Consider the following 121,896-nt stretch of genomic DNA (forward strand, 5'->3'; position numbering starts at 1 on the left):
AAGGATGGGAGGGAGAGAGGTGGGTAGGGGGAAATGACTGAGGAAAGTGGGAGGAGAAGAGGGGTGGCTGAGTGGGGAGGGACCCTTGCCCAGGGTTGAGATCAAAGTTTTCTATAAGCTGGCCCGTGAAGTGAAAGCTCAGGGAAAGGACCCTGTTGAATGTCAGCTTCTCCAACGCTGGTTTCCGCTCTGCCGCTGCGTCAACAGGAGGCCTGAATCAAACTGCCCGCCACACCCAAGTAGCTGAGGCTGGGCAGTGAAATGCCTCCAGCCAAGGCCCTGAAGAACCGGCACCAGGCACAGTGACCTGGAAGAAGATGGCAACTCTGGGTGAGTCAGCACTTGGGTGTGGAGCACTCAAGTGGAAAACCAGGAGCCCATGGTGCCCAGGCCCGCGTGCAGTGGCAAGAGCACCAGGAGCTGACGGGCGGTGCCCTCAGCCCAATGGGGATCCAGAAGAAATTTGCACCCGGCTCACAATGTCCTCACAGTTGTTGGACACGGAGTCTAGAAACCACAGAAATGAAAGGGCTATACCGGTCATGGTCAGGGCTCTGACCTCTCTGCTCGGAGTGAGGCAGCAGGTACGTCTCTAGGGGGGACACAGTGACAACAAAGTCATGAGACACCTGAGCCCACGGGACCATGTCTCCAAGGCTGGGGCTGAGACGCAGCAGACACAGCACGCGGATACTGTGTGCTGGGTGGTCCCCGCCCTGGCTATCCTGGTCGGTAACAAGGGAAAGCTTGCTGCCAGGTCACCCCTGGTTCTGACCTCAACTCCAGGCTGCCCTTCCAAAGGGCGTCTCCACACCACGTGTGACCGCCTCGACCTCTGGTCTGCAGAAATCCGATTATATGAGCTCATGTATAAAAAGATGTAGTCTCATGGGCTTCAGAGAAGTAGGAAGAGAACTCAGCTTTATTGACATCAAGCAGACTTTCTTCCACGCGTTCTACATCCAACAGTAATATAACGTAGTAAAGCACAAGGCGTATTAAAACATAGCCAGTTCTAAGCAGTCGGGATATTTCCTGTTATAGAAAAGAAGTAACCTGCCCACAGATTCACATTAACATACACGGTACATTAATATCAATCTCTGCTTCATACACCAGGCTAAGGGGCATGTGTGCATACAGGCTGCGGCCCTTCAGCAAACTGACTCTCACAACAGCATCGGCGGGAGGTGCGAGACACCCCTGACGATGAAGGAACAGTGCTTTTATAGCCGAGACCATGAGGCTGTCTCCTGCAGTCGTCTCGGGGGTCACACCCCGAAAGCTGAGGCCCCTGCACAGTGTAGCTGTTTGTAAAGCAAGTCAGGAGACCCCAACACAGCATCACTCGCCACAAACCACCGTCTCTCCAAAAATAAGAACTGGAGAGAAAAGGACATGAAAGCTGGGTCACTGAACTCAGTAACACTGTTCTGAGTCCAGAACTGAGGCTGTGTGCTGACTTTTGGACAGCTGACTTTAGAGTTCAAATATTTTATGCAACATGAAATGAACAAAGGCAGGTAGCATGGCTGGCATCCATGTGTGGCCACCCACAAGGACAAAGCGATGGACAAACAAACTTGGGTGTAGAAGGGCCAGTGAGACGACTGCTTTTGTTTTAAAAAACCAACTTATCAGTTTATGCTCGTTGCCCACAAACTAGATTAACCTACTTTTTATTTAAATTTTCATTATCTATTTGGCTGCACAATGTCTTAGTTGTACATGCACGATCTTCAATTGTAGCGCGTGGGATCCACTTCTGTGACCAGGGCTCAAACTCAGGCCCCTTGCATCGTGAGCATGGAGTCTTAGCCACTGGACCACCAGGGAAGTCCCCGAAGTGAGTGCTTTTAACAGATCTCAAGCGATAGCTGCCACTCTTCATCCATTAACGATATTCTATAAAACAATCCCACTCAAACTCTGTGGAGCAAGCTTCTTCACTGCTGCAAATGGAGACAAAAGATTCAGCTCCTCCCACACCTGCGTTCCTGTGGACTCCGGGCAGCTGCTCAGGCTGCCGGCTCTGTCACCGAGGGACCAACATCAGGAGTGAGGGACACAACCAAATGCCTCTGGACCACCATCCCTCCGACACGGGTGCCCACTAGCAGCGGCCAAGCACACTGATCAACCTCACTGGGAGGGCGGGTAACGCCTAAGCTTGGTCAGTGTCCCGCAGGCCACGGACGTGACGAGCAGAGCACGACGCTGGGACAGGAACCCTGCTGGGCCCCGTCTCCCGTGTCAGCAGGCTAGGTCTTGCTCCGCCGGAGGAGCGTGGCGGTGGGACTGGGGCCGCCCTGGAACTTGAGGCTCTGTAGGTTGACGTGGGCTCCGTGTCTGAGCAGAGTCTCCACTGTCTTGGTATGTCGGCCCTGGGCGGCCAGGTGCAGCGCGCTGAGGCCCTGCTCATCGGACAGGTCGAGCACGTCGGCGCTGACCAGCTCCTCCACCACCTCTGAGTGCCCACCGGCAGCAGCCAGGTGCAGTGCCGTCTGGCTGCGGGGCCCCCGGGCCAGCATGTTGGCCCGCTCCTCCACCAGCAGCTTGACGGTTGCCAGGTGCCCATTGCGGGCGGCCAGGTGCAGAGCAGTGCAGCCCTCTGCAGTCACTGCCTCTCTGTGGGCGCCCCGGTGCAGGAGCAGCCTGGCCGTGCTTGTGTGGCCCGTCTCTGCGGCCACATGAAGCGGCGTCTGCGCCAGCAGGTTGCACACATTGACATCGGAGTGTAGGTCAATGAGGACACGGGCCACACGGTAGTGCCCGCGCTGGGCAGCCAGGTGCAGGGGTGTCCTCCCGTCCAGCGTCTGGGCGTCCACGCTCACCCCTGGCTGCTTGGCCAGCAGCTTGACGATGGGCAGGTGGCCCTGCCAGGCGGCGTAGTGCAGTGGCACCCAGGCGTCCTTCCCCGGCAGGCCTGCATCCACGCCACGGCGCAGCAGGATCCGCACAACGCCCTCCTGGCCGTGCTGGCAGGCCACATGCATGGGCGTCCGGCCCTCGCAGTCTGCCTCATGCACGGAGGCATTCTTCTCCAGCAGCAGCCGCGTGCTGCCCTCATCCCCGTTCTGGGCCGCGAAGTGCAGGGCCGTCCACTGGTCCTCATCTGCGGCGTTGACACTGATCTTCCGGGCCAGCAGGAGCTCTACGATGCCCCGCACCCGTTTCTCCACGGCCACGTGCAGCGGGGTGGAGCCCCTCCTGTTGGTGAGGTTGGGGTTGGCATTGTTGAGCAGCAGCCACTTGACACAGTCCTCCTGCCCGGCCTCCACGGCCAGGTGCAGCAGACTGGCACCCCCATCCAGGACCAGGTCCACGTCCTGGGGCTGCAGGATCTTCATTAGCCTGCTGGTGTCCCCACTCATGATGGCGTCCACCAGCTTCTTCTTCTGGATGTCCGTGGTGCCAAGGTCTGCGGGGAGAGCAGATGCAGGGGTCAGACGGGGCGGCTCCTGAGGTCTGGCCGGTGTTTGAACGTAGCTACTGTTTACCTGAAATCGCTTAAGTGTTTGTCCATGCGGTTTAAGACCTAGTGGGGAGACCTCAGGAAGGTCAATGAATATCCCCAACATGCTCTTTTGTCAAATTGCAAAATGAAATCATTCCAGCTATCCGATAAAGTTGTGATTAAATAAAGGATATAAAATTCAGGCCCTTGCTGGTGCTCAGCAATGGCAGTGACTGCTAACGAGGGAGAGAGGGCAGTGAACACAGAGCAGGCAGGAGCCCCCGAGCCACTGGAGATCTGGCAGCTCCCACCCTGGGGCATCCCTCCAGGGCCAAGCAGCTGCCTGCAGCCCAACCTCCAAACAGTGCCTCCTGTCCCAGTACCACCACCTAGGATGCTTTCTAGAAAAATCCTCCAAGGACTGAGACTCCCACTTTAGAAGGACTGTTACTCATGATGTAAACATGTAAATGTTTGATTTATATGTTGTCTGGGCTTCTGATATGCATGAAACAAGACGCCTTCATGGGAAACATGCTCAAGGAGCCTTGCATAGGAGGAGGGGGTGCTGGGTGTGCTAAGAAAACAGAGTAAATGCAGCTGGGACTTGGTGTTTCAGCACAGGCTCCTGAGACGAACCAGTGACTGATCTAAGCATGAACACATCACCTGAAGGTACCAGACCCTGAGAAGAGCGCGTTCTAATGACTTTCTCCATGGGAAACAGGTGCTTCTTTCTTTCCAACCTCAGCGCTGACTGCTCACCTCCAATGCAGCCAGGCCTTCCCTACCTCTGCATCTTTGCAAGGTGTCTCCTTACTCAAAATGCTCTCTTTAATCCCAAACACACCACTCTAAAAATCCCAGGAGGGCCAAGGCATCTAGGCAAGGTCCTCATTCCAGGAAGAATTCCCGATTCCCCAGGAAGAGCAAGCTCCCCTTCCTCCTGAGGTCTGCACCCTCCCCACGACCCTCCGGCCACCCCTGTGCTACAGCCCTACACATGAACATCCATCTTTTCCTCATGGAAAGGAAATCTCACACATCGTCCTCACAGGAGATGCAGTGAGACCCTCACAGAAGGGCCCTCATGCCCAAGGGCCAGCAACTGGGACAGGGCTGGAGCAGGGAAAAGTGCCTTCCAGAGAGAAAACCCAAGGTGTATAGTCAGGACCAGACAGTTATGACCTCCAACGACACTGCAGGCCCAGGAAAGGGGAGCCCACAAATAAGAAAGAATGGGTGTGTACCCAGCGTTGCCTGAGAAGGTACAGGGCTGACATTACAAAAGAGAGAGAGCTCTCCAGGAAGAGGGGGTCCATCCATTCACTGGGCTACCTGGTACAATCCAGCCTCTTCAACCTACACACCTGAGGTCAGTCCCTGCACGCGGTGTCGGCACAGGTGAGACCCTCCACGCAGCCAGGGGCGTGACCCACTCCCCTTACACCTAAGTGCCACCTGCTCATCCCGCGTGCCCCTCCAGTGTGCACTGACACCCAAACCCAATGAGCAAAGGGCTACAGAAAACACAGAACTGCAGCCGGGCCAAGAAACAAGACGCCCGATCCTTTTCAGTTGCTCACACCGTGCCTGCCCCCTCAGAATTAAACCCATTATTTCTCTGGTGTGGAGCCCCTGCTCACCACTCGTTGAAGGCTCCCTCTCGAAAGACAAGGACAGTGACCCTCGGGAGGAGAAAGCAGAATCCACAGAGGACACCCCCGAGAGCCTCTTGCCGCTGCTCGCTGACGGAAGTTTGGACTCGGAGGAGCTGCGGCTGAGCTCTTCCGGGCCCTCAAGGGTCTGGGAGATGCCAGAGTCCAGCTGGGACAGCAGCTCGGAGAGGCTGTAATCGTTGTCGAAGGTGGGGGCAGAGGCACGCTTCAGTGGGGTGGGCACGGGAGGCTGCGGAGACAAGCAGACAGAAGAGATGAGGCTCCATCCATGACCAGATGGGGCAGGATCAGGGGAACACGTGGGTCGCCCATGAGCCACACAGAGAATTCAACTCCTGTTCCCACACGGTGCTGGTGCTAAAGAGAAACGGAGGAAGGAGATGGTTTTGGGTAGGGTCCTAACACCCTGAACCTTCCTTGGGGCCATGCAAGGCTGGCTTGGGAGCTGCGGGTGCACAGGTGAGGTGTGGGGCCCAGCCCTGGGGAGGGCATGGCATTCCAGCTCAACACGTGCTAACAGGCCCTTCACAGGCTCTGTCCTGACAGCGGGGAGAAAGGCAGGTCCTGGTGAGGGATCAGAGCCTGCGAGGGACTCATGGCCCTTCCCTGAATCCTCCGACCCAGCGGCCTGGTGCGCCGAGTCACACCCATGTGCTGGGCCGCTCTTTTCTTTAGCGGGGGCCAGGTCCCCTCCACCGTCGCTTTGCCCCTGACCTGACACACACAGCCCTCATGCTCAGAAAGCAGACACACCATAAATGGTTACTTACCTGCCAGCCTTACACCCCGGCCAGGGATGATAACACCAGATAACACCTTATAAAGTCAGTTTATCAGCCTCCACTTTACAAGTCCGACTGCCTTAAATGTATTTATTTAGTTAGCATAGTTAGAATTTCTTATCACATCTTACATAACCTGTGTGGCACTCGTAGAGGAAAAACATTTATGGGCAGTTAGAAAGGCACCAATCCCCAACCTCGAGGTGCAGAAAGACACCCAGACCCCTGGAGCCCAGACCCCTCTCCCCAGTGTGGCCCAGCGGGGGCTTCAAGCAGCTCCCCTGGTTCAAAGCGCATCCGGGCCGGACTTCCCTGGTGGTCCAATAGTTAAGCCTGGGCCCTTTCAATACAGAGGGTGCGGGTTCTGTGCCTGGTCAAGGAACTAAGATCCCACATGCTGTGCAGTGCAGTCAGAAAACACACACACACAGTATCCAGGCGGCGGCTACTTAATGTCAGCCATGGGCCCACACTGCCCTTCCCTAAGCACAGACAGCAGGTGGGGATGGGATACCATCAGGCAGGAAACCAATCTGGGGCCAGCACACCATGGACCTACCCCTGCCCTGAGACAGAATTCTGCAGCCGGCTCTAAGCCTCAGAACCGGGCAGGTGGTTCAGGCTGGCAGGGCGTCTGCAGGAAGCAGAGACTCAATCCCTGAAGCTGATGTGGTGGAAACCAGGCCCCGGGAGGGTCCCCATTACCTCAGCCTCAGCATCAGGCGGGTCTCTCACATCTGGGTCTTGAGTTGTCTCTTTTACCTCCTCATCAGGTTTTTCGCACAGGTCTTCAGTTTCAGAAGTGATTTCTTTGGAGGAAAACACAATCGGGTGTGAAACTCAGACAATGAATTAGCAAATGAGCTACTTAAACCTGTGACCTTGGAGGGGACCAGCGCCTGCGGTGTTCAGTCTGACCGGTCAGCGCTGCCCATGCTGCTGGCCCCTGGCTAAGCTCACAGCGGACCCCCGGCACCCCCATCAGCAACCACATGCAGGGTCTGGCCAGACTCTAAAAGGAGCCACCGTATCCCTGTTTCCCCAAGAAGCCTTCGTCCAGGGAGCCCCGCTAGCCAGCCCAGCCAGAGCTTGTACCCCGATGGCCTGGGCTGCCAGCACCAGGCTGCCAGCACCTCGTTCACACTCATTTTCCTCCTATGTTTGAAATGTCATGATCAATTCCAACGGCATCAGGATCACTTTCCTAACCAAAGGACACAGCTGTTCCCTGGGGACGAGGCCCCAAGAGAAATGCAAAGAAGGCCACAGGCCAGTGGTCACATGGTCCCCAAAAGATACACTACTGTATCTGAACCTGGAACACCAGGCTCCTCGGGACAGCAGGCCACAGCCGGAAGTGGACAGCACCCCTCCCTGGCCCTGGGAGCTGGAGGGCCATGGGCAGGGCCCTGGGTGGGCACAGCCTACAGGAGGCGGGCTCACTCTGGCACTTCTGTCTGTGAATAGCCTCCTCGTCCAGGCTGCTGCCTGTCCCCTTCCTGGCCATCAACTCCATCCCCTGGGACGACAGCATGCATGTCAGGCAGCAGGGCTCCCGGAGCCCAGGGCGGGCGCTCACCTTGGAAGCTGGGCCGCTCCCGGGGGTCCCCGTGCCAACAGCGTTGCATGAGGCGAAGGAGGCTCCCGCAGGCGCGCGGCCGGGATCTGCAGACAGGCGGCAGCTCCGGCCTGTGGCCCTTCACCACTCTCACCATGATGTGCAGGATGTTTTTCTCGTCTGCAAAGGGAAGGTGCACAAGTCAGGGCAGCTCCCAGGGGCTGAGGTCAGATTTCTTATCTTCAGGAGGAGCGACGACGACCGTGGGAAAGTTTGGGCGCCCTCCCGGGAGACACGGTATTATTTCCTCTTCAAAGCACAGAGGTTTCTGAAATCCTTAACCTTGCCGGACACACCTGTCCTCTATGTTCCAGATGTTGGAAACCACCTGTGATCTACCGAGGGGAATCACTCTCTTGTATCACAGAGATCTTTCTGTGCAGCAAACTCAAAGAAAAATCAAGTTCAAAGGAGCAAAATATCTAACGGGGCAGATTCCAAAGGGGCCCAAACAGAGGAAAACTGATGAACCGTGGAGTCACACTGTCAGGCCCCAAGTGGCCCATAGCTCCCTGCAACGACGAAAGTCTTTCTGAATTCCTACCCCAAAGCACAGGTGCCTGGCGATGAGCCAGCTCCGGTGATGGTACATGGCTCTCAGTCCCTTCACACATGGGCTGTGTAAACAGGGACCCTTCTCCTGCAATTTGTAACGTTGGGTCCCACCTGGCCTCCTTTCTAACCCCCTGCAGAAGCAGGCACGGACCCCTCACCATCGTCATCCTGGTCACAGAATGAGGGGCCCAAGGCGACCCTCAGGGCCCAGATTTCCTCAATCAGCCTAAAGCCACACCGGCGACCAAGCAGGAGTGCAAGCTTCTGGTTCCCACCACGCCCACATCAGGGGACTCCCGAGATGCCGAGCCACAGGGGTGGAAAACTGGCCCAAAGTCACCGATGGCTGCCAGGAGTCTGCTCTGATGTTTTGTTCCACTTTCCCATTAAATCTTATGCAATATCGAGCTCAGGTATCTACATGTTATCTCCACAATAACTCAGACTTCCAAAACCCAGCAGGTCCTCTGGATAAAACGTAAGTCACCTAAACACCTGGAAGAGTTTCTGCTGCCAAACACAGACGGAACAGGTTCATAAGCCGCCTCTGCACTCCCTGGATGGCCCATTGACCAATTGATAAAGCACGGGCGCCTCAGCTCCCATGTTCCTTCCCATCATGTGTCTGACCCCAGGGGCCGTGTCCAGCAGACGGTGGCAGTCAGACGGGCACACAGCCACACTGAAAAGAACCCAGACCCTGGACCTCCGCGGAGGAGGCAGCGCCATGGAGACAGGGTAATGACTACGGACAAAACCCTACAAGGATCCTACTCTGCTTCTCAACCAGCAGACCTAGGGCTGCACACTGACTCTGACCTGCATTTTTAGAACTTTTTGGTCAAACCAGAAAAGATGAAGTAGCCCAGATAGGCTTGGAGAGGAAGAGGAAAGCTTTCCAAAATAAAGAGAAAAAGTACTTGACTTTTCCAGTAAACCAAGTCAAGGTACTGAAATCTCAAGGCCAGAAATCCACGTGGTGGGTGCCTGGTGGGTGCGGGGGAAGAGGAAACTCCCAGCTCTCAGGCTGGGCGGGCTGACCCAGGGACTCTGACCTGGAGGCACCCCTCTGCGGCAGCATCTACATAGTGATTCTGGAGACTGGCTGCCCCATAAGAAGAACACCCTTCACACAACTGCACCATACACTTCAACACAGTTCTGGTAGTCATTTCTGTTAGACATGTGCTTTACAACCAAAAATTACAAAATTTAAAAAAAAAAAAAAAACTAGCTGGAAATAAGTACAACAGACAAACCCACAGAAACAGAAAACAGGTGAGTGGTGATGAGGGGCTGGGGGCAGGGGGTTGGGAATGACTTGCCTAAGCGCCAGGGGGTCCAGGTGGGGACGGTCGTACAACACTGTGAGCTTAACACCACAATGCATAGCTGAAGTGATTAAAAATGGGAATTTTAGCAACTAAATGCTAATAAGAATTTCTTTTAAAAAATTGTAATGGGAATTATATGCTGTGTATGTCACACAACACAAAAGAATGAGCTGGTACCTAACAAGATCCACTGACTGGACCCCATCGGATCTGTGCCTTTCCCTGTATGTGAACTGCATGAAGAGATCACCTTTTTGGCATATGTGAAAGCCCGCAATGAGGTGGGCCGTGGGTCTCCGTGCTGATGTGCTGGGCTGGACAGAGCAGCCTCACCACCCCACCTGCCTGGACAGCCCACCAGCTCCACGAACCAGGGCAGCCCCCTCTGCGATTGGCAGGCCCTTCTTACACAGAAAGGACCACAAAGCACCCCCTTCACGGGGCCAGGAGAGACGGCTGCACCACCCCCGACATGTCCACTCACCTGCAAACGGCTTCTTCTGCGTGAGCACACCCCAGATCACGATGGCAAAGCTGCAAGGAGACGGGCACATTAGTGCCTACGAGTCAGATTCTCAAACAAAGCCAGAGCCCCCCTCCCCTAACACTGCAACAAGCTCAGGAAAACCACCCCCTCAACCAGAGTCTTCAAGAGACAGGGGGAGAGAGAGAGAGAAAGAGGACATGGAGGTATTTTTCATGAATTTTTTAAATGGGCAAATACTCTTATTGTGGGACGAGGCATGCTGGAAGCTCAGACTGGACTGTCGGTCCAAACAGCGGGAAGGGGTCCCTGAGAGGGAGCCACCCTGTCCCTGGACCATCAGCTTGTGAGGAGAACGGCGTGACTGCTTCATTCGCACCACGTTCTTGCAGACACGTCCACAAGATGCTGACTACAGCTCTCGGTGACTTGAGTAACCTGCCCACTGATGTCATCCAAGTGCATGGAAAAGACGAGCGGGCAGCCAGCTGAGCTATCCACAGCCCTTGGTGGTGATTAGAAGCTATATATACTTGTGTGGTAATACATATACAAATTGGGATGGCCAAAAAGTCCATTTGGGTTTTTCTGTAACATCTTACGGAATACAGGAATGAACATTTTGTCCAACCATATAAATATACATACATAAATGTGTGTGTGTATGCACATATTTTTATATATGTACACATATTTATCTATATATATAATATATACATACACAACACATATATATACATGTGTATACACACACACATACACACACAATCTATCTATATAATTGCTCTGGATATACCCCCCAAAGAGCTCAATCTGGTAAATTAAAAAAAAAAAAAGTCCAAACGTGGGCTATCAGCCTGCATTGGGTTAACAGCACCTGTTTAGAGAGACCCAAAAGTCCTCAGTGAAAATTAACTGAAATCTGCCAGTTCAAAAACTGAAATTCAACTCTGAATAAAGAGAGAATGTTATTCTCCCTAAACCCTACGAGCCGGGCCCAGTGCCCCCGTACTGCTCGCCTGCAGACGGACAGGGAGAAGCCCAGCAGAGCACAGGCAGGGCGGCTGTGGTCAAACCGGCCGGCCGGGACCCCAGGCAGCGGCGATGACACAAGCGCAGGGCTCAGGGTGACAGTCATCCGCGTGGACAAGAACCACAATGACGGGGCTTAAGTGCCACTCGCACCCGCCCGCCTGCTTTTCTTCTTCAAAAGTCTGAGGGATTAAGACCATGACCATTTGGGAAACGATGCCACCACGTGATTCCCGATTGTTCTCTGGCTCAGAAATCCCCAATGCTGCCTTGTGAACAGCCTCCAGGTGTCCACGTTCCTGTCACAGGTCAGTGATGCTCGGAAGGGTAAGTTCTGAGCCAGAGGGACTGGATTTGGGAGCCTGAATTCACATGCAGACAGCCGCACAGACCACTGAAAGCAGGTGGTCTCAACAGACACGTGAGGAAGCCCACCTTTCCTACAAACACCGAAGCTCTCACCAGGCAGGGGCTGCCCATCCGTTACGTAACCGGCTCTGACTGACACCAGCCATTCACGACCTCCATCCTAAGCGGCATCACCCACAGCAGAGAAGTTCCTCTTGTAAGAAAGTTCTGGGGTTGGGACTTCCCTAACGGTCCCTGGTTAAGACTCTGAGCTCCCCATGCAGGGGTCACGGATTCGATCCCTGGTCAGGGAACTAAGACCCCCACATGCTGCACAGTGTAGCAAGGAAAGAGAAGAAAAGAGAAAGTTCTGGGGTGGCTTGTGATCACCGACTAAACGCCCTCTCATCTGGACTGAACCTCTTATCTGACGGTACCCGGGAGCCCTTGGGAAAGCCCCGTCCAAACCCGAGGAATGAAGGTGCAGAGCCGGCCAGGGCTGTACACCTGGGGCCCACCTGTACACGTCATGCTTGGTGTCAAAGAGCCGGCTCTTCTCCCGGATGCGCTCTGGAGGGAGGTAGGCGATGGTGCCGAATAGGCCGTCCATGCTGAGGTCATGCGAGTGGGACAGCCCGTTGCACTTGGCCAGCCCGAAGTCAGAAATCTGGAACAGAGCGGCGAGGAGGGGGCTGGTCAGGCTTGGCTGGCAGCGTGCCGAGCGAGGTGGCCCGGCTGCCGCTTCAGGACGTTTATCATCATGTCCCCTCAGCAGTGTTGGGGGGCGCGGTCCCCCAGCCTGGCTGTGCAGGTCCCTTCACAGGACCGCAGCTCTCACGTCAGCTGCACTCCCCGACCAGGCAGGAAGGCCCGGCCGGCCAGGGAAGAACCAAGCCTGAAGACATTAAGGGCTTGACGGGTCGGGAAAAGATGACACTATCAGGAAGGAATTCACTGGGAGAGGGAACTGAAGAATTACGGCTTGTCTGTGGGGCGTTGTGTCTGCCCCGTCACACAAAGGGAGGAAGCGGCCCTTCGTTTTCAGGTGTTGGGGCAAAGCAGTTATGCAATCTCGCAGCTGGGGAAGCGGGCAAGTGGTGGCACGTCCTTTAAAAGGAAATATGTCTTCAGAAGCCCTTTAAAGCGAGCAGAACACACACGACCAATCTGTCCTCCACGCAGAATGTTCTGGGGACAGACACTTGCTGTCTGCAAACACACAGCATCCCAGCGTCCTGCACCCAGCTCGTACACCGCCCAGCCCACCAGTCCAAGGGCACCTGTTCCCAGGGGCTTGGCCCTCACACCCCCCTGCCTCCTCGGCTCCTGGGACAAAGGTGCCCACCCTGAAGGTCTGGGGAAGCCACAAGGGGGAAGTCACTGCAGGGACCCACCGCCCTCCAGCCCCCGACCCCGGCTGTCAATCAGAGCTTGGTGGTGTTAAACGCCCCTTGCTGTTAAGCCACACTTGCCGGCAGGTGGAAAATGGCCCCTTTATAAATTCTCCTCTGAGCCTCATGGATTTTTCTAAGCCTTCTAATTAATTCTGGGCTCCTCCTCAAACACACCTCTGGAGTGATCGGAAATGCGGCTGAGTCAGGCCTTTAGTTCTGGGCTCACCTGCCCACAAGGCAAGCCAGGGGCCTGGTGTCATCACCGCTGAGCGAGGGAAGTTCATGACTGGGGGCCCGGGCCTCACATCTGCGGGGGGTGGGGAGGGTGATGGGAAGAAAGCCCGCAAGACTGGACCTGGCCCCCTATTTCTGCAGCCAGGCTGTGCCAGGGTGGGCGTGGGTCCATGCAAAGGAGGCCAGTCTGGCCACTTACGGGCTTCCGACAGCTCTCCGTTCTCTGGCCTCCAAGACACTTTCCACTCTGAAGAGCAAAGGGCCAGCTCCCCACAACAGACCCATCACCCAACCCCACGGCTCAGGAGGAGAAAGCAACACAAGGGAACAGCTGGACGAGTGGTAAGTGTCAGGACCAGACTCTCAGAAGCGTGCTGGCTGCCCTTTCTTTTTATTTCTGCTCTTTTCAGGTACAGCCAGCTGCTTCATGACATCCGTGGCGAAAAGAAAATATGCATAATTCTATGTGAAAGCCCTGGCGTCAAAATCAAACTCAGAAATGAGAATCCTCTGATGCCCGCTGACCCTCCGGCCCGCCAGACTTCTCCACCTGACCTTTCTCATCTCCCCGTCTGTCCCCAGGTTCCTGGAGAGAGGGACAGAGTGGCAATCCCGGTGAACAGCAAGTGTCTACAATTCACAAATGAATTCACACTTAGTGTCCACCTTGGTACTGCCCAGAGCCGGTGTTCACACAGGCCCCAAGACACAGCCCTTCCCCAGCCGGGCCCAGCTGGATGAGGCTAACAGAGAGTAACCGAATGCAGGGGCGGGCTGCGCCACCTCGGGGAGAAGGCCATTGTGGACCACAGAGGACAGGACCCTGGGTGTCCCTCTGAACACAGTCTGGGCTGAGCAACCTGGGCCTCAAGTGTAGCCTGAGGTTTTAAGTCGAGTTATTGCATTATGAAGTTGAAATGGGTTTACTGCTTAAAATTAATATTTTAGTAGTGACACTTTGTATACTTAATATCAAGTATTCATTTAATATTAAGCGTCTTGAATACTCATTCCAAAACATAGTGGTTGCTGTGAAATTTTCAGTTCCAATCCTCCTATCTATGGACATTAATGTAGTCTGGAGGGATCAAGGGAAGGGGGTGGAGTGACAACTTATCATCTTATTTCAAGATTGCAGATTCCAGTTATATCACTGCAAATAACCATCAACTAAGAACTGCCCAGAAATCCAGTGGATGACTTAGAACCTCAGACCAAGCTCCCACTGAGCCATTCCTGAGGATGAAAGAAACGCAGACTATAAACAGATTTTCTGCTGGTCTGGGGCTATGTGTGGTGACCGCCCCATAAATAGGGAGTCATGGAGGAGTCCGTTCCTGATCTCTCCAGGGAAGTGGGGTGGTACCCTGGCTGTGTCCTCAAAGTGGCAGCATCCCTCCCCACCTGTTCCCAGCCATCCCAGGTCCTCCATGACAAGCCGCATGGTCCTTTACGGAATGTTCACCCACTTCCTAAAACTGTCAAAAGTGCCAGGCCTGCCAAGCCAGGGGCTGCCAAGTGGAGGAAGAAGAAAGCGGAGGGAGAAAGTGCTCAAACCGAGGAGCCTCAGAGCCGACGCAGAAACACACAGACCACAGGGACACCAGCCCCGGGTGCCAGCGAGTGGCACTCTCCACCCTGCTGGGCGAGTGTTCAGTCCTACTGTGCGCCCAGCATCAGGACCATCCCTGGATGAAGGTCAACATCCGGTATGGACAGAACAGAGGGACTGTGTCCTGGCCATTCCAACTCCATGGGCCAGGCGCGGTGACCCAACAACAGGGCCATCACCCCACCTGCCAGGGGCAGAGCACGGGAAGGCTGTGCTGCTGAGGAGGGTGCTGGGAGGAAGGTCACCATGGTCCTACAGGGCGTGGCCTCCCGGCCCAAACTTGGCTATCAGCAGAGGAACCTGCACCGTGGGGAGGGAATGGGCTGAAATACAAGCCCCGCCGGGCCCACTGTGGTCCATGATGCTGAAAAGACGGCTCTGCAGGCCGGGCTGTGCCCACTGGGGACTCCCTAAGAAAGGCGCATTTTATTCCAGCGATATCTCAGCAACCCTCCCACACCCTGTACTCTAATCCAACTATGTCTGTTTCCCCTGCCCCTAAAACCCAGAACTTTCCATGACTTCCTCCACCAAAAGGCTGTTCCATGTGTGCCCCCCAATCCTGACTGGTCCTCTCTGGAGACCAGTCCCACCCAGTGACACCCCCACCCTGAGCTGTTCTGTGTGTGCCCCCCAATCCTGAACACCCCCACCCTGAGCTGGAGTTACAGTGTCTCCTCACACTGCACCCCGGGGGCTGCCTGGGCACCTACCACCACTACCCACTCCACCCCTGCGTGACAACGCCTGCCACCCATTATGTCTGTGAGCACCCCATGTGTGGCAGCGGGTTGGGTGACGGACAAGGGCTCCAGGGCCCCCGAATGTGGTTCTAACCTCTGCTCAACCATGTACAATGGGACAACACGGGCCTTTGACTCAACCCTCCGAGCCCCAGCTTGGCAGGAGCCACCGTTCACGTGGTGTTTTCCTTGGGAGATGTGGCAGCGCTCCTGCAGGTGGGGTCCTCTGCAAACAGCAGGGACCTGTCCTCACCTCCCCATTCTTGGGCATATTCAAGTTTGAGATCCAAGGTCTCACACTGACTGGGTGCCCATGGACCCCAGGCTCCCAGTCACAACCCTGTAATGTTCATGGGGGGGCAGAGGGTCCACACGTGAGGCCAGCACCCCAACCAGAAGGAAGCAGGACTGCAGGGGTGAGAGAGCTGGGCGGACCAGGAACCACCCACCTGATGTCTGTTTTCTCAATTCCCTGCTTCACTTTAGCAGGAGTGTACTTCGAATTTCTGCTAAAATCTGATCATTGAGTGACATCTCCTTAAGGACACATTGTAGCTAAACATCTGTTGTGAAAACTGATTTCCCCATGGGTCACAGGTGGACTTGGCCAGAGCTCTGTGCCTGTTGCAGAGTCAGGATGCAGGCGGTGGGTGCTGCGTGCAGGGGACCAGCCTTCCTTCCAAGGGTGAGTGAGGATGCCAAGGAGCCAGAGGGGACCCAGGCCGTGGCATGCGGGTCTTCCCACCAACTTGCCTTCCTGAGGCATGGGGAGGCCGTGGCGGCTGGGTGAGCCCTAGAACCCAGGTCACCTCGTGCCCTCCATGGACAGAGATCTTCAAAGAAATGCAAACCTGAACGCACTAACAATGGCCAATCCCAGCGGGCGATTTTTAGTTATATTATACCTCATGCTTTTCTGCTTTATAAACTTACCGAAAAAAAGATCAGAACTAACAGGCCTTGAGTGAAGACAACAGAAGTCTCGGGGTGTCATGGAGAGAAGCCCTGAGTCCTTCCAGGGCTTCTCTCCATGACACCCCGAGACTCCCATCACCCCAGGAACCACCAAGGGGAAACACAGCCCCACCGGGCCTCACACAGAGACGGCCAATCCGTGGTCCACTTTCTAACCTGATTTTGTCAGATGGCCAATCAGCCCAGACTCCTCGAGTCCTGATCCAGAATGTGGGGTAGGGTGACCTGTGTTCCTAAGAGCCCATTTTCCAGCTACACCATTGGGGCATTTGGACCAGCCACACACAACAACAGTGGGGGTCCTGATGCTGAGAGAGCCTCTGTTTCGAGTTCTTTCCTGCAGGAGAACCACCTCCTCTTCTGACTTCTCGCTGGCTCTGAGGTTCCACCACCTTCCCCACCCCAGCCCCAGAGCACCCAGCCCTCTCTGGGCACCCCCACCTTGACATGGTAGTGGGTGTCCAGCAGGATGGCGGGCTTGAGGTCCAGCCTCCCCCTGCACCCCCAGAGCATGAGCCCTGCCCGTGCACCCCCACCTTGACATGGTAGTGGGCGTCCAGCAGGATGTTGGCGGGCTTGAGGTCCAGGTGCAGGAGCGGCGGGGCCATGCAGTGCAGGAAGTTCATGCCCACGGCCGTCTCATGGATGATGCGGAAGCGCAGGTCCCAGGGCAGCGGCTCGGAGGCCAGCAGCTTCTCCAGGGAGCCGGTCTCCATGTACTCCATGACCAGGCCCACGGGCTCCCGGCAGATGCCATACACGGGCAGGATGTAACGGAACTTGGCCATCTCCATCTTCTTGGCTTCTTCCAGGAGTTCCATGCGCTCCCTGGAAAAGTTCAAAGACATGAGGAACATGGGGGGCAGCAGTCGCCTGGTCGCAAACACGGGCACCGCAGCCAGGAGACAATCAGCTCCATACGGCTGACAAAATTGCTAAAACGCATGTATGCCTATGTACAAATGCATGGGTGTGTGTGCACACATACACACAGGGCTCACTTTAGTGTCAAATACAGTGAGACCCCTACATACGATAGAGTTCCTTTTGAGAGCATGTTCGTAAGTCCAACAAAGTGAGCCTGGGTACCCAACTAACACAATCGGCTATATGGTACTATACTGTCTAGGTTTATAAATACTTTTCAGAAATAATATATTAAAAAACAAACACAAATTAAGAAAGAAAACATCTTTTAACCTTACAGTACAGGACCTTGAGAGCTACAGTGTACGGCACGACAGCTGACACACAGGGGCACATTCACATCTTTGAAAGTTGGCAACTTAAAGGTTCGTATGTAGGGGACTTTCTGGGCCCTCCAAGGCCTTCGGTTCCATGGTTATTCAAACACAGCTACATGTTTTGGGGTTATCAGAGGTGAAAACAGAGACTGATTATGATCTGAAAACTCTCAGGCAGCACTGAGTCAGTGCAGGCTCTGGGCTTCAGAGGCGGCGGCCAATGCTGACAAATCCTTCACTTGGGATGCCAGAAGGGACGTTCAGGTTAAAAGCTGTAATGAACTGTCCACCCAAAGAGCTCAGCCCCCTTCTTTTTGAAGCCCATCACTCCATCCGGCCTCGTCATTCCTGACCGCAACCCCACACTGAAATCCACAGAGCACTGGTCTCGAGCAGGGTCTGCAGAGACCACTGTCCAAAAGCCGCCTCCTCTTTAAAGCCACTGTAGTAAATTACACGTAACACGGTATTTATCACTGTGACCATTCACAAGTGGGCAATTCACAGGCATCAATATCCATTCACGAGCTTGTACAATCAACACTACTCTCTCCACCCAAACTCTGTCATCATCCCAACAAAAGTGTCTGTGCCCACCCCAACAGCAGCCCTCCTCGCAGCCCCCAACCTCTTTTCCACTTCCCAGAACCTCTATGGACTTCACATAAGTGGAATCATACAATACCTGTCCTTTAGTAACTTGCTTATTTCACTCATCATGCTTTCCCGGTCCACCCATGTTGGAGCACACACCAGAAGGTCACTCTTCTCAGAGCTGAGTAACATTCCACTGTAGGAACCGACATGCTGTGTTTATCTGCTTATCTGCCGATTGGCACTTGGCTGGTCTGCACCTTTCAGTTACTGGGACTAATGCTGTACATTTATACACACAGGTGGTTCAAGTCCCCGCTTCTATCTCTTGGATATACTCTGAGAAGGAGAGTTGCCCGGTCATGTGGTATTTCTATGTCTAACCTTTTGAGAAACTGCCGAACTGCTGTCCACGGCCAGCTCCTATTTTGTAAAGGAACTCTGGCTGGGAGTCTTGCCCATCCATTCACGTCCCCAGGGGCAGGGCAGCCTCTATACTCAAGGCAGAGATGCGTGGCCAGACTCTGTGGGCTGCAGAGCCTGAAACATTCGCTCTCTCCTGTCAGAAAATCCGCCAAACCCGCTCTATGTCACTTCCTGGTGCAGCCCATGGCCTTACAGCCTAGCACCCAGGGCCTTGGTCAGGGTTAGTGTGACGGGTCAAAGTCTCAGGGTGCATTCAGGAGACGAGGCTGAGGCCCAAAAGGACAGCGTCTGGCCACCACAGAAAGGACCTGGGAGCTGACTGAAATGCAGATTCCTCAGCCCTGCTCCTGGGGAATGGGCTCTAGGTGGGTGCCAGGAACCTGTTTTCTCCAAAGCTCCTAAGGGACAGTTCAGAAGCACACAGCCCATGGAGGGCTAGGAACTGAAGCAGAAAGCAGCACAAGAGGCCGCAGGGACCCCTCCCCACCAGAAGGCAGACTCCCACACCAGCCACCCCACCCAGACCCAGGATGGCTGGTTCCCACCACAGGGGCTCTTCTGGAGTCTGGGTGCACCTGCCCGCCCCACCTGCCCCTGGTCCCACTTCTCAGCCTGCTGGAGAATCAGAAACCACCAAGAAAAATGAGTCTGTTTCTCACCGACCAGCCTCCTCTCTGTGACCACAGCTCACTCCCAGGCTCCCCTCACAGGCACGAAAGCACTTCCCAGGGTGGGGCCACCAGCAAGGAAGAGCCGTGACATGCTGACACCGGTTCTGGCTCTGCCCTCAGTGGGCTCGGCTGGACAGCATCTTAGCACCTCTGCCTACCTGTCCAGCCCCTGCTTTTGGGAGGGGAGCCCCCCGCCCCGTGAACACTCACCAAGGTGGGCGTCTCAGGGAGAAGATCTCTGGATGTAGACCAGTGGTTCTCACCCAGGGACAACTTTGCCTCCGGGGACACTGGCACTGCCTGGAGACATGTGGGTTGTCAGAGCTGGGGGCTGCTGGCATCCAGTGGGGAGAAGCCAGGAGCACTGCCCACCCCCTACCCTGCATTGCACAGGACAGCCCCCAAGGCCAAGACTTATCCAGCCCCAAAAGCCAAGGGTTAAGCTTGACAACCCCGGCAACAGAGCTAACGCATTTTTAGCCAAATTTAAAATAAACCTCTACAGCCTGGAATCGCCCACTTCAGTACTCCCAGCATTTGCTTTAATTTTAATCTGTATCCAATTAAAATTCATTTATTGACATATATTTACTGTGTATCCTCTACATGTTAGAACTGATGACAAGAAGACCTTTCCCTGCCTTCAGAATATTTACCTTCTAGGGGAGAAGATGGAAAATTACCCCCAAAAGAGAGGTGTCATTGAAAAATCCAAGATCTTTGAAGGGAAAGAACAGGGACCTGGGGAGGTTTAATAAAGGGGGTCCCTAACTTGGGTGGGCAGAGGGCAGGCAAAAGTAAGGGCTTATGAGGAGGTCACAGCCCCACTTCTGCAGGGGGGCCCAGGCTAGGAACCACGGGAGCAGAGGGGCTATACACACTCAGGGTGGGTGACCCACTCAGGGAGGTCACCAGGGCCCTGGCTGCCAGAAGTAGAGGGGGCGCAGGCTGGTCAATGTGGGGCTCATTTCTGAATGAGAATCATTAAGGCTTGGTGATGGATTGGATGTGAAGAGGGAGGGAACAAGGATGGTCCTAGAACGCTACTGGGAATCACTAGGCGGCTCCCCATTCAGGGAAGCAGCAGGAGGTGAGAGGTAGGAAGGGTTGGCGTGGGTTAGTTCTAATCAGGTGCAAGGAGCAAGAGAACCCTACTTACTGGCCTCAAGCACAAGTGTGACAGGTATCAGGAGTAAATAAAGACACGACTACAAAACAAAACTGAGCTAACTCGCCTTAGTTTGATGCGCTTCCTAAGCACTCTGGTTAAAGAGCCAATGAATGGACAGACAGCAGGATGCCCACAAGAGCCCCTGTGGGGGCCCCAGACTGGGCTGAAGCCTGGGTTCAGATGCCTGGCCCCAGCCAGCCCCTCCCTGCAGCCGCGCTGCTTGCTGGGCTCCAGGATGACCTGCAGGCAGACCCCAGCCCTGTACCCACTCTCGAGGGACATCTATACCAGAAAAGGGCTGGATCAAGCATAATTTAAAATAAAGGTAGTGAAGGACAAGGAAGCCTGATGTGCTGCAGTCCATCGGGTCACAAAGAGCTGGACACGACTTAGCGACTGAACAACACAAGTCACTTAAGGATCGGAAATGGCACCCTTGGTCCATCCCCTTCTTCCTCCTCCGGAGAGACCTCACGTCACCTACACTAACCAGTTCAAGCACCCTCCTCTGACACTCACTACCCAGTGGTGGGGATCAGCACTGGGGCTGCTTCTGTTCCCTACTGAAGAATCAGTTTTGTGACTTGTCTGGTCCTCCTGCCTTCTTTCATATTCTTTTAAAGTGACTGGTGTGCCACTGCTCCCCACCAGCACGAGTCCAGCATGCAGCACTCACATGGCCCTGACATGTTTGGCCACGGGATGGACAGAGACACACTTTCCCCGGGAGTCCCCCCCCCAGGCCTGCAGGCTTCCAGGCACTGCTGGTTCCAGAGTTTACAGGCCAGTCGCTCAGAGGACATTCTGAGAGCCAGCCCCAGCCCCACCCCCCTGCCAGCCTGACAACAGCCAAGGAGGTTGTCAATTACACTGAGGCTGAAGGTCTTATGAAGAGCGGCTCTGTGCCTCTCAGCAAAAGTGTTTGGTTCCATTTGCCCAAAGGGCTGAATACATAAGACGCAGGTGACTTCTGATGGCAGAGTTTGAGTTCGTTAGGCTTAGAGGAGCCGCTAGGCAGCCCCACCAGCCGAGGTCAGCAGGTTCCCAGCTCATTCCCCTGCCCCGGGGCCCTTCCCGCCAAACTGAAACCCCCATTAACCTGACTTTGTTTAAGCGGGGTGGGGGGCGGCCCTGCAGCTATCTGCTCCATAGAGTTGACTGTGGCTGGAATGTTCTAAGACTGCCTGTACCCTTTCGGGAAGCAACATCAGGCAGGCTTTATGACTGACACAGGTCAGTGTGACCACTGACCACACATCCCAGGACAGCTAGAGGAGGAAGGTGAGATATCCTGGAAATGAAGTCTGCATTTCCAGCGACAAATCACCTTCTCCGTGACAGCTCAGTCAGAAATGCCTTAAAGCCGAGGACCCTACCCTGGCTGCACCCACCGGGGAGGGGAAGGGGGTTCCAGGACCATGCAGCAGGGGGATCAAAGGAACCCGGAAGGAGCCCCTCACATGGAACTGGGGGCGGGCTGGCCGAGCCCCCTAACCACCCTCATTGTTCAGGTTCAGGAAGGTCGACGCAAAAGGTGTTCGTCCCATTTATCCTCTAGGTCTTTCTTCCCCGGGCCTCTGGTACCGTGCCAGGAGCCCCCACCCGACCCCACCGCACACCTGGCAGTATCAGCAGTTCAATAAGTCAGGGCTGGGCTGGGCCCTTTCCGGGAGCTGCTGGAAAAGACAGGAAAGTGCTTCGTACACAGAATGAAACCACCACTGTGTTTTCATAAATTTAAATGCACTTTTCCTCAAAGCAGTGTTTCCAGTTTATGCTGATAACAACACACAGGACGGAGATTGGATACTGTGATGGCTGCTACTACTTAAGGACCAGGAGAGACTGTCAAACAGGTCCCAGAACCCAGGTGTAGGACCGGGCCAGGGGCCTACAGGTGCCCAGACTCCTCACCATCCAATCCCATTCCACCCAGCGAGGGATGAAGCTCCAGCCACCAGAGTCCACTGACATCAGTTCAGTTCAGTCTCTCAGTTGTGTCCGACTCTTTGCGACCCCACGAATCGCAGCACGCCAGGCCTCCCTGTCCATCACCAACTCCCAGAGTTCACTCAAACTCACGTCCATCGAGTCCGTGATGCCATCCAGCCATCTCATCCTCTGTTGTCCCCTTCTCCTCCTGCCCCCAATCCCTCCCAGCATCAGAGTCTTTTCCAGCGAGTCAACTCTTCGCATGAGGTGGCCAAAGTATTGGAGTTTCAGCTTTAGCATCATTCCTTCCAAAGAACACCGACATCAGTCTTCATTAAACCCCAAAATGGTGACGTGCTAAAAGCGTGTCTACAATTAGGCATAATTCAGTAGGGCTGGCGTCATGTTTCTCTTCTGTAATCATTTCAATCACATCTCCTTTCTCCCATTTGGGGAAGGGTTGCTGTTTCCCAGCAGGAATGGGGGAAAGCACCCCCGCCCCACCCCTCTTGCTCCAAGACGGAACACCAAGCTGGGGTCTAATTTGTTAAAGTCACTTACTCAGCACCATTTAGGTCAGTACAATCTTTCTTCTGGCTGAAACCCTTTTCCCCCACCCCAGAGAAGGCGGGGGGTGGGGAGAGATGAGAAATCTCACCAGACTGATCATTTTTTTCTTTCTTTTGATATTCATTTGACAGTGTCGGGTCTTAGTTGAGGCATGCGGGATCTTTTGTTGAAGCCTGAGCTGAGCTGCCTTTCGGCTAGTGGGATCTCAGTTCCCTGCATCCCTGAATCAGGAGTCTTGGCCACTGGACCACCAGGGAAGTCCCAAACTGATTATTTCCAAAGGACCTTTTTTGGAGAAGCCATGGGGTTCTCCTCCAGTCTCAGGCAGAAATTCTAAAGACATCCAGCCATATCTGGAGGCAAGTACCTTGTGGGGAGGAGGGGAGAAAAAGGGTCCTGGGACTCAGGCTTCTGAAAAAGGAGCCTCAGGAAACTGCGGGCAGAGGAGGAAGGGTGGAGGTGCAGGGAGGCACCTGGTAACAAAGAGCTCCTCAGAGGGAGAGCGCTGGGAAGCACCTATGGGAAGAGGCAGCAGGAGCACCATTTAATCATTCCTGAGCCTCCCGGCCCGGCCTCCTCTCTGTGCACCAACCCAGTTACGTTCCCAGGGAGCCTGCAAGGGGTTCCCACACTGCTATTTTTAAAACTGACAAGAACCAGGCTTGTCGGATTGTCGGCTCTGTATGTACAAACCTGGGGTTTGCTCAGGCTCGCCCCAACGAGCCTCGGCCAATCACCCAGCAGCGGCTGGTGCTCAGCTATCCCAGGCTTCCTCTTAGCCAGGGGTGGGGGCCAGAGGAACGGGCCTGCAGGGCTAGTTCTCACCTAAATGGGAATGCCCCCCCTCAACTAAGCCCTGCCCAAAACCTCAAGATCCCCTAATGAGGGTCAGCTGGGAGGACACACGTCTCCCCTGAACTACCAGACTACCAGATGTCCCCATGAGAGGGGGAGATGAAGATGAAGGGGGTATCAGTTCTCCCAGGTCCCCCTTGGAAGCTACCTTGCAGGTGTTCCTCTGCCTGCTGCAAACTTCAAGGGGTGGCTGGGACCAGGCGGCCCCTGACTTTCTTACAGAGAAGTACCTGCTCACATAGTCTGGGGCAGCCTGCTACTCTGAGGAGCCCTCAATGGGTGCTGGGGATCAGGCCCCGCTGTGGCCAAGGGATGGCATGAAGACTGGGGCCAGGAGACCCCAGCCTCCCTAGAGGGAGAAGCGGCTGATGAAAATGAGCCCACACCTGTACCTGCAGTGGGTCCCAATGTAACCAGTGGAAGAGGCCCTTGGAAGGAAAAGGTCAGGCCCTCATGGCAGGGGTGAGAAGTACCAGCCTAAAAACAGGTGAGACAAGACTTGGCCAGGAGGGGCACGGGGCTGGGAGCTGCACCCAGGAACCTCAGTTAAATCAACTCCCCGCTCCAGGAAACATCTTGCAAACAGAAGGGTCAGGATGGTGGGCAGCTCATCAAAAGAGCATGGAGCCAACCTGTGGAAATCTGGCCGGACACTCCACCATTCCAAGATACGGATGCAAGCCTGCTCCCCCTGCACCAATGAGGGAGGGGCATGAACTCCGAATGAGAATCTCAAACCAAAGCGTCAATAATTAACTCTGAAGAGTTTTCTTTACAAAGAGCAGGGGTTTGACCATCTTCTCAATCAGAGGAATCTGCTGCTAACGCAGAAGCCAGCCTGCTCAACTCAGCCTGGCAAAGCGCAAGAGGTGAATTCTTCCGCTGGGCAATGCTGACCTCGACCCAGCTGCCCAGCACATGCCTCCACCTGCCTATTTCAGGCAGGGCAGGAAAGCCTTCCAGTTACAGGACAAAACACTTTACAACCAGGCCATGCAAGATCCTAAGTGGCCTGCCTCACGTGGAGAAACCCGACCTCCAACTGGGCCACCCAAGAAACAAGAAACAGGGCCTGGATGCTGGAAATAACAGATCCTAGGGAGGGCTGATGAGTCAGCCTGGGGACCTGCTTGTTTACTCTGCTCTTCCAACACAATAAGGTGATGTTAAAAGCCCTCGCTGATGAAGAAAACTCGGCCAGAAGACTCCAGCAGACAAATAAATGCCCCCGAGAGCATAAAAATATCTACACAGTGGCAAGAGTCTTGCCTTTCAGTATCTAACTATGAGCTGGCATTCAAAGTGATTCAGATTTCATCAAAATAACCACAGCGCCCCTCCCAGACTGAGAAGCTCCCAGGATCCGAGGCAGAGCTTCTCAGGCTGCTCACCTTTGAGCCAGTGATATTTGCACGACACTTGGCACCACTCTACTGAAATTTGAGGCTTAGAGCAAAAACCCACCAATATTTCTGCTGTATAATCTCTTAGGCCAGGATGAAAACGCAGAAGATGCCCAGGGCTTCCTCCTATCGAGGACCACGGGCTGTGGCAGCTCGCACTGTGATTCTGCATACCACAGTCCAGGGCTCGCACTGTGATTCTGCATACCGCAGTCCAGGGGGCACACATGGCCACCCTGGAAATGAGCATTGCCACCACTGGGGAAGGGGTGATGGGGGGTGGAGGGGGAGGGGAGCTAGAGTTTGCAGGCCCCATCACTCAATAAGCCGAGGATTAGAAACCAGGTCTCTGAGATAGCAAAGGAGTCACCTTCCTAGTCTGTGTCTGTTCAGGGCTGACTATAGAGACAGCTCTCCAAGAACCCACCTGTCAATGCAGAAGACCCAAGAAACACTGGGTTCGAACCCTGAGTGGGGAAGATCCCCTGAAGTAGGAAATGACACCTCATTCCAGTATTCTTGCCTGGGAAGTTCCATGGACAGAGGGGTCTGGTGGACTATAGTCCATGGGGTTGCAAAGAGCCCCAACTTGGCAACAAGCATTGTGTGGCATGGCTCCATACAAACCACAAATGCCACACAACTTCCATTTTGAATGCAAACTTCACCAAAGGCTAAGTAATTTAGATGCACTCAACTAAAGCTTATAAATTATTAAAATGCAACCATAAACAGTGAACAACCCCCAGCCAAAAAGAGCTGCTTCTCAAGACTCTCCTCCCATCTCCCTCTCCCCTAAAAGTACACACAGACCATAATCCACCGGCTGAATTTAACTGGGGCAGCTCTGGTCCTTTCCAACTGTCTTTATTTGAGCGCCCCTGTTACCGAGGGACAAGCAGATATCCTCCCAGCTTTGGATGGGGAAACCGGGGTCTAGGAGGGCGCCGTGGCCCGGCCACAAAGTGGGTAAGTGCAAGGCCGCTCCCCAGAGGCCTGGTCTGGAAATGAAATCAGCCTAAAAGACAGTGTGCGACCAGAAAGCGCCTAGTGTTGTAACAAGGCTCCCGGGCCACCTGCCGGACCCACCGCCAGGCCCAAGCCAGGTAGAGACTCTCAAGTGCTAGGGCGCTGAGGAAGCCTGGCCAAGCCAAGTCCAGTGCTTCCGACCGAAATAATTACAGTCTTCCACCAATTTGTGCTCCAAAGTAAATTACTAAGTAAGTCGAACGGAGTCTAACTCACTCACAAAGCCCAGATCCCCACACGGCAATTTTTCTAAGCCGGGAGCAAACCGCAGCGCCAGGGTGGGACCTGGGCGGACCGGACGCGCCACCGAGGGTCGAAGATGCAAGGCGAGCTCGGGACCTTGAAAATCCGGGGCCCACCGGAAGCCAGGTAACAATACAAGGCACTCAACAACTCCTTAGGCGAACGCAGCTCCCCGAGGGTCTCCGGTAGGAGCAGCCTCCCGGGACCCCGGCGGTCAAATAGACCCGGAGCTCGCCAAGCCGCCCCCCGCGTCCCTTTCACCCATTCAGCGGCGCCCATCCCGCCGGGGGCTCACGGCCTCTCCCGGCGCTGGGTTTTCCTGCCGAGGCTGCCCCGGAGGCCACTCGGGTGGAGAGAACGGGAACGCCCGGAACCCAGGCTCCCCACCGCCCGCCCAGCGCAGCCGCCCCTGCCCGGGCCGCTGACCTGTCGTCGACGTGCAGGCTCGGCGAGCACTTGATGGCGAGCCATGTCTTCCAGTGGACGTGGCGCACCTTGTACACCTGCCCGAAGCCGCCCGAGCCGACCTTCTCCCAGCCCGCGAACTCGCCCGCGTCGAAGGTGCGCAGCAGCCCCAGGGCCCACGGGCCCCGGCTCTCGCCCTCCATCGCGCGCGTCTAACCGTCGCCCCGCGCCGCCGCGGCCGCCCAGGTGCCAGGTGCGCGCCCCGCCCGCTGACATCATGTCCGCCGCCAGCTCCGCCCCCCCTCCGGCCCCGCCCCCCGAGCACCAGGTTGGGCAGAAAGACCCACCGGACAGGTGGGGTCGCACGGCGCCCAGCGAAAGAAGGACCTGGCGGCGCCCGCGTGTGTGCTGCGGGCCTGCGTGTGTGTTTAGATCATCGTAGAGCCATACGCAGTTGTAAAAAATAATTCACTCTGCCAAAGTGCTATCACTTTACAAAATTTTGCAAAAACAGAAAAAAGTAAATATTGACTTTGATACAATCCGCCCATCGTATTCAGATTTCTCCTATATTCTTTGTTAGTAAGAAGTTCTATACAATGTTACCACTTGTGTAGATTCGTGTATCCACCTCAAACTACCTTATGTTCCCGCACAGGAATCACAGCGTGGGAGCTTTTGGAATTGGCTTTTTGCACTCAGCATAATTCTCTGGAGATTCATGTCTCACTTTTTCACACGGAAGTTTCCACTTTGAAAGTAACTTGTTTTGTTTTTCAATTACCCCAGCAGAAAATCTAAAGTGCGTTCCTAAGACAACAGAGGTTCCCATCTTTTCCTAGAGAGCAGCATCTTTTTACATATAGAAGCGACCATTTGAAAAGATGCTTTTCCACTTTTGGGAGAGAAAAAAACAATTCCCCTCCTGAATGCTCCCTGTTCTTGGAAAGATATCTGGATCAGAGGTCAAGAAGTCTGACTGCGAACTACCATGTCTAAAATACCACTCATCGAGTATATGGCTGAGCGATGAGAGATTTATTTTTGGCCAAAGAGATGAATAATGGGAGTAGGATGGGGGAGATGAGGAGCATTTTAATGACATCAACTGTATTTTTGTGTTAGTCACCAAAAAGGAGAGGTTGATCTTGGGCAGCATGTGGAAGCCTTAGCTTTCACAGACCTTACCTTCCCATAGGCACATAATCTTAGTTCACAGCCAGTACCTGATCCCCGTTTTATCTTCTCTTTGGCAAGTACTCACACACTGAAACAGGGCAGTGCTTGTTCCGGGGCCTCTTGGGAAGATCAGGAGGCTGTATCCTTTTCCATATAATCTTGAAATCAACATTGATCTCCCTGAGACTAGCGTGGCAAATAGTTATCTCAAGCTTGCTCATAGCAAATGTAACTAACATTTTAAAAATAATTGGGATTTAAGATATATAAAGACAAGTTGAAACATATAACATGGTCATTGTTTTGAGGGGGAAGAAAACAAAATTGGGTAGAAAATGAGTCTCTTGGGCTCCTTCTGCCACCTTTCTCTCAGCTTCCTATCAACTCTGGAGTCTCAGCTACAGGAAGTTCAGCAGGCTTGGTGACTAACAGTCCACACCAGTCTAGTAATAAAACACACCAATTTCATTTCTTTAATCACCTGCTTGCCTCACTTGACAAATATTTATGGAGTGTCTGCCACAGGCTCAGTGTTGGCCTCCTGAACTGGGGATCCAGAGCCCACAGGGCCCTGCAGAGCCAGCCCCCAGCTGCAAGTAGATGGAGCCAAAGATTCGGTCCAGGGCTGGCTGGACTGGCCCAGCTGCTCCTCCAGCTGTACTGGGGTCCTCATGTCTGCCACTCATCCCTCTCTGAGGGTCAAGTTTTTCATCTGTAAAAGGAAAACAGTTTCCTTTACATGAACTGTGAAGACAGGTGGGTTCTAGACTTTTTCGGAATATAGGAGAGTAATCATTATTTATATTAATGGTATTTATGTTATTTATGTCATTTATGGTATTTATGTTAATGGAAGGTAAGGCTGATATTTCCAAACATGAAAGTAACTTACAATCAAAACAGTCTCATATATATATAGAGAGAGAAAACCAACTAGTGGTTACCAGTAGGGAAAGAGGCAGTATGGGATAGGTGATTAAGTGTTAGTCTCTCAGTCTTGTCCGACTCTTTGAGACCCCATGGGCTGTAGCCTGCCTGGCTCCTCTGTCCATGGAATTCTCCAGGCAAGAATACCGGGATGGGCAGCCACTTGCTTCTCCAGGGGATCTTCCTGACCCAAGGATTGAACCCAGGGATTGAATCGAGGGATCGAACCCCGGTCTCCTGCATTGCAGGCAGATTCTTTACTGTCTGAGCCACCAGGGAAGCCCCTGTATGAGTTAGGCATATACAATTGAAATGCAAAACTTTTAATGTTAACTTTAAAATACAATAAACCTTATTAGAATATTACATAAGAAATGCATACTGGGGTGAATTTTCCATCTTAAAAGAGCTGTAGTGAGTTTCTTAGTAAACAGAGAAACTTTATCTGTATTTTGTAAGCATTCATATTCAAGGAAATGATTGAACTCACTCCAGCTTCAATATTTTTTATATCACTGGGAACTTTTAATCAAAGCATCAACTTTCACTTTTAATACATTTTAGGTAAAAGTAAAAGTGGGTTGATTTAAAGAAAAATATTAGGTGGATAACAGTGCAAGCCTTGCATCTCACACTTGGCAAGTCGTGATCGTGAGAGTCCCCTGCAACCGCATCTTCGCAGTGCCTGGGTGCCCCATGCGGTAGGGAATCAGTCAGCCCAGACGGGGGGCCGCCCAAGAGGGCGCTGTGCCGGGCACACAGCAGGGGCTCCAGGCGGAAAGTTTTTTGTTAGCAGAGCCCCGAGGGCTTGATGCTCAGATAAGAGACAGCTGACCTGCCTGGGAGCCGAGCACGAGTGAGCAGGGGAGGGTCAATGAGGAGGAAACCGACAGGGATGCTGCTGGTCCTTCTCGCTAAGAATTCCTAAGTCCGCTTCCTCCTTCTCGGGTCCTCGGCCGGTGCATCTCAATAGGCGGTCCCACCGGTTGTGCTGGGCTGCGAGGACATGTCCCCTTCTCCACGTAGCTATTTAGCACGGCGCACTGACCCTGCGGGCCATCCTGGGGCTGGGAACTGCCTCTGTCCCACCGTGGGGACAGGCCGACCCTGCAGGCAAAGGACAAGCAGCTGCGAAGATTGTCCCGGGACAGGGTCCCAGCCCCGCTGCTGTGGATGAGTTTGCCGGTCCCTAAAGTGTGGGTCCCTGCCTCAGGTTGGTGACGGTCTCCAGGCAGTGCGCCTGGCAGATACTCGGTGATGGATAAACTGTGTCGATTGTTCGTTACTTCTCAGCCATGTGTCGGCGTGCACGTCTCTTTGTCCTCCTTAGGGTCCCCGGAGCAGCGCGCCCCCTGACACAGCCTTCCCAGGCAAATGGCTCACTTAGGTCCTGAGGCCAAGCTGGGACTCACCGTGGCCCCCGGGCCCAGAAGGAAGCCAGAGCCGCTAACATCCTCCTGCTGCACCAGCCCACAGGGAGAGGGAAGTGGAGCCCCAACCAAGCCAGGGCATCCTCCACACCCCGTCCCCCACCTCCCCCTCTCCCTCCCTCTCCCCACTCCCCCATTCTTCCCGCCCTCCCAGAGGCTCCTCCCAGGCCTGCTCCTTCTCTGCCCTGCAGGCTCCTCCCTAGGAAGGTGTCCTTGTTCACCTGGAACTGCAACTCCTGCAGCAACCTGCGTGGCCACTTTTGAGAATTCCCTGCATGATTTGAAAGCTATTTGCAAATAGAAGGTAACTTGTTCTCTGCTGGCAATACTGCCTCCCTGAATTCTGAAAAAAAGTGACTTGGAAGAAGGGGGCACCAGGAGCCAGATTCCTGGCAAGGATTTCCACAGCCGCCCCAGAGGTTGGGGTAGAAAGGAAGGAGGGGGAACTGACTCCCAATTTCTAGCTTTTCTCAAGCTACTGTGTTCTTTTTACCCAAACTCCCTTTTCAGAGACCACCTCCTCTGACCCTAGAGGTCCTGTATATGTCCTCCCTCGGGTCTTCCTCTGAGATCAGGGTCAACACCCTGGTTGGCCCTCAGGTGGAGTGCAACATTAAGCCCTTGTTTGTTGAATTACACTCGTGATAGTGCTCTGCCCGCTGGTATTTAAGTGCTGGGCTCCGTCAAGCCCTATCCAGGCCCTCTTCTCCCTCACTGGATATTCCTCTCTTTATCCCTAGTCATCCAGGCCTCAGTTTCCATCTACTCAACAAAGACTCCTGTATGTATAACTTCAGGCCAGACCTCTCCTCTGAGCCTCAGAGCCCCAAATCCAGCATGGCACCCACACTGGAATATCTTTAAGTCACCTCAACACATTTGAGATTAGCCTGTAATTTTCACCCTCAGACTGGTTTTTCCACCCATCTCTGTGAATAAAATGCCTTGTGTTCTGAAGGCCAGGAACAAAGAAGTGTGTGAGAATCTCATGCACCCTCCATCCTTCAAGATCCAGTCCATCGCCAACAGCCCCACCTTACACATGGACCACAGAACTGCTCCAAAGGGCTCCTGTCTACCCTTCTTGGGCCTGCCCAGGGCCAGGAGAGGCTCACCCATTGACATCAAGCTCTGGGCACCTGTGACCCCAGAATTCCCAGCCCAAATGTCCCCATGCCCACCCATCAGCCCCTGCATGGGTCTGTCTTCCAGAGAATGACCCCGCTGCTGAGATTTGCCAGCTGGACTTGGGCTCTCCAGAGCCTTGTGAAAGTGGGTTTTTCAAAGCAGAAGGACAGAATACACTTTTTAAAAATTATTTTATTTATTTATTTTTGGCTGTACTGGGTCTTCACTGCTTTGCAGGCTTTTCTCTAGTTGCAACAAGTGAGGGTTACTCTCTAGTTGTGGTGCACGGGCTTCTTATCGCAGTGGCTTTTCTTATCGTGTTGGCTTTTCTTATTGTGGAGCATGACTCTAGGGCATAAGGGCTTCAGTAGTTGTGGCACATGGGTTTAGTTGTCCCAAGGCATGTGGGATCTTCCCGGACCAGGGATCAAAGCCACATCTCCCGCATTGCAAGGCAGATTCTTAACCTATTCAGGGAAGCCCCAGGATACATTTTATTTAGTATTTTGGTAGCTTGATTTATCATCCTCACCAGTTTAGACAATTAGCATGTAGATTTCAATCTGAACCTGTCCCTTGAAGAAATGTCAGCGTAGTCTGATCACTGACAGTAGCTCTTCCCTCCTGAGAATCTCCCAAGAGAACTCCTTCTCCCATACCAGCCCCTGAACTATTTGGTTATTTCCCAGCAGGGTCATCTTCACACTGTAGCTGATGTTTTGAAAACACAAATCCAGGACTTCCCTGGCAGCCAGTGGTTAAAACCAAGCATTCAACCCAGGGGGTTCAGGTTTGACCCTTGGTTGGGGACTAAGATCCCACATGCCTTGCAATCAAAAATCCAAAACATAAAAAGCAACGGAAGCAGTATTATAGCAAATTCAACAAAGACTTTTTAAAATAGTCCACATCAAAAAAAAAAAAAACTTACAAAAAAAACTCAAACCCCAATCTCACTGATTGAGGATGGAAATGAGCCTGCCCTTCGAGCTTCATCCTCTAGCTTCCCTGCTCTTGTCCTTGGTGGCCCCTCCCCGACCCTGCTTCGCCCAGGTCCTCTGACCCAGTCTCCCCAGGGCCTTTGCACAAGCTGTCCTGTCTGTCTGGAAAGTTCAGCTGATGCCTGCTTCACTCCCACTCAGCACATCTCTCTGTTTTCCCCAAGTCCCAGACTCGGTCACATGCTTCTGTTACAAGCTCATGGGGCATGTGGCTGGCTGTATCATTGTGTCTATTGGGGGGCTGCTGATTAATACCCGGCTCCTCCATTCTGGGCCCCATGGGGACAGGGAAGCCCCTCCCCCTTCCCTGGCAGAGGCCCATGTCTATGCCACCCCACCCACTTGTGTGGGTTCATCACTGACCACCACCCCCTCTCTGTCATGGCCACTGGCCTTTTCCCCTCAGCCTATTGGCAGGTGGGCCAGGTTCTGGGCTGCTCTGGCCCTAATCCTCAGTGGGCCTTACCTGCCTTCACCTCTTTCTGTTCAGTATCACCACCTCACTGAGGCCTTCTTGTCCACAAAAGTGCTGACCCACTCTACCTGGATGGAACACCCTCGGAGCCACGGGGGATGCTGGCGACTTTGTCATCTCTTTGCTGACACTTGCCCTTCATGAGTTCAATTACTCAGGAGTGAGTCCTGCTTACCTGGCCTCCAAGCCTCTAGTGCCTGGATGATACAGCTCCCTGTCAGAGGCTCCCAAACTTCTTAATATCTTAGCGAGCCCCAAAGAAATGCCCTGAAGTTTTGTGTATTAAGCTTGCAATACTTGAAAAGTATTTATGGGAAAACCATATAATCTAGCAACTTCACTCCTAGGTATATACCCATAAGAATTGAAGATAGGAATTGGAACAAAACTTGTACACAAAGGATCCTAGCCAGGAGGAGGCCCTCCTGTCTCCACCCACCATCCCCAACCCCCCTCCACCCCGCCGCCCCGCCCCCACTCCCTCCGCCCCAGGGCCCACATCCCGCTGTTTGCGTTGCACCGGGGTCTCTCCTATCGCTGCTCCAGATCAGACCTTACCAGTCAAGGCTTTCCTCTCCAAGATATCTATGGGAAAGGAATTCTCCTTGGGTCCTGCTTCTCACACAGGCCTAGGTGGCTTCGCCAAGTTCTGCAGGGAGCGTCCCACAAGGTGGACGTCTGCCACCTGTGGGCCGAGGGTGAGAACTGCAGCGGCCGCCGATTGGGACATCCCCGTAATGCGCGGCTGTGTGCTGGGCGCCGCTGTAGGCACGGGTGGCCGCGGCCTCCCTTTGGCCCTCTGGATCTCTCAGCCTGGGCTCCAGTGGGCCGCAAGGGCTGCCTCATGGTGTCCAGACCTGCTTTGCCACCTCCCAGCAGGTGACAGAGTTTCTCCCTCTATAGGAAGAAGGTGGAACTCAGGCTTCCGACCGCTCAGGACTGAGAATTCAATAGACGTGACCACAGGACAGTGTCAGCAAGAGTGTGGGCTCTGATTGTCTATTTTCTTTCAGTCTGGGCTACTTTCAAGGGCTTTCAGTGATGCACTGAAAACTGCTGCTGTTAATTCCATCTGGTGTGTCTTCCCATTGATTTAAGGTTTCTGTTAAAATATGATACAATTTGCAAAAGCAAAATATTGGGAGCAACCCAAGTCCTCACCGTTGGGCACTGGGTGAATTACTGTCACTCATCGCCTTGGATGGGGCTTCCCTGGAGGCTCAAACAGTAAAGGATCTGTCTGCAATGCAGGGGACCTGGGTCAGGAAGATCCCCAGGAGAAGGGAGAGGCTACCCACTCCAGTATTCTTGGGCTTCCCTGGTGGCTCAGACAGTAAAGAATCCTCCTTCAGTATAGGGGACCTGGGTTCAATCCCTGGGTCTAGAGGGATTGAAACCCTGGAGAAGGGAATGGCAACCCACTCTAGTACTCTTGCCTGGAAAATCACATGGGCAGAGGAGCCTGGCAGGCTATAGTCCTTGGGGTCACAAAGAGTCAGACACGACTGAGGGACTGACACACTGATCATAGCAAACACCCTCTTCCAACAACACAAGAGAAGACTCCACACATGGACATCACCAGATGGTCAACACCGAAATCAGATTGATTATATCCTTGCAGCCAAAGATGGAGAAGCTCTATACAGTCAGCAAAAACAAGATTGGGAGCTGACTGTGGCTCAGATCATGAACTTCTTATTGCAAATTCAGACCTAAATTGAAGAAAGTAGGGAAAACCACTAGACCATTTGAATCAAATAAAATGAAATCCCTTATGATTATACACTGGAAGTGAAAAATAGATTTAAGGGACAAGATCTGATGGACAGAGTGTCTGATGAACTACGGGTGGAAGTACGTGACATTGTACAGGAAACAGGGATCAAGACCATCCCCAAGAAAAGAAATGCAAAAAAGCAAAATGGCTGTCTGAGGAGGCCTTACAAATAGCTGTGAAAAGAAGAGAAGCCAAAGCAAAGGAGAAGAGGAAAGATATAAGCATTTGAATGCAGAGTTCCAAAGAATAGCAAGGAGAGATAAGAAAGCCCTCCTCAGAGATCAGTGCAAAGAAATAGAGGAAAACAATAGAATGGGAAAGACTAGAGATCTCTTCAGGAGAAGGCAATGGCAACCCACTCCAGTACTCTTGCCTGGAAAATCCCATGGACAGAAGAGCCTGGAAGGCTGCAGTCCATGGGGTCGCTGAGGGTCAGACACAACTGAGCGACTTCACTTTCACTTTTCACTTTCATGCATTGGAGAAGGAAATGGCAACCCACTCCAGTGTTCTTGCCTGGAGAATCCCAGGGACGGGGGAGCCTGGTGGGCTGTCATCTATGGGGTCGCACAGAGTCGGACACGATTGAAGTGACTTAGCAGTAGCAGCAGAGATCTCTTCAAGAAAATTAGAGATACCAAAGGAACATTTCATGCAAAGATGGGCACAATAAAGGACAGAAATGGTATGGACCTAACAGAAACAGAAGATACTAAGAAGAGGTGGCAAGAATACACAGAAGAACTGTACAAAAAAGATCTTCATGACCCAGATAATCACAATGGTGTGATCACTCACCTAGAGCCAGACATCTTGGAATGTGAAGTCAAGTGGGCCTTGCTGCTGCTACTGCTGCTAAGTTGCTTCAGTCATGTCTGACTCTGTGATTCCATAGACTCTGTGTTCTGAACTGTGGTGTTCTAAACTGTGATCCCACCAGGCTTCCCCGTCCCTGGGATTCTCCAGGCAAGAACAGTGGAGTGGGTTGCCATTTCCTTCTCCAATGCATGAAAGTGAAAAGTGAAAGGGAAGTCACCCAGTCGTGTCTGACTCGTAGCGACCCCATGGACTACAGCCTACCAGGCTCCCCTATCCATGGGATTTTCCAGGCAAGAGTACTGGAGTGGGGTGTCATTGCCTTCTCCAAAGTGGGCCTTAGTAAACATCATTAAGAACAAAGCTAGTGGAGGTGATGGAATTCCAGTTGAGCTATTTCAAATCCTAAAAGATGATGCTGTGAACGTGCTGCACTCAATATGCCAGAAAATTTAAAAAACTCATCAGTAGCCACAGGACTGGAAAAGGTCAGTTTTCATTCCAATCCCAAAGAAAAGCAATGCCAAAGAATGCTCAAACTGCCACACAATTGCACTCATCTCACACACTAGTGAAGTAATGCTCAAAATTCTCCAAGCCAGGCTTCAACAGTATGTGAACCATGAACTTCCAGATGTTCAAGCTGGTTTTAGAAAAGGCAGAGGAACCAGAGATCAAATTGAAAAAGCAAGAGAGTTCCAGAAAAACATCTACTTCTGCTTTATTGACTATGCCAAAGCCTTTGACTGTGTGGATCACAATAAACTGTGGAAAATTCTGAAGGAGCTGGGAATACCAGACCACCTGACCTGCCTCTTGAAAAACCTGTATGCAGGTCAGGAAGCATATGACCTGTATGCAGGTCATAACCATGTCAGTTAGAACTGGACATGGATCAACAGACTGGTTCCAAATAGAAAAAGTAGTACATCAAGGCTGTCTATTGTCACCCTGCTTATTTAACTTTTATGCAGAGTACATCATGAGAAACGTTGGGCTGGACGAAGCACAAGCTGGAATCAAGATTGCCAGGAGAAATATCAATAACCTCAGATAGGAAGATGACACAACCCTTATGGCAGAAAGTGAAGAATTTCTTGATGAAAGTGAAAGAGGAAAGTGAAAAATTTGGCTTAAAGCTCAACATTCAAAAAACGAAGATCATGGCATCTGGGCCCATCACTTCATGGGAAATAGATGGGGAAACAGTGGAAACAGTGTCAGACTTTATTTTTTGGGGCTCCAAAACCACTGCAGATGGTGACTGCAGGCATGAAATTAAAAGACGCTACTCCTTGGAAGGAAAGTTATGACCAACCTAGATAGCATATTAAAAAGCAGAGACATTACTTTGCCGGCAAAGGTCCATCTAGTCAAGGCTATGGTTTTTCCAGTAGTCATGTATGGATGTGAGAGTTGGACTATAAAGAAAGCTGAGCACTGAAGAATTGATGCTTCTGAACTGTGGTGTTGGAGAAGACTCGTGAGCATACCTTGGACTACAAGGAGATCCAACCGGACCATCCAAATGGAAATCAGTCCTGAATACTCATTGGAAGGACTGGTGCTGAAGCCGAAATTCCAATACTTTGGCCACCTGATGCAAATAACTGACTCATTGGAAAAGACCCTGATGCTGGGAAAAACTGAAGACAGGAGAAGGGGACGACAGAGTATGAGATGGCTGGATGGCATCACCAATTCAATGGACATGAGTTTGAGTAAAGTCTAGGAGTTGGCTATGGACAGGGAGCCTGGTGTGCTGCAGTCCATGGAGTTGCAAAGAGTCGGACATGACTGAGCAACTGAACTGAACTGAACACTTACTTATCCCTGTGGAGGAGCAGCAGGCAGTGGGGAAGAGGGAGGAAGTCAGTTCTGAGAGGTGGCCCTGGGGTGATCACAGAGATCTGTAAACAGAACAAGGGGAAGGAACTAATGATGCCCAAAGTGTATATCACAGTTTTTCCAGGACAGGTGGGGAACAGGAAGGCAGTCAGCTATCATCATAATACCTATCATCATAATCAATATATTGATCATATCTTTTGTTCAGTGGCTAAGTCGTGTCCAGCTCTTTGTGACCCAGGAACTGCAGCATGCCAGGCTTCTCTGTCCTTCACTATCTCCCTGAGTTTGCTCAAATTCATGTCCACTGAGTCAGTGATGTCATCCAACCATCCTATCGTCCCCTTTTCCTCTTGCCTTCAGTCTTCCCCAGCGTCAGGGTCTTTTCTGGTGAGTCAGCATTTCACATCAAGTGACCAAAGTATTGCAGCTTCAGCTTCAGCATAAATCATATAATCATCTCATATAATCATAACCATTTCAATCAGCTATGTTGATGTTGTTTAGTCTTTAAGTCATGTCCCACTCTTTATGACCCCATGGACTGTAGCCCAGCAGTCTGCTCTGTCCATGGGATTTCCCAGGCAAGAGTATTAGAGTGGGTTGCCATTTCCTTCTCCAATCAATCAACTATGCCTCAATTATTTATCATCTACCCATCAAGATTTATCAACTGTCTACCAGCTCTCAGCTATCTATCATAATCTGTCAAGTATTTATCACCTTGTTATTGATATTATTCTGGTGTTATTATTCTGGGACTGGTATATGTCAAGGGATAAAGCAAGTGAGATATTCAGATTCTGTCAATACCTGTGATGTGGAGGTTTTTGTTTTGAGAGGGTGGAAATTAAGGAGCTCTGAACTTAAAAGGAATATTAGCACAGAGTTATCAGCAAAATTAATCAAAATGGATAATGGAAACACTCTAAATCAGGCTGGTTAGCCATCATAAAGTAGTGTATTGGGGAATCATTCCTTCAAATAGCGAAGGGCTCTCCTACTCTGCTCCTTGTGTTAACTATGTTTATATACACATAAGACTCATATTACTACCAAAATGAGAGGCACTGCTTACTGCAGTGAATCTTCAGACCATCCTAAGAATAAAACGTGAAATAGATTATCAGAGTTTGCTTACATTCTCAAAATGCCAAAACCCTCCCTACCTGATCGGTTACTTCTATCCATGATCAGGGATGAGATTATCATAATTTTTAATTTTTCACTATTAATTGTAAAAGTCAGCAAAACATTCACTTTCTAGAATAACAGCATTTGAAAGCTATCAAACAACAGTAGGTTACATGCAACCAGTAAAAACATTCTGCAGAAATCAGGGTTTTCATGCTTTCAGTAACTGACTCCCCTTTGGATCCGAATTCCTGGGAGGGGACTGGGGTGAAATTCTGCTGCTGATCCGAGAAGGCGGGTCGCGTAACTTTCCCACATGCTTACCTAGGGCGGCACGTGCCGTTGTAAAGCTGGAGTGAACTCAGATGAAGGTCATTAATGCCATCCTTAAATGATTCTCAGACTCACCTCTGCTTTATGACAAGTCATTTCATTTGTGATTTAAAGATTAAACAAATGCTGCCTAATTTAAATGCTCCTTTTTGATTTGCAGAGAGAAAAGTCAATATTAATTATTAAAGATGTGGCTGAGATACAAGTCCTGTCTAGTGGGAAAGAGAAAACATCAAATGTGTGCCTGCAGAGTACATGACAAAATTAGTTAACTTTTATAAAACTTTATCCTTAAGCTGCATTCCTTCCTAAGGTCTAGAGCACTTGTCTTTCCCCTATGTGCACACATGTGTGTTTGTGTGTGAACCTGAACCAAGGTCTCCCCACTCAGCTTCCCCAGGACTCCCTCCCCAGGACACTGTCACTCAGACATGCACCCACACCCACTCCCATCACACAGATGACCCCACATTCTACACACAGCACTTGGGGGCCTCTGGGAAGGGACTAAGGGAAGAGGCCCAGCTCACACCCAAAGAACCTTCCAGACTGGCAGAGATTTGAGAAAAGCCTCCAAGGTGAAAGCAGTAAACAATTTTAAAAAGGGAACTCAGAAGAAACGGTTCAGAGACAATTGTGTGAAGTCCAGGGCGGGGAGGGGGGACATGGCTTAAAACAGGAGACTTGCATGTAACTTTAGGGGAACAAGATGTTTGCACCCATGAAGTTAGAAGATGGGGGCTGGTAAGTAGAAAGATGACTAGGGAACCAGAAAGAACTCTTAGAAATTAAAAACATTTTTAAAAGCCAAGGAAATCTAGATATTTCAACAAAAGGCAGAGATAAAAGGTTGAAGGAGAAAGTAGAGTAGGTCAGCAGAAGAGGTCCAAAGTCTAACTCACAGGAATTCCAAAACAGGAGGAGAGAGATGAAGGGATTGAAAGGTTATCAGAGAAAGAACACAGAGAACTGCCAGGACTCAATGGACATGAATTTGAGCAAACTCTGGAAGATAGTGAGGGACAGGGAAGACTGGTGTGCTGCAATCCATGGAGTCAGAAAAAGTTGGACACAACTTAGCAACTGAACAACAGCAACAACCAATAAGTTAGTCTTAACTAATAATCTAAAAATAACATTTAAATTAAGTGACTACTGTTATTAGCTACACATTGAAAATAGATTTTTTTCATTTTAGGATCCATTTTTAAGTACTTTCACTTTCTGTGGAAATCGTTTTTTCTGCAACCAGCTAGTCTCCATGTACAAGTCAACAGCATGCAGAAGGCAAAGAGGTGGGTGCATGGATGGGAGCCAGGAGCACCTTAACTCAGTAAATATTGACAGGCTGGTGCCTAGAGGAGACAGCAAGATTGGCTGCAATTCCCTGAGAGCCCTGATACACCCTAGGTTTAGGATTCAAGGACATGTCCTTGCCTTTCATGCTGAAGGCGTCTGTAAGCTCTCCTTGGAGATAATTTCGAGTGTATTACATTAAAAAATACTCATTTTTTTAAGGTCTCTGGCATTAACATATACATACTACAATATATGATAGGCGCTTCCCAGCTGGCTCAGTGGTAAAGAATCTGCCTGCCAATGCAGGAAATGCGGGTTTGATCCCTGGGTCGAAAAGATCCCCTGGAGAAGGAAATAGCAAACCACTTCAGTATTCTTGCCTGGGAAATCCCATGGACAGAGGAACCCCATGGGCTACAGTCCAGGGGGTCCCAAAAGAGTCAGACACAACTTAGCAAGTAAACGACAACAGCAACAACATATAAGATAGGTCCTCCACAAGGACCTACTGTATAGCTCAGGAAACTAAACTCAATATTCTTCACTAATCTATAAGGGAAATGAATCTCAAAAAGAACGCCTACGTCTTATACGTAATTGAATCTCTGTGCAGTACACCTGAAACTAACACCACATTGTAAATCAACTATACGCCAAAACAAAATAAAAATTAAACTGAAAAAGGTATGGCATCTAAAATAAATCATCATTATGAATGTTAATGGAGAAAGTATTAAATTATATAGCGCTTTGCTTTTCTCTCTTCTGTTGGTTTTGTTCCATATCAATGTTAGATGTTAAGCAAAAACTTGATATTTTGTTTGAATTAATAAATTATGAATTATTTGGGGACGACAGAGGATGAGATGGCTGGATGGCCTCACCGACGCAATGGACGTGAGTCTGAGTGAACTCCAGGTGTTGGTGATGGACAGGGAGGCCTGGAGTGCTGCGATTCATGGGGTTGCAAAGAGTCGGACACAATTGAGCGACTGATCTGATCTGATCATTATTTATAATTTATTAATAATTATTTATAATTTATTATATAATTAATAAATTATGAATTAATTATTCATATGATCATTTTCATACTTTAAGATTGCACAATATAAATCAGAAACACTTTAAAACCTTTCCATCATATCTGAAACTTGAAGTGCTGAAGATCATTCTTTTCTTCATTCAATAAAGTCTTAGTGAATTAAAAAAAAGAAACTATCCCATTTACTTTTCTTCAAGCTGGTAAGAAGAAGTTGTGTTATAATTGAGCAGCTAACACCTCCCACGTGTATGTTTTCCTGGCTTGCTACCCATGTTCCCTGAGTACGTACATGGGTGCTAAATCGCTTCAGTCGTGTCCAACTCTGTGTGATTCCATGGATTGTAGCCCACCAGGCTCCTCTGTCCATGGGATTCTCCAGGCAAGAATACTGGAGTGGTTTGCCCTGATCTCCTCCAGGGCATCTTCCCTACCCAGGGATTGAACTGGCATCTCTTTCGTCTAACGTGTATTGGCAGGCAGGTTCTTTACCACTGGCACCACCTGGGAAGCCCTCAATTACTTTTGTCCAATTGTCTTCTCCTTGATCCTGTCTTGTTATCACAGAACCAGAATTCAAGAATCATTTGTCTCAGAGATGAGACATCGACACAAACCACAGGGCACAACAGTCAGCCTGAGTAGCTAATGAAAAAGAAATCAGTAGGAAAGTTAAAACAATCCAGTTAATGTGAGTCAACACCTTAATTCTTTGATTTGCAAAACAAAGCAAAAGGCTTTGCAAGCACCTGCCATGATGTTTGCCTTACTTGTTAAAAGGTAATTTGTTAGCAAAGATGTTTAAAATAATGTCAACTGTCTTGAATAAATATATGTTCTGTATCCAACAAACCCCAACTATTTGTAGGGCACTGTGGCATGTTTTATAGCAGTGGTTTAAAATACTTTAACCTACAGCCCCAGTGGACCAGCCATTTCCAAGACGGTCTCGTCAACAATGGTAAGGGGTAGGCTCCGCACCTCCCTCCTGCCCCCAACGACCCCATGCTATGCTGGCTTCCTGTTCCTTCCTCACACTGACAAGGGAAGGCTGGACAGGATAGGTCCTGCTAGCTGCCAGGGGCTCTCCCTGGCAACTCAAAGCTACAGGGAGAATGACGAGTCCCACACATTGTAAGAGATTGCAGATGGTCTTGGTCAGAGGTAGGGATTGAAAGAAATTGTAGTTGCTATGGAAACCATACATTTTTCTACGCTAAACTGCTCAGCATCAAATCATGGCCAGGTGCCCAAAAGTGAAAATCACCAGGAAAAAACCTCATTACAAGGAAATTCAGAATATAAAAGTTCCACTTGTTTCTTTGTTTTTTTAAAGATGAATTTGTCATATGAATCTCTAGGGGTTCATCTCCATTTTTCTTTCCTCAGCTTGGGTAGATTCTAATTAATCAAACTCCCAAACTTGATTTTTTACCCTTTTCAGAATTAGACTAGTACATAATTAAAAAACAACATATCTTTTTTAACATAAATTTAGAAATCTCCAAAAAGTGATCTGTGCATTATAAGAAAAATATGAACAAAGCTAATGGAGGTGATGGAAGTCCAGCTGAGCTATTTCAAATCCTAAAAGATGATGCTGTGAAAGTGCTGCACTCAATATGCCAGCAAATTTGGAAAACTCAGCAGTGGCCACAGAATGGGAAAACGTCAATTTTCATTTCAATCCCAAAGAAAGGCAATGCCAAAGCATGTTCAAACTACCACACAATTGCACTCATCTCACATGCTAGCAAAGTAATGCTCAAAATTCTCCAAGCTAGGCTTCAACAGTACATGAACCATGAATTTCCAGATGTTCAAGCTGGGTTTAGAAAAGGCAGAGGAACCAGAGATTAAGTTGCCAACATTCACTGGATCATTGAAAAAGCAAAAGAGTTCCAGAAAAACATCTACTTCTGCTTTATTGACTATGCCAAAGCCTTTGACTGTGTAGATCACAACAAACTGGAAAATTCTTCAAGAGATGGGAATACCAGACCACCATACCTGCCTCCTGAGAAATCTGTATGCAGGTCAAGAAGCAACAGTTAGAACTAGACATGGAACAATGGACTGGTTCCAAATTGGGAAAGGAGTACATCAAGGCTATATATTGTCACCCTGTTTATTTAACTTATGCAGAGTACATCATACGAAATGCCGGGCTAGATGAAGCCCAAGCTGGAATCAAGATTGCTGGGAGATATATCAATAACCTCAGATATGCAAATGATACTACCCTTATGGCAGTAAGCGAAGAGGAACTAAAGAGCCTCTTGATGAAAATGAAAAAGATGCCTTAAAACTCAACATTCAAAAAACAAAGATCACAGCATCCGATCCCATCACTTCATGGCAAATAGATGGGGAAGCAATGGAAACAGTGACAGACTATTTTTTGGGCTCCAAAATCACTGTAGATGGTGATTGCAGCCATGAAATTAAAATTCTTGCTCCTTAGAAGAAAAGCTATGACCAACCTAGACAGTAAATTAAAAAGCAGAGACATTACTTTGCTGGCCAAAGTCCATCTAGTCAAAGCTAAGGTTTTTCCAGTAATCATGTATGGATATGAGAGTTGGACCATAAAGAAAGCTGAGTGCCAAATAATTGATGCTTTTGAAATTGGTGTTGGAGAAGACTCTTGAGAGTCCCTTGGACTGCAAGGAGATCAAACTAGTCAATCCTAAAGGAAATCAGTCCTGAATATTCATTGGATGGACTGATGCTGAAGCTGAAACTCTAATACTTTGGCCACCTGATGTGAAGTGCTGACTCATTTGAAAAGACCCTGATGCTGGGAAAGACTGAGGGCAAGAGAAGGGGACAACAGAGGATGAAATGGTTGGATGGCATCAATGACTCGATGGACACAAGTTTGAGCAAGCTCCGGGAGTTGGTGATGGACAGGGAATCCTGGCATGCTGCAATCCATAGGGTCGCAAAGAGTAGGACACGACTGAATGCCTGAACTGAACTAGGCTTCCCAGGTGGCTCGGCAGTGAAGAGTTCATCTGCCAGTTCAGGAGCCGAGGGTTCAATCCCTGGGTTGGGCAGATCCCCTGGAGAAGGGAATGGCAACCCATCCAGTATTCTTGCCTGGGAAATCCCGTGGACAGAGGAGCCTGATAGGCAACTGTCCATGGGGGTAGGAGAGAGTCCGATGTGACTTATGACTAAACAACAACAAAGCAGTCTAGCCACACAGTCTAACCTGGCTCCATATGGATATTGACAAATACATGCTCTAAAGTTAAACATAAGCTCACCAAAAATGAGCCATAAACTTATTTGTAGAGTATGGTTTAATAAGTGAAAGTGACAGTCACTCAGTCGTGTCCAACTCTTTGAGACTCCATGGACTATACAGTCCATGGAATTCTTCAGGCCAGAATACTGGAGTGGGTAGCCTTTCCCTTCTCCTGGGAATCTTCCCAACCCAGGGATCAAACCCACATCTCCCGCATTACACGTAGAATCTTTACCAACTGAGCCACAGGGAAGCCTAAGAATACGGGAGTGGGTAGCCTCTCCCTTCTCTAGCTGTATCTTCCGGACCCAGGAATCAAACCAGGGTCTCCTGCATTGCAGGTGGATTCTTTACCAACTGAGCTATGAGGGAAGCCCATGGTTTAATAAAAGATTTTATAAAAATATAATTCATAATTCATATTTTTCCTGAAAAGCTACATGAAATGAAAGTAAATACTGATCAGCCCACACAGAAAGGAGAGTTGAGCACAGAGAGAAATAATTAAAATAAAATAAAATCACAATGAAAACATTTTAAATATAAACTATAATAATGATCAGCAAATATAAATATTTCAGAAGACATTTCTACCTACACTCTAAAGTACTTTTAAACACTCATTTGCAAAAACTTGCTAAATGAATATGAAAAATAAAAATATATTCTAAAATGCTAACTGAAAATCTTGAACGTGTGTTGCATATACGAATGTGTGTGTGACAACAGAAGAAAATGTTTTCTTATCGCAGCTGACATTTCCTGCAAGAAAAGCTTCCTGTGAGCAGGGCCTCAAATTTTGAAAGCAGAACTATGCCAGCAACAGATTATGGGTCATGAGAGCCTAGCCATATATTGCTGATCTTATAATGTGCTCCATATGTTTGCTTTCCATTTGTTGTTGCTCATTCGCCCAGTCGTGTCCAACTCTTTGTGACCCCATAGACTGCAACACACCAGGCCTACCTGTCCCTCATCATCTTCTTGAGATTGCCCAAGTTCATGTTCATTGCATCGGTGATGCCATCCAGCCATCTCATCCTCTGATGCCCTCTTCTCCTTTTGCCCTTGATCTTTCCCAGCATCAGAGACTTTTCCAGTGAGTTGTCTGTTCACATCAGATGACCAAAATACTGGAGCTTCAGCTTGAGCATCAGTCCTTCCAGTGAATATTCAGGGTTAATCTCCCTTCAGATTGACTGATTTGATATCCTGGCAGTCTAAGGGACTTCCCATTTAGAAATGAACATATCAGGACACTCCAGCCCACTCTAATTCAGTAGAGATATTTGGGACCCAAGTAGTTTACAAGGACCTCAAGCTGCCCCAATCTGTACAAAATCAAGAAGGAAGGTTCCTAAGACCTAATGCTTTATTTATCTATTTTTTCTTTCTTTCTTTTTTTTTTTTGGCCACTTGAGTGCAGCATGTGGAATCTTAGTTCCCCAAGGAGGAATGGAACCTGCGTCCCCTGTGGTGGAAGCTCAGAGTCTTAGCCATTGGACCACCAGGGAGGTCCCAAGAGTTAATGCTTTAGAAAAGTGCTAAATTCTTTTCTTGCTCGTGAGCCCAGATTGCCCAATATGACCCTGATCCCTTACTTAATCTAAGACTGCACCCACTTTGTCAACACAAAAGTTTATGTCACTTGTAGGTCACCCACAGTTATGATAAGAAGACAAATGCCTTTACAAGCACCTTAGAGTTTTGCTAAAATGTCTTTCCTTATCATTACATCTAATAAAAGATCCTTAATAACATAAAGATATCAAGGAGTTTTTAAGATAGGCTGAAGTTACAATTAGATGACCTCCAAAAGCAAATGCATTAGATTGCAAAAAAAGTCTCTCTTTTTTTTAATGAATGAAGAACAATAACCACAGACAAATATGCCATTCTCTTTTTAAAAAAATTCTAAACCTTTTCAAAATCTCCAATTTCTAAACTTTCATTTTCTCATCTTAACAATAAGTGATGCACTTTCTAAACCTTTCTTAAAAGAACTTCAAATCTAAATATAATGAACCTGAGGCACTTCCCTGGTGGTTCGTTGGCCAAAACTCCACTCTTTCAACACAGGGAGCTGGGGGTTCAATCCTTGTTCAGAGAACTGGATTCCACATGCCACATCTAGAAGACTCTGCATGCCACAACTCAGGCCTGGCACAGACAAGTAAATAAAAACACACACACACACACATAAAATGAACTTGAAGAAAGCCCTTGTACAGAGTCGCACACAGTGTGTTCATAGTGACAGGTAAGAGAAAGCCAGTGTTACACATTTTCCCTGTGTAGGCATTTGCCTGGACCCTGAGCTCATCTGATGTTACCATTACTGACCATAGCCTACAATTTCATTGTACAATAATGACATGGTGAAGCTGATGTCAGTGTCTTGTCAATTCAGTTTAACTCTAAAAGAAGTTGTTAAAGACCTACTGAACTGTGGAGATCAACTGAGGAACTGTCTCTCCAGCTGTCCAGAAGAGTTGTGTATCATATGTACACAGTCTCCCTTACTTCAGATTCAAAAGGAAGTGCCAAGTTAAAGCATAGTACTGTAGGGGCTTCCCTGGTGGTCCACTGGCTATGACTCCATGCTCTGAATTCAGGAGACCCAAGTTCGACTCCTGTTCAGGGAACTAGATCCCACATGCCACATCTAAGGGTTTACATGCTGAAACAAAGATCAAAGATCCCTCTTGCTGCAACTAAGACCCAGTGCAGCCAAATAAAAAAATTAAATAATTAATTTTTAAAGAGCATGTAACTATGATTCCAAAACCTTCAAAACATCATATTTTTAACCTCTAGATTGAATCTGACTTTTGGAAAATAAAATACTTGGCAAGAATATTTACTTTGTCATCAAAAAAACAGCCATGGACTTACTGTCTTCTGGAACCAGTGATTTCACAAGATCAAAAGTTTACATTTGGGGAGAACATTCCTGGACGAGCAGGACAAGCCAGAACTTCCTCCTGAGGGTGTGTTCTGAGTGCCCGCTGGGTTGGTGCCTCCTGTTCTCCTGGGCCCCTGCCTTAAAGGTATGTCCTTGAAGGTTATAAAGAGATCTCCTTCAGCTGGGTCATGTGATAAAAGTAACATTAGTTTTTGCAAGGCATTCTAAAAGTGAAAGGGAGATGATTAACTTAAGCAATATTTTCAGCCATTGTCTAGGGGAGCGCTCTACTTACATCCACTTGAAAAGGAAGACAATTACAAAGCACACATACAAAGTAATGTGATTCAAGTTACGGATCCTGAAAGCTTTATTCCCCGTCTAGTCAAGATGGGACATAAGGAACTGGATTTTTACCACTAGTACACTCTCTTTCAAAGAACGAGACTAGGAAAAGTGTGTAGCCGAGGGGCACGCCAGCCCTCAGTGTGGGCCAGCCCAGTTTAAGACATGATTCGGAAGTACATCCAGATGTAACTACAATGCTTAGGGGATGAGGAGTACATTAAAAAGCTCAATTCCCCTGAAAAACTGAAAAATAGATCATCAATGAAATTAGGTTCAGGGACTTTCCTGGTGGCCCAGTGGATAAGACTATATACTTCCTCTGCAGGGTCCATGGGTTCAATCCTGAATGCTGCACACCTCGGTCTAAAGAAGTTAAGTTCAAAGTTTATATGGAGTACATGTTTGGATGAAAACGAAACCACGGAGGACTTCCCTAGCAGTCCAGTGGTTAAGACTTGATGCTTCCAACGCAGGGGGCCTGGATTCAATCCTTGGTTTGGGTACAAGGATCCCACGTGCCATGGGGTGTGGCCAAAAAAAAAAACAAACAAAAAAGAGAGAGAGATTACAGAAAGCAAAGCCACAGAAATGCACAATAATGAACTGCTTCTGTTCAAGAAATGAAAATCAGATTGCACAAAAATGAGCATAAGCTTGATGTCCATGAACAAACAGAGCAACAGGTAGATTTCTGCTTGGCTTTATCATTGTCCTTTTTATTAAGAATCATGCAAGGACTCTATTTCTTATTTTATCTTACTACAATGTTGTGTTAAGGGATCTATTTTTGAGCCACATTCTTTGTACAAGACCTTTCCAAGACCAGCTGGGCTCTCCCGACAGTTACTCTTCATCACCTGAGCTGGACTCAAGCCCCCAGGGAGGGTCAACGTGTTCAGTTTTATTTCTTCAGGTCACAGAAAAGTGGTCCAGACTCATCATAGTTTAAACCCCCGAGGAAAGTGAGGATTTTTAAAAGGCTATCATCTCAGGAATGTCCTGCAAATTCTATCACCAAAGATAGAACAACAGTCCATCAATTCTACAAACTAACTGTACTTTGCTGTTGTTTAGTTGCTCAGTCGTGTCCGACTCTTTGTGACCCCCTGGACTGTAGCCAGCCAAGCTTCTCCGTCCATGGGATTTCCCAGGCTAGAACAGTGGAGTGGGCTGCCGTTTCATTCTCCAGGAGATCTTCCTGACCCAGGGATGGAAACTGCATCTCTTGCATCTCCTGAATTGGCAGGCGGATTCTTTTCCTGCTGAGTACTTAAGTCACGTTTAATTGAAGTAAAATGATTTGGAGTTGCTAATTCACTATATACAGCCCTTGTCAGGAAGACCCTTAACTAGAATATGCAAAATAATACTTGGGTTTACAGTCAAAAGTATTTGGAACACTTGAAGAGAATATAGGCAAAACATTCTCTGACATAAATTGTACCAATGTTTTCTTAAGTCGGTCTCCCAAAACAATAGAGATAAAACAAAAATAAACAAATGGGACCCATTCAAACTTACAAGCTGTTGTACAGCAAAGGAAACCATAAGCAAAATGAAAAGACAACCCACAGACTGGGAGAAAATATTTGCAAACTATGTGACCAAAAAGGGTTTAATTTCCAAAATACACAAACAGCTCATACAACTCAACACCAAAAAAAAAAAAAACAACCTAATCAAAAATGGGCAGAAGACCTAAAAAGACATTTCTCCAAAGGAGACATACAGATGGCCAATAAGCACATGAAAAGGTGCTCAACATGCCTAATTATTAGAAAAATGTAAATCAAAACTACATGGAAATATCACCTCACATCAGTCAGAATGGCCATCATGAAGAAGTCTACAAACAATAAATCCTGGAGATAGTGTGTAGAAAAGGGAACCCTCCTACAATGTTGGTGAGAATGTAAGTTGGTGCAACCATTATGGTGAATAATATGGAGGTTCCTAAACTAGAAATAGACTTACCATATGATCCTGCATTTCCACTCCTGGGCATATCCAGATGAAACTAATCCAGAAAGATACATACTTCCCTATTTTCACAGCAATACTATTCACAGAAGCCCAGACATGGAAGCAACCTAAATGTCTATCAACAGATGAATGGATAAAGAAGATGTGGTGTGTATAGTATATATACCATGAAGCATTAGTGAAGTGAGTGAAGTCGCTCAGTCATGTCCGACTCTTTGGGACCCTGTGGACTGTATCCCACCAGGCTCCTCTCCCATGGGATTCTCCAAGCAAGAGTATTGGAGTGGGTTGCCATTCCCTTCTCCAGGGGATCTTCCCGACTCAGGGATCGAACCCGGGTCTCCTGCATTCCAGGCAGACGCTTTAACCTCTGAGCCACCAGGGAAGCCCATGAAGCATTACTCAGTCATAAAAAAGAACCAAATAACACCATTTGTAGCAACATGGATGAACCTCGAGATTATCCATGCTAAGTGAAATTAAGTCAGGAAGAGAAATACAAATACCAGATCGTATCATTCATATGTGGAACCTAAACTATGACACAAATAAACCTGTCTATGAAACAGAATCATGGGGAATAGACTGGTGGTTGCCAAAGAGCAGGAGGTTGGGCAAAGGTTGGAGGGGGAGGATGAGGTTAGCAGATGCAAGCTTTATAAACACAAGGGACAACAACAAGGTCCCACTGTAGAGCACAGAGAACTATATTCAGTGTCCTGTGATAAATCATAATAGAAAAGAATAACTATTAAAAAATGTGTATATATATTTTTATAACTGAATTGCTTTCTGTATAGCAGTAATCAACATATTGTAAATCAACTATATTTTAATTAAAAAAAAAACTGGAACCCTTCAAGGTTCAAGGGTAAATCGAAGAGGAGAAAACATCAAGAACAAAAGTCTGAAGAGCTAGGGTAGGTTGTGGAGTTAGTTTGTGGATTTAAGAAGTGAAAGGTTATTGGACAAAAACCTGTGATCGGCTCTTGATCTTTACCACAAACAGAACAAGGGGGCATACCCTCAATTATCGGACACAAGGATGTTTTTTGCACAGAAACAACTCCACTCGCCTCATTAGCAGTAAAATAAACTCTGGGGCAGTTCAGTTGTGTTTCTATTCTTGGTTTGAAATACTGGTGACGAGCAGCAGCTCAGGGCTATTCAAATCTGAGTTGTAGCAAGCTGAGGAAAAGCCACTCTGCTGGGTGTGAGTCACCGGAGCCAGGGAAGTTCTCACAGTGATTCACACGGCAAGCCAGAGGTGACGGGGAGCTCTGCAGCGTCACAAGTCTGACTGTGGCTGGTGACTAAGCAGTTAAAACATTGAGGCTGTGACTCCACTTGAAGGCAGGTGTGGGGTAGGGGTGGGGGGTAATTACAGCCTGAGTGGGAAAGGTGAGCCCTGTCTGACAAACTATCGGAAGGGAGCCAGTAAAGTCATTTAACTTTTTTTATTGTTGCCTTTGCAGTTAAAAAGGGAAAAACATAGTATGGAGGGTCCTCAAAAAACTAAAAATGAAGTTGCCATATGATCCGGCAATCCCATTCTTGGCATTTATCCAGACAAAACCAGAATTTGAAAAGATACATCACCCCAACATTCATAGCAGCACTATTCACAGTAGCCAAGACACGAAAGCGATCATGGACAGATGCATGGATTAAGAAGATGTGGTACATATATACAGATGGATATCAGCCTTAGAAAAATGAAATAATGCCATTTGCAGAAATGTGGGTGGACCTGGAGATTATCATACTAAACAAAGGAAGTCAGAAAGAGAAAGACAAGTATCATACGATATTGCTTATATGTGGAATCTAAGATATGACACAAATAAATCTATCTATGACACAGAGATAGACTATCTTAATAAAACAAAGTTGAAGAACTAATTAATCATCTCATCAATAAGATTGAGTCAATGGAGACTAGGATTTCCAAGTCTCTCAAAGACTCAGAAGTTTCAAGTGATAATTCCAACTAGATATAATAAATTTCTGTTTTGGGGGTTAGTGCTTCAAAGCTTTGGTGCTCAAGGAAGTATGTTGTCTCCCTCGATGCTTAGGAAAAACACTTGCCTATTAATCTCTAGTGTGGGTCAGGCTTACTGCATGGGGCTGGGGGTGGCTCAGAGAAAAAATGATGAGAAAAAGCAGTCTCAACTGAGCAACTGAGCACCCACATGCTTTTGGAGCTTACTGAACAGCAGGGAAGCTCAAATATGAACGAAGTCATATAATGAGTAAATAGTGTAATTGCCAACTGATCGGTGCTGTGCTTGCTTTCAGATGTGATATGAGGGTGACTCCAAGAGGCGTCTCTGAGGTGGAGTTTGAGGCGAGATCTGAAGGACAAGTAGATTTGACCAAGTGAGGGTTGGGTGCTAGGTGGGTGGAGACCTTGGGAGGGGGTGGGGGAGGGAGGCAGGACAGCCACTGCAGCCTCGAGGCCGCAGAAATGATCAGGGTGAGTCCAGAGACAGAGTCTGTTGGAGGACACTAGCATTGACATGTGGGTGACCATAGAGCAACACCCCCCCAAGGGCCACTGAGGCCGCCGTGTGGAACGGGGGAACGAGGCGGGCTGACCGGCCCCACAGGGGCCGTCCACTGGAAATGGGAGGGGGACAGCCACATAGATGGTGACGCCTAGACAGATCCAAAGGCACTGGGGGTCTAAATGCGACTCTGGGTTCTTGCCTGTGTGAGTAGCTGGAGGGCTAGGCTATCGGCTGTGAGAGGTGACAGTGGAGGGGAGGCGCCAGGTTTGGGGCTGGGGGTCATGGATTCCAGGGTCAGACGTGCAAGCCTGACAACCCTCGGGGACATCCAGGTGGAGATGAGTCGGTGGACTTCCCGGGAACAGAAGATGGGATGCAGGAACCACACAGTGCCCTTTCCCCAACTGCAGCAAGCCCCCCGCCCCCACCCTAGATAGTCTAGGAAAAGCAGTTGGTGACGCCTGAGGACTTCTAAAACGGCTCCTGCAATGCAGCGCCCACTCCCTGTCTTTCCTTGATGATCTTGCTACCCTGTTTCATGGCTAAAACTTGGAAGAGAGAATTTCTGGGGTAGGCGGCAAGCTCCAGATGGTCGTGCAAGGGCATGACGCCCCAGCGCCCAGGAAGAGTTGAAAGTCCCAAGTGGAACAGACAGGGATCACTGGGTACTGAGTCCTGGGTCCTGCATCCTTGCTCTTCCAGGGAGGTGTGCTACGCCAGGCTCCCTGCAAAGACTCAGGTAGGTCTGTGTCCCATTGATGGGCCATCTTCCCACAGAGACTGGGTCCGTCTCCCTCCTTATGGAGCAAATGTGGGCAGACACACCTGTCAACAGGGAAGAGCAGACGGCTTGGATTCAAGGCAGTCTGCAGGCAGGTGCCAACCCTCCGGTGTTGTCTGGATGCCAGCTGCCTGCACCTGGGACCATGGGAGGGAGGAAAGCCTCAGATCCTGGGGCACTGGGGCTTGGTGGGTGGGATGATCCCAGTCAGCTGGTTGTGTGGGTAACCTAGAGCGGCTTCCAGACAATTCTGTTGCCTCCACCATCACGCAAGTCAGATCATTCGCTGTCATTCCAGAACCAGGGCACTTCTGATGCAGAGGCACTCAAGCTGGATGAAAACAGCCAGAGGCGCAACTGTCTCCCCTTTCTACTGGAATTTGTTGGATGTACAAGAATGTGCTGACGGCCTGCTGGATGCTGAGCAGGTGAATCCCACTCAGTGGCAGGAGGGTTAGCTGCTATCAGCTGTCCCCTAAGACAGAACCGAAGCATATAAAACAAGGTTCTCCTAATTCAAATCCTTAGAAGGTCTGATGGCACACCAGGTGTTTTTTAAGTTTAAAATGACCACTCCTAACAAATCAGAACAATTTGATCAATACAATTTAAGGGATTGTTCCAGACCACTTGCCCAAAGAAACACCTTGCTTGTCAAGTTCTCCCTTCTCTGGCTACTCATCTTTTTTGGATCTATTCTCTCTGTTTGAACTGTGGTGCTGAAGAAGACTCTTGAGAGTCCCTTGAATGGCAAGGAGATAAAACCAGTCAATCTTAAAGGAAATCAACCCTGAATATTCACTGGAAGGACTGATGCTGAAACTCTAATACTTTGGCCACGTGATGTGAAGAGCCAGCTCACTGGAATAGACCCTGATGCTGGGAAAGATTGAAGGCAGGAGGAGAAGGGGGTGACAGAGGATGAGATGGGTGGTATCACCAACTCAATGGATATGGGTTTGAGCAAGCTCCGGGAGTTGGTGATGGACAGGGAAGCCTAGCATGCTACAGTTCGTGGGGTCGCAAAGAGTCAGACATGACTGAGCAAATGAACTGGACTGATTCTCTCCGTTTAAGGGCTTACCCTGGTGGTTCAGATTATTAAGAATCTGCCTGCAATGCAGGAGACCCAGCTTTAATCCCTGGGTGGGGAAGATCCCCTGGAGAAGAGAATGGCAACCCACTCCAGTATTCTTGCCTAGCGAACTCCATGGACAGAGGAGCCTGGCAGGCTACAGTCCATGAGGTCACAAAGAGTAGGACACGACTAAGTGACTAACACAGGTCTCCATTTAAGCTTTACAAAAATTGCTACAACCACTTGCTTTTTCAAAAAATTGATGGCTGCACTGTGGGATATGCAGGAAGTTAGTTCTCTGACCAGGGATTGGCTCTGTTCCTTAAAAAAAAAAAAAAAAACCTGTGAAAGCTTCTAATATTTTAATATCTTGTTTATTTTCAACGTTTGGGTCACTTAAAATAATCCAAACATTTCACAGGGTCTGAACCACACGGGAATTACAATCGTTCTCAAAATACACCAAATGTGTCCCCCACTCAGGACGAGTGATCTGAGCAGACCGTGAGCCATGGAAAAGCACAGCTCCTGGCAAATCTTGTCTTTGAACAAACTGATGGGATTTGAAGGACGTGTGACTTCTCAGCCTTAACACCTTTCAAAACCCAACAGGAAAGTGACTCACACAGCCCTGAGTTGGGAGCCATGAGCTCTGGACGCCGTGGCAGTCAGGCCCACACATCTGCCTGCAGAGCCTGGAATCCTCCAAGGCGGTCACCCTTGGTCACATGGTCACTGTGGAGCAGCACCCAGCATGGGAACACATCCCCCTGCGGGCCCCCTCCCGTTCTTGCCTCACAGTCCATGTCAGGCAGTATACCCTGGGGGCCAGCTCTGCAAGGCTCACAGCGCTGGGTGGCATGGACGACACAACTTCACGGGCCTAGATCAAGCGTCTTCTGTTTACTGATTTAGCGTAACTCAGAGGGATTCACAGAGGGCCACAGTGATTTCATCCCCTTTCCTCCTACAGTTATGCACCTGGGATCAATTAAAACACTAAATCCTTTCTACCAGGAAACAGGGATAAATGTGCACAACAGTCTAGAGCTGATGGCTCTTTGGGCTGACTAGGTTTTTTATATGGAAACTCATAGCAACTGTTTTACGACAGCACAAATCTATTTTGCCTCAGACAGTGATCCTATTAGGACAAATATTTCTACAGAAAACTCAGGAGTAAATCTGACTTTTATTTCGAGTTTTCGCTTATTATAACAAGAAGTATTGTTACACATCTGTGTATTTAAGTGAACAATGGTAAGTACACCGGGGCCACACAACCTAAATTAGGTTCTTTAAAAACATACGATGCATTCTTATCCTAGTCACAAAAACAACTTTTCTTAAAAAAATAAAATTGTGATTTAAAAGGCCTTTATTTCATAGGGAAGAGGAATAAAAGATAAATGATAGCGGGTGTTCAATCACATCTGGGTTTTTTTTTCCTTGGTCATTTGTCCTTTAACTTCTGCAAGTGCAAAAGGAAATGGTCAGTGATGTTTAAAAAAATACCTTAGGGACCTTGGCGTGCTTGATGACTCCACAGACACCTGGACCACTTACATTTGGAGAACAGAGAGACGGCTTAGAAAATATATCACCCCTAGCCCAAGTTCATTTGATGAAACTATTATGTATAAAGCAGTTAATTATATACATAAATAACATAAAAATAATTATCATAAATTAAAAGTCAAATAATCGCCCACGACAAATTCAACGGAGAGGGGCAAGCTGGGAGTTAGGGACAAGCTGGGTGTGGAGGGTGAATTCTGCAGCCCCCTTTCACATGCTGCATGGGTGATGAACTCAGTTCACGAAGGCCTGTATTGCACACATCAAAACCCAGCCCTCTCCTCAACAGCTTGTGACTTGGAACTACACGAAGTGCTGAGAACGCTGCCCTTTGCGTGAGAGATCGCCCGCAGCCTCACTGGCAGCATCAGGTCAGTCTGTCTCATTTATTCACTCTTCACTGAAGGTCTCCCAACTAACACAGGATCACAAAGAGTGATCGAGACAAAGCAAAGCAACCGTTATCTTTTCATTCTGGACAGGGCAAAGGCATCGCTCAAGCTTCTTCACCTGCCTCTTTGTCTCCCTGGCTGGGCAGCCAGAGGACTGGCTGCTGGCCGCCACCACCTCAGTGGCCCTGAGCCTCACCCACCACCCCTGAAATGGGTGCACACGTGTGAGCTGTCACTCAGCACATTCATGCATTCATTCATTCGGGGTGCTGATGCTTCTACTACTCAGCTAATGACCTTTTCTGCTTTCACACTACTTGGCAGGACAGCACTACCTCTGTATTTCAGAAAAAGACCTACCCCTTTCCCCGTAAGGAGCAAAGTTCATTCAACATTTTTATAGAAAACTGGTCTTGAAACACATCAACCTTTGGAATTAGAGTTTAAACAGAAAAAAGACATGAATTTCTTCCCCGTTCTCCAGTTCAGGGGACTCTAGCCGAGTCTCAGCCACAATAAATATATTTGGATGGCAGAGTCCTGAGACAGCTCCAGGGAGCCTCCAGAAGGGTCAGTGGGAGGCCCTTTTGACGCACGTGTAACAGCGCCCCCTGCGCTGGGGCAGCTGTGTAAGCTGGATGCAGGCCTACAGTGCAAATGAGGTCGCGTGTCAAAGGAAAACAGAGAAGAACGTGGTCTCCACAGTTTCGAACACGCGAGATATGCTCAAGATAAAGTTTAAAAAAAGAACCATCCTGAAAATCCATTCAGGTACCCTATTACTAGGATGCCTTGCTGCATGACCTCACGTGACCGCTTGCCTGTGACCAACGGGAAGGCCAGAGGAGGGGCGTCACCCCACAGGGCAGCTTCCCACATGGTTTCAGCCAACGACTTTGACTCAACGGGAATTTCAAAGAAGATAAATGTGACTTGAACTTCTACCTGTTCAAAGTCCAGGAGCCGGGAGAAAACTCTGCTCCCGCCCAGCACATTGCTACATTTTAACACAGCAGCCCAGCCCTAAAGGGAAAAAGGAAACAAACCACTTCCCTTTTGCAAACCTCCAGTCCCTCCAGCTCTGGGAGAGAAGCCTGGGGGCCTGCCTTATCCGGGAGAATAATGCGGGGGGGCTGCTCCCAGGGACAACTGGCCTGCCCAGGGTCACTTCTGAGTTCAGCTGACATACTGCCATGGTTCTGGGGGCATTTGGAGATAATTCTGCAAAAGCTAAGTCAACCTTTCTTACACTGCAATAATGTGTTTGCTTTTCTCTGTTTGGTATCCAGCCAACAAATCTTAAGTGAAAACAAACCCCCGTCTGTGGTTCTCTCCCTGGTCTCTCCGAAAGCCACCTCAGTAGCTGTACATCTGCGGCTGCTGCTCGGCCGGCACTGAGGGCTGGGCGGCCTGCGGGGCGGGGGCCGGCGGCGGTGGGGGCGGCCCGTCCGTCTGGGGCACCGCCCGCCAGGTGAGCGGGTGCTGCTCGCCCAGCTGGCTCCCCAGGGGCGTGATGGAGTTGACCAGGGTGGTCAGGTTGATGAAGTGGGCCACAGATTGTGGGTTCGAGGCTTCCGGCTGCGGGTGGATCTGGAGGTCGTTCTGGCGGTTGTGCAGCATGGCAGAGCCGCTGACGGTATCAAAGGTCACGGTCAGGATGGAGTTGTCCAGCTGGAGCTGGCGTTCTGGAGTGGTCAGGTGCCCGACGGCCACTGGCTGGAGGTTGGTAAACTGGGTCCCGGCCGTGGTGGTGATGGGGGTCACGGTGATGTTGGTCAGGCCAACGGAGCTGGATGGGGTGGTCACGTTGGGGTCGCCCAGAGTCACCACCACCTGGAAGAGTCACACATGACACGAGACCGTTATTTTCTGAAGAATTAAGAACAAGAGCAGCTTCCTGTGCTGTGCTTTGTGGAGGATTCCCCGTGACGCGGGGATCATCTCACGTTCGGCCCAAAGGAAGGAGGTGAGATGTGCTGGTGAAAGACTAAACCACACTAGTTTCCTGGAAAAAGAATTCCAGGGAAAAAGAGAAACGAGATACAGATGTGATCACTGAGACCATCAGCTGGAACTGAGCAATAAATGATTTCAGTGTCGAGAAAAAAACAGAACAGTAATCACGAGAGAAGCTGAAGTGAAGAGGAACTCAAGAGCCTCTTGATGAGGGTGAAAGAGGAGAGTGAAAAAGCTGGCTTAAAACTCAGCATTCAAAATACTAAGATCATGGCATGTGGTCCCATCAATTCATGGCAAATAGATGGGGAAAAAGTGGAAGCAGTGACAGATTTTATTTTCTTGGGCTCCAAAATCACTGCGGATGGTGACTGTAGAAGGCGAAATTAAAAGACACTTACTCCTTGGAAGAAAAGCCATGACAAACCTAGACAGTGTGTTAAAAAGCAGAGACATCACTTTGCCAACAAAGGTCCATCTAGTCAAAGCTGTGGTTTTTCCAGTAGTCACGTATGGATGTGAGAGTTGGATCATAAAGAAGGCTGAGTACTGAAGAACTGATGCTTTTGAACTGCAGTGTTGGATAAAACTCTTGAGAGTCTCTTGGACAGCAAGATCAAACCAGTCAATCCTAAAGGAAATCAACCCTGACTAGTCACTGGAAGGACTGAGGCTAAAGCGGAAGCTTCAATATTTTTGGCCATCCGATGCGAAGAGCTGAGTCATTGGAAAAGACCCTGATGCTGGGAAAGACTGAGGGCAGGAAGAGAAGGGGACGACGATGAGAATGAGATAGTTGGATGGCATCGCCAACTTCAGGAACATGAGTTTGAGCGAACTCTGGGAGACAGTGAAGAACAGGGAAGCTTGTCATGCTGCCATCCATGAGGTCGCAATGAATCAGACATGACTCAGCGACTGAGCAACAACAGTCACGAGAACAATATTCTTCGTTGTCTCTTAACACACTGCAAAGCTCAGAAGGACCACAAACCCGAGTGCGGTGCCAAGAGCTAATAAACAAAAAAGACAGCACTGCTCTCCCCACGAAGAGGGACAAAAGGCCAGAGAAACACAGGAACCCCTGCAACCAGGATGACCAGGGCCACTCAAGAGAGGCGCGGCGTCCAACACACGCTGACAGAGAGCTGAGGGCCTTGAAACCCAAGCAGGGAAGGGTCAGCAAAGGGGAAGTTCTGGCTAAAAGCAGCGGCTCTACACACGCCCTGCTGTGCAGGGTCGGGTCCCCCTGCCTGACCAGCACACTCAGGCCCCCGAGGACCTCCCCCAACTGGGCCCAGCCAGTTCCCAACCGTAGGGGTACGCCTGCTTTTCACCACGATGGTGGTGACCTCTGGGTCTGCATTGGGAAACGGGGCACAGGCTGACAGCAGTCAGGGTCCAAGTCCCCATGGGGAGAAGGGTACCAGGCCGGCCCCCCACACCCGGGCCGGACTCCGCACAAGCGCCACCTGCTGGATGCTCTGCACGGCCGAGTCCGTCTCATCCCCGACACCGCCGGAGAACGTGCCCTCCTTCTCCGAGAACTCGCTGAAGGCGGCATCCTCAGGCCCCGTGGCCCCGGCCTCCTCCTCCGGCTTCTGCTTCCTCTTGGGAGCTCTCCTGGTGGCTTTCACGTGCTTCCCTTCGGCCAGCTCCTCCTGCTCCAGACTCAGCTCAGGCTGCATGAGCAGAAGGTGAGACAACGATAGGTCAGTGCGTCGTGCCCCTGAGGCGGCCTGGCACCATCTCCAGATACCAGGTGACCAGGCCCATCTGCTAATGTGCACATCTAGGGATGGCAGCAAGTTCCCGCTGGTCTCCACTGCTTTTCTTTAAAGTGAGGAAAGTTGGATAGAAGTCATACTTGGTGCTGAAATAGAAATATCTCTGAAAACAGGTTTTGAGGCCCTGTTTCAGCCCTGTTGAGCTCTGCCTGAGGCTAGAAAGGCTTTCACATCAGGCTCTCTGCCCCAGGCTGACACAGGTTCACTGTAGACATAATCTTGGAGCAAGGATGAGTCTGACTGCAAGAACCGTGTGGTCATGGTTTTTAGGGATAGCAAATAAGGGCCCAGCAGTAATGGTGACCACAGATGGGTGCCCGGCATACTTCTTTCCCTCCTGCTGACCCACAGCTGGCCCAGCCCAGGATCACAGAGGCCGCTGGGCAGCGGTGGCCCGCAAGGCTCTCCGCCCCGGTCACCCACCACCCCTCCTGTCCTTGGCGCCATCCCATGAGGTGCGGCCTCACCCAGTGGCAGACAGACCCCGAGGAGGCCTGCCAGGACGTGGCCACGAGGGGCTGCCCACGTCAGGGGCGGACGTGGTCCTGGGCCTCGGGCCTGGCTGTTTAGCTCAAGCCAGCCACTGAGCACTGGGCTCAAAGCTCTACTGCAAAACACGAGAGGGGTAAACAGGATTTTAAAGTAACTGAGCGCGAAATGTTCCCTTCAAAATAAGAGAAAACCTTTATATCAAGGTACTGACTACAAATTCCTTTTGAAAGTTCACCTAATACGTTTAAGGTTATTTTGCTCTTCTGGGTGATTATTGTGATGGTTAACTAAAGCATCCCTTTGCCAGTTTGGGGCGCCCAGTCATGTGGTCAAACACCAGTCCAGATGCTGTCCTGAAGGTGTTTTTCAGATGTGATCAACACTGAAGCCAGTAGGTGTTGAGTAAAACAGCACCTTCTGAAATGTGGGTGGGCCTGGACCAATCAGGTGAAGGCCTTGAGAGCCGACAAAGTTCCCAGAAGATGAGGGAATTCTGCCTCTAGCATCAGCTCCTCCTGGGTGTCCAGCCTCCGGCCCTCCCGGCAGATTCTGGACCTGCCAGACCCACAACTGAGTGAGCCAACTCCTTAAAATAAATCTAGTTCTCTCTGCACGTGCGTGCACCTGTGTGCACGCACACACACACACTTTACTGTTTTCTCTGGGGGAACTCAGTCTTAATAAGCAATCTATTCTCTAAAAAGACGCACATCTGTTTTCAGAAAACTGAAATTCTAGAAATGTTCACAGAAACTAGAAGGCTCCTGGAAAGTGAAGTTGCTCAGTCGTGTCTGACTCTTTGCGACCCCATGGACTGTAGCCTACCAGGATCCTCAGTCCATGGGATTTTCCAGGCAAGAATACTGCAGTGGGGTGCCATTTCCTTCTCCAGGGGATCTTCCCTATCCAGGGATCGAACCCGGGTCTCCCACATTGTAGGCAGATGCTTTACCATCTGAGCTACCTTGATGACCAATTAACAGAACAGAGGGAAATGAGTGTGACACGTGGGGGTTGCCCCAAGGGCTGCTCCTGACACCTGCTGGGCTCCTCGGGTGAGACGCCCCGCCCCACGTGCTCCGTGCTCACCTGGACGATGCCGATGGAGGAGGCGTCGATGGTGGTGGTCTCCGGGAGGTGGTCCAGGTCGTCAATCCTCACGGCCAGGACCTAGGAGTGGGCGTGGGGCTGTAAGCCCAGGACACAGCCATCCTGAAGGCCAGCCCAGGGCAGGTGGGGCCAGACACACGGCCGCCGGGCCGTCTCCCTCACAGGCCTCCACGTGCCCACCGGCCCTGCTCGGCACTCAGAAGCCTGGGATCCAGAGTCCTGTCGGCTCTCCTTCCCTCCTCCCAGGCCCCCTCTCCTCAAGTGTCCGCCGCGTTCCCACACACGGGGGCACCCCCTAGCCCATCTGTGCATCATTGCACCATCTACTGTCCCGGTGGAGGCCCTGCTTCCCTTCCTGTCCACGCCGTCCACTCTCTCAGGAAGTGCGTCCTCACTCAATCTCGGTATCTCTCACTAAGAGCAGAGCAGGATAAGACACAGTGTGGCAAACCCATCCTATAACGAGTTACCAAGAGGGAGACGTGTCCATGTAACACACCTTACTTTCCTACCTGCGCCCCCCCACTCGCAGCCCCCTTGAGCCACACCGGCCTGTCCTCAGCAGGAGGCAGACCCTCATACCAGTACACACACTCGAGCTTTACACAGCTCCTTCCTCACCCCGAACCTGGCCCACACCCTGCTGGCACTGGCTAAACAGGTGACTGTGGTCACCTAACTGAACAAGTCACAGGTGGTGCACAGAGCACGTAGGACACCTGGGGGGGAGGCTGTGACGGGGAGCCGCTACGGGATGGAGGCGGCTGTGGAAAAACGAAACGCAACCAGGGAAAGCACGGCAGTCTGTCCAAACGGCTCTGTAGTCAAATGGCTTTGCAAGCATCTTTCCATTTTTGTTCCAAATTAAATTAAGAACAAAACTATAGGCTATATATCATGGGTGTGGCTTATTTAAGAAAGATGACAGACCATTGTATTTCTGGGCTTAGGATCCAAGACCATCCAGGACAGGGCACCCTCTGAAAGGGTGGCCAGCGAGGCGATCATGTGTGTTTCAACAGAAATGCTGACATGGTGGTGAGAACCCAAGTGTGACTGAGGCTGCAAAGCTGAGTCAGAGCAGCTGGAGGCCACTGACTGTTCTCTCCCACCACACCACCTCCGCGGCTGTCACCACCCCCTCCACCTCTGGCACCGTCACCACCCCATCCCTGCCACCACCACCTCCATCACCACCAGCATCATCGTCAGTGTCCTAGTCACACCAGCCGGAAGCCACAGAGAACCAGCACCGCAGCACTTGCTGACTTTACGCTGGTTAGGAGATTAGACCACATGTAAAAAGCACTTTTTGTGTTTGAATTTTCCTCAATGTAACATTCATTCAAAGCAGAGGGAAACACCATAAGTGGAAGTCACAAAATAGCATCAATTCTCAAAGATCTCGAGTATGTGAAAGCAGCTTATGCTTAACACCCTAACAAGCAGGCCAGCCTTCTCCAGACCCCCACGCCCGAGTCTGCGCCTAGCACCACTGCGGAGCACCCCCGCCCTGCACAGCGTAGCCACGCGGTGCCCTCACCGCAGCAGAGCCTCCCCAGCCTCGCTCCTGCAGTCTGGGGACGTTTCCCCCATTCCCTCTGCTCTCCTCTGTGTGATGTGTCTGCATCCTTCCCCTCCTTCCATCTACCACCCTAGACCGTCAGGTCCAAGAGGACGGGGCACCCCCGGTCCAGCTGGTCACCAGCGCTCATCCTCGCAGGCACTTAACTATTTGTCTGAACACACAGAAGGAAACAACAGAGAAACATCAAAGGATCGAAGGAAAGCAGCCCAGGGGACAGAGGCTGAAAGTGCCTGAGACAGAAGGGAGTGAGAAGAGAGCCCTGACAGTGGAGCCCAAGCCTGCTGGGGGCCCCACCAGAGTACTCTGCAGCCCAGCATGGTGGGCTTGAGAAGAGGTGCCAAGAGGTGGCCATGCAGATGGAGCGATGAGGCAAGTGATCGTTAACCAGAGGAAAACGTCTGCTGAGCTGCTCCGTGTCCGCAAGGCCCCTGCACCCAGCAGCACGCATCACACATGCCATGGGCAAAAACCGCTGTGCACACTGTTAGTGCACGGAGCTACAGACACCCACGTGCCGAGAAATCACTCGCTCCCACCCACCACGAGCCCCCGAGGGAGCCTGCAGCACCTGCCCTGGGCCCCAACACCTAGAGGGGGCCCCACTGACACTGGGCAGCCGGATGGATGCTGACACACCAGGCTCCTGCTCCCAACTTTGTTTCTCTAGGTGGAGACGCCAGCAGGCCACTAGGTGAAAAAGGCTGGAGTGAGGGGAGCAAAGCTGGCGGAATCCCAGTTCCTCGTGCTAAGCGGAAAGAGCCTGGGGTCCACGGGTCAGGGACCTGCACAGGCTGTGGAGGACATGGCGAGGTGATGGGAGAAAAAGACGAACTTATCAGCCAAATGAAGCAGAAGGTGCTCTTATAATTGCAAAAGTAACCCATGTTCATCAGAGGCGATTCTTTGAAACAGAGAAAAATATAAAGATAAGAAATAACCAAAACTTCGGTGCCAGAAGACCACAGTGCAATGCTTCCCCCTTTCTTGTTTCACCACCTTGTTTATGTTACACAGGTGAGTATCCTGTAAATACACAATGTGAACGACATGCTGTGGGTACACCTGTAGTCTATGCAAGGTGTATGCTGCTCTCTTACAAAGCGCATTCACAATCTTGCTCAGAACTCTCTGCAAATACATCACAGTCACGCACATCACTGAACTACCACTAACAGTGGCATTCCTCTTACTGGACACTCAGGGCTCCAAAGAGTCATTTATTAAAACACTGGGAAGAGGGTCACACTACCCTCAGGAGGACATGCAATTGTGCATGTCCTGGAAAGTGAAAGTGAAGTCGCTCAGTCGTGTCCGACTCTTTGCGACCCCATGGACTGTAGCCTACCAAGCTCCTCTGTCCATGGGATTTTCCAGGCAAGAGTGCTGGAGTGGGTTGCCATTGCCTTCTCCAGAGGATCTTCCCAACCCAGGGATCAAACCCTGGTCTCCCACATTGCAGGAAGACGCTTTAACCTCTGAGCTTCCAGGCCTGGAATTGGGTGCAATCCCAGTCATTCTGAATCCCGGAACCTCCCTTAATTCAATGGAGGAAGGATGGCACCTTTTACTGTTAAAGGCTTTCTCTCGTGTCTCAACCACATGTGTTCCTTTTGTGAATCTCCTCTCCCCAGACACAGTGAGTTCTCTGTTATTCTCGTGGAAGGCGTGTTATCTTTACTATTAACAGCCAGTATCTGTTAACAATACTGACACATTTTTCAGTTTTCCCTTTGCATGTTCTCTTGACCCCCAGAAACGCTAAATGTTATGTTGCTTACTTAGTCAAATTGTTTGTTCAAAATTTTCACTGCTTTCGCACTTATAAAGCCTCTAGTTTTGTTTTCAGTTTACTGTTTTTTCAAACACAATGACTTATTCGATGCCCTGGACTTGCCTTTAGCACCGGCTTCTGGGTGTCAGGGTTCACCTACCTTCCTGGGTACACTTTCTCCGTCTCAGTCCTCAGGGCCACTTTCTAAGCAGCCCCCAACACCATGCAGAGCCCCTGGTTCTACACATTTTCTAGCTACTCTAAAGGGAGGAATGGGGGAGAGGGAGGGTAGCACCCCTGTCCTGCTATAATTCCAGGGAGGGAGTAATTGATTACTTCAGCAAAAAACCATTTGGGGCTCTTCTATTCACTCATCCATTCGGTGCCTCCTACCCGCAGGCAGAGGGGAGCGTCGTACCCCGGCCCTGCCTCTGGGAATCCCAGGGGTGGTGACCCTGCGTGGTGGGGTCTCAGAGCGGGGGAAGTCAGCGGGCCAAGGACAGAGGCCCTGGGCTCACACGGGGGAGGGGGTGTGGAGAGGGCAGCCCCGCCTGGCGCATGCTCACCTCAGGGTGCTTGCGCCGCATGTGTCTGCTCATGGAGGCCCTGGTGGACACCTTGGTCCCACACAGCTGGCAGCTTTGCGCCTCCACCTTGTCGTGGGTGAGCTGCACGTGCTTCTGCAGCATGTACTCGGTGACGTACTTCTTGTCACACACGGAGCATGTCCACTGCTTGCCCACTGCCCGGGCGCACGGGGAGGGAGAGACGAGCGTGGGTGGTGAGGGGGTCAGCCTCTAGGTCGCGGACCCAGTCACCCACCCCGAGGTCAGGCCTTGGAAAGACCCTCCTCCCACCCAGGAATGCTTCAATCAATGTCTGACAATGCGAGCATGAATATTTGAAAGTTTTGTGGCTGAATTTTAGGGGGGAAGGGGCTTCATTAAGGCACAATAGTGCCAGATATTCTGAAAAAGTCCACATAGAGCCTCACAGCCAAGCTCTCCACACCCTGCACAAGGTGCAGATGGCCCCAGCAGAGACCACGGCAGCCGGCCGGACGGTCCCCAGGCACCCCCAGCTCACCCGTGTGGATGAGCTTGTGTGTCTCCATCGTGTTTCTCTCACTGAATGTTTTTCCACACAGTTCGCACATGAAATCTTTAATCCCTGCGGGAAAAGGCACATTTAACATCACGTTTCAAGAGTGTTTTAACTGTATACAGCATCAGTCTTGTCCATGACACATTTCTGTATTTGTAAAGGCTGTGGGGGCTGCTAAGTTACCCGGAGATGACAGACAGTAAGCCTTCATTCCCCCATTCAACTGGCAAACTGTGGCTTGAAAAACATTCTACTGCAGGTGTCTGAGTGTTCAGATCAGTGACTCGGTCTGGGGTAGTCACTCTGCCCGCCTGCAACCTGGTAACATGGAAGTATCGAGCCATCAGACTGTTGCATTCCCCAAGCTGACAAAAAAGGTGGGCCCTCTGCCTCTTAAATAAACATTTGCCCTAAATGTCAAGCAAGGCAAGTGACTTTCAAGCCTGTTTATCTTGGTTCTGTATTTGCTGGGCTGCTGGTACTCGGGACCTCATGTTTACGTGGCTCCTGGAGGCCAGAGGGACAGAGGCCACTACACCCCAGTGGGTGGAGAGTTGTGAGACCCCCAGGGAGGTGCAGGACCCAGTCCCAGGAGGTGAGTGCTTCCCAGAAAAGGGGAAGCAAGAAACGGATGGCCTCCCCCAGGAAAAAGAGCGCTGCATGCTTTTGTGAAAGCCCAGTGCCCTGGGGGCTGGCATTCCAGGGGGACCCAAAGCAGACCTGTGTGGTGGCCTGGCCGGCCCTGGGGGCAATGAGAGAGGTAGGCACACAGCTGGGCCAGGCAGTGGCAAGACTCAAGTCCATTTTAGAGAGAATATGAACCAACCAGATGCTCCTGCTAACTTCACACACAGCTCCACCACCCTGGGAGGACTGTCTCTCATTCTGCTGTCGATCTGATTCTGTCTTATATACACGTTTACCCATAGACAACCGTTTATAAGAAATGAGCTCGTGAACGCTGATGAAAGTTAACAGGCATATCTCATCACTTGAAGGATGCACTGTCCTTTAAGATGGACACACAATTCAGCCTCTGCCCTGCTGACAGACACTTAAGGTGGCCCAGTCTCCTGTCCAGATGACATGACGATCATGCACACACACGCCAGGTCTTTGTCCGATGGTTTCTCCTGGCTGAGTGGGAGGGAAGGGCACTGAAGGCATCGAGGGCGGTAACCAGGACCTGTGTGTTTGGGGGACGCAGGGGGCTTGTTGCAGGGATGGGGGAGCTTCTGGGAAACCGGCTACTTATCCAGCTTCCTAAAGCTCGACCAGAGATCCAGGGGCCTGTTGGGAGCTAAAGACCCTGCGGAGTAGCGGCGGCTCTGCCCAGCTGTTCCTCACCAGCGGGCTGGTCCCTCTGCACCCGAGCACCACGGACTCACCCGTGTGCCGCTTATAGTGCTTGAGCATGTTGACCTTCTGTGCGAACTTGCGGTGGCACTCCCTGCATTCGTACTCCTTGATGCCCTTGTGCAGCTTCATGTGGTGGCGCAGCGCGTGCTTGGTCTTCATGCCTGCGGGACAGAGCGGGTTGGTGCCCCGCCCGGGACTGCCCATGCCACACCCCCTCACCCCCACCCCGAGGGGCCATGCCTCACCCTCCCCCACTGTCCTTCCCTGCCCCCATGCCCCACTTCCAGTGCCCATGTCCCACCCCCACTCCACCCCGAGTGCCCATGCCCACCCACACAGCACCCATGCCCACCCTGAGGAAATGTATGCAATACAAGATGTGAGAACAGGCCCCAGTACCTGCCCTGGGCACCCCTCCCCATCCGGCCAGGCCCACTGAGCAGCACTCGGGGCTCAGGTGTGGTTGTCCCTGCCCACCTGGGGGCAGGGCCCACCACACCTGTCCCCTCCAGCCCTCCCCACCTCTCCACAGCTCCAGAGCGGTGGGAATGGGGCTGGAAGAGCTGGGGCAAAGATGAGGCTGGGGCTGGGGCTGGAGCTCCACCCAGCATGGCCAGGGCTAAGACACGGGTAGAAACTTCTAGAAATGTCCGTGTGCAACATTTACATGCTGCTTTTGAAGCACATAACTAAGGTCTGAGGCAGGAAAAACTATTTTGTATAACCATTCGTGTTGTTTAAAAATAAATATTTTTTGGTTAGGTTCTTGTGTTACTTTTTCAATAGAACAATCTGCACTGCTGCACATGGTTACTCTGGAGAACAGACAAGAAACTCTTGCCTCTGGGGAGGGGGACTGGAGCTGCCAGGGGTGAGGAACTTCTCACTTTCTGCTCTTCTCTGGTTAACTCTTTAAGTCTTCTACACATAATCTTATTTTATGAGGCTAATAGCGGTTGACCCAGTGAGTAGAATTATGGGACATATGTGTTTGCTTTATACTTTCCTGTTTAATTTTAAAAATCAAGGAAAAGTAAAAACTTCATGAAATATTAAATTTTTAAAAGATGCTAATGGCATCAAGACAAACTTTTAAATCAAGACCAACTTGATTTATCCTGTATCTGAAGGAGGGTGGCCCTGCCACTCTTCCACCACACACAGCACTGGCAGCTGCTTGGAACCAAAGATCCATAGCTCCAAGCCTTCCTCACAGTTTTGGTTTCTTTTTAAACAGAAATGGGTTAAAATTTTACCATGGACTGGGATTATCTTTCTATCTGATTATATTTAGCGATATGAGCTATTTTACCAACAGGTCCATTTAACTAATTTCACCTGATTAAAATAAAGGTCATCGTCATCACTGGCCACAGAAAGTCAGTCTCGAGACACAGCTGGTCCTTGGAAGCAGCTGAGGGTTCTGCACCTCCACTGAGGCCACATGGTGATTCTGAGGGTATTCTATACATCACACAGTCACGCTGCACCATCTCCCTGCTCTTAAAACAGCTTACCTATGCCTTGGTTTTATCCCCCGCCTTTGACTGACTGTTCTTTTTGACCCGAGGTTAAATACTCCGGGTCTTCTTTCCTGATAGATGACTCAGGTCTGGGCGACGCCCCCCAACCAGCCACTCGGCCTGCTGCCCCTTCTGGATGACGGTCAGGCCCCCACCTGCCCTCACCTTTCCCACACTCTGCACACAGGTACTCCCGGATGTTGTCATGGACACGCATGTGCTCCTTCAGCATGTCCTTCCTGGCAAAGGACTTCCCACACTGCTCACAGGCGTGGCTTTTCACACCTACGAGCAAACAGAGGGCAGGCTGTCACCGCAGGGAGTCCTGACCCAAGGTCACTGCACGAGGGCAGCACCGGGAAGAAGCACATCCCCCCGCCCAACCCAACCCCCTCTTTGCAGCTGGAGCCCTGACCACTGAGTCCTCCTTCCTTGGCCTCTCCAAGGACCCAGAGGGGGACTGGACAAGGAGGGGCTGAGCTGGGAGGAGTAGGAAATATGGATGGAGAAGGACCAGTTGGGAGACGAGGATGACCCCCCGGGGGCAGGAAGCACGCAGAGGGGCCTGGCACTGTGTCCTCCCAGGCCCAGCTACCTGTGTGGATCAGTTTGTGCCGCTCCAGGTTCCCGATGCTGTTGAAGATCCGCCCACAGATCTCGCAGGGGTGGATGTACCTGAAAGGAGAGACAGGCTCAGGATGGCACACAGCCTCGGCCGACCGGCACACGGAGTGCACTTGCATAAGCGCCTTTATCAGCAAGTGGGGTAAAAAAGGTGCTATGCGGGTGACAAGGGGCCCGAGACTTTAGCCTCCATCTGGGCTGAGTTGTCCCCCTCGAAGTTCAGATACTGGCATCCTGACTCTGCACCTCAGAACGCGGCTGAGCCTGGAGATGGGGGGGATCTCTGCAGATCCCAGATTAAAGATGAGGTCACTGGACGGGCCCTAACCCAGTAACTGGTGTCCTTTCAAGCAGGGACACAGAGACACGTGCAGAGGGAAGGCCATGAAGACACACCCTGGTGCCAAGGAGAGAGCTGGGGCTGACATTCTCCCATGGCCACAGGGGGACCCAGAGCTCGGCCTCAGCATTGACATAACACGTCACTGTTGTTCAGGCCTCCGGGTCGTGGCCTCAGCGGAGGACTTGGCTCTAAACAAGGCTGTAGCCTGACTCACCCAGACACGCAGTACTGATTACTGGCTGCAGCCAGATGGGGGAGCTGATGTTCACAAAACCTAATTACTCTGGGGAAAAGGGTCTCCGGTCCTATGTAGGCAGGTCTACAATGCCGCCCATTGCTGTGGGTCCCAGAGACTGTGCGACCTGATGACCAAGCAAGGAGCAAGGCCAACGCATCCCCCAGGCCGGCCCAGGGCTCTCCGAGGAGACAGGTTGCTCCGTGCTCACCACCCCTCTGCGGGAAGCCAGCCCTCTCTCCACACCACCCTAGAGTCCCGGGATCCTCACTTCTGCACGTTGGGATCGGGCAGGTTCTCGCGGTGGATGACCATGTGGGCGTGGTAGGTGGCCTTCAGGGCGAAGCGTCGGTGGCAGATGCTGCAGCCGTAGCCCTTCTCCTTGTGCACCTCCATGATGTGCTTCAGGTACTCCTTCCCGCGGCCGAAGGTGAGCTGCGGACGCACACGCTGTTCACCTGCGCACGCAGCCCAGCCCCGCGGCTAACGATGCGCCGCCTCCACGCAGGTGCCCCGGGCACAGGGGGAGAACCCGCCTCCACGCAGCAGAGAGGAACTCCAAGGCGCAGGGCCAGTACCCGGTAAAACCATGAAGCAGGGGGGCCGTAAGAGGCAGACCCCAGGTCCTCCTGTAACTCTCACAGCAGGTCCCGTCCCCCACCCCCCAAGGCAGCTTCTAGAACTCCTCTCCTCTGCACTCAACCGACCCCATCTTTCCCCCACGCCCAAAGGTCCTGACAAGTGCAGGGCCTGGTGCGGGTGCCCAGCACACCAGGGACCTACTTCGTGAAACCACAGGGTCTACCAATTGCTGAATATGGAAACCTCCCCACGCCCCCCAGCTGCTAAGCAAGGCCCTCTGCTGTGTGGGAGGGCACGGCCAAGGAAAGAAGCCCCGGCGCACAGGTCCATGCTGGTCAGCCACACAAGCACCGTGTGGACCAGACTGGTTCTGAGACGGTGGTCCCTGTGATGGTGATAAGACCCACAACCATCATCCTGGAGAAGCAACGAGCCCTGGGGCGCCCTCCAGGACGTCTGTGAGGGCCCCACCCAAGCCTGAGCCTCTGCAGACCAGCAGCCCCGCTACCCCATGCACTCAGCAGCCGTGGTCCGCTTACCTGACACCTTTTGCAGCTGTACTTGTGAGGCTCTGAGTCTGCACTCTCGTCTGAATGGTCATCGTTTTCTTCTGAGGAGATCCCAATCTTGCCAATAAACTCCTCTCTCTGGTGGTCATCCATCAGCGCGATGTCCTGCAAGACAATCACCGTGTTCTGCTTCTAACGTGCTTGGCAGAAGCATTAACCGGTGGCCTGTACACTAGGTGCAGAAACTGTGTCCTCGGGTCACCTGGAACACCCCACCCCCTGACGATGGTGCCATCAGGTCCTGCTTGCGTTCACATGACTCTGCACGCCAGGGCTGGAGCTCCCAGGAACAGTCCCTGAGACGGACGACGCCTGGAGTGCGTGTTCTCCATCCTCACTTGGGCACCTACCACTCTTTCCTTTTTCCTGGATCAGTAGTTCTCCCCGAGAGCAACCCCGAATCCTCAATACCCTGCACACTGGCAAGCTCTCATCTCCCGTTCCTCAAAGGTAGGGAGGGAAGCAAAAGCCCCTGGCCTGATCCTTGGTCTTCTCCCAGGAGGTATCTAGCATGGAGGGTTTTTAATGTGAGCCTTTTAGGTGGGCGTGAAACGCATCAAACACTCAAGAGAACTCACCTGGAGAGCAGCAAAAAGACCCAGAAGGCTGGCCCCGCCCCCCCGCGCGCCCGTGCCAGGCGCCTGACTCACCTTGAAGTGGACGTGGATGTGGTCCCTGAGCACGTCCACACGGAAGAACTTGCGCCCGCAGATCTCACAGGTGTACTTCTTGTCGCCATGGGTCAGCAGGTGCTTGTTCATGTTGCTCCTGCAGGAGAACACCTGAAGGCAGGAGAGCGGCGCGGAGACATCTGTTACCACGCGTGTAGGGCCGCTCTGAGAGCACATAATCGGGCACAAAAATGCGGTAGTTTCCTCCCAAAATATAAATTGCCACAAATCCTCAGTGTTCGAGAGAAATAATCGCATGTGCTGCAGTCATGATCGTTTAACCATTTAAACTGGTGCTTACATTGTAATACAGAACTAACTGTTCTCTAGTCTTCACCATAAACTACTCTGCTCACAATTTTACTCAAATATTTCACTGGAATGGGGCCTACCAAGAAGAGTAAGTCACATAAACAGCTGCAGTTTTCTCAAAGTGGGTATCAGAGTTACAGTTTGTGTTCGCTACTTCATGCATAATTATTATCACCTCCCTCAGTTTCTCTGTATTTCGTGTCTGAAGTGATGAGTGTGGGGACTCAGCCATTCACCCAATCAATACTAATCCAGATGTGCCTGCAGAGACCACCCCGACCACCCCACTGATCTAAAGTCTCTGGCCACATGGCTTTCCCCCTAATGGTCAAGTAACCAGAGGAGCAGGCCTCCTTAGCACTGTTCTCAGAAAGAGACCAAAACCTGAATGAAAGGGAAAATGGTTCACAAGGAACAGAGGCAAATGTTTTTGAGGGACATTTCCGTTCAAGATCTGCAGGGACTTGGGGCCGACAGCCCTGAGACCACAGCCCAGGGAGGCCGGGCCGCAAGTCAAGTCAGCACAGCAGGAAGACGGGCACCTCTGGGGAGGGACAGAGGCCCTGGGTGTCCCCCAGCACCTGTCTTCTTCAAGCAGACAGGGCTGGAGACAAGGTACAGCTGGAGGCAATGAAGAAGTCAGTCCTGGAGACATTCAGGTTCCTTTGCTGCCGGCGTCCCTCTGTGAGCATCCAGCGAACATCTCACAGAATAAAACGTGTCTGAGTGTGAGTCACATAGCTGGCTGGTTCATGCACAGGGTATTCCAAGAACACAGGAGGGACATGGTGTTGTCACTCCTCAGAGCCAGTGGTTGGCAGGCAGGATGAGCAGGATCCGTGGACACAGGGCAGCCTCACCCACCCCTGCCTGGCCACCTGGGCTCAAGTGTGCATTCTGCAGCACCTGCTCCCCCTGCCCCTCCAGCCCCTAAACCCACACTAAGTCAGGGCCTGCGCCTTGTTGTGGGTCCACAGGCCACACAACCCAGCTGACCTGTTTGCTTTGTGGTTTGGAAGAAAAAAAAAAAATCAGGAAATTTCCCATAAAAACATGGATTTCCGTTTTCTCTTGAAAAGATCAAAAGATCTGGCAATGTGGCCACGTGCCAGAAGGCTGGGCCAAATCACAGCTGGCCAGCGGCCTGGGGTTTCACTTTTCCATCGTCTGGACCTGGTGTCTGTTGAGGGTGCACCGATGCTCCAGGGCCACGTGGCTCCCGTGGGCTTGTGGGACTGAGAGCCTGGGCCTCCCGAGTGCTGGGAAGCAAGTCTAAGGATGGAGCAACTGCAGGGGGCGCATGCACGAAGACCACCGCCATTTCCCGTGTAAGCTGACGTGGCCTGGACGGCAGCACCTGGACAGGGCTCTCCACACCGGGCTGATCAGTGCCCCTCCTGGACGAGGCCCTGGGCTGTTCAGATGGTCACTGCACTCTGGAGTTTAGGGTCTGCCGAGCAGTCGAGCCTCTCTGACGGCCAGCTCAGACACCCCAGCACTGATTTGCTTACTTGGGGCACAAGCATCCATGGACACGCATGGCGTGTGTGGCTGTGGCTGGGTCAGTGTCTCACTTGTAAATAGTGCGGGAGGATCACCACTGACCAAGATGTAAATCTAGAACGTCCAGCCCCCTCCACCTCACGCGCCCGGCTCCCGGCACTGGAGCATGCGCACTATGGCAGCATCGGCGGAAAATCCTAGTTGAGCGGAGACAAGGCTGAGCTCCTTCACTGGAGACCCACCTCGACGGCAAGAGAGCAGATGACCGGAGCACCGAGTGAGGGGACCCTGTGGCTCAGGACACCCGAGTATCCACTCGACCCTAAACCTTCTCCCCCAACCCCGTCCCCAGGTGCACTGGGTAGAGCTCTGAAGTTTCCCATAGAAAAAGGTGAGCTGGGTCCCGGGTCCCGCACCAACCCGTGTTACCTTGCCGCACACTGGGCATCCAGACGGCTCCTTCCTGTAGCGCACCAGGTTCTCACCCCCGCCGGCCTCCACGTCTTCCCTCTTCACCCGCCGCACTCCTGAAACCCCCGCCCGCGAGAGTCAGAGTCAGTGTGCACCGCACGCGGGAGCCCTGGTCCCTTCCGACATCCGACATCCGCCAGGGGCTCGCCCAGCCAGCGGAGGTCAGGGCTGCCCACGGGTGGGTCCAAGGAGCCAGCTGGGTCTCTTGTCCATGACGCACTAGCGCCACCTGCCGCTAGGAGACGGAGCCCGGGCGATGGGGCAGGAGCCCACGCCACAAGCTCCTTACCGCAGGCCGCACCTGAAACTTGCAAATCCAAGGGCAGCGAGTTTTACAACGCAGAGGAGTCAGAATGTGTTACCGGTAAGGAAGGCATTTGTGCTCAACCTAAAGGCTCAAGATAACGATGGGATTCTTTGAGGCGGCTGAGAGTAGGCAGGTATACTTATTACAAAGATAGTAATATTCATACTTCACATTAAATCAGCCCAATCAGGATCAAGGTAAACAGTAAGACAAAAAAAAAAATAAATAAATAATAAGGCGTAAGTGTTCATGTGTGCATGCTCAGTCACTTCACTGTCTGACTCTTTAACCCCATGGACTGCAGCCTGCCAGGATCCCCTGTCCATGGGATTCTCCAGGTAAAAATACTGGAGTGGGTTGCCATGCTGTCCTCCAAGGAATCTTCCCCACTCAGGGATCAAACCCTGGCCTCTTACACCTCCTGCATTAGCAGGCAGGTTCTTTACCACTGGCGCTACCTGGGAAGCCCAAGTGTTCATAATTGGGATCAAAACAGACTGAAAAGTTCTCAGGAAACAAGGAATTTTTGGATACAAACAAGAAGTTCCTTCTCAAGGTCTCTTACTAACCACTGACCTGTCTTTCTGGGGCATTCTTGCATAAACCATGTGAACACAAAGCCAGGCTCAAACACGGCTGGCAAGGTGACCTGGAGACAAACAGTTCCCAGCGGTAAAGCATGCAGGTATGAAGCGGGTGTGGTTTACGCTTCTATATAGAAGGGAAGGCCATGAACAGCCACACAGTTTTCACTCATTCCCAAGGAAAATGATCTGAGCTGCGTCAGCTGTAAAACGTTGTGAGATAAAAGTTGTATAATGCAACCCACACATCTGTCAATCAGGAAAGACCTGACTTCTCCAGGTAATGGCAGCTCTTAGGGGCCCACCTGGGGCTTGATAATCAGGGTCCAGTTCAACCAGGCCAGCGGGTCAGCGCAGTGGTCATCCCCACTGCAGATGGTGAGGAGACAGGCCCAGGGGCACGCCCAAGGCCACCTAGTCACTAAGTGGACACCAGGCCCTTGGAGCAGCCCCAGATCACAGAGGGAGTGGTGGAGCTTATGAACCAGGTGGGGAAGGGCCAGGTAAAAAGGCAGGATGCAAACGTGAGGCAGGACGTGATCAGGCATGTATTAAAAGCCACGATGACACACGTACATACACAGCTGTGTGCAGTGGTCAGACTTCACGTATGAGTTTGTTATCTGATCTTTTTCCTCAACAGGCATATATACTCCATTCGTAATTCTTTGTAAAGTGACTTTTTTTTTAATAAGAAGGTGTTCTGCTCAGTGAGTGCTGCTTACAGAGGCCAGCTGGCAAGAGAGCAATGGCCTGTAGAATAAAAATTAGGATTGTGCTGTGCTGTGCTTAGGCACTCAGTCATGTCCGACTCTCTGTGTCCCATGGACTGTAGCCCACCAGGCTCCTCTGTCCATGGGGATTCTCCAGGCAAGAATACTGGAGTGGGTTGCCAACGTATCTTCCCAAAACAGGGATCAAACTTGGGTCTCCCGCATCGTGGATGGATTCTTCACATCTGAGCCACTAAAGCTGAAGTGCCACTTAAAAAGAGGGTCTGTCAGAGCACATTCTTGGAGAAAGCCTCAGGTGAGGTGCGTGCTCAGGACACACCTGTGGCCCAGGAGCCCAGGTCTCCTCCTTCTCTTTGGTGCCCTGGCCTTCCCGTTGGGTCTGCCCTGTGGGGCCCCCGCACACACACCTCACTTCCTGTCTTACCTCCTTCCCTCAGTTGCCCTGCCACGTCCCACCCCATTACTGACCCCACTTAAGTCCACCTTTGTCTTGTGCTGGCCTCTCGTGAACCCACCACATGAAGGGCAGCCCCAGGCCCATCAGACTTGGCAAGGGTCATCAAGGCCCTCGACAGACAGAGGGGGATGAGGGGGAGTCACTCGTGGCCCCAACAGCATCCTCCTGCAACGCTCTGCTCCACCCACATGGCTGCAAGCACACCCCATGTGGCACTTTATACCCCGTCTTTTCCCTACTTATATCAGAAGCATTTCCTCAATATTAAACTCCTTTGAAAAACTGTTTTGGGTGACTGAGGACATTCAGTCCCTCAAAGAGTCCAGTTTCCCTGATATCCTCTCCACACCCCGTGGAATGTTCAACACCCCGTGGAGTGTTCAGGACGGCTCCAGTTCCCACTGACACGACCGTTCCCCATAGGACCTGAGGCTGTGCCAGTTCCTGTGAGGCAGCGCCTTACAGTAGGCACCCACGGGGGCGGGGCGGTGTCACCCATGCCCACAGGTGTGCTCACCTTCCAGGTGCCGCCTCTGGTGGTCGAGCATGACATCCTTGCGGTAGAACATCTTGTTGCAGACCTCACAGGCGAACTTCTTGTCCCCGTGCTTCTTCTTGTGCTTGGAGAGGTTGCTGTTGGTGGAGAAGAACCTGAAGCACATCTCACACTGGAACGTCTTGTCGTCTGTCGAGGAGGTTGGGAAAGGAAGCGGCTTTTAGGTGCGTGACACTGAGCGCGTGTTCCCCTGGGGCTGGCAATGAGGCCGAGGGGAAGGGCAGAGTCAGGAAAAGGCACCACCGCCACCATCTGAACTGAAAAGACACCTGCCCAGCCAGGCCTGAGCCATGTGCAGAGCAGACAGAGCTACTGCCCAGCCCATCCCCTCCCCACCAGGACACACATCTACAGCATCTGGGGATTCCTAGTGAGGCAAGAGGCCTGGGCCCTCACCCCCTAACCTGACCGCAGCCCCCACCCCCGCTTTCCCCGCACCCACTTTGGACAAGCTGCCTCCCACCCCACCCCAGGCTCAGCTCCCCACCCCAGCCCAGGCTCAGCCCCCCAGCCCCTCTTTCCCCCCACCCCCCCCAGGCTCAGCCCCTCACTGCTCCCCCAGAGCCCAGCTATCACCTGCCCCTTCTCTCCCACCTGGCCCTCCATGGGCTCCTCCCCCATTGCACATAGACATCTCCCGTTTCTCCCACCTGTAAACAGATTGCCTTGTTCCTAGGGCCCCTTTAGGAGACATATACCTTCCATCTCCACCCCTAATGAAGGCTCTGGAAATACCGACAGCCAATATCCCAGCCTCACCCCCAGTTCCTCCCCAAAGGTGGCCAAACTGCCCACCAGGGCCTCTGACAGTCCCCACCCTGCTCTTTCCTTCCAGGCAAGCAGGGCACCCCTCAGCCCTCCTGCCCACCCCCCTAGCCCTGAGGATCTGCTCCCCATGAGTGCAAACAGAGGGGCCATCCAGGGACCTGCGAGGCCCTGGCCTCTCATCAGCTGTCCACCTTGGTCCCACCCACCTGGCCTCTGCCAGGGGATCTCAGCCAGCACTCTCCTCTCAGATTGGTTCCCTGCTCCCCCGTCTCATGTCACCCTCTAACCCCCATGCCCACCCTGCTCCTGCCAGGACGCATACCTGCCAGGGTCTGTCACCTAAACCAGCCCTAGAAGGGAGTCCCCACTACCCACTGGCCCTCCTCCAACCCAGGAGCCCTGTCCCTTGTCGCCTGTGCGGGTGGGCAAGACAGTGTGCTTCCTGCTCTGGAGCGAGGGCCAGAGGATGCTCTGCATCGCACTCATTTCTGGGCCCTTGGTTACAGCCCACTGACCACTTCCCGTGGTCAGTCAGTGTGTGCTGAGTGCACCAATCCCAGAGTTAAAGTTTCATTTTCTACATTGATTCTGACTGGGGTTCTCATTCTGCTTCACAATGGACCCCCATCCCAGAATCTCAGCCTGTGCACTGCAGACACTTGGGCTGGATCATAGTGGAGGAGGATGGGCAGTGGGGGTGTCCCATGGTCTGCAGGCTGAGCAGCATCCCTGGCCTCCCCTGACCCAGATGCCGGCAGCACCCCCAGCTGTTACAACCCAATCAGCTCCAGACTCAGTGGTTAACTTCTCTCCTGAACCCAGTGGGCAGCCCCGTGAGGCCCAGGGGTGTCCACACAGTGCCCTGTACACGGGCTTGTGCATGTGTGCACAGCACAGGCACTTAGCATGCGAAGATTTTCAGACTTATTTTAACAGCTACATAATATTCTACTCGGTTCATGTATCACAATTTTCTTCATTGTTTTTGATACCAGACAATTTAGTAGTTCTTGGTAACTTTTTTTTTCCAACTAGATTTCCCTAGCATTGATTCTTAGGAACAAGACCAGAGACAAGGGCATCTGCCATCTTGCTTAGTGAAGGGCCACACCTTACAGCGTGCTGAAGCTGACGCTCCAATGCTTTGGTCACCTGATGTGAAGAGCCGCCTCACTGGAAAAGACCCTGATGCTGGGAAAGATTGAGGGCAAAAGGAGAAGGGGATGACAGAGGATGAGATGGCTGGATGGCATCACTGACTCAGTGTACATGAGTATGAGCGAACCCTGGGAAATAGTGAAGGACAGGAAGGCCAAGTGTGCTGCAGTCCATGGGGTCGCCAAGAGTCAGACACGACTGAGCGACTGAACACCACCACCCTACAGTGCTATCCCAGCAGATTACTGGAGGCCCTACCCATCCTGGGCCTCCCAAACCATACAGGTGAGTGTCCCTCCTGGGCAGGTTGGCCCCACAAGCCCCAGATGGAACCCGACAGCCGTGGAAAGTGCAGTGCAGCCCTTGGACTTCAGCTCCCTCTCTCCCTAACGAGTCCCTCCCAGCTAATGGAGACGACCTGCTTCCAACCTTTCCCAACCCACAGAGGTGGCCTCTGCCCAGCGTGGAGCTGGAGCAGCTGTCGGGCCAGGCTGTCAGCTCGGGCGGCTTTTCCCGCCGTGGCGTCCACCTGTCACCAGTTCGGGAATCCAGACAGGCGCTCAAGGACAACCTTCTCCCACCCATAATCCTGCTGCCCTCGAGGTCTACACTGGTCTTTTGACAAAATGCAGCAACTGAGAATGAATACCTATTACGTGGTGTGTGGTCAGGCCACGTGGGACAGCCGTCCTCTGTCTGTCCACCTCCTGCTTGACCAGCATCTGTCTCACCTCCACTCACATGAACCGCTTGCCCTCTGCCTCAGCTAGGGACTGTCCTAATCCTTAGGCCAGAAAGACTCCACCTGCTAGTTCAGGCAAGGGAAACACCTGCCCTCGTGCTGGTCCTGGCTGTTAACCTGAGGGGCTGGAAGGGGTGTGCCCCAGCTGCTGGACTCCCTGGTAACTGACAAGCCAACCCGAAGGCAATCTCCCCCTATAAATGGGGTGTGTGTGTGTGTGTGTGTGTGTATAGCAGAGGCAGCTGTGACTTCAGAACCTATGTTTCTGACGTGTAAGGTAACGTCTCTGTCACTGTCTCTGGACTTTCTTTGGTCTCAAGGACAGGCAACTCCAAGGCCTGCAAGCCTGGGAGTGCAGCTTGACACGCAGGCTCTGGTGAAGGGTAGGTGTGCAGGAGATGGGATGGGGGATTTCCAGGGGGCTGGCTGCACGGGAGCCCAGGTGGCTCTGTCTTGCCTGATGGCCTAGACGTGAACCTCAGCTCTTCTCTAGCTCCCAAGAAAGGCTGAGAGCAGATGAGGGCCATTTACAAGAGTTAGACTTCGCCTCCTCACACCCAGGACAGGCTCCACTGAGCAAAACCTTGAGAAAAGCCCAAGAAATCATCATTTCAAAGCTCACACAAATCCCGGACTTAACAGCCTATGGAAGATACATTCTCCTAATGTGAGTACTATATAAAAGCATAATGGTGCAAATATATATTACACAAATTGGCTCAGTTCCCAGTTTATACTGTTTTCCATTCATAACTTCTAATGTTTGAAATTACAGAGAAATTACACTTCAATCCACTGCTGCTCAGGTACTTCTATATAACAAAGAACCACAAGCGTCTGTTTTAACAGAATTTTCTGCTGACATGTAGCAACTGCTGCTTTGTCTGCATACATTGTTTCATTTGTGTCCAGAGAAATAAAGATAAAAAAAGGACTTCTCTTCCTCGGCTTTGAGCCAGTCTCATCAAACAGGACCTGTGTCACCCTCCACTCGCCCAGTGCGCTCGTGCAGAACCGAACGTGGCCACACGGGGCGCCATCGTCCCACTGGGCACCAAGGTCAGCGGAGGCCCATTTGACTGTTGCTTGGTCGCTAAGGCTAACATGTGTCCCACTTTTTGCGCCTCTATGAACTGCAGCACACCAGGCTTCCCTGTCCTTCATTATCTCCCAGAGTTTGCGCCACACCAGGCTTCCCTGTCCTTCACTATCTCCCAGAGTTTGCGCAAACTCATGTCCATTGAGTCAGTGATGCCATCCAACCATCTCACCCTCTGTCGTCCCCTTCTCCTTCTGCCTTCAACCTTCCCAGCATCAGGGTCTCTTCCAATGAGTCAGTTCTTCACATGAGGTAGCCAAAGTATTGGCGCTTTAGCTTCAGCATTAGTCCTTCCAATGAATACTCAGGACTGATTTCCTTTAGGATTGACTGGTTGGATCTCCTTGCTGTCCAAGAGACTCTCAAGAGTCTTCTCCAACACCACGGTTTGAATGCATCCATTCTTTGGTACTCAGTCTTCTCTATACTCCAACTCTCCCATCCGTACATGACTACTGGAAAACCACAGCTTTGACTAGATGGACCTTTGTATGCAAAGTAATCTCTCTGCTTTTTAATACACTGTCTAGGTTTGTCATAGCTATTCTTCCAAGGAGCAAGTCTCTTTTAATTTCATGGCTGCAATCACCATCCGCATAGATTCTGGAGCCCAAGAAAATTAAATCTGACAGTTTCCACATTTTCCCCATCTATTTGTCATGTGACAGGACTGAATGCCAAGATCTTAGTTTCTTGAATGCTGAGTTTTAAGCCAGCTTTTTTCAGTCTCCTCTTTGACCTACATCAAGACGCTCTTTAATTCCTCTTCACTTTCTGCCATTAGACTGGTAACATCTTCATATCTGAGGTTATGATATTTCTCCTGGCAATCTTGATTCCAGCTTGTGCTTCATCCAGCCCTCCATTTTACATGATGTACTCTGCATATAAGTTAAATATGCAGGGTGACAGTATACAGCCTTGATGTACACCTTTCCCAATTTGGAACCAGTCTGTGGTTCCATGTCCAGTTCTAACTGTTGCTTCTTGTCCTGCATACAGGTTTCACAAGAGACAGGGAAGATAGTCTGGTATTCCCATCTCATTAAGAATATTCTTCAGTTTGTTGTGATCCACACAAAGGCTTTAGCTCAGTCAATGAAGCAGATTTTTTTTTTTGGAATTACCTTGCTTTTTCTATGATCCAGCATATGTTGGCAATTTGATCTCTGGTTCCTCTGCCTTTTCTAAATCTAGCTTGTATAGCTGGAAGTTCTTGGTTCACATACTGTTCAAGCCTCACTTGAAGGATTTTGAGCATAATCTTGCTGGCATGTGAAATGAGTGCAATTGTGTGGTAGTTTGAACTTTCTTTGGCATTGTTCTTCTTTGGGATTGGAATGAAAACTGATGTTTTCCAGTGCTGTGGCCACTGCTGAGTTTTCCAAATTTGCTGGCATATTGAGTGCAGTACTTTCACAGCATCATCTTTTAGGATTTGAAATAGCTTAGCTGGAATTCCATCACCTCTACTAGCTTTGTTCATAGTGATGCTTCCTAATGCCCACTTGACTTCACATTCCAGGATGTCTGGATGTAGGTAAGTGATCACACCATTGTGGTTATCTGGGTCGTTAAGACCTTTTTTGTATAGTTCTGTGTATTCTTGCCACCTCTTCTTAGTATCTTCTGCTTCTGGTAGGTCCTTGCTGTTTTTGTCCTTTATTGTGCCCATCTTTGCATGAAATGTTCCCTTGATCTCTCCAATGTTCTTAAAGAGATGTCTAGTCTTTCCCATTCTATCGTTTTCCCCTATTTTTTTGCATCATTCATACAGTCAGCAAAAACAAGACCTGGAGTTGACTGTGGCTCAGATCATCAGCTCCTTACTACAAAATTCAGGCTCAAATTGAAGAAAGTGGGGAAAACCACTAGGCCATTCAGGTATGACCTAAATCAAATCCCTTATGATTATACAGTGGAGGTGATGAATAGACTGAAGGGACTAGATCTGGTAGATAGAGTGACAGGTAGAACTGTAGATAGATAGATAGTAATAGGCAGACAGAACGACAGACAGTTTGTAACACTGTGCAAGAGGTGGTGACCAAAACCATCCCCAAGAAAAAGAAATGCAAGAAGGCAAAGTGGTTGTCTGAGAAGGCCTTACAAATATCTGAGAAAGGAAGAACAGTGAACGGCAAAGGAGAAAGGGAAGGATATTCCTAAGTGAATGCAGAGTTCCACAGAATAGCAAGAAAGCCATCCTAAGTGAACAATTTGACTGATGTGACATCAAAAATTGTGGGTTTCCCCAGGTTTGGGGCACACTGGACTGCAGACTGCAGGTGGCGGGGCACACTATATGGATCCACCTGGAAGCTTCCAAGTCCACTTCACCCCGTGACTGACGCTGCAGAGCAGCCTGAGCTCAAGTGAGACAAGACTCACCTGCCACTTCAAAAAAGCCCCACCGTGGGTGGAGGAAACAGCCTTGGTTTCCAACAGAAGCCCACAGAGTGGAACAAGCACATGAATCAAACTAAGGGACAGAGCAGAGCCTGCAGGAGCAGGCGCCAGCGGGGAGGGCAGCGACGGTGGATATGATGGGTAAGGATGCCCCAAGATGAGGACTGGCCAGCACCTTAACAAGAACCAGCACAGAGTCACAAAGTGAACAGGGACCCACATGGAGGGTCAACGGAAGGGGATTCGGAATTAAGTGCTAACTTGGCAAGTGTCTAAATTGGCTGCCACCAGTACCCCCTCCCACTCCCCCGCCCAGGTGCCATGATTCCGAGAAGAGGGGCCGAAAAGACAACAGTGACCCTCCCCGGTGCCCATCCTCCCAGGGTGGGGATGGGGGCAGCGAGCCTTCACCCACGGGGCGCCAGACAGAGGCCACCCCGACCGGCTGAGCCCCGCACAGCTGTGTCCTGGCCATCCTCGGGGATTTATGTACATCATGTGCGCTCACCAGCTGTGAGCTGGCCAGACACTGAGCTCAGGATGCTTGGCTAGGCCCAGCAATCCATCCTGGCCACAGGCTGGTCTGAGCATATGGCATCAGCCACACACAAGCAGACGAAGGTCCAGGTCATGAGTGGAGACCAGGGACAGAGGCAGGCTCAAAGCAAAACCAGTCGGTGAGAGGGAGCAGCCAGGCCTTTGCTGGACACGGGTGGGCCCATGGAGGGAGGAGGGTGGATGGTTGAGGAAGGTCCTACAGATAAGGAGGCAGAAGCCCACTCCTCCAGCCATGACCCCACCTTGGCACGTACTTCTCCCTTGATCCCCGAACAAACCCTCCTCAGCCGCTCAACATTCATGGTGAGGATGAAACCTCCCTAGTCTCAGATGCAGCCATGTGCATGCTCAGTCGCTCAATCGTGTCCAACTCTTTGTGCGGCCCCATGGACTGTAGCCCATCAGGCTCCTCTGTCCATAGGATTCTCCAGGCAAGAATACTGGAATGGGTTGCCAGGCCCTCCTCCAGGGGATCTTCCCAACCTGTGGATGGAACCTGTATCTCCTGAATTGGCAGGAGGATTCTCTACCACTAGCGCCACCAGGGAAGCCGCAAATGTAACCATATGTAGCTGCTTTTGATGAATAGTAGGAAATAAAATAAATTCTCTTTTAAATGGGAACTCTCCATCTGCATGTCTTAGCATAACAGCTGCTTGAAAGTAAACCAAATGGAGCAGAATCTTAAAGGTGAGGTTACCAGTTAAATTCACCTTCACCCTCTGCTGGAGCACCTGGTTCCCACCCCGCCAGGTACCTGAGCCTCAGTGCTGGGCGGGGCCGCTCACCTGTGCGGCAGTTGTGAAACTCCAGCGCGCTCTGGATGCGGAAGGTCTTCTCACAGGTGCCACAGCGGTACCTGTACTCGCTGTCGACCTGATGGGAGGAGGCGGGGGGGCAGTAGTGGGGCAGCTGGGACACCCTCTCCTCAAGGGAGCTGCTCCAGCAATGTCGTGTCTCACACTCCCTCCCTGTTACCCTCCCGCCCAGCTTAGAAACACGAACCGTGCCTGGCTGACCCACCGCCCTGGAAAGAGAAGCATCCAGGTGACCTCGGTGTCCACGTTGGCCTCCGGCTCCTCCCCCATCCGCAGCAGCACCCTGCCAGGCCCCGGCCTATCTCGGCCCCTCCGGCTCCCTCTCCCCACTCCCCTCGCCCGGGACTCTCCAGTCATCATTGCTCTGCTCTTCTCCACCACCCACCTCGTTCCTGCTGTGCTTGTACGAAACGTGCTGCTTCAGGCTCTCCTTGCGGCTGAACAACTTGGCACATTCCTCACATTTAAACAGCTTGTCACCTAAGGACAAGCCAGTGACGAGCACGTCACTCCTCCAGGCCCACTGAGACCGCGGTGCCCGCCTGGGGCCGCCGCCTGGCCCCCGGGGTGGACGCAGCGGTGGCAGGGACTCACCATGCGAGCGCACGTGCCTGCTCAGGTTGCTGCTGTTCTGGAAGACCTTGCTGCAGATACTACACTGGTATACCCGCCTGTGCTCGCCCAGCTGCCGCACCACCTTCCGCCGGATGCCGTGCCGGCTTGAGAGGATCAGGCTCCTCTTGAGGGTGATGGTGCCGCTCTGGTGATGCGGGAACCTGTGGGAGAGACGCACAGGCTGGTGAGGCGGGTGGGAGGCAGGGTCGTTGGGGAGAGAAGTTCAAGGTTAGTCATCCTGGAAAGGGTGCCTGTCGAATCTTCCTAGCTCGACACCGGAGGGGAGTGTTGGGCTCATGTGTCCCCCAGCTTTGGGGCTTCTGGATAAGGGAGACACCCTGAGTGTCTCTGGAAGGGAAACACCCTGAATGTGCAGTGGCATCACTCAGCTTTTTCCACACCAGCCACTCATCTCCCTTGGCATTAACTCTGGTCCCCAGAAGCCTGGACCTCAGTTAGTGCATTGGCCAGAGTGACCCCATCTCTTCTGCTTTCCTCACTTGCCTCTACCCTGTTTCATATCTTCCCTGAACCTAATTTTTTCAAACTTCTTCTCCCTATTAAATGTGCTTCTAACAGTAAGTTACTGAAATCCTCTGGGCAATAAGATGGAGCATGAATAAGTAGGTCACGCTCACCATTTCTGATAATGCTCTGCTCTGCTCTGTTTTTGCACAGCTTCCTGGACTGTCTAGGACCAGGCATGCTTTGACACTGAAGGATGCACTCCAAAAAGGACCTGAAAAACTGTCACAGGCTTATTCAACTTCAGGGCAAAAAAATTACCAAGAATAATAGCTAAAATATAAACATTTTCCTCATTCATAAAAAGAATAGAAATGCAGAATATTAAATTTACAGAAGTTCAGATACAAACTGTTCCATCATAGCAGCCTTGTTAGACACAACACAAGTATCAGCTGGTGGAAGAGTGGATGAACCAAGTGTGGTCCTCCCGCATGATGGAGTAGTATTCCGACTTAAACCAGAAGGACACTCCAATACCTGCTGCAACATGCATGGACCTCGAGGGCGTTACGCTAAGTGAAGTAAACCAGTCACAAAAGGACAAACATGTGTGATCCATTTATACGAGGTCCTGAGAGACATGAGTACCTTCTGTAAGGTCTTCACAGAGATAGAAAGCAAAACAGTGGGTGCCAGGGGCTGGAGAGGGGGAGATGGGGAGTTAGTATTTCATAAGGATGGAGTTTCATCTTGGGGAAGATGAAAAAATTCTGGAGATGGATGGAAGGTTGCACAAAGACGTGACTGTATTTGAAAACACTGAACCATACACTTAAAAATGGCTAAGATGATAAATTGTATACTATGTGTATTTTACAACAATAAAAAGGCTTTTTCATCTATTTTCACAGAGGCTGCACTATTAACTCCCTGAGTTCCAGGACATTCCTGCTGCTCCCCATGCACGTGCATTTCCCATAAGAAGTAAACCATCCCCTCTAGTCAGGCTTTCCCTCTGAAATGGATTGGCCGCCACACGCTGCTGCCCGTGAAGCCAGGCCGAGTGCCATGCTGGGACTTACTTTGGCACTGAGCTGGTGTCGCTGGGGGTGGCGGCCAGCTTTCCCAGAACAAGCTCCATGATCCGCTCATCTGGTGTTGCAGTCACGGGCTCGACCTCAGTCATGATCTCTGTCACTTGCTCTGCAAGGAGGGGACAAGACAAGCTGTGTCACTGCTGCGGCCGTGGACAGAACACAGCTGAACCCAGACGACAGGCCCAAGGGGCCGCAGCCAGGCCGATGCCATAGACACGGGTCACAAGATTGACAGAGGGAAAAAAACCAGCAATACTTTAGAATCCACACATTTGCCTGCAGATTGAAAAGAGCAAAATGTTATTCTTAACTCAAAACTGGAGTTGGAATCTGTGATTCTTTTTAAAACCACAGGAGTCATGACTCTATTTCAATCCCTTTCCATACCACCTAAAACAAAACACTTTGATATATAGTAGGGTCTTATAACTTATTAAATTCATCCTGACAGGGATTTAGGAGTATTAATTTCTGTAATTATACAAGTCATCGTAAGTATGTTCAAAAGCAAATTATCATTTTCTGTAAGAGTTAAATATCAAATGACCACAGTAATAGGGACCCAGGACTGACCCTTTAGACAAATGAAATATGGGAAGGCTACACAAAAAGATTTATCTACTTCACCTACTATGATGTGTCTTCCTAACACAACTAATAATTAGTGAAATAATCACTTAATAAGTTTTTCACTTCTGTCTTTTCTTCTTGTTTATAGAGAAGTACGGAGACTGTCCAAGGGAAGCTTAAACCACTTCTCCTGAGAATATTATCTGAGGGCTGCTCCTCTGAATTCTCTTTAATTCTGAGAGAGAACAAAAATTTCTTGTCACTCACAAAGAAATCCTAGGCTACAGCAGACAGCAAGAAAAACTGCCCAGTGGGTGGTCAGCGAGGAAGGCAGTGAGGGGACTCAGGAGTGTCTGAGCATCAAGTCTGGTCCTTACATGCCAGACCCACCAGAATCTGGTGGCACTTCTGGTGAGGCCATGAGGGCTGAGGGGACATGGCCTCGTGGGGACCCCTCACCCGAGAGACCAGGTTCCCTCCAAACTCAACTGAAGCTACTATATTGTCAGAGTTAACACCTTCAGCCATGGCCCAGAGCGCAGCTGCATGCCCCTTCACAGGAGACAGGGAGCAGACGCTGGAGCACCCACATGATGCACCGACATGACTCGGCACCGAAGGAGAGTGGGAAGCCCAACGTGGACAAGTCTCTTCCACATGTGGCCTGGAAGATGCTGAGCACAGAGCTCCCAGGATGGGTGGCTGAGGAGATGGAAATGTTCTGTCCAGACGACCGCCTACATTGGGGAACCCGCCTATCAAAGTTCACAGCCCACGCACTCTACCAACAGCACTGGGAGTAAGCTGTACTTGAAAGAGCTGGTTCACAGCAAGAGCAGGGCTTAGACAGCACCTCCATGTAGACTCTGGACCAAGTTTTCCTGCCTGGCAAGGAGGCAATATGGCCTCAGGCCCCTCCCCGCTATCATCACTCCTCCCCCAGGACCACGCCCCAAGCTGGCTCCTCCCCTAGGACCACGCCCCCAAGCTGGCTCCTCCCCCAGGACCGCCCTCACCTGCTGGCTCTTTGCCTTCAACAATGACTAGAGGCTGCTCTGCTTTGGATGCTTTGGGTTTTCTTCCCCTTCGAGGCTTTTTCTTCTGCTCTTTGGTGGCACTGACAGTCTTGGGAACCTCAGCAGGTTCCCCCCGGGGCACATCTGCTTCCTTCTCCGGGGCTGACTCCTGCTGGCCGGCTGGGGCACCGCTCTTGGATTGTTCCAAGTGGCCCAACAAGTGCTCTGCAGAAGATGCTTATGATGAATCCACCAGGCCGAAAACACTTAGGCCACAAAAACAGAGACAGCCCCTACTATCCTCCTCTCCAACTGAACTACTCTGCTGAGATGGCGGAAAGAAAACAAGATCCCTCAGTGCCAGACACGCAGAGGACTTCAAGACAAAGCACAGATCCCTGGGAGGAGGCCCGCGGGACACAGGCCAGGCCAGGAGCCAGGGGAATCCTGACACCCTCCCCGATGGAAGTGACAGTGCGCGTCTGGGTGAACGCATCCGGGGACTCCCTGGCGTCTGGCCCAGCAGGCGCCTCCCCTTACCATTCAGCAGCTGCAGCTCCAGGAAGGTGGCTGAACACACCTTGCATACCCACTGGCTGGGCTCTGCCTCCACCGGGGTGCTGTTCTCTGGGGTGCCTGCAGCTTCAAAAGACAAGGTGGGGGGAGAAGGTCCAGAAGTTCTTCTCTGTGCTGCCCAGCCTAGTGGAGGGCGCACCTGCCCCATAGGAGGTGACCATGACAGTAGTGACAACTGCCATCTTTTGGGAGCAAATCCAACCCTCCAAACACTGTTCTCAGAGTTTTACCCACAGGGACTCGTTCATGCCCGTGAGCATCCCCATTTCACACATGAGGAAACCGGGCACGGAGAACTGGAACCAGTCTGACGCAGGGCTGGCACCAGTCAAGGAAATGTGCCCTGTTCACAGAAGCCAGTCCAGTGGGAACAGACGCACACCCCTCCACACACACTGATGACTTCAAGGGGGAAAAAAAAAGGCACCCTAGAGCCCACAGCGAATTCTCTACTCTCTCACTGGCTCACATGTCAAGAAGGGGCGAACCCGCGAGTCAGGCGCCATGCCCTGAGCCCAGTTTCGCCATGGCTCCTGCCCAAGCACTGTCAACAAAACTTTTGCAATGACAGAAATGTTCTGTAACTGCCTTCCAGGTGGCAGCCACGTGTGCCTAGTGCCCCTGAGGAAGTGGACTTCTGCTTTTACTGCATTTGAATTTAGGTTTAAATAGCCCAACCACTAGACCACTCAGGTATGACCTAAATCAAATCCCTTATGATTATACAGTGGAAGTGAGAAATAGATTTAAGGGCCTACATCTGACAGACAGAGTGCCTGATGAACTATGGACTGAGGTTCGTGACATCATACAGGAGACAGGGATCAAGACCATCCCCATGGAAAAGAAATGCAAAAAAGCAAAATGGCTGTCTGGGGAGGCCTTACAAATAGCTGTGAAAAGAAGAGAAGTGAAAAGCAAAGGAGAAAAGGAAAGATATAAACATCTGAATGCAGAGTTCCAAAGAATAGCAAGAAGAGATAAGAAAGCCTTCTTCAGCCATCAGTGCAAAGAAATAGAGGAAAACAACAGAATGGGAAAGACTAGAGATCTCTTCAAGAAAATCAGAGATACCAAAGGAACATTTCATGCAAAGATGGGCTCAATAAAGGACAGAAATGGTATGGACCTAACAGAAGCAGAAGATATTAAGAAGAGATGGCAAGAATACACAGAAGAACTGTACAAAAAAGATCTTCATGACCCAGATAATCACAATGGTGTGATCACTGACCTAGAAACAGACATCCTGGAATGTGAAGTCAAGTGGGCCTTAGAAAGCATCACTATGAACAAAGCTAGTGGAAGTGATAGAATTCCAGTTGAGCTATTCCAAATCCTGAAAGATGATGCTGTGAAAGTGCTGCACTCAATATGCCAGCAAATTTGGAAAACTCAGCAGTGGCCACAGGACTGGAAAAGGTCCATTTTCACTCCAATCCCAAAGAAAGGCAATGCCAAAGAATGCTCAAACTATCGCACAATTGCACTCATCTCACACGCTAGTAAAGTAATGCTCAAAATTCTCCAAGCCAGGCTTCAGCAATATGTGAACCGTGAACTTCCTGATGTTCAAGCTGGTTTTAGAAAAGGCAGAGGAACCAGAGATCAAATTGCCAACATCTGCTGAATCATGGAAAAAGCAAGAGAGTTCCATAAAAACATCTATTTCTGCTGTATTGACTATGCCAAAGCCTTTGACTATGTGGATCACAATCAACTGTGGAAAATTCTGAAAGAGATGGGAATACCAGACCACCTGATCTGCCTCTTGAGAAATCTGTATGCAGGTCAGGAAGCAACAGCTAGAACTGGACATGGAACAACAGACTGGTTCCAAATATGAAAAGGAGTACGTCAAGGCTGTATATTGTCACCCTGTTTATTTAACTTCTATGCAGAGTACATCATGAGAAACGCTGGACTGGAAGAAACACAAGCTGGAATCAAGATTGCCGGGAGAAATATCAATCACCTCAGATATGCAGATGACACCACCCTCATGGCAGAAAGTGAAGAGGAACTCAAAAGCCTCTTGATGAAAGTGAAAGTGGAGAGTGAAAAAGTTAGCTTAAAGTTCAACATTCAGAAAAGGAAGATCATGGCATCCGGTCCCATCACTTCATGGGAAATAGATGGGGAAACAGTGGGAACAATGTCAGACTTTATTTTTCTGGGCTCCAAAATCACTGCAGATGGTGACTGCAGCCATGAAATTAAAAGACGATTACTCCTTGGAAGTAAAGTTATGACCAACCTAGACAGCATATTCAAAAGCGGAGATATTACTTTGCCAACAAAGGTGCATCTAGTCAAGGCTATGGTTTTTCCTGTGGTCATGTATGGATGTGAGAGTTGGACTGTGAAAAAGGCTGGGGGCCGAAGAATTGATGCTTTTGAACTGTGGTGTTGGAGAAGACTCTTGAGAGTCCCTTGGGCTGCAAGGAGATCCAACCAGTCCATTCTGAAGGAGATCAGCCCTGGGATTTCTTTGGAAGGAATGATGCTGAAGCTGAAACTCCAGTACTTTGGCCACCTCACGCAAAGCTGACTCATTGGAAAAGACTCTAATGCTGGGAGGAATTGGGGGCAAGAGAAGGGGACGACAGAGGATGAGATGGCTGGATGGCATCACTGACTCGATGGATGTGAGTGTCAGTGAACTCTGGGAGTTGGTGATAGACAGGGAGGCCTGGCGTGCTGCGATTCACAGGGTCGCAAAGAGTCAGACACAACTGAGCGACTGATCTGAGCCACCCCGGGGCAGGTGCTTGCTCTGGGGGGCAGTGCCTCTATCCCTCCTGGTACCTCCACCAGAGTCTGGGTCGGAGGAAGATGACCAGGGTCCATGGGACACAGAGGGGGATCCTGGCTGTGTAGACTCTTTTAAAAAAAAAAACTGATGCTCTTGTGAGTCTTCAGAGTTAGGGATGTAATAGAGAAGAACCTTTGTTTTCTATTACAGGTGGAACTAGTGGTCAAGAATCCACCTGCAATGCAGGAGACATGAAGAGACACGGGTCCAATCCCTGGGTCGGGAAGATACCCTGGAGTAGGAAATGGCAACCCACTCCAGTATTCTTGCCTGGAAAATCCCATGGACAGAGGAGCCTGGGGACTGCAGTCCACTGGGTTGCACAGAGTCAGACATGACTAAAGCGACTTAGCACACAAGCACCCACAAGTTAGTCACTAAAGGGATGTTGCCTGTAAGCTTAAATTACACATCATGGCCCATCCCTGGGAACCCTGCCTCTCAGGGTTTGAGAGGCAGCTTAATGAACGTTAAGCCCAAATACCTTTGTTTAGCTCACAGGAAACATCCTGACCAGGCTCACCTGTGAATGGCTGCAGGAAGGAAGAAATTAACACATCCCCTCTGGACGCTGACTGGAACCAGGAAACGCTTGCCTTCATTCCCTCCCCTTTTAGTACAAAAGAGGCCTGAATTCTAACTCAGAGAAGATGGTTCTTTGGGACACTGGTCCACTATCTTCTAGAACCTACTGTCTTTCCAAATAAAGTGGCTATTCCTGCCCTAACAACCGTTTCTCGATTGACTGTGCAGTGAGCAGTATGAGCTTGGATTCTGTAACAGGGACGTTTGAAGCAAATGTATGTTCACGATATCCTGGCCCAGGAGACTGATTTCTCTAAACCGTATGTGGCAGCCTGTCAGGGCTGGACAGGGACCACCAGCTCTCACCACCACCTCCACTCCTGTCTCTGTGTAGCTTGTGTTGACACTCAGGACCCATTACAACACCCATCAAAACACTCTGGGGCCACCCACAAAGCAAGACCCTCCAGGGCTGTGACTTGCGCATGCCTTCAGTGACTAGGAAAAAGCACACCTCTTTCTGTATCAAAAACCAGCAATAAGGCTGCAAAAGAGGGAAGGAAAAATGGAGACCACAGCTACAACTATTTGCGTGCATTTTCTGAGTCTTGGTCAGATTACAAGAGATTAGAAATATAAGTGGATGTGAAATTTTCAGTTATACCAAAACTAGAACAGAAAGAGCAGAGAGCGAGCAGCACGGAAGCAGGGCATGTTCTCGGGAGGTGCCCTCCGGCTCAGCCTCTGCTCTCGCCCGCACCTGCTCTCTGGGGAATCCGTGGAAGAGCATCAGGAAAAGGTGGGGAAAATTGAAACCAAAATCCCCTATCTCACTCACCTTCCCCAACACACATGGTCTAAAGAGGGCAGAGTACTCTTGCACAGGAGAGTTTCAGAGAAGGAGGCTGAGGAAGGGTGAGCGGGCAGCTCCTTCTAACCCAAATGAGTTGCGGTCACTGCACCACGAGGTCCCCGCCCAGGGGTGGAATTCACGATGACCTGACCTGAGGCAGGAAACCTTTTTCTTTAGCTGATGTCTGGAAGCGGAAGCGGGGCAGACAGGACCAACTAGAAGAACCAGTCATGACTGCTGTCCTCTCACTAAGGGCAGTGTTCTATTTCACAAAAACTATCTTTAAAGGTAAAAATTATAAGAAAAAAAAAATATTAGCCAACGATCAGGAGTCAACTCCTGATCACAATCACGCACATCCAACAAGAGAGACGCATCTATGCAAAATGAAACGGTGCTGTCGGGGAGAGGCAGCGATGACACGGAAGGCTCCCAGCAGACAGTCACCAAAACAAGTGATGAAGATGGAGCACGTGGTGTGCCAGCACGCTAGGCAGGACCTCAGCCACGCAGAAACGCACGGCTACGTCAACAATGGAAGAGAAATGGCATAAGTACAAGGACAGGGGATGGATGCTGGTCACCAGGGCATGGGGTACAGAGTCATACAAGGGAACCTTCTGGGGTGATGAGAACATTCTATATCTTTTTTAAAAAATAAGTTTGAATGTTTATTTTTTAATTTCTTTGGCTGCACCAGGTCTTAGTTGCGGCATGCGGGATCTTTAGTTGTGGCCTGCAAACTCTCAGTTGCGGTATGTGGGATCTAGTTTCCTGACCAGGGATCGAACCCAGGCCCCCTGCACTGGAAGCAAGGAAGCTTACCCGCTGGACCACCCGGGAAGTCCCAGACCATTCTCTATCTTGATTGCAATGGAGCTCCCGCAACTGTGGACATTTGTTCAAACTCTGATACCGCCCACTAAAATCATTATTTTATTGTTTGAAAACTATATGCCCACTGTGTTGGTTTTTAAAAACTGCTAGAAAATGCCAAGCAAAAATCCCAAGAGTCGTTAAGATGGTGCTGTTATATGTAATCAAGAAGTTCCTCAAGTGTTAGGAAATGCATTTATAGCTCACCTCTTTCACTAGGAAAGTGATTTTGAAAATCTGACGCTGACAGCTGACTCTAAACCCTACACACCTGCTGGCTGAGACCACAAGGCTTCCTGGGCCGCCTACTTCATCGGCCAATAGGCCCAGATGTGTGTAAAGAAGAGAAATTAACCTTCATGGACATTCAGTGAAAACATGTGATTAGGAAAGTAAATCAATACCAGGGAAAAAAATTTATAGATTAAGTTTTGAAAGAAGTGTGTGTCACTGCTCCTTCAGGTGGAAGGAAAAATACTTCCTTCCGTATTTAAATGTCTATTCTGGCAAACTGCAAACTGGCATAAAATCTGTGTAATTATTAACAGCGCCCAGTGTTTTTAGAAGCCCAGAGGTGGAGTCATGGCTACCCTGGTGTTTCTGAACGAGAGCAGTCAGGACAGGGTGGAGAGGCAGATGTGCTGGACGACACAGTTCCAAGGTGATTTCATTAAGATCTGTTCTATCAAACTCAGCCCCCGATTAAGGAGCTTTCCTACAGGAGAAGGCAATGGCACCCACTCCAGTACTCTTGCCTGGAAAATCCCATGGACAGAAGAGCCTGGTAGGCTGTAGTCCGTGGGGTCGCTAAGAATCGGACACGACTGAGCGACTTCACTTTCACTTTTCACTTTCATGCATTGGAGAAGGAAATGGCAACTCACTCCAGTATTCTTGCCTGGAGAATCCCAGGGACGGGGGAGCCTGGTGGGCTGCTGTCTATGGGGTCGCACAGAGTCGGACACGACTGAAGCAACTTAGCAGCAGCAGCAGCAGCTACAGGTAAAAAAAAAAAAAAAGCCAATAGGACAACTGTCACTCTGATTGTTGTTCTTCAGTTGCTAAGTTGGGTCTGACTCTTTGCAGACTATCTCCTGGAATTTGCTCAAATTCATGTCCACTGAGTCAGTGATACTACCTAACCATCTCATCCTCTGCCGCCCTCTTCTCCTTTTGCCCTCAATCTTTTCCAGTATCAGCATTTTTTCCAATGAGGTGACTCTTCATATCAGGCGGTCAAAGTACTAGGGCTTCAGCTTCAGCATCACTCCTTCCAATGAATATACAGGGCTGATTTCCTTTAGGATGACTGATTTGATCTCCTTGAAGTCCAAGGGACTCTCAAGAGTCTTCTCCAGCAGCACAATTTTAAAGCATCAATTCTTCGGCACTCAGTCTTCTTTATGGTTCAACTCTCACATCCAGACTGGAAACACCATAGCTTTGACCATACAGACCTTCGTCAGCAAAGTGATGTCTCTGCTTATTAATACGCTGTCTAGGTTTGTCATAGCTTTCTTCCAAGGAGCAAGCACCTTTTAATTTCATGGCTGCAATCACCATCTGCAGTGATTTTAAAGCCCCCAAATATAAAATCTGTCACTGCTTCCACATTTCCCCTTTCTATTTGCCAGGAAGTGACGGGTCCAAATGTCATGATCTTAAGTCTTTCGAATGTTGAATTTTAAGCCAGCTTTTTCATTCTCCCCTTTCACCTTCACCAAAAGGCTCTTTAGTTCCTCTTCACTTTCTGCCATTAGAGTGGTATCATCTGCATATCTATGGTTGTTGATATTTCTCCTGGCAATCTTGATTTCAGCTTGTGCTTCATCCATCCCGGCATTGCACATGATGCATTCTGCACAGAAGTTAAATAAGCAGGGTGACAATATACAGCCTTGTCACACTTGTTTCCCAATTTTGAACCAATTTGTTGTTCCATGTCTGGTTCTAACTGCTGCTTCTTGACCTGCATACAGGTTTCTCAGGAGACAGGTAAGGTGGTCTGGTATTCCCATCTCTTGAGGAATTTTCCAGTTTACTGTGATCCACATAGTCAAAGGCTTGAGCACAGTCAATGAAGCAGAAGCAGATGTTTTTCTGGAATTCCTTTGCTTTTTCTATGATCCAGCATATGTTGGCAATTTGATCTCTGGTTCCTCTGCCTTTCTAAATCCAGCTTATACATCTGGAAGTTCTTGGTTCATGTACTGCTGAAGCTTAGCTTGAAGGAATTTGACCATTATTTGCTAGCGTGTGAAATTAGTGCAATTGTGTGGTAGTTAGAACATTCTTTGGCACCACCCTTCTTTGGGATTGGAATGAAAACTGACCTCTTCCAGTTCTGTGGCCACTGCTGAGTTTTCCAAATTTGCTGGCATATTGAGTGCAGCACTTTCACAGCATTATCTTTTAGGATTTGAAATAGCTCAGCTGGAATTCCATCACCCACACTAGCTTTGTTTGTAGTCATGCATCCTAAGGCCCACTTGACTTCACACTCAGTATGTCTGGCTCTAGGTAAGTGACCATACCATCATGGTTATCTGGGTCATTAAGACCTTTTTTGTACAGTTCTTGAGTGTGTTTTTGCCACCTCTTCTTAATCTCTTCTGCTTTTGTAAGGTCCTTAGTATTTCTGTTCTTTATGGTTCCCATCTTTGCATGAACTATTCCCTTGATCTCTCCAATTTTCTTAAAGAAATCTCTAGTCTGTCCCATTCTATTACTTTCTACTACTTCTTTGCACTGTTCATTTAAGGTCTTCTTACCTCTCCTTGCTATTCTCTGGAACTCTGCATTCAGTTGGGTATATCTTTCCCTTTCTCCCTTGCTTTCCGCTTCTCTTTTCTCAGGTACTTGTAAAGCCTCTTCAGACAACCACTTGGCCTTCTTGCATTTCTTGTTCTTGGGGATGGTTTTGGTCACTGCCTCCTGTCCAATGTTATGAACCTCTGTCCACAGTTCTTCACTAGCACCGGCACTCCATCTCCTAGATCTAATCCCTTGAATCCATTTGTCACTTCTACTGTATAATCATGAGAGATTTAATTTAGGTCACATCTGAAAGGTCTAGTGGTTTTCCCTCCTTTCTTCACTTTCAACCTGAATTTTGCAGCAAGGAGCTCATGATCTGAGCCACAGTCAGCTCCTGGTCTTGTTTTGCTGACTGTATAAAGCTTCTCCATCTTTGGCTGCAAAGAACATAATCAATCTGATTTTGGCATTGACCATTTGGTATTGTCTATGTTTAGAATTGTCTCTTGTGTTGTTGGAAAAGGGTGTTTGCTATGACCAGTGTGTTCTCCTGGCAAAACTCTGTTAGCCTTTGCCCTGCTTCATTTTATACTCCAAGGCCAAACTTGCCTGTGCTCCAGGTAGCTCATGACTTCCTACTTTGGTATTCCAATCCTCTGATGATGAAAAAGGTATCTTTTTTTTGGTGTTAGTTCTAGAAGATGTTGTAGGTCTCCATAGAACCGTTCAGCTTCTTCAGCATTAGTGGTTGGGGCATAGACTTGGATTACTGTGATATTGAATGGTTTACCATGGAAATGAACAGAGATCATTCTGTAGTTTTTGAAACTACACCCAAGTACTGCATTTCAGACTCTTGTTGATTATGAGGGCTACTCCACTTCTTCTAAGAGACTGTTGCCCTGAGCAGTAGATATATATAATGGTCATCTGAATTAAATTCACCCATTCCCATCCATTTCAGTTTACTGATTCCAAAGATGTCAATGATCACTCTTGCCATCTCCTGTTTGACCACATCTATTTACCTTTATCCATGGATCTAACATTCCAGGTTCCTATGAAACACTGTATTTTACAGCACTGGACTCTACTTTCACCATGAGACATATCCACAACTGAGAATTGTTTCCACTTGGCCTAGCCGCTTCATTCTTTCTGGAGCTATTAGTAATTGCCCTCCACTCTTCCCCAGTACCATACTGGACACCTTCCGACCTGGGGTCTCATCTTCCAGTGTCATATCCTTTCGCCTTTTCATACTGTTCATAGGGTTCTTGTGCCAAGAATACTGGAGTGGTTTGCCATTCCCTCCTCCAGTGGACCACGTTTTTGTCAGAACTCTTCACTATAACCCATCCGTCCTGGGTGGCCCTGCACAGCACGGCGGCCCTGCACAGCACGGCTCATAGCTCCAATGAGTTACACATGCTCCTTTGCACTGACAAGGCTGTGATCCATGTGCCACACACAACCGATAAGGTCAGACCCCAACAACCGAACCCTGACTTGCAGTCTAGGCTGGTCACATGGAATACGGAATCCAGGACACAAGGAAACCGGGTCAGTAAGATGCTGGTGACCCTGGAAGCAGTTGGAGAGCTGGCTTCATCCCACCCACTGTGGGTGCCTCTGGTGGGCAGGGCCAGGTACCCAGTTTTAGCAAATCCAGAGGGTGGGTCTAGGAGCAGTCTGGTAAAAAACCAAGGGTCTCTCCAAATTCCTTCTGTCTCCTTTCCTATCAAAATAAAGAAAGGCCCCTCAAGGCCAGTGTCCCTCTGCAAATATCCTTGTGAAGATGTAAACCCTCTGCTGCCATCAGGCCCCATGTGCAGCCGTCTGTCTTTCCTGGGGAACCCCCAGAAGCTCAGCACACAGAAGCAGCACACCACCTGCACCCAGCCTGTACTGACTGAAGGAATGCCCTGGAAATTCACGTCTACCCAGAGGCTCTGGGTAGGGGCTTTGAAGAAGTAACCAAGGCAAGGCAGGTGAGACTGGATTCGGGTGGTCCTAAATCCAGTGACTGGTGTCCTCATAGGGAAAGGACCCAGAGACCCAGGGAGAGATCCCGGCAGGAATGAGGTGATGCAGCGACCTGCCAAGGATCGCCAAGGGCCATCAGCAACACCAGAGCTGGAACAGGGGCCAGGGCCCTCCCTCCCAACCTCCGGAGGAACCAGCCCTACCCACACCTGGATCCTGGACTTCAGGCTTCCAGACTGTGAGACAGGACATTTCTCTTATTTAAGCCCTGGTCTGTGGTGCTCTGACAAACCGTGCGGGCCACTTCATGGACCCCTCCCTCCTTGATACTGCTGGGCAAGCCCACCTGGAGTGGCTCCCAAAACTTGGCTACGATGTAGGGGTCATGGGACAGCCCAGAGCCCCCAGACTTGTTACCCCTCTTGCCCTACCAAGCCATCTGTAACCCACAGTGCTCAAAACAAAAGAGATCATTTCCTTGTCAGAATTCTGTGGTTTGGGGTCAGGAGGAGAGTGAGTGTCTGCTTCTCCCCAAGAGGAATTCATCTTAGAGGCAGACACAAGTGTGTCCGCCCTGGGCAGTCCCAGGTGGGGTGTGTGAAATCCCATTCACCCAGGTCACAGCCATTCACATGTAAGCCATTCACAAGGTCAAGTGGGAAGGACATGCACCCAAAGGACCTACAATGGGGGTGGAAAAGATTTAAGTCCACTGGCCCCCTCTCAAGGTCAGATGCCCCAGTTCGGGGTGGCAAGCCCTGCATCTGATTTGCTTCTCCATACGATGCAGGTGAATCACAGGTGTCCACTAGGTCTTTCTCTGACCCCACACAGACACATACACGTGCGTGTACACATGCATGGATGTGTATACACACACACACACATACATATGCACACCCCAACCTCTAGGAGAAGGCTGCTAGAGCCAGAATCTGGGTTCAAATCCTGATTCCTTCACTCTGCTCTGTGACTCAAGGGAGGTTTCTTAACCTCCCTGTGCTCCATTCCCTCTGCCCAAACCCTGGGACCATAACCTGACCCCAGAGGATGGGCAGGTGAGTGATGTGGGAAGCCAGAGGACCAAGCTGGGAATGGAGCTGCCGCCAGCAAGCCTGGCCTGGGGCGAGCTCTTCTAACAGCCTCTCAGGCCAGGCAATCAACATGCAGACTAACCAACCCATCTGCATTCCCCACCCCTGCAGGCCTGCCCAGCCAGATACTAACATCAGGTTGCTGTGCGAGGCAGGGGCAGGAGGACAGCGGGCAGGCTGGGAGCAGGGGCCACCACATACCCTGGAGCCCGGGGCAGGCCTGCCTCAGCATGGGCTTGTCCATCCTCTTGGCGTAGAAGGCTGCGTACCACACACGCAGCTCGGTGCCCGGGGGGATGTCCCTGGAGGTGGTGAAGTAGACATCGCTGCCATGCTGGAAGGCCGTCAGGTTCTGGTGTCCCGGCTCTGCTGCCGGCCGCACCAGCATCATCCAGTTGCAATCGTCCTCGTTGGAGGTGTCGAAGCACACGGGGTGCCCGTCTTTCTGGAACACCTGGCGGGGGGAGCGCAGACCACCGCAGGGCCGGGTGGGGGCTGGTTATCCACCAGTGTGTGTATTAGCGTGCACACACATGTCTGTGTGTGCATGCGCGCACGCAAGGGGCTACTGAGTGACCAGTCTAGACACTGCCACATCAGGGCACTGCACAGACCTGTTCTACATTAATAGGTGTCCACACTGATGGGAGGGCAGGGGAGGACCCCCGAAAAAGGTCAGGCTGGTCACAGGCAACAGGAAAGCAGGAGGCACAGCTAAAGGTCAGGTGTCACGGGGAGGCCTGAGTTCTCAGGAGGGTACTGGGATGCCTCATCTCCACCTGTGGTCCAGGCGGGTACCTGGTCACATGTGCTTTGCTCCTGTTCCAGGATGCACGAGGAAGCCTGAGCTCTACTCCCAGGTCAGGAGTTCTCAGGAGCCCTGAGTGCTACGCATGGTCCTGTTGGGAATGAGGACACCTAAGGTCTACCTGTGGTCCAGGTGTAGAACCTGAACACTCAGCTCTAATCAGTTTTCAAGTGGGCATGAAGACACCTAAGTTCTACTCCTGGCCCAGGGTGTCAGTGGAACACCTGAACTCTATACCTGGGCCAGGTGTATCAGGATACCTGAGTTCTTTTCCCAGTTCTGTTGCAAGTATGTTCAATGACTTTGGCAAAGTTCCTCAATCCTTTTTTAAAAATTTTAGTTATTCATTCATTTATTTATTGACTTTTTGACCATTCCAGGCGGCATGCAGGATCTTAGTTCCCAGACCAGGGATTGGACCTGTACATCCTTCAGTAGAAGTGCAGAGTCTTAACCACTGGACTATGGAAGTCCCATTCCTTGATCTTTATAAGCTGTGCCCTCATCTAAAAGGTAGCACCATCACTTTATGGATGGAATGCAGGCAGGGACGAGGGGGAGAAGCTTGAATATTTTGAACTTCAAAGTAACCACATGGAATGGGGGCTCCAGTCCCCTATTTGCTGATGCAATTGTTGCTTCCTCATTATAGAAAGAAATCTCCCTTCTTCTCCTGCCTTTTCCTGTAGGGGCGCCCCACTGCTAAGAGCTAGAGAACCCCCTCTGAGAAGGGGAGGGGGTGGAGGGGGCTACCAGGTGCCTAATGCCCCCTAGTTGGTACAGGGGCTGCTCCCAGTTGGCCTTAGCCTCCTTCTGTGGGCATAAAGGTGCCCCCAGCACCCAGGTACCCAACGCTGAACCTGTGCTGGAACAACTCAATACCAGACACAGACCTTCAGAATCTTGAGTCACCGAAAGAAACCAAAACAGGCACAAAGGGCTCTTTCAAAGAGGCCTTGGCCAACCACGGGCCCACAGCGATTACTCCCATCAGCCCCTGGTCTCTTGACATCACTCCTGCACATAAAACAGCCTTTCTTTCCTTTCTTTGTAAACAAATAAAGTCCCTTTCCCTTCTCTCTGCTGTGCTGAAATCTGCCTTGTAAATTCAGTTCTCCGAGGACTGTCAAGTCCCCACGGTCAGCTGGATCATCTGTGTCCCAAAACACTTGGGTCTCTACTAAGGGTCTCCAGGAAAGCTCGCCTCTGGGGTTCACTGCTGCCCGACCAGCGCCTGTTCCTCTCAGTTTATTTCATGGGTGTTTCTGAAGGCTGGCTGTGGCTAAGCCCTCTGGGCATGGGGCCAGAGCTGTGACCCATACTTACAACCCCAGCCTCGTGGCGCCTCTGGGGGTCTCACTTTAAGTGATCAAGTCCTCCCTGTGATTTTCTTCCATTTCTTTTTTCTCAGTGTCACATAGAAACCATCATCTCCCTGTCTGATGTGCTTTTCAGAGTTGCCAAATTTTGCACTGGTCTCTCATCAACACAAAACACATTCCTTTCGAAAGAGCCTTGCAAACTCCACACAGGTGTGAAATCCCCACGCAGTTCTGCAAATTCCACAGAAAGCCCCTCCTACAGCCTGCACTGGGGCGGTGGGGGGGCTGTCCATTCTTGCCTATGTTTTAAATATACTCTTATTATGAGTTTTGCAAAATACTAATTTAACGCATGCTCTTGTGATATAAAAATAAACTAAAAAAAAAAAAGAAACACTGTCTTGGAAATTCAGCAGGACTACAACACCTAGAGCTGTCTCTATGACGTTTGTAAATCACTGAAGTCTTCAGTGAGCATTGCCCTCGCCCACCTGCACTCGAGGAAGGTCACAAACACGGGTGCCGCAGCCCCCACCAGCCCAGCGTGTACCTTCAGTGGAAACGCGGATTCCTTCTCCCATTTGGCGACGCGTCGTGACTCAAATGGGCCGAACTGAGTGCGCTTGACGAGCTGGGTCACGGCAAACACCCCCTCAGCTCCGTCTTCCAAGCGTCTGATCTCCAGGTTGGAGGGAAGGGATGACCTAGAGATGAAACAAAGCAAGAGAGTCTCAGCCCCCAGTGCCCACTGGCCAGGGTGCCACCCTCACCAGGGACAGAGGGTTAGGACGATGGAGAAGGTTGCTCCCGCTGGCCCCAGAGCAGCTGATGGAGAGGCAATGACTTGAAGATGTGTTTATACTCCCCACCCAGGAGACAGAGCCAATGCTCACATGCATGCATACACACATACACACACACACACACACACACCCCCGCTAAGTGGGCCCATAGAGAGGGAGGGAGGACCAGAGAGAGACCACGAAGAGGTGCCACGTGGAAAGGACCACGGGAATGACAACAAGTGCCAAAGACAGTGCATTTCGAAGACCAGAAGAGGGTTTCCCGCGAGGCTGCACTGGGCGAGGTTCATCACGAATGTGGCCTTTTTAAGTCAACTCAGGCAATGTTAAGGAGAGGACACGTGTATCCTGGTGGGAGAGGAAGGGAGGCATGTCGGTAGGGACCTAGCGCGAGCCAAGACCAGGGCACGCCTGACCCACATCTGGGGTGGGGTATGGACCCCTCACAGGAGCGGCAGGAGGCCGGTTGAGATGAGGAACCCATCCGGGAAGGACCGATGGCTCCCACTGAAGCTTTGTGGGCAATGGGCAACCACTGAAGGGTCTGGAAGAGCTGGTCAGATCTGTGCTCCGGGCCAAAATAGGAATCTCTCTGCTCTGCACAGGTAAGTCACAGTCAAACTAGTTGGGAGGCTTCTAGGAACAGCAGTGATAAGATGACAGCCTGAGTGCCAGCCCATTCCTAAAGCAGATGTCGTGATGACAGCCACGTCCGAGGGGCCCTCCTCTCCTCTTTACAGATGAGACAACCAGGATGCAGAGAGGGGCACGTCTCGTCCAGGTCCAAACAGCTACCACGTGGCAACAGGGCTGCAACCTGGGGGCCCCACAGGGGACACGGTCCCCCGACCCCAGGGAAACGTGGACTGGCAGAGCCACGGAGCCCCTGCACCAGATCTAGGTGCTCGTCCAGCAGCTACTCCCCCTTTGCCTAGCCACCTGTACTCACTGCCCACAGCTCCAGCCCCCAACCAGGCATGTGTCAGACAGCAAGCCTGGGTTTGAACCACAGGGGAGACTGAATGAGCAGACCTACAACTCAGCCGTGGTCACTTGGTGTATAAACCAACTCAGCGCCCCAGCTGAACCAGGAACTAGATAAAAGATATTGACCAGGAAGCCTCTTCCTTAACACGCCCAGGCTCATCCCGGGGGCAGGTAACCAGCTTGCAGTGGATGGTGGCCTTGAACAAGAGGACGATCCCTCTCCTCCTTATTTGCTGTCTCCTCCCTTTGTGTAGACACCGAGGTGGCCAGGCTCTCGCCACAGGTGATGAACAGACAACCCTGTTTGACAGGCAGGATGGTAAAGACAGCTGGAGGGGTCACTCACCTGGCCCTGCTTAACACGAAGGAGTCTTTGACCATGACCACCGGGCCCAGCTCAGGACATTCAGAGTCGTGGTACTGGCTGCAGTCCTCACACCCTGAAAACAACATCCTGGCATCAGGGGAGGGGGCATAAAGAGGGGAGGGAGACACCCACAGACCATCCCGCAGCCCAGGGGTGACCCACAGCGCTCCCCACAAGTGCAAAAAGACAGCAACACAGGACACGAGCCCCCAGGAGAAAAACCCAGCTCCACGGCACGCGGCAAGGCTGACCAAGTCAGCTCTATGGGGATGCAGGACAGCATCTCAGTAAACGAAAACTCACCAACGTAACCTGTTTCTCATAAATCGAACATGTCAGAAACCCTTCTAAAACCCGGGATTACCTTTCTGAGTCTGCTGCCACCCTTGTCCCAGTGCCCTTTGCCAGGAGTTCTGGGAAAGAAGATTCTTTTAAAATCAGACCCGGTAGCACATTTCATGTCATACACCGTGGTTCTTAGTAACAGGGAAAATCCCATCTAAAAGGAGACAGCTTTTCTCTACACAAAGACCAGACGTGCATGTAACTCTGCCTGCTGGTGAAGGTGGCCCACGGGCCCCGGAACACTTACAGATGAACATGATCTCTTCATTCCCGTCCTCAGCCATCGTCGCCACCTGTCAGGACACAGTGCTGCATTAGTGAGCAGCTTCGGGCCCAAGGCATTTTTTTTTTTTAATTTATTGAGTAAACTTGATTTACAAAGTGGTGTTAATTTCTGCTACATGGCGAAGTGATTCAGTTACATATGCATGCGTGCTGAGTCACTTCGGTCATGTCCGGCTTTTTGTGACCCTGTGGACTGTACCCACCAGGCTCCTCTGTCCATGGGATTCTCCAGGCAAGAACACTGGAGCAGGCTGCCGTGTCCTTCTCCTTCAGTTATATATACAATTCTTCCTTACATTTTTTCCCACTGGCATTTTTGATGATTAATATTTTTTAATTGGAGGATAATTACTTTACGAGGTTGTATTAGTTTCTGCTGTATAATGAAGTGAATTAGCTACATGTATACATATACGCCCTCCCTCGCGGACCTCCCCTCCACCCCCATCTCATGCCTCGATGTCACCACAGAGGACCAAACTGAGCTCCCTGTGCTTCTGGACCTAGAGTCCGTCATACACAGTACAGTTAGGAAGAGAAAAATTTCACATATGAATGCATATATGTGAAATCCAGAAAAAATGATACAAATGAACCTATTTTCAGGGGAGGAATAGAGACACATGTGTAGAGACATGTGAACACAGTGGGGGAAGGGGAGGACATGATGTATTGGGAGATTGGGATTGACACATATATGTTACTGTGTGTAAAATAGCTACCTAGTGGGAAGCTGCTATAAAGCCAGGAAGCTCAGCTCAGTGCTCCACTTGCATTTTTTTTTTTTTTTTTAGTATTTATTTATTTGGTTGCACCAGGCATGTAGAATCTAGTTCCCTGACCACGGATCAAACATAGGACCCCTGCATTGGGAGCATGGAGCCGTAGCCACTGGATCGCCAGGGAGGTCCCCCTCCATTGGCATTTTTTAAAGACAGTTCCTGCTCCCATGGACGGAGGAGCCTGGTAGGCTGCGGTCCATGGGGTCGATAAGAGTCGGACACGACTGAGCGACTTTACTTTCATTTTTCACTTTCATGCATTGGAGAAGGAAATGGCAACCCACTCCAGTGTTCTTGCCTGGAGAATCCCAGGGATGGGGGAGCCTGGTGGGCTGCCGACTATGGGGTCGCACAGAGTCGGACACAACTGATGCGACTTAGCAGCAGCAGCAGCTAATGGCCCCCTAAACCATATACAGAGACTGACTTTGTGATTAGAAAAAAAATTTTTTTTCCATTTTGTTTTTTTGGTCACATCATGCGGCTTGCAGAATCTCAGTTCCCTGACCAGGGATAGAACCCGGGCTCTCGCAGTGGAAGCACAGAGCCCTAACCACTGCACCGTCAGGGAATTCCCTGACTTTGTGCTCCAAAGGCAACATGCAGTACGGGCTTCTTTATTGTGGGGTGGGTTTGGGCCTTGAAATGTTTCCTCACCCAGAATGATGTTGCTTTTAACAAGCCACGCGTGTGCATGGCTCTGGATTTAGGACACTGTCGTGAACCCTGGCTTTCACCTTTCCCTAGCAGCCATCCGCTTCCATTTGTAAAATAAATGTTGTTGTTGTCCAATCACTCAGTTGTATCTGACTCTTGCGACTCCGTGGACTACAGCACGCCAGGCTTCCCTGTCCTTCACTATCTCTCAGAGCTTGCTCAAATTCATGTCCACTGAGTCAGTGATGCCATCCAACCATCTCAACCTCTGTTGCCCCCTTCTTCTCCTGCTTTCAATCTTTCCCAGCATCAGGGTCTTTTCCAATGAGTCCACTCTTCACATTACGTGGCAACAGTACTGGAATTTCAGCTTTAGCATCCGCTTCCAATGAACACCCAGGGCTGATCTCCTATAGGATGGACTGGTTGGATCTCCTTGCAGTCCAAGGGACTCTCAAGAGTCTTCTCCAACACCACAGTTCAAAAGCTTCAATTCTTCAGCACTCAGATGAAAGTGAAAGAGGAGAGTGGAAAAGTTGGCTTAAAGCTCAACATTCAGAAAACTAAGATCATGGCATCCGGTCCCATCACTTCATGGCAAATAGATGGGGAAACAGTGGAACAGTGGCTGGCTTTATTTTTCTGGGCTCCAAAATCACTGCAGATGGTGACTGCAGCCATGAAATTAAAAGACGCTTACTCCTTGGAAGGAAAGTTATGACCAACCTAGACAACATATTCGGAGAAGGCAATGGCAACCCACTCCAGTACTCTTGCCTGGCAAATCCCATGGATGGAGGAGCCTGGTGGGCTGCAATCCATGGGGTCCCTAGGAGTCAGACATGGACTGAGCGACTTCACTTTCACTTTTCACTTTTATGCACTGGAGAAGGAAATGGCAACTCACTCCAGTGTTTTTGCCTGGAGAATCCCAGGGACGGGGGAGCCTGGTAGGCTGATGTCTATGGGGTCACACAGAGTTGGACACGACTGAAGTGACTTAGCAGCAGCAGACAACATATTAAAAAGCAGAGACATTACTTTGTCAACAAAGGTCCGTCTAGTCAAGGCTATGGTTTTTCCAGTAGTCATGTATGTATGTGAGAGTTGGAGTATAAAGAAAGCTGAGTGCCGAAGAATTGATGCTTTTGAACTGTGGTGTTGGAGAAGACTCTTGAGAGTACTTTGGACTGCAAGGAGATCCAACCAGTCCATCCTAAAGGAGATCAGTCCTGGGTGTTCAGTGGAAGGACTGATGTTGAAGCTGAAACTCTAATACTTTGGCCACCTGATGTGAAGTGCTGACTCATTTGAAAAGACCCTGATGCTGGGAAAGACTGAGGGCAAGAGAAGGGGACAACAGAGGATGAGATGGTTGGATGGCATCACCGACTCAAGGGACATGGGTTGGATAGACTCCAGGAGTTGGTGATGGACAGGGAGGCCCAGCGTGCTGCGGTTCATGGGGTCACAAAGAGTCGGACACGACTGAGCGACTGAACTGAACTGAACAGCTTTCTTTACAGTCCAACTCTCACATCCATATGTGACTATTGGTAAAACCACATCTTTGACTATACAGACCTTTATCAGCAAAGTGATATTTCTGCTTTTTAATACACTAAGTTTGTCACAGCTTTTCTTCCAAGGAGCAAGTGACTTTTAATTTCATGGCTGCAGTCACTCTCCACAGTGATTTCTGAGCCTAAGAAAATAGTCTGTCACTGTTTCCATTGTTTCCCCATCTATTTGCCGTGAAGTGATGGGACCGGATGCCATGATCTTAGTTTCTTTAATGCACTGCCATTTAGAGAAAGCCAGTTTCCACGTGGCCACGTCTATTCTCCCTGCCTCACAGGACTGTGAATGCCTCCAGGGCAGCCTTGTCTCACACGACCTCTATTTTTCTCCACCTGCTAACCTCTGCGAAACATCGCATTTCTCACATTTCTCTCAGGGACTAAGGCACCACCTAACATCATGGAGGGGAGTCCTCCTGCTCTCCACAAAACCTTTATCACATCCAGTCACTTCTATTTCTGGTTCAACCTCGAGGTCACCTCCATAGCAGGCAGCCACACCCAGCCCCACTACCTATATATTTGTGGGCAATCTGAACATGTTCATTCTGGGGTCTCAGACTCCTGACCCATAAAAGGAAATTAAGATGCCCACCCCATATAGCTTTGAGGGGAGTATAAAGTGAGATACACCTGGTGTGTGCCACTCAATAATAGTTCCTCTTCCCCCCACCCTTCCATCCCCAATTAAGTCAACCCAGTACATCCTTCCTGTATCCCACTCCTGGCCAAGACCATCTGTGGTATCATATGCAGGCTTGCATACTTCCTGAATGCTGATTCCACATGCCCTCTGCCCCATTCCCATCCCCAGGAGCTATTAAAGGATGAACACCAGACAATGCAAAGTCCAAATGAAAATGCAGATTTGCTGAGCACATAATTTCATGAGCAGAGTAGAGGACAGAGTTGAAAATTCCACCACGGAAGTCAATTAGTTAAAAGGAAACAAGGCAGAGATGGGATTTCCAATTTGCCCTTAAAATGCCAAGGATCCATAACCAGGGCATATTTTCCCCCAAACACAGCACAGTAGCTTCTGTTTCTGGGAACACACCTTTACATTACAAGATGTCTCAGGCAGTTCAGCATGTTTAACTTAGGGCTTCCTGCCTGATGGCCTGCACGGGCAGGGTCAGAGGTCAGCCTGGAATGTGGGCAGCGGCTGGTCACAGAGCAAAAGAGGAAGGACAAAGAGGAAGAAACATGTGGAAACCCACTTTCGTGAGCTGCTGAGGTGCCCCCAGGGGCCTAAGAACTGTCTGCCCACTGGCAGGAACCACTTACCTCCACTGGTCACGTTCAAGGAAGTTCTCAAGAACACTTCCCAAACTGAAGCCAGATCATGGCAGAACACAGGATTCCCACAAAGCTGGCAGCATCAGAGGGTGCAAACGACGGGAACCACTCTGGCCTTTCTTGATGCCTGATGTGGCCACCTGCCTCTGGTCTGGCCTCTCAAGGAGTCCACTTCCTGGCTATTATAAGTAGTCCTTCTATGAACACTGGGGTGCCAGAATTTTTTTGAATTACAGTTTTCTCCCAGGGATATACCCAGGGACTGCTGGATCATATGCTAGTTCTCAGTGCTTTAGGGAACCTCCATAGTTTTTTCCATAGTGGTTGTACCAACTGACATTCCCTCCAACAGTGCAGAAGGGTCCCCTTTTCTCTACACCCTCTCCATCACTTGTTATCTGTAGACTTTTCAGTGATGGCCATACTGACCAGTGTGAAGTGATACTTCACTGTAGTTCTGATCTGCATTTCTCTAACAATTAGTGATGCTGAGCATCCTTTCACATGCCCATTTGCCATCCCTGGGCTTCCCTGGTGGCTCAGATGGTAAAGAATCTGCCTGCAGTGCAGAAGACCTGGGTTTGATCCCTGGGTCAGGAAGATACCCTGGAGAAGGGAATGGCTACCCACTCCTGTATTCTGGCCTGGAAAATCCCATGGACAGAGGAGCCTGGTCTGCTGCAGTACAAGGGGTCACAAAGAGTCAGACACGACTGAGCAACTAACATTTGGCCATCCTTAGGGATCTCTTCAAGAAAATCAGAGATACCAAAGGAACACTTCATGCAAAGATGGGCTCGATAAAGGGCAGAAATGGTATGGACCTAACAGAAGCAGAAGATATTAAGAAGAGATGGTAAGAATACACAGAAGAACTGTACAAAAAAGATCTTCACGACCCAGATAATCGTGATGGTGTGATCACTCACCTAGAGCCAAATATCCTGGAATGTGAAGTCAAGTGGGCCTTAGAAAGCATCACCATGAACAAAGCTAGTGGAGGTGATGGAATTCCAGTGGAGCTATTCCAAATCCTGAAAAATGATGCTGTGAAAGTGCTGCACTCAATACGCCAGCAAATTTGGAAAACTCAGCAGTGGCCACAGGACTGGAAAAGGTCCATTTTCATTCCAATCCCAAAGAAAGGCAATGCCAAAGAATGCTCAAACTACCACACAATTGCACTCATCTTACACGCTAGTAAAGTAATGCTCAAAATTCTCCAAGCCAGGCTTCAGCAATATGTGAACCGTGAACTTCCTGATGTTCAAGCTGGTTTTAGAAAAGGCAGAGGAACCAGAGATCAAATTGCCAACATCCGCTGGATCATGGAAAAAGCAAGAGAGTTCCATAAAAACATCTATTTCTGCTGTATTGACTATGCCAAAGCCTTTGACTGTGTGGATCACAATCAACTGTGGAAAATTCTGAAAGAGATGGGAATACCAGACCACCTGATCTGCCTCTTGAGAAATCTGTATGCAGGTCAGGAAGCAACAGCTAGAACTGGACATGGAACAACAGACTGGTTCCAAATAGGAAAAGGAGTTCGTCAAGGCTGTATATTGTCACCCTGTTTATTTAACTTATATGCAGAGTACATCATGAGAAATGCTGGACTGGAAGAAACACAAGCTGGAATCAAGATTGCCGGGAGAAATATCAATAACCTCAGATATGCAGATGACACCACCCTCATGGCAGAAAGAAGTGAAGAAGAACTCAAAAGCCTCTTGATGAAAGTGAAAGTGGAGAGTGAAAAAGTTGGCTTAAAGCTCAACATTCAGAAAAGGAAGATCATGGCATCCGGTCCCATCACTTCATGGGAAATAGATGGGGAAACAGTGGAAACAGTGTCAGACTTTATTTTTCTGGGCTCCAAAATCACTACAGATGGTGACTGCAGCCAGGAAATTAAAAGATGCTTACTCTTTGGAAGGAAAGTTATGACCAATCTAGATAGCATATTCAAAAGCAGAGACATTACTTTGCCAACAAAGGTCCGTCTAGTCAAGGCTATGGTTTGTCCTGTGGTCATGTATGGATGTGAGAGTTGGACTGTGAAGAAGGCTGAGCGCTGCAGAATTGATGCTTTTGAACTGTGGTGTTGGAGAAGACTCTTGAGAGTCCCTTGGACAAAAGGAGATCCAACCAGTCCATTCTGAAGGAGAGCAGCCCTGGGATTTCTTTGGAAGGAATGATACTGAAGCTGGAACTCCAGTACTTTGGCCACCTCATGCGAAGAGTTGACTCATTGGAAAAGACTCTGATGCTGGGAGGGATTGGGGGCAGCAGGAGAAGGGGACAACAGAGGATGAGATGGCTGGATGGCATCACTGACTTGATGGATGTGAGTCTGGGTGAACTCCGGGAGTTGGTGATGGACAGGGAGGCCTGGCGTGCTGTGATTCATGGGGTCGCAAAGAGTCGGATACGACTGAGCGAGTGATCTGATCTGATCTGATGACTTCCTTTGGCAAAATGGCTATTTAGGTCTTCTGCCCACTTTTTGACTTGTTTTTCTGTTACTGAGTTATACAAGCTATCTGTATATTTTGGAAATTAAGCCCTTGTCAACTGCATAATTTGCAAATATTTTCTCCCATTCCATAGGTTATCTTTTCGTTGTGGTTTCCTTTGCTGTGCAAAAGCTTATGAGTTTGATTAGATCCCATTCGTTCATTTTTGCTTTTATTTCTATTTCCTTGGGAGACTAAGAAAACATCAGTATGATTTATGTCAGAGAATGTTTGGCTATATTCTCTTCTAGGAGTTTGCTGGTGTCTTGTCTTTATGCCATTTTGAGTTTATTTTCATGTGCAGTGAGAGACCATGGTCTAACTTCATTGTTTTACAAGCAGCCATCCAGCTTTCCCAATGCCAGTTACTAAAGGGACTGTCTTTTCTCCATTGTACATTCTTGCCTCCTTTGATGAAAATTAATTGACCGTAGATACTTGGGTTTATTTCTGGGCTTTCTACTCTGTTCCGTTGATCCACAGGTCTGTTTCTGTGCCATACCAAGCTATTTTGATTAGTACACCTTTGTAATATTATCTGAAGCCTGAGTTATGATGCCTCCAGCTTTGTTCTTCTTGCTCAGGATTGATTTGGCAATTCTGTGTCTCTTATGGTTCCATATAAATTTTAGGATTATCTTTCTATGAAATATGTCTCCGGTCATTTGATAAGGACTGCAATCAATTTGTAGACTGCTTTGAGTATTATGGCCATTTTAACAATACTATTTCTTCTAATCAAAGAGCATGGGCTATCTTTCCATTTCTTTAAACAATATTTAATTTCCTTTATCAGTGTTTTACAGTTCTCAGCATATAATTCATTCATTTCCTCAATCAGCTTTATTCCTAAGTATTTTTTATGCAATTTTAAACAGGATTTTTTTTAACTTTCCCTTTCTGATATTTCACTGTTGGTGTAAAGACAAGCAACAGATTTACGCATGTTAATCCTGCATCCTGCTACTTTGCTGAATTCATTTATCGGTTCTAGTAGTTTTTGTGTGGCATCTTCTTTGTTGTTGTTCAGTGGCTAAATTGTGTCTAGCTCTTCATGACCTCATGGACTACAGCACACCAGGTTTCCCTGTTCTTCACTATTTACTGGAGTTTGCCCAAACTCATGTCCATTGAGTTGGTGATGTCATCCAATCATTTCATCCTCTGTTGCCCCTTCTCCTGCCCTCAATCTTTTCCAGCATCAGGGTCTTTTCCAGTGAATCAGCTCTTCCCATCAGGTGGCCAAAGTACCAAAGATTCAGCATCAGCCCTTCCAATGAATATTCAGGGTTGATTTCCTATAGGATTGACTGCTTTGATCTTCTTGCAGTCCAAAGGACTCTCAAGAGTCGTCTTCTCCACCACAATTTGAAAGCATCAATTCTTCAGCACTCAGCCTTCTTTATGGTTCAGTGCTCACAACCATACACGACTACTGGAAAAACCATAGCTTTGACTATATATGTACCTTTGTTGGCAAAGAGATGTCTCTGCTTTTTAATCTGCTATCTAGGTTTGTCATTTTAAAAAAGAAAGCAGAGACATCACTTTGCCAACAAAGGTTTGTTGTGATTTTGGAGCCTGAGAAAACAAAGTCTTTCACTGCTTCCACTTTTTCTTCCTCTATTTGCCATGAAGTGATGGCACCAGATGCCATGATCTGAGTTCAGAAATACTGGAATGAGTTGCCATTCCCTCCTCCAGTGGACCATATTTTGTCAGAACTCTTCACTATGACCTGTCCATTTTGGGTGGCCCTGCATGGCATGGCTCATAGCGTCAATGAGTTACACAAGCCCCTTTGCCACGACAAGGCTGTGATCCATGAAGAAGTGGCATCTTTAGGTTTTTCTATATATAGTATCATGTCACTTGCAAATAAAGACAATTTTACCTCTTCCTTCCAGTTTGGATACCTTTTCTTTTTCTTGTCTGATTGCTGTGGCCTGCACTTCCAATAACTATGTTGAACAGAAGTGGTGAGAGTGGACACACTTGTTCCAGATTTTAGCAAAGAGGCTTTCAGCTTTTCACTGTTGTGTATTACATTAGTGATGTATATGTCATAAATAGGTTTTATAAAGAAGCCTCCTGAAATCTGTGCTATCCTGGAAAAATCCCTTTGGTGCGTGGAATGCTCCTTTGTAGAAGGGAAGTTCAGTCTCCAGACTTCTCCAGCATGTAAGAAATCCTAGAACAAGGGACTATAGATAGTACTGTTGTAGGGAGAAATGACAGAAAAATTCACGAAGTGTGAGATTCAGCCATTTTAACTACTGATCCTGGAGATACGTACCTTACACCAGTGGTTCTCAAAGTGTGGTCCCTGGACTAGCAAACAGTAACACCAGCAGCACCTGGGAATTTCTTGAAAAGGCAAATTCTTGGGTCCCTCCCCAGACCTGCTGGAGCAGCCTCTCTGGGCTGGGATCTCCATACTCTGCAAACCGTAAGGTATTTGCAAACCTTTAGGCTATTCTGATGCAGCTCAAGTCTGAGAACAGCTGCTTAACCTTAAATCTTTTTAAAACTTACATGGCTGCCAAAAGAAAACAAACAGCAACTGTGATCACTGGAGGACCACGGTAACAGTGTCAGGAAACCTGTGATCACTGGAGGACCACAGAAACAGTGTCAGGAAACCTGTGATCGCTGGAGGACCACGGTTAACAGTGTCAGGAAACCTGTGATCGCTGGAGGACCACGGTAACAGTGTCAGGAAACCTGTGATCACTGGGGACCATGGTAACAGTGTCAGGAAACCTGTGATCACTGGAGGACCACGGTAACAGTGTCAGGAAACCTGTGATTGCTGGAGGACCACAGTAACAGTGTCAGGAAACCTGTGATCACTGGAGGACCACGGTAACAGTGTCAGGAAACCTGTGATCGCTGGAGGACCACAGTAACAGTGTCAGGAAACCTGTGATCACTGGAGGACCATGGTAACAGTGTCAGGAAACCTGTGATCGCTGGAGGACCACAATTAACAGTGTCAGGAAACCTGTGATCACTGGAGGACCACGGTTAACAGCATCAGGAAACCTGTGATCGCTGGAGGACCACGGTAACAGTGTCAGGAAACCTGTGATCACTGGGGACCATGGTAACAGTGTCAGGAAACCTGTGATCACTAGAGGACCTCAGTAACAGTGTCAGGAAACCTGTGATCACTGGAGGACCATGGTAACAGTGTCAGGAAACCTGTGATTGCTGGAGGACCACAGTGTCAGGAAATCTGTGATCACTTGTGGATCACGGTAACAGTGTCAGGAAACCTGTGATCGCTGGAGGACCACGGTAACAGTGTCAGGAAACCTGTGATCACTGGAGGACCATGGTAACTGTGTCAGGAAACCTGTGATCGCTGGAGGACCATGGTAACTGTGTCAGGAAGCCAGATTCATCCTGAATGTCAGTTAGGCTCAGGTCAGGATGACCTGTGTGTAAATAACCTGTGTGTAACTTGGTGAGAAACAGTTTGAAAGGAGGGGTGATGTGAAGCAGATGTTCTCTGTGACAACTGAGGTTTACGAGGCAGCCCCCGTAATGATAACTGTTAGGAAATGACTCTGAAAAGAAGATTAAAGTGGGAGGAGTCACCCTACCTGACTCAAACTTAATTATAAAGCGACAGCAATGAGGACTCGGGTTTAGCTGGAGGGACAGATGCACAGGTCAGTGGAAATGGAGAACAGAGTGACACAAATATGCTCAACTGATTTTGAACAAAGGATAGAAGCAGCTCAACTAAAGAAAGATGGTCTTTTCAACAGTGCTGGAGCAACTGGACATGCAGAGACAAAAAAAAAAAAAGAACCGTGACCTTACATCTTACACAAGGATTAATTCCTAACAGACAAGAAACTTAAAAGGATAAAAAATTTTTTTACTTTTAGAAAAATAGGAGAAAATCATTGGAGACTAGGGCTAGCCAACTTTTAGACTTGTTACCGAAAGCACAGTTGACTAAAGGAAATCTGATAAGTGGGACGTCACCAAAATTTAAAGATTTCACTTTACAGAATTCACAGTTAAGAGGATGAACAAAGTAAAGAACCAGAGACATTTTAACAAACCATGTATCCATATGTAAGATACGCAAAGAACTCTTAAAACCCAAGGATAGGATAAAAATGCAAGCAACCCATCTGTAAAGTGGGCAAAAGACATAAACAGACATTTCACCAACAAAAACACCGGAATGACAAATGAGCACATGAAGAGACGTCCAACATCATTAGCCTCCAAGTACAAAGCACAGTGAGACACCACTACATACCTCTCAGAACAGGGGCACCCATGTGCCCTGGTGGCAATGGGATTCCATTCGACAATTTCTGATGAATCAACATGGCCTATGACTCAGTAATAGTACCGGCTGGGTGGTCAGCCCAGAGAAATGGAAAGTTCCATCCATATAAAAGCCTGTACACTGCTGTTGGGGGCAGCTTTATTCCTAACAGCCCCATCTGGAGATAACCCAGGGTGCCTCACTGAGTGCCTGGTTCTGTAGCCCATCTACAGTTTGGAATACTAGTCAGCAACTGAAAACATGGAACTCCTGACACACGACAGACCCTGGTGAGCCTCCAGAACGCTGCTGGGTGAAAAAAGCCAATCCCCAGCAGTTACATAGTGTGTGATCCTGTTCACGTTCTTGAAATGGCAAAATTAGTGAGAAGGGAACTAGAGCAGTGAGTGGCTGGTGGGGGTCAAGGAGGGGTTGGGGTGGAAAGACAGAGAGCATGAGGCTATTAGAGGGCTCCAACCGGGCTGGCATGTCCTGTGTCTGGACCCCATAAAGGTCACCATTCCTCCAGTCACCCAGTACTGGAGCTGTGCATGGTGGTACCACCAGTGGGAAGTGGATGAAGTGAACATGGATCTCTGCATTCTTTTTTACAACCGCCTGGGTAGCCACAGTGATCTCCAAATCACAGCAGTTTAAAAGCGACTTCCAGCACAATGGGTGGGAATGGTCTGGATCCCGGTGGAAATAAAGTACATATGACCTTGACTGGACAGCTGGATATCTGAACACTGGCTGGGTATCTGGCCAGATTTTGACCACATTAAGGTGCCAGCATTAAACGCTTTAGGTGGGCTCACGTATGGCGGTTATTTTTAGAGTCCTTCTCCTGGAAAGACACACTCCGAAACACTTACAGATGCAATGATGTGACCAGGGTTCGCCTCCGGGTCCGACCAGTGGCAAGTCCTGGATGGGGTGGAGGGGGCAGTCAGGCCCCAGGCAGCGGCAGCTGGGGTGGTGATCGACACATGACTGTTGCCAGCCTGCTTCCTGTGTTCAGGTTTTCATACGAAAACTCCTTGTGAGTGGCACCCGTACACACTTCCCCTGTCCTCTTCTTCCACTGATTTTTTTTTTGAGTCCTGCCCACAGAGCTGACTGAAGACACATGTCAAGTCCACTAAACATCTTTTTCTTCACCTCACTTGACCTCTGAGTCATGCCAGACGTGGCTGACCACCTTCCTCTCCCCACATTCACTCGCCATCACCTCCCATGCCCAAGTCTACCCAGGCCCTGATCCCACCTGACGCTTAGGTCCAGGCATGACTGACCTCTTTGCTGACGGTCCCACTAAAGTGCTGTGTGAAATGCTATTTCCGGTCCTTCACCTGACAGTATAAGTAGCTCAGCCTTACTTGAAACAGCTGTTCAGTTCAGTTCAGTTCAGTTGCTCAGTCGTGTCCGACTCTTTGCGAGCCCACAAATCGCAGCATGCCAGGCCTCCCTGTCCATCACCAACTCCTGGAGTTCACTTAAACTCACATCCATCGAGTCAGTGATGCCATCCAGCCATCTCATCCTCTGTCGTCCCCTTCTCCTCCTGCCCCCCAATCCCTCCCAGCATCAGAGTCTTTTCCAATGAGTCAACTCTTCGCATGAGGTGGCCAAAGTACTGGAGTTTCAGCTTCAACATCAGTCCTTCCAATGAACATCCAGGACTGATCTCCTTTAGGATAGACTGGTTGGATCTCCTTTTGGATCAAGGGACTCTCAAGAGTCTTCTCCAACACCACAGTTCAAAAGCATCAATTCTTCGGCACTCAGCTTGCTTCACAGTCCAACTCTCACATCCATACATGACCACTGGAAAAACCATAGCCTTGACTAGACGGACCTTTGTTGGCAAAGTAATGTCTCTGCTTTTGAATATGCTATCTAGGTTGGTCATAACTTTCCTTCCAAGCAGTAAGCATCTTTTAATTTCATGGCTGCAATCACCATCTGAAACAGCTGTGAGGGACATAATTTCCAGCATATTATAAATATTGACTTCTTAAAATAGTTCTGTGGCTCTTTAAGCATGTCTATTGGAATCGAAGCACCAGAGCGTGACATCTGGTCATAGGGTATGTGGACAAGCTCTTCTCCCCCTTCAGGAGGCGCTTCTGTCTCTACCAGTGTTTGTTTCCATCACTGCAGGTGTTAAACCCCACGTGTTACATTGGTGCTTGAAATGACTACGGATCACCTTTTATACATATAGATCAAACTGGTCTTGATTTTCTAGGACCCTGAGTCTGTGCTAACTTCTCCTGGACTGAGCTATCGTTCCAATAATTGGGACACCACTTATCAAAATGGAAATGCTGCCCACACCGGTGACCGCTGACCTGACACACAGGCTGGGATTAGTGAGGTAAACAGGGCTTTCTCCCCAGTCCACTCACGTACGGTGGAATTTGATTCAGCTCCACTCCTATCCTCTGCTCTCACAGATGTGAGTGCAGAAGGCTCTGCTCCACAGACAAGCAATTTTGCGGGGGAGGGGCTCTGTCACTACTTAGAGACAGCCACTGCCCGAGGTCTCCCAGACACCGTGATGCCCACACGCCTGTGAGCTGACCACGGCCCACACTGAGACTGGGGCTGGGGGTCGCCATGTCCTGGATGATGGGAGGGGCCTTTCTTAGGCCGGGAGCACTCCAGGAAGGTGAGACCAGGGCCGCGAGCGCAGGGCAAGGGTCTCTCCCACCCTGAGGGGCAGTTTAAAAATGCTGCTGGTCTCCTGGGCCCTGATTCCCCAACCACGCCCCAACCTGCACACTTGTCAGCTGCCTTCAGCGAACGGCACCGCCTGTCACCTCCTGCACATTCCCCACCAGTCCAGCAGCAAGGCCTGCCTCACTCTAGAAACACTCCTTGTCCTGTCCTGACTCCTCATTTCCCCTCTGCCTCCACCCTGTTTCTATGAGAAAGACACAGATTTGCTGGACCCCTGCCCAAAGCCCCCAGGGGTGTCTGGCTCTCAGGGTGAACTCTGAGTAGAGTACAGCCTGTGCTGCTCTGACTCGGCCACACAAAGCTTGCTGCCACCCCAGGGCCTTTGCACTTGCCCTCACCCCAGATCTCCACTGAGAAACACTGGTTTCCATTCAGCCATCCCCTCCCCAGATAGACGTTCTGGGTCCCCACTGCCCAAGTGCACCCACCCCTGCCCAAACCCCCACCTCCACCTGCCACCCGTCCTGCCTTCTCCTCCAGGCTCCAACCACTATCCATCTCCTCCCCTCCAGAACATTCGATCTATGGGGCAGGGCCTTCTCTCTTCTTCTCTGCAGCACCCGGCAAAGAACAGCTGCTTGAAGGATGGCCGATGAATGCAGGCATACATGAACTGTGTGAGATGAACTCAGCGAGTATTGTCATGGGTCACAACTGTGAAAAGGAGGCTGAGAAAGCATTTGAGTCCCTGCTCACAATCTCAGCCTCTCAAATCCCATGTCCAAGAAACAGCTGCCTTCAATCTCTCTCAAACCTGCAGAATGGGTGCAGCGTTCTCCGGCCTTCTACACAGACAATGGTATGTGAGACACATATACCAAGCTAATGGAGTTCTTTCTCAAATACAATTATTCCCAGAAAAGCTATTAGCCTCGCAGTTGAGTTTTGTTTTGTTTTGTTTTATGGGTCTTCTGGAAAAATATAAATGTTTTTTCTGTTTACAAAATAGAACATATTACTACTGCATTCTTTGTTGGCAACTTTTCTGCAAAAATATGAATCAAAGATAGAGAAGGAAAAAACTACATAGGATAAACCCTACTATTTTTCCTCTTCAAAATTCAAACTACAGTTGTTTTCTTAACCATTCAACCACCATAAGGTAGTGATGTCAAGGAAATACAGAGAAGCAGAATGAAGCAGTGAAAATGTGGAAAATGTGAAAATATCGAGATTTGAAACAAAATATGGTAGCGGTGTGTGTGTAGTGGGGGGAGAGAGAAGAAGGGGGCTGACTTATAAAACAAAGTGTCCACAATCATTCCAGGCAGAGTTCACACTGTTGCCTCTAAAGATTTGTTACAAAACCAGTTGCTCATTTACTTTTCATCCTTAAAAATACTTCCAGGAACTTAACAGTGTTCTCCAAATTGATCTGGTGAGTCCAGATTTTATGAGAGTGGTTTAGGCAACCCTGGTATTTGTGGGCTGGCAGCTTTAACTATGTACACGGGTCCACGTGTCTCTGATCACACACTTTTTTCTACCATTTTAATCTACCCATGGTGTACCCAGTGGTGGGGAGGGGGCAATTTCTGAGCGTTTGTGGATTAAAAAAAATCTCATCCACTACATTAAGAGCTTAATAAACACAAAATAACAATAACCATCAGGAAGGTGGATATTTCCATAGGGCGTTTCCACTTGTCCCCTCAAAGCTTACCCTCACCCGTCCGACATCCTCTCCAGAGGCCACATGGCCTGCTGGTCCACCTGTCCGCGCCAGGACGGGGCCAGCGCACCCCTTCCCAGCACGGCCACCCACCCGGAGAGTGGGCACATGTCACCTGTCCATGGGTTTCACTATCTTGCCTCTGCCACGCAAGGGTTTACATAAACGGGATGCAGGGTGCTCTTGGGGGTGGGGGTGGGGTGGGCAGCCCCATCGCCCAAATTCAGGGGTCTGCCTTTGTAATCTCAGGAGCCAGGGGTCCAGGGACCCTCCCTGTGCGCCCCCGGAGGCTGGGCCCAGGACGGGGGAGCGTGACATCACGAGGGACCGTCGGCGACGAGGGCGCCCGGGGGCGGGACCGCGGGCCGGGGGCCGGGGGCGGCGGACCCCCTGCGCCGCGCCCACGGGCGAGCGCGGCCCCGGCCCCGCGCCGGGAGCCGGCCGGCCGGGGTGCGGGGGGCGGCGAGGGGCGGCGGGCGGCGGGGCCCGCGGCTGGGCCGGCGGCGGCGGGCGGGCGGGCGGGCAGGCGGCGCGCAGGGCGATCCCGGAGCGGCTCCGGGAAATCCAGCCGGGTTTTGACTCCGATCGCCCACGGTGCCCGCAGCCGGCGAATGTAACAAAGAACAGGCGGCATGGCGGATGGACCGGGGCGGGCGGCGGGCCGGGCGGGGCCGGGGGCGGCAGGCCGGGCCAGGGCGCGCGGGGGCGGCCGGCCGGGGGTGGCTGGCCGGGGCGGCGCGCGCGGGGGCGGGCGGCGGGCGCGGGACCCGGGCTTTACCTGCCTTTGGAATGTGCAGAGCGGGATCGGATCCGGACTCCGGGTTGCGATCCGCTCCGGAAACTGCGCAGCACCGGAAGCCGGGGGGCGGCAGCGAGGCATTGTGGGAGTTGTAGTCCTCGCAGGGCGCGGGCGGCGTGGACGCGAGAGCCTGGACAGGAGAGCGGGAGCGGGTGGCCTGGGCCTGGACTGGGCGGTGTGGCCGCGGAGCGGGCGGTCTGGACTGGGGAGAGGGCAGGGCGGACCGGGAGCGGGTGGTGTGGACGGGGCAGCGGGCGGCGTGGACTGGAGAGCCTGGGAGTAGGCGGTGTGGACGCGGAAGCGGGCGGCATGGACCAGCGAGCAGCAGGGCGCGGGTCATGTGGACCGAGAGGAGGTGGCACAGACCGGTGGAGCGGTAGCGGACGCGGTGGACCGGGGCAGTGGGATTGCGGATCGCATGGACGAGGGGGACCGGAGCGGCGTGGACTGGACTGGCAGGGCGCGGGCGAGGCGTGGACCGGTCGCTGGGTGAACGGGCGGTGTGGATCCGGATCGGGCGGGAGACGCGTAGCGGATTCCGGCTGCCCTTTCCCCGGGGCCGGAGGGGGCGTCAAGCGGCCGCGCGCGCCCCTTCCCCGGTTGCGCGGCGGGTCCGGATACCCGCGACGGGTTCGCGGGTTCACGTTGGCAGCTCGCACACCCCCACCCCGCGCGGACCTTTCTTCTGACGGCTCCCTCGAAACTTAATTTCCTGGGGGTGGGGGAGGGGAGGTGAAAGAGAGTCGAACTTTCTTTTTTTCTAACTTATTTATTTTTTAATTGAAGGATAATTGCTTTACAGAGTTTTGTTTTCTGTCAAACATCAAGAATCAGCCATAGGTGCACCCATGTCCCTTCCCTCCAGAACCTCCCTTCCATCTCCTTCCCCATCCCACTCTTACAGGTTGTTACATAGCCCCTGTATGAGTTCCCTGGTCATACAGCAAATTCCCATTGGCTATTTATTTTACATATGGTATTATAAATCTGCATGTTACTCTCTCCATACATCTCAACCTCCACCCCCACTACCCCCACCCCGCCGGTGTCGATAAGTCTGTTTGCTGCCCAGGAATAACGATTTCTGAATTTAGCCCACAGACCTGCTTGCTACCCTTCTTGGTCATCTTTCTGTCCACTTGGTAAAGGCTTAGAGGCTTTTGACTTGCCTGCCAAGCTCCTAA

General features: G+C 50.4%; 2 protein-coding genes, 1 long non-coding RNA gene and 1 other non-coding gene across 4 annotated transcripts; 1 reads left to right on the forward strand and 3 right to left on the reverse strand.

Annotated features, from left to right (window-relative positions):
* Positions 1 to 894: 894 nt before the first annotated feature.
* Positions 895 to 27,009, reverse strand: RIPK4 (receptor interacting serine/threonine kinase 4). The gene is made up of 8 exons (XM_055569721.1): positions 26,812 to 27,009; positions 16,784 to 17,075; positions 11,808 to 11,956; positions 9,910 to 9,959; positions 7,498 to 7,656; positions 6,624 to 6,727; positions 5,104 to 5,365; positions 895 to 3,421 (listed from the first exon to the last, which is right to left on the reverse strand). The coding sequence occupies exons 1-8, from the start codon at positions 26,991 to 26,993 to the stop codon at positions 2,262 to 2,264; spliced, it is 2,358 nt and encodes a 785-aa protein (XP_055425696.1). The 5' UTR covers positions 26,994 to 27,009; the 3' UTR covers positions 895 to 2,261.
* Positions 27,010 to 49,983: 22,974 nt separating this feature from the next.
* On the reverse strand, positions 49,984 to 50,056 carry TRNAS-GGA (transfer RNA serine (anticodon GGA)). Its single transcript has one exon. It is a non-coding gene; the product is annotated as a tRNA-Ser (tRNA).
* Positions 50,057 to 55,400: 5,344 nt separating this feature from the next.
* PRDM15 (PR/SET domain 15) lies at positions 55,401 to 120,997 on the reverse strand. Its single transcript, XM_055569732.1, has 24 exons — positions 120,692 to 120,997; positions 104,328 to 104,373; positions 103,715 to 103,808; positions 102,129 to 102,282; positions 99,650 to 99,902; positions 88,507 to 88,608; positions 87,967 to 88,191; positions 86,366 to 86,486; positions 84,795 to 84,976; positions 84,586 to 84,680; positions 84,171 to 84,258; positions 76,610 to 76,777; positions 73,969 to 74,066; positions 71,704 to 71,835; positions 71,024 to 71,158; positions 70,174 to 70,337; positions 69,296 to 69,375; positions 68,866 to 68,985; positions 67,207 to 67,338; positions 65,801 to 65,884; positions 65,281 to 65,456; positions 61,335 to 61,415; positions 59,439 to 59,648; positions 55,401 to 57,843 (listed from the first exon to the last, which is right to left on the reverse strand). The coding sequence occupies exons 1-24, from the start codon at positions 120,791 to 120,793 to the stop codon at positions 57,367 to 57,369; spliced, it is 3,519 nt and encodes a 1,172-aa protein (XP_055425707.1). The 5' UTR covers positions 120,794 to 120,997; the 3' UTR covers positions 55,401 to 57,366.
* Positions 74,866 to 78,688, forward strand: LOC129644220 (uncharacterized). Its single transcript, XR_008710777.1, has 4 exons — positions 74,866 to 75,002; positions 75,816 to 75,930; positions 76,617 to 76,812; positions 78,452 to 78,688. It is a non-coding gene; the product is annotated as an uncharacterized LOC129644220 (long non-coding RNA).
* Positions 120,998 to 121,896: the final 899 nt, after the last annotated feature.

The sequence above is a fragment of the Bubalus kerabau genome, chromosome 2 (assembly GCF_029407905.1).
Source record: "Bubalus kerabau isolate K-KA32 ecotype Philippines breed swamp buffalo chromosome 2, PCC_UOA_SB_1v2, whole genome shotgun sequence".
Lineage (NCBI taxonomy): Eukaryota > Metazoa > Chordata > Mammalia > Artiodactyla > Bovidae > Bubalus > Bubalus kerabau.

Bases quoted from the DNA above. Each gene is read 5' to 3' on its own strand.
- RIPK4 (XM_055569721.1), bottom strand. From the start codon at position 26,993: ATGGAGGGCGAGAGCCGGGGCCCGTGGGCCCTGGGGCTGCTGCGCACC. The intron at 9,960-11,807 runs GTGGGCCCCAGG...GTCTCCTTGCAG, and splicing joins ACCAAGCATGACGTGTACAG to CTTTGCCATCGTGATCTGGG. The intron at 5,366-6,623 runs GTAATGGGGACC...TTGTCTCCGCAG, and splicing joins CGCCTGATGCTGAGGCTGAG to CCTCCCGTGCCCACCCCACT.
- PRDM15 (XM_055569732.1), bottom strand. From the start codon at position 120,793: ATGCCTCGCTGCCGCCCCCCGGCTTCCGGTGCTGCGCAGTTTCCGGAG. The intron at 88,192-88,506 runs GTAAGGGGAGGC...CATCTTCTGCAG, and splicing joins GGAGCTGCAGCTGCTGAATG to AGCACTTGTTGGGCCACTTG. The intron at 86,487-87,966 runs GTGAGGGCGGTC...CCCTCCTTGCAG, and splicing joins TGAAGGCAAAGAGCCAGCAG to AGCAAGTGACAGAGATCATG.